The sequence below is a fragment of the Amia ocellicauda genome, chromosome 2, assembly GCF_036373705.1.
Source record: "Amia ocellicauda isolate fAmiCal2 chromosome 2, fAmiCal2.hap1, whole genome shotgun sequence".
In the NCBI taxonomy this organism is placed as follows: domain Eukaryota; kingdom Metazoa; phylum Chordata; class Actinopteri; order Amiiformes; family Amiidae; genus Amia; species Amia ocellicauda.
Window position 1 is genome coordinate 61,591,057 of NC_089851.1, and position 123,729 is coordinate 61,714,785.

General features: G+C 43.4%; 4 protein-coding genes across 6 annotated transcripts; 2 read left to right on the forward strand and 2 right to left on the reverse strand.

Annotated features, from left to right (window-relative positions):
* Positions 1-16,054: 16,054 nt before the first annotated feature.
* Positions 16,055-20,351, forward strand: mnx1 (motor neuron and pancreas homeobox 1). Its single transcript, XM_066688051.1, has 3 exons — positions 16,055-16,596; positions 18,689-18,849; positions 19,426-20,351. Exons 1-3 carry the CDS (start codon positions 16,125-16,127, stop codon positions 19,714-19,716), a joined length of 924 nt encoding a protein of 307 aa, XP_066544148.1. The 5' UTR covers positions 16,055-16,124; the 3' UTR covers positions 19,717-20,351.
* Positions 20,352-25,243: 4,892 nt separating this feature from the next.
* nom1 (nucleolar protein with MIF4G domain 1) lies at positions 25,244-38,758 on the reverse strand. The gene is made up of 11 exons (XM_066688063.1): positions 37,470-38,758; positions 36,668-36,780; positions 36,364-36,559; positions 34,893-35,216; positions 34,626-34,736; positions 33,286-33,453; positions 32,818-32,939; positions 32,393-32,525; positions 31,258-31,389; positions 27,970-28,079; positions 25,244-27,197 (listed from the first exon to the last, which is right to left on the reverse strand). Exons 1-11 carry the CDS (start codon positions 38,349-38,351, stop codon positions 27,020-27,022), a joined length of 2,469 nt encoding a protein of 822 aa, XP_066544160.1. The 5' UTR covers positions 38,352-38,758; the 3' UTR covers positions 25,244-27,019.
* A 1,187-nt stretch (positions 38,759-39,945) lies between these two features.
* Positions 39,946-97,948, forward strand: lmbr1 (limb development membrane protein 1). 2 transcript variants are annotated; one of them, XM_066688073.1, is made up of 17 exons: positions 39,950-40,173; positions 52,005-52,077; positions 54,496-54,535; positions 55,976-56,115; positions 60,017-60,120; positions 73,437-73,563; positions 74,006-74,074; positions 74,542-74,606; positions 75,389-75,461; positions 79,201-79,281; positions 80,891-80,967; positions 81,745-81,822; positions 86,203-86,276; positions 86,578-86,668; positions 87,504-87,570; positions 93,571-93,732; positions 94,059-97,948. In XM_066688073.1, exons 1-17 carry the CDS (start codon positions 40,111-40,113, stop codon positions 94,145-94,147), a joined length of 1,473 nt encoding a protein of 490 aa, XP_066544170.1. In that variant the 5' UTR covers positions 39,950-40,110; the 3' UTR covers positions 94,148-97,948. The 2 variants fall into 2 exon arrangements, with proteins under 2 accessions (XP_066544178.1, XP_066544170.1); XM_066688081.1 differs by lacking the exons at positions 73,437-73,563; positions 74,006-74,074; positions 74,542-74,606 and having other exon boundaries at positions 39,946-40,173.
* Positions 97,949-98,561: 613 nt separating this feature from the next.
* On the reverse strand, positions 98,562-109,866 carry rnf32 (ring finger protein 32). Of its 2 annotated transcripts, none has more exons than XM_066688107.1 (8): positions 109,306-109,866; positions 107,175-107,442; positions 106,483-106,625; positions 105,198-105,230; positions 104,953-105,077; positions 104,122-104,230; positions 100,039-100,206; positions 98,562-98,941 (listed from the first exon to the last, which is right to left on the reverse strand). In XM_066688107.1, the coding sequence occupies exons 1-8, from the start codon at positions 109,354-109,356 to the stop codon at positions 98,726-98,728; spliced, it is 1,113 nt and encodes a 370-aa protein (XP_066544204.1). In that variant the 5' UTR covers positions 109,357-109,866; the 3' UTR covers positions 98,562-98,725. The 2 variants fall into 2 exon arrangements, with proteins under 2 accessions (XP_066544204.1, XP_066544194.1); XM_066688097.1 differs by having other exon boundaries at positions 107,175-107,445.
* Positions 109,867-123,729: the final 13,863 nt, after the last annotated feature.

The window sequence follows — 123,729 nt, forward strand, 5'->3', positions numbered from 1 at the left end:
GTGTGTGTGTGTGTGTGTGTGTGTGTGTGTGTGTATATATCTACACTCACACCTAAAGGATTATTAGGAACGCCATACTAATACTGTGTTTGACCCCCTTTCGCCTTCAGAACTGCCTTAATTCTACGTGGCATTGATTCAACAAGGTGCTGAAAGCATTCTTTAGAAATGTTGGCCCATATTGATAGGATAGCATCTTGCAGTTGATGGAGATTTGTGGGATGCACATCCAGGGCACGAAGCTCCCGTTCCACCACATCCCAAAGATGCTCTATTGGGTTGAGATCTGGTGACTGTGGGGGCCAGTTTAGTACAGTGAACTCATTGTCATGTTCAAGAAACCAATTTGAAATGATTCGACCTTTGTGACATGGTGCATTATCCTGCTGGAAGTAGCCATCAGAGGATGGGTACATGGTGGTCATAAAGGGATGGACATGGTCAGAAACAATGCTCAGGTAGGCCGTGGCATTTAAACGATGCCCAATTGGCACTAAGGGGCCTAAAGTGTGCCAAGAAAACATCCCCCACACCATTACACCACCACCACCAGCCTGCACAGTGGTAACAAGGCATGATGGATCCATGTTCTCATTCTGTTTACGCCAAATTCTGACTCTACCATCTGAATGTCTCAACAGAAATCCAGACTCATCAGACCAGGCAACATTTTTCCAGTCTTCAACTGTCCAATTGTGTTGAGCTAGTGCAAATTGTAGCCTCTTTTTCCTATTTGTAGTGGAGATGAGTGGTACCCAGTGGGGTCTTCTGCTGTTGTAGCCCATCTGCCTCAAGGTTGTACGTGTTGTGGCTTCACAAATGCTTTGCTGCATACCTCGGTTGTAACGAGTGGTTATTTCAGTCAAAGTTGCTCTTCTATCAGCTTGAATCAGTCGGCCCATTCTCCTCTGACCTCCAGCATCAACAAGGCATTTTCGCCCACAGGACTGCCGCATACTGGATGTTTTTCCCTTTTCACACCATTCTTTGTAAACCCTAGAAATGGTTGTGCGTGAAAATCCCAGTAACTGAGCAGATTGTGAAATACTCAGACCGGCCCGTCTGGCACCAACAACCATGCCACGCTCAAAATTGCTTAAATCACCTTTCTTTCCCATTCAGACATTCAGTTTAGAGTTCAGGAGATTGTCTTGACCAGGACCACACCCCTAAATGCATTGAAGCAACTGCCATGTGATTGGTTAGATAATTGCATTAATGAGAAATTGAACAGGTGTTCCTAATAATCCTTTAGGTGAGTGTATATATATATATATATATATATATATATATATATATATATACACCGATCAGCCATAACATTATGACCACCTGCCTAATATTGTGTAGGTCCCCCTTTTGCCACCAAAACAGCCCTGACCCATCAAGGCATGGACTCCACTAGACCTCTGAAGGTGTGCTGTGGTATCTGGCACCAAGACATTAGCAGCAGATCCTTTAAGTCCTGTAAGTTGCGAGGTGGGGCCTCCATGGATCGGACTTGTTTGTCCAGCACATCCCACAGATGCTCAATTGGATTGAGATCTGGGGAATTTGGAGGCCAAGTCAACACCTTGAACTCGTGATTCATCAGACCAGGCCACCTTCTTCCATTGCTCTGTGGTCCAGTTCTGATGCTCACGTGCCCATTGTAGGTGCTTTCGGCAGTGGACAGAGGTCAGCATGGGCACCCTGACTGGTCTGCGGCTACGCAGCCCCATACGCAACAAACTGCGATGCACCGTGTGTTCTGACACCTTTCTATCAGAACCAGCATTCACTTTTTCAGCAATTTGAGCTACAGTAGCTCATCTGTTGGATCGGACCACACGGGCCAGCCTTCGCTCCCCACGTGCATCAATGAGCCTTGGCCGCCCATGACCCTGTCGCCGGTTCACCACTTTTCCTTCCTTGGACCACTTTTGATAGGTACTGACCACTGCAGACTGGGAACACCCCACAAGAGCTGCAGTTTTGGAGATGCTCTGACCCAGTCGTCTAGCCATCACAATTTGGCCCTTGTCAAAGTCGCTCAGATCCTTACGCTGCCCATTTTTACACATCAACTTTGAGGACAAAATGTTCACTTGCTGCCTAATATATCCCACCCACTGACAGGTGCCATGATAATGAGATTATCAGTGTTATTCACTTCACCTATATATATATATATATGTGTGTGTGGTTTATAACCAAACCTTAAAAAGCTGAGTACTGAAATTTTCTCAGACATAAATTCAGATGTGTTTCTTTCTTTGTTTTTGTTTTGCATGTTTATAATTTGAAAGTTATGAGGCCTTATGAAAAAGAAGTATGGTGAGTATACTTTAACAGACTGTACAATGCACTAGTTAGAGCTCATCTGGATACTGTGGACAGTTCTGGGCTCCACACTTCAAGAAGGATATCGCTGCTCTAGAGGCAGTTCAGAGGAGAGCAACCAGACTTATTCCAGGTCTGAAGGGAATGTCCTACTGAGAGATTGAGGAACTGAACCTTTTCACCTGGAACAGAGGAGACTACGTGGGGACTTGATCCAAGTCTTCAAAATCATGAAAGTCATCGACCACATCAAACCAGAGGAGCTTTTCCAGATCAGCAGGGACACACGCACCCCGGACACACATGGAAATTAGGCTTCAAGGCATTCGAGACAGAAAACAGGAGACACTTCTTCACACAGAGAGGTGTCACAATCTGAACAAACTCCCCAGCGATGTGGCTGAAAAGACAATTTGGGAACATTCAAAAACAGACTGGATAGGATCCTTGATTACTTAGTTATTAATGGACACCAAACGAGCACGATGGGTCGAATGGCCTCCTCTCGATTGGACACTTTCTTATGTTCTTATGTTCTTATGATCTAATTCATCCATACATAGTAAGTATACTTCAAGTTTTACAGATGTATATTAAATATACTTACCTGTATTCCTACTTTTTTTTTTTATAACTCTATGAAAGTTCTAGTTTTTCTACAGGGAGAGGATAACTTTGGATCTGAATACTGGTCTCTATAACTCAGTTGTCCTAAATAAAATTAATTAAATGTTGCTCATATTGAGGGATAAAAAGAGGGAAGTGAAAAATGCTCCTAATCTTCATAATTGGTGATCTAGGTAGAGTGTGAACTAATGTGATCCATCCTCTCCTGATGTTTCTTCAATATGTAGTGTTGAAACTGGTTGGTACACATTTTTGAACATTTTTTCTAGCTATGTTCACTCACAGTACACTTGGCTCCCAACTGAAATGTACCCCTTCATCTAAGTAATGTCACATGTTGTCCCACTGGTATGTTTATTTGGGTCTTTTGGAATAAAAATTCCATACCATTAACTGCAAATATTGAGTAAATGAAATGCAATACATAGCCTCGTGCCAGTTGAGAGAGTAATCTGCGGCACAGTTGAGAGCGAGATCATTACACTGTTTAATAAAGGGATATGATCGAGATTTAGAGGTTAGAGATTTATGAGTCCTTCAGTGAATTAATTGTATCTTCCTTTTTGAGTTGGAACACTGTTTGACCTGTCATTTCTGTGCTTCTCTTATTCACACTCAAACATAAAAGATGGTGCCCTTCGACCATCCATTAGGTCAGACGTTTCAGAGAGGGACTTTGAAAAGGTCCTGCATTTGTGCCACCTTCTACGTGCAATTAACCCTCATAATTCACGGCCAGCTGGCATCTTAACTGCTGGATTGTTACAGAAACGGCTCTCATTTTCTTGCCGGCTGCTCTGCCATTGTTCTGGTTCTCAGCCCCCTCAAGTGATGAAACTGTGCCAGACTTCATCAACGGGTATCACGAGTGCCCAGCACACCCGGGCAGTTGAAATAAACAGGAGCATTGGGAGTCATGCATGGACTCTGGGGCGGGCATCCCCAGTCCTGCAGGGCCAGGTATCTGCAGGTATACAATGTACCTGTCAATCAGCATCTGGTTGACACCTGGAAATAACAGGTGTTGATAATTCAAATAAATCCCTAAAGGAGAGGTCCCACTAATTCTAAACCAAAGTTTTTATGTGTTGTTCTAGTGTTTAAGTAAGATACAGACCACTCTTCTACATGAAGTCCTTCATATAAGAAACTTTTAAAAATATGAAATTGAAAACGTAATGCACCAAATAATGGAGGCTGTCAAATTTCGGCACCCTCTCGAGTTATTGCATTTCTGTCATGTCATAACATCCTGTTGAGTGGAAAAACTACGAATCACCAGATTTGTCTTTCCCACAGCAACTGTTTTTATCAAGTAAATCCACTCAATTATTCAACAATATAGGAGATGAATCTGCAGATGAGATTACAAGTAAGCAATAACACATTAAAGTGGAACAAAAGAATTTCAGCAAAGTAATTTTGAAAAGAAAAATATAATTACTTTGTGGATATTGTACTGGAATAAAAAAGTTACTATTTACCTTGTGAACACACACACAAACTGTAACATTCACTACTGTGCATGAATAAAAATCATACGAACCAGCATAGGATATCGAAGTGATAAAAAACATGATTTTATATCAAGGGGGACCTTTTGGTCTGAGATGGAAGGGAAACTAGAGGTAAGCAGAGTGGCAATTTGAAAGCTGAGATGTAAGTCGTGGTGTTTTAATTGTTTTGAGGTTCCGAGATACCTTTCAAATCTCTTATTTTGTAGACTTTTAAATCAGGCGCAGACATACACATTAACTGCTTATACAAACCTTGAGACACTGAAACAGAGCAGCATTGGTACTCCCATTATTGTGTGAAATGCATTATCTCATACACTTCTGATAATGACTCAGATTCAAGTGTTACATATTCAACACTGAGGATAAACCACCTCTGGGAAGAAACTCCCTCCCATAATCAATCAAGTCCCTTGTGGGCTTTTTTCCTTCCCCCTTATTAGTAAAAATGCCCCGATTTCAGGCGTTCTGTTTTGGAGCTCATTTGCTCATTGAAAAATGTGCATGATTCGCAAAATAAAAAGACGACAACATAATTTAGTGCACTCCGGGGCTGTCACAGCATGTTAAGCGATTAGATGGGGACTCTTTAACAAATGAGCAACAACGGCATCCCTGTAGAACCGCCACAAAGAAAGGGGATTGTGTGTTAGGATGATGAATGGACCGCAAGGGAAATTAATAAGACTTTAGTCATGAATAAACAACCTGGCTTCTGCTTTCTGGAAGTCACGCTGCTTGGCTTGCTCTCCCATACCTGAGGACACTGCTAATCCAGGCACTGGGACTGCCGACACGTCAATCCAGCAGAGAAGCTCGCAGGTTGAATATCAGGGAGGAAAGACTAATTGCTCACCTGTACATAAGAACATAAGAAAGTGTCCTATCGAGAGGAGGCCATTTGCCCCATCGTGCTCGTTTGGTGTCCATTAATAACTAAGTGATCAAGGATCCTATCCAGTCTGTTTTTGAATGTTCCCAAATTGTCTCTTCAGCCACATCGCTGGGGAGTTTGTTCAGATTGTGACGCCTCACTGTGTGAAGAAGTGTCTCCTGTGTCTCCTAACTAAGTGATCCAAGGATCCTATCCAGTCTATTTTTAAATGTTCCCAAATTTTTAGCTTCAGCCACATCGCTGGGGAGTTTGATCAGATTGTGACGCCTCTCTGTGTGAAGAAGTGTCTCCTGTTTTCTGTCTTGAATGCCTTGAAGCCCAATTTCCAATAGTGTGTCCCCGGGTGCGTGTGTCCCTGCTGATCTGGAAAAGCTCCTCTGGTTTGATGTGATCGATGCCTTTCATGATTTTGAAGACTTGAACAAACTCAGATCTGTGTCTGTGATGGACCTGTGAAGGCAAGAGTGGATTGTGAGTGAAGGAGCGAGATGATTGAACCTCTTAATAATGACTAATTGTGGTCCAATAAAGGCAATAATGTCAGGGGTTCCAAACCCAGTTCCAGGAGGGGTCACGGTTATGGTTCCAACTGCAGCCAAACTGGAGGTTATTCAATTAACATAATAATTTGATCAATTAGGCACATATTACACGATTTAAATGTCTTTAATACTTAATTGAAAGATTCCTTTGATGCAACATAACCAATAACCTAATTTGCACCCTTAAGATTTTTTTTTAATTCGTCCAGTTAATCAGCTGATTAATATTATGGTAAGGTTATGTGTTCCTCGGCAGAGCGAGCTAACGTCACTTAGTGATGCGTGGATCGATGTCTCCATATGTTGCCTGATATTCTCTGATTCACAACAGTCACTTGGAAATATATCTTCTGTAAAGTGCGGTCTACTGTTAAGACCTGTATTAAGACCCGAGGTGGATTGTAGACATTAGGTTATAGTGAAGTGTGTAAAGTGAGAGTGCAGCAAATATTATTTTATTTTAATCTATCTTATGTCTTTATTTATTGATAGAACTTTAATTTACATGCAACAGGCCAAGATACCAGACGTTGGCACTTTTTATGCCTGTTTGCTTTCTTCTGTTTATTTTATGTTATTGTATTATTATTATTATTTGTATTTGTTGATGATGTTCCCATTGTACAATCTCTATGCCCCAGGTTTCTCATTTGAATGTGGCAGTGCTATGTTTTTTTTTGGATGTGGCCAATAAATATGGTCAGCCATCTGTTGTAATCAACTAAAAGTTAAGAAATCATAAGTGCATAAGGACAGAAGAAAAAAACAGCAAATTGCTGCCACCACTCCTCTTCTCATTACCAGTAATACCTAATATGTCATTGTTTCGTGGTGATAAATGTGTAATAAATAATGTCATAGTTTAATGCTGTATATACACTTAGCCAGTCCATGTTTAGAAGTCATAAAAATATGTACAGAACAGAGTCCCTCTGTCATTTGCTGTCTTGTTAAGCCCGCTACGAGTTAAAGAGACAGAGGCTTTGACCCTTTCTGGCGGTTCTCCTTCAATAACTATTGAATAACCTTCACGCACTGCCTCCATCGGTATTCTGTCACCTTTCTCAATCACAAAGGAGCATATTATTTATCAGCGCTGACTGAAAAAAATCCTAATTAAATGTCGTGAATTTAGTTATGAATGAGGCGAGTAAATAATTATTCGACGTTAAGGGATGTTCTTTTCATCCCTTGAAATCTACAGTCATTACTAGCAGGCTTTTGAAGGTCGAACTTAAAAGGATCTTCAATTTTCGACACCTGAAGGATATCAGAACCATTCCGCTTTGATCCTGAATCTGAGATTTCAAATCCAGGCCACGAGACCTATGCATGTTATGTTGGGAATGGGGCTCAATTGTGACCTGCAGAAGCCCTAAAATATGTCCAATTTAAGAGGCCCAATAGCATTACCAAAAAACTGTGTATTATTCGAACACAAAGGACAATGAAAACAGAATCATCAAAGCTTTATATTTGTATGCATGCATAGGCAGAGGAGCAACAAGAAACTACTGACCAAACTAAAACATGTACTTTGCAATAATGTGAAGCCTTAAACTGCAGCTTACTGCAGAGATTCCCAAACCAGTACTGTGCAGCTGGTTTTTGTTCCAACTGAGATCTTAATTGCTTAATTGAATCCTTAATTGATCTAATAATGCAAGATAAGGCTCAATTATTATTTTTATTTATTTCTTTATTTATTTCTTACCAGACACCCTTATCCAGGGCAACTTACAAGATATAAGCTCAATACAAAGTGCAAAAATACAATACAGTTCAAGGCATAAAACTTGTCTGGTATTCTCTCTGCCATGATTCACACGCTACTCCACTGCTCTGCTCCCTCCACTGGCTCCCGATAGCGGCACGCATTCAGTTCAAGACTTTGACCCTCACCTACCGCTGTCTTGACCACACTGCACCAAGCTACCTTCAGTCACTCGTCTCTCCATACATCCCCTCCAGACCACTGCGCTCCTCCAGGGCCAGAAGACTAACTCTGCCTCCTCTCCACTCTCCTTCCTCCAGAGCCGCTCCTTCTCATCCCTGGCCCCTAAATGGTGGAACGACCTGCCCGCCGAAGTCAAAACCGCAGAGTCCTTGACCTCATTCTGGCGCTTACTCAAGACACATCTTTTCCGACAGCACTTGTAATATTAGTCCTCTATCCCTGCTAGATAGCACTTCACAGTTTTATTATGCTTCTCTCGTTCTTGATTGTTTTCCTCCTTGCTCCCTTTCCCGTAGCCCTCGTCTGTAACCCTACATCTTGACATCAATTAGCTTTCACCGTCCAGGATGTAGGACCTCACTTACTGCACTTGTGTAAATTGTAAATTGGAATTTGTAAAATGTATTATTTTGAATTGCTGTTTTAGCTAAATTGAATTTGTAATGATTGATGCCTTGTACTTCTCTGTATTTTTGCACTTTGTTTGCACTTATGTTGTAAGTCACCCTGGAAAAGGGCGTCTGCCAAGAAATAAAAATAATAATAATAATAATAAAACATTACAAATTCCAATTTACAAATTACAGTGCAAATTGTGTAATTAAGAGCTGATTTAGTGTATACTTAAATCCATCACTGGTTGGGGGTATAAAGTGGTGCTGTATGGTGGGTTTGGTTACACCAGACCATGATTTTCTGAGATAATACATAAGTGTTCTCTATGTCGTGGTTAAACCCTACATGTATGTTACATGTTAATCCATTTAATAGGCCAGTCAAACCCCTTGCTCAGCACTAAACTAAACCTTGTATATTATAAGTAAATATGTCTTGCAGTTAAGGTTACCTGGATTCATATTTCAGAGCGAGCTCATACATTACTCCACCTGTTGCTTGCATCACCCTTTCGATGACTGAATAATGAATCAACGCGGAGTGATGAGGTCTTCATGGAGAAGGCTGTGGATGTGACATCTATGAGTGAAATTGATGTCTGCCTCGTGTTCAGTTCACTTAAAGGAAAGTGATATGAAAATTGTTTTTATACATTGTTTTGCACATTGTTCAGTAGTACAATGGAAAGATACCAGTCTTATTCCTATCAGTATTCTCTCGGGCCTGTATTGTGTGTTTGTGGGTCGAGGTGATGTTTACGCAGTTAAACGGACACAAATTCTGCTAGGCCTACAGAATCCAAAGTGACTGTGAATAGGATTTTAGGAGAACAGACGGTGTTACATTATAGGCAAAAACATAGACAATTTAAAGCAGAACATACAAGCTAGAAACGTACAGAGGTGACCTGTTGACCCATCGCTGTATTCGGGAACACGATTTGGAAGATTGATATAGGTAGGTAACAGATATCTGCTTTTAAAAATACCACCAACATGGAAATATTTCCCCAACTACATTTAGGGTAGGCAATTCCGTACACTGCTGCAGGTTTCTGTAGTTGTTTGTTTCAAAGGGACGTTAACATGATTTCGATTTTAAAATCCATTTACCTGTGCGGACAGATGAACAGACAGAATTTGCATGAAGCTGTTCAGTCGAAAGACACTATCCCGTCATTCTCAGTCACCTGTTGTACATCTGTGCTATGAAAACGTGAAATGGCATAACATAATTTACTCATCTATGTGTTGATTGAATAGGGGTAGGCGGTAGGTGTGTGAAAGATTGAAGGAAACGGTAGGCAACATTCAAATACAAGATTTTGTTGTAATACCTCGTTTAAGTTATGTAAATAGATTGAGGTGAACTTGTATTGGGTATTTCTTTTTATCACTTCTTCTTCTTCTTCTTCTTCTTCTTCTTCTTCTTCTTCTTCTTCTTCTTCTTCTTGTTGTATGCAATGTAAACAGATGCACATTGCTACCTTGCATCTAATGGTTTGATAAGCACTAATACTTTCTCGTTTGTGTTTGTTTAGCCCGGACCTTAAAACTGGATCCGGGGTGCCTTTAAATTATTACAAGGTCGATCCGTCTAATTAATTGGGGGATAAGAAAGGAAGAATACAATTAAATGAGCAGAGAATCATTTTCTAATTTAATAGAAGAACATTTATAAAGATCAACGAGCCGAAGGGCATTGAATGATTTTATTGATGTTTCACTAAATCAAGCAGAAATGGGTACAACCTGACAGCCTATAAGGTGGTCTCTGCAACTTAATAATATTGCAATGGCAAGAAAGCATCCTTTTCAAGGAAATTAGTTCTGTGTTGGGGAAAAAAAACAAAAAACAATGATTGCTGCAATTGGATTTGATCCCCCGTTTAATATAAAGGAATCGTTCAAGGTCCTTTCAATCAAAGAAATAAACTTGCAAATGCCCTGGACGGCAGATTAAATTGATCAAATGATTATGAGCCGCAAATGTGTTTAAAAGCAGTTTCTATACGTTTGTGGAGACAGCGACCATTTGTGCCAATTTAATCGAAGGTATTTATTGCAATAAAAGAGACAGAGCGGGTCCCCTTAAATTGCCTTTTCATAATGAACACATTTACAGTGGGTAATTAATATATAAACTATTCCGATTTGTCATTTTGATTTGTATTTTAGTTAATTGTGAAAGTAATTACCGAACAAATTAACAGCTTTCAGAAAAAAATACCGGGGTTTGAGGTCTATTGCAGTCCTTGGGTGCAGAAAATTAATTTTTCCCTGCTGTGGATGTGATGAATAAAGCGATAAATCTGCGTGATTGGAGCAGGCCAGGACTAAATGGCTTCATATTTCACTTGGGGTTTAATAGAAATATTCATGCTCTCTCTTAATGAAATTAAACCACAGTAGGAGGGGACAGGCAGAGATAAACTAGGGTGGTACTGGTAGTAAAGAGACAGCGGATCGTTTTAGGAGAAAATGAAATGTTAAGAATAATTTATTTAAAGTGTACTGTTAAGGAAGCAGCGATGTTAGTAGTAAAGTACCTGGGAATTTTCCTCAAACCCCATTCAGAATGTGATGTATTTTATTTTATAATAAAGTAAATCGAAAAATTAAAAATTATTATTATTTCAATATGTATTTAATATATGTAAATCGACGAAAACTTTGCAATGGAATTGTTTTACTTATTGCATCTTTGCTTTGAGACTAATATATATATATATATATATATATATATATATACGTTCTGCTTATTAAAATAATCACTTTTATATAAGGATATACAAAAAAAAAGCTACTCAGTCTAAATAGTTTTATACGTAAAAAAATAGGCTATTTGTTTTCCTTTGTGAAAAATTTCATAATTACACAATCAAAAGCCTATTTGTTTTTCTAAAGAGCAAAATCAGCCTAATAGCGTTTTTCCAAAATGATTTTAATTGAAAACGTTTATGCAATATGAAACCAAACACACAGACAGACAGACAGACAGACAGACAGACAGACAGTGGATATAGGCTGTAATATGTGGTTTGCGGTGCACTATTTGTTAATATGAAATGGTCTAATGATATCAAATAAAGTTAATCATTTATGAGGCTGGCAAAAATGTCGTTCTGCTAAGTTTATGTAAGGATTAGTGAAGTATTATTAGTAGTAACGTATTATTATTATTATTATTATTATTATTATTATTATTATTAGTAGTAGTAGTAGTAGTAGTAGTAATAGTAATAATAGCAATAATAAAGAACTAGACGCGCTGCTCATTAGCAGTAAGTAGGCCTGTACGAGCGGATCTGGCGGTTAATGTAACTGATCTGTGACTTGTTGATTTCCCCTGAGCAAATACGCCTTTGATGCAGTCCCGGGCAGAGTGGCTAGATTAGCTGATGAACTGACAGAAACTAATCAGCTTTATTGGGAGACAGGTTAAGGGCAACGGGGTGTCAGTAATTCTCATCCCGACCTCTTCATCCATTAAGCCGGAGCGGTGGAGACCCCCAGCGCATTGTGTGAGCACCATTGCTTTAATAAACACGCCATTATTACAACTCGGAGAGAGAGAGAGAGAGAGAGAGAGAGAGAGAGAGAGAGGAGGGGGGGGGGGAGAGAAAAAAACAGCCATAGGATGTCACATTTATCACTAAGGTTTATTTATCACAGTCTCATTTAGTAAATGTCACAGTGAAATGTCTTCAGTTTTGATCACACTGGGCTGTATCCTAATGCTATTAGCTTTAAATTGCGGGGGGAACTCGGATTACAAGAAAGGACGTGATGTGTGCAGTGCATATGTCCCATCTCCCCGGTGGGCTTACATACCGTGAAGAAAAAAGCGCTAAGAGATGTGAGGCTAGTGAAATGCATCGATGGACATCATTTCCACTGAAACGTCCCCCCCACCCACCCACCCACCCCAAAAGAAAAAATAATCCGGCTGAAATCCGGCTGTTTATAGGCATACTAAATCATAAAAAGAAAAATACACTTTGTCTCAAAATCAGTTTCAAACTATACATAAAATACAGTTTAGGTGTTGGAGTGTGTTAAAGTTATGCTGAGTGTTTTAATCGTGTGCTGTGCAGATTGGAACTCGCTGTATTTGCGCGATGTCCAGTGAAACGGCCGGAGCTACAGATCAGTTTGAATAATGACGCGATTAACACCCACTGTGATTTAGAAAAGAAAGTGTTCCCACAGTGCTGCAAAAATGTGTTCATAAGGATTGATCGCTTGCATTTTTATTTACAGCCTAATTTGCTGCAGTTAGTCTGATTGTATGTAAATGGCTTTATTTGTCATTTGACCACCCATTTCTTCTGGTGTGTCTTTCCCTTTCACGGGACACTGGTGACAAGAAGGGGAGAAAAGCACCAGCAGTCACGATCTCACAGTTCTACCTGGACAGTATCCTTGGGTCAACACAGGTGAACAAACTGCCCTTTGACAATGAAAGGAGGCCGACATTAATCCGTCATAGGATCTGCTGACCCGGCCTAATTGATATTTAAATGCACCGAGTTTTAATTTCTCCCAAACTCGTGATGACTGCAGTAAACATTTTCTAGATGGGCTGAAAGTAGCCCAAATTAAATACGTCCCATTGGACTGCAGATGGAGGTTAATTAAGGCTTGGAGATTTTCTCACTTTTACTTTCCACTTTAATCAAGTAAAAAAAAAACGTTTTTCTTTCCACGCCATTTGCGTCAAATTGTGAAATGCTCTAATTATTATATATTGCGTTCTTTTTTTTTACACCTAACTATAAACCTGACAGGAGGTTAAGACATAAGGTTGGCTTTTAGCTGAATTTCCCAGTTGGCCACGAAAGATCTCCGGGGGTCACAGTGACACTTTTAATGACTTCATTAGGAAGATTATTTGTTGGAATAACAAACAGCGGGACCTTCATGCAAACAGGCCGGTAGCTCGGAAAGCAGGTCCGAAAGAAAATTGAGCAATTGTTGTAAAATACAGTTGTTGGTTCCCATTGAGAAGCTAAGACATATATATATATATATATATATATATATATATATATATATATATATATATATATATATATATATATATATATATATATATAATTAAAGTATTATTTATAATAATAATAATAATAATAATAATACATTTGTTGATTTCTCCTCCACTACTGTATAATTACTAACGAAAAATGTAATACGGCTAAATGTGAAATGCAGCATTCTAACATTTTCCAACCATTTATTTTTACTTGGATAAGCAAAACTTTCCGAAATACATACATACCTACATAGACAAACAAGCAAACAAGCAAAAATATTCTAGACAATTCACTTCAAACATTTCTTCGGAAAATGCAGTAAAGAGAAAACAAGTAAACAATACATTTATTTTCCTAAATCTTTTTTGCAATCAATTTGAAGACGAATACTCGACCGATTAAATAAATAAATAAATAAATAAGCATATTTTGATATTACTAGCCATTTTTTAATTTCCGGATATCCTGCTTTTGTTTTGTTGCAGTAGAAAAACATGACATATTAATTATGCCTCTAAGGTTAATTTCGTTTAATGTTTTAAACATTATATTATATAATTATATATTTTGTAAAGGGCTAATACAAAATTGATACATTCTTCTTCTTCTTCTTCTTCTTCTTCTTATTATTATTATTATTATTATTATTATTATTATTATTATTTTATTTTATTTTATTTCTTGGCAGACGCCCTTATCCAGGGCGACTTACAACATAAGTGCAATACAAAGTGCAAAAATACAGTTAAGGACAAGGCATCAAACATTACAAATTCAACAGCTGTAAAACATACATGTGGGCAAAACGGATTTTTATAATTTTATGTATTCTCATTTAAAACTAACAGTATCTACTTAAATAAATCTGCACATTGTAGATCTTGTGATTCAACTGAATGTCATGTTTAACAATACAGAAAAATATATAATAATAATAATAATAATAATAATAATAATAATAATAATAATAATAATAATAATAATAATAACATGTCGGTGCATAAAGCATAGAACATAGAAACAACGAAATTTCTGAGGAGGGAATTATCTACAGAACGTTTAACCAAATAAATAAGAACAATATGCAAAGGAACCCAAGCGAAAGACTGAGGGGTCAGAACAATATAACACCACGGGGAGTTTGTTCACCTGTAACAGCAAATTCCTTTGTCAGATGCCCAGGTGGGACTATCGCCTGAAACAATGACGTGCGAGGTGGGTGGCCGGGAGCCTCGCCTCCTGGAGCAGCTGACCTACCTGTGCCCAGGTTACATAGCTGGAGGAATGGGCTCAAACCCAAGCAATTCTGTCCAAACGCCACTCCGGGCAATAGGGGACCGAGATCCGGACGCAGGGGTTAGGGCTGAGTGATGGGCATGCTTGACACTCTGAGAAAAGACAGAAATTAGCAGAGTGAGTATCGATCTGCACTGGAGATATTGATAGGGGCTCCACAGCGGAAATAAGTCCACAAGGAGCTTTTTTTTAAAACAGATGTGAAAAATAGATATAGTATTTACAAATATTGCAGTAGGGGTAATTCATTTTATATAGAATACATACATACATATATATGTATGTGTATATATATATATATATACAAACACACATATAGACGGGATAGAGGGAGAGAGAAGAGAGACAGAAAAAATGCTACTGGGTTAGCAGGAGACAATGAATGTAATATTGAGTCAGACACACCAGAGACACACGCCACTCCTCTTATGAAATGTAACCACTGTATACAGAATCCACGCCTTCTGTCCAAGACAAAATAGCACACAAAAGACAATAATGTTCTAATTCGCCCTAATAAATAATAATAATAATAATAATAATTCCTACACTCCTTGCACTGTAATGTAATGTAATTATTTTATTTTAGGCATATTTATTTGTTCTTAATTTATGATATGCAACTGAATAGCTCATAATATACCAACATTTGCATTTCTGGTATCGATAGCGTAAATATCATATTCCATCCATTTTTATGTTTTACGTTTGATTTCTGCTATTAAAAATGGGCTGAAATGTTGAGTGGAAAATGACGTCAGCAGCAATAGTCAGTTAAATCCTACCTTGGAACAGGTCAAAGACTCTTGTAATGGGCGCTACAATGTCAGGACACCGATTGCAGTAATTCCCAAAATATATATTTTACAGCAGGCCTAATACAGCTGAAGGTTAATAACAGCCATTTATTCTCTTTCACTTTAAAATGAATTTTGGCTGGCTTTATTTTCGCCAACATGAAAACAAATCACTAGCGTGGCAAAAAAATAAAAAATAAAACAAATTACAAAATAAAATGGTAATGAAAAACGTTCATAAATAATGCAAGCCTGCGACATGAGTGTTTTAAACCGCGAACCAATTCAACACAACAGCAAACAAAGTACAAAACACACATGTCCTTATATGTATATCCATGTATGTTTATAGTAAAACAAAATTCTTCTTCTCTTCTTTTGCAATGATTATTATTATTAATATTAATTACGGGAAGATTAGCATTCACCTGTTCTGCTTCTCAACATCTGATGTTATAGTGCTTTTTCACTGACAATAAGAGCGGACGGCTGCGGTGTCCGCGAGGCGCGAGCGGGTTTGAAGGTGTGCGGTGGCGCTCGCGGCTGCGCGTCACCGCCGGGCTGGCCAATGGGAGCGCGCCCTGCCGCCGCGCGCCAGCCAATGGGGTCCCGCGAGCGGCTCCGGTGAAAAGAGCCCGGTGCGGCGCGAGGTAGCGCCTCACAGCAGAGCGCCCGCCCGCCCGCCTCGCTCTTCTTCTCCGCCCGGGGGAGACGACTGGACACATACACACACCGACCCCATGGAGAAATCCAAAAACTTCCGCATCGACGCGCTGCTGGCGGTGGACCCGCCGAAGGCGCAGACCTCTCCGCTGGCCCTGGTCACCTCTCTGTCCTCCGGGAGCGTCGCGGCGGAGCTCAGCCACAGCGCCGACTCCCTGCGCACCGAGACGCCGTCGCCGCCGCGGATTTCCTCCTGCGGCTTGATCCCCAAGCCCGGCTTCCTGAGTGGCCCGCACGCCGGCGTGGTGGGATTGCACCCGCAGAGCACGGCGGGCATCCCGGCGCAGGCTCTCTACGGGCACCCCATGTACACCTACTCCGCCGCCGCGCTGGGGCAGCACCCGGCGCTCTCCTACTCCTACCCGCCCGGCTCGCACCACCACCACTCCGGGGAGCCCATCAAGCTAACCGCCGGGACCTTCCAGCTCGACCACTGGCTGCGAGTGTCCACGGCGGGCATGATGCTCCCCAAAATGCCAGACTTCAACAGTAAGTCAGGGTGTACAATGTGCTGCTCTCACTCTGTCACACGCACACCTGGGTGCAGGTGCTGACGGGCAAAAGTAACGCATTTGCTTCGTTTTAGGCTATAATCGCACATGTCGCAAGTGTATTACTTTTGATCTGTACAGGCCTGTTGCTGATTAATTGCGTGTTTAACCACAGCATTCGCGTATCGTTTTTGTAATTACAAAATTACATATTTTTCGAATACACTTTTTACAGCTCTAAATCCATTGGGTGCATTGTGTGTCAATGTTCCCTATTTCTGCTATTTGCCGTCAAATGCTGTAGGACATGTGTTCGTGTATTTGTTTATTTCATATGGAGTAAGGGCGACTGCCAATAAATCAATTATAATAATGAATAATATTAAGTGTCGCACATATCCCTTCCACAGCATTGTAAATATCTTATTTTTTTAAATATCAAACGAATCAAATGCAACTACAACTATTCGAACATCTCTGAACAGCACTTCAAATAAATCGAGTTTTCTTCCACAATATAAACGTTCAATTCACTAAAAACACATAAAAAAGTGCATGGTTCGGTTCTCTGAAACTGCAGAATTAGTCACTTATTGGGGAAGGATGGAGCATTTTCAAGGGGCAACTAAAATGGCCAGATAATGGAGAGTGGGAAAGTGACAGCAGAGTGTGAAAATCGCATCCCTGCCGCTGTTTGCACACCAGAGACTGGCTGTTTTGTTCCTTTTCATTTTAACAGATTTGTTCCAAACGAAGTAGTAAATAGGCTCTCCTCTCTCTAAACACGGGCCTCGGTGGAAAAGCTACCAGAGGCCGTGACAAAGAGATGACAAATTGAGCATCGATGTGAGCTGGCACAGCCACTGGCACAAACACACAGTCAAATACAGGAGAACATGCTGAAGCTGCGGCAGAAATACAGTACATAAATAATACAATAACAATAATATAATACATCTCTTTGTATAGCCTATATATATATAAATGTGTTCATATAAATAATAGAGAGAAGAGTGACACATGCATGTACACTAAGCTATGTTTTAGCTAATTAAATTGTGAAAATCGGTATTGATTTCAGAATTTCAATTGTAGGAAAACGACAACAAATTGAAATGGAGAAACCTACAGATGCAGAAGATAACCCTCACACAGCACAGCGGCTGGGTTGTGTCTATTAAAGCCTCACATTATTTCACTTGCCTAATAAATGATGCGGATGCTTGTTGTTCGCGCGAGGGGTTCCATAAATTAATGAATGAATTAATGAATTAAGTGTCGCTCAGGCCGAGTGCGGCTGCTCGGGCTAAATGGTGGGCGTCCTCACTGGACAGTCAATTGCTGACCCGGGGAACAGAGATCATCTCGACCTAATCAGTGGCTCCTTTCTTACACTGCCTGTGGGAAACACTTACACTGCCTACAGTACAGTGTAAACACCATCATACTAAATTAGCCCAAACCACAGGTTAGCTGAAATCACAGTTCAAATGCGTGCAATATTTATTATTGAGTCGCACATACAACACACCGCATTATTTAGTCATCTACATCTGCTGTAAAATTGCACTTCTTGCTTTGCATTACTAGTACTCGTATTGTTTATTTGATTTCCCCTATGCCCCCTCTGCTTTAGCTCTTAACTTTGACTTCACATCTTGTCTGCACTTATCAGCTTTTACAATCTAGGATGTAAGACTTTATATTGTTTACTGTGTATCTCCTATCCACTTGTGTACATTGGAATTTGTAAAACGCATTATGCTTGGAACGGTACTGTATTATTGCACGTTGTATTGCTCTTATATAAGTCTGCTAAGAAATACATAATAATAAAAATAATAATAATAATAATAGAAATGTATAAATGCGCAGTTGTATTACAGCAGAGATTTTTAATTATAATTGTTTACCACGTAATAAAATACAAAGGTGCAGTATCTAACCTCAAGATAACAATATACGTGTAACATAACACAGGATTTTTGTTGCAAATGCATGAAAGGATTTACTAGGAATAGAAAATGCATATTTGTGTAGCCGTGCCGTGGTTTACAAGCAAGAGTGAATTGGGCTTGTTCTCTGTGCAGGTCAAGCGCAGTCCAACCTGCTGGGGAAATGCAGGAGACCCCGCACTGCCTTCACCAGCCAGCAGTTACTGGAGTTAGAGCATCAGTTCAAGCTCAATAAATACCTCTCCAGACCCAAGCGCTTCGAGGTGGCGACTTCTCTCATGCTCACAGAAACACAGGTAAATACAGAAATAAAGACATACATACATAGGCCGAAATAAACGGACGCTGTTTTCGGAGAGAATGGTGTAATATAAGGGGTGCAAAACATTGTTATTGTTATTATTATTATATTTGTCGTTTAATGAAATTACGCTTCGTGCAGTGAAATGTCGAGGGTCGGTAGTACGACTGCATGAAAAGTATTCAATATGCCTGCAGTTCCAGTGATAAACTACAGTCATTTCCTGTTTCTGCAGTTGCTCTTTTGTTTATTTTTGAACTGAAAAATACTTTGCCCCAGTTTACTGGATTGCTATCAGCATTACGGTGCAATTTAATGCATGCAGAAAAGTACAACTTAACACAGATACAAATACAAAACGCGCAGGATAAGACAGCACCTGCGAGTGCGCGCTTGACCTTGCCTATAGTGTTGCAGGCAAAGAGCAACGACATCGAATACATTATTATTTGATTACAATCATGTATTATTATTATTATTATTATTATTATTATTATTGCTAGTGGTAGGCTATTGATACATGCATGCAGTCGTGAAGTTAATAAACGCCTCTTCCTGATTGTCGCGCCAGGTCAAAATCTGGTTCCAGAACCGCCGTATGAAGTGGAAGCGCAGTAAAAAGGCCAAGGAGCAGGCGTCGCAGGAGGCGGAGAAGCAGAAGGGCGGCCGGGGCAGCAGCCAGGACCCGCCGGGACACCCGAGAGGCGACTCGGCCCAGAGCGGCGGCGGCGGCCGGGTCCGCAGAGACTGCAGGGACAGCGACGAGGAGGACGAGGAGGCGGAGGGGCTCCAGTACAGCTCCTCGGACTGCTCGTCGGACGAGGAGAGGAGCCGCAGCAGACAGAGCAGCCCGCAGCCCTGAGGACACAGTAAGCAGGGACAGGACAGTGGAGGAAGGCGGACAAAAGAAAAGAAAACTTTGTCTGACAGTTGTTTTAAGTGGCGCTGTTCTGTGGATCATATGGAAGTGGCATGCGTTTTATTTGGTTCCCAGTTAATGATCATTTTTGCGCAGGTGATCTGGACAGCAGAGCCTCGCCATGCACTGAATGGGCTCATTTGTGTTGAATATAATGGCGCAGACTCTCCCGGTGCGCAGCGCAGAGGACGCATGTTCCCACTCGGCTCTTTCTGTCCAGTTGTTATATTCCGTTTGCTTGTCTGGGATCCTGCAGCCCAGAGCCGCTACCCGGCGAGAGATCACTGTCACCCCGGCAGGACCTGCATCTGCCTCGGTGCAGTGTTCACAGCAGACAGACACCTGAGCATCTCTGGTGCTCTTTCATGGAAAATAGGTAACCACTGCGTTTTTGGTTTTATTATGGAAACTATGTGTGGTTGTTACACAGCTGTCATATTTGAGAGAAAAACCCTGTAACGTCTTTATTTTTGTATATTGTATTTATAAAGAACGTCCTAGAAGTATGCATGCTAAATTATTGTTTAGCTATTCCCACGGTGCAGATGGTATATATAAAATAAATTTGTTTTGTAAAATATGGGTTATGTTTAATGCGTGTGCACACATTTAAATATATAATAACAATCAAATAAAATCACACATTGCTCTACCGTTAAGCATTCAGGTTTTAGACGTTTTATGGATGTGGATATATATGGAGTTAATCTTAAAAAGGAAATATATAAACGCAATATATTATATAGCACAAATGTGTGTATACATATCATAAAGCAGTTTTGACAATTGACATGTTTTCAGTCATGTAGTGAATATTTGAAATGGCCACATTATTGGCGTTTCGTAAATCATAATCACACATATACGCCATGTTGTTATGTTTGAGTTGACCTTGAGAAGCGCTGTGTGTTTGAGTTAGTTGTATAGTTTTATGGTTTGTTTTTATTGCAGTATTTACGTTCATTATAAGGACGGAAGTATATGCTGAAATAACCTGTTTTACATTCCGGGTACGTGAGATACTACAGTGTGTGGCAACGGCAGGGTAAAACATCTGGCATTGTTTCTGTGCTGTAAAATGCTTAATTACTTTATCATACTTCATATTTAATTTGACGGGACGCAGAAACACACATACCCACTTCTAACGCATTCGTTTGTAACAATGTTATTCTGTGATTCATGTGGTTCATGTAAATGGTTAATTAAGCTCTACGGAGTCATCAATGCTACCCTTCAGTGCTTTAGTTATCACGACCGATCCATACACAACAACAGTTGATTCATAAAAATGATGTACCACACTAAATGGGAATGGTCGAATCAGACCGTTTCACCTGGAGGGTGCGAGTCATTTCAACGACAATAAATGCGTGAACCGCCGTCCAGGTGCGCTGGAGTAGGAGGCTGCTGTGTTTATTGCAGCTCCCGAGCACGACTGTTAATAGCGCTGCCAGGTCTGTGCAAATGTGCGCCAGTGCAAACACGCACACGTATAGAGGCAAACTGCAGAAACATCTCACACCACAGCTGCAATGGCCTGACATTAAAAAAGCCCCATCCATCAGTGCAGCAGGGCTGGCCATGTGCTGAGCAGATGAGCTCCTTTCTCCGAGTTTGTGTGTTTGTTTCTGGCGCTGTATCTGCGGCTTTGTGCGCATGGGGGACCGCTGAGAAAAACACTGGGCATAAAATGCACACATTGCCTCACATTCGTCATACAGCCGGGCGAGGACACATTATCTCGCAATATTGTATCAATCGATATTTTAATGGGGCGGTTGAGTTTCATGCAGCACAAAAGCGTATTTGTTTGTTCACCACAAGCTTTGGAAATTTAAATCCACCGTGACTGTTAGTGTTTGCAACAACTACGATTAATATAGTGTGGCTGAAAGGAGATTGGCGCAAAACCCAACCCGAGCACTTCTGCGGTTAGTCACTGTTTTCATACGAATAACAACCGATACTATACAACAAAAGACATCGTTACGACATTAGTTTACGGCATTATTATAATTAAGCTGTATATAAAACTAATATGCACTGCGCAGTTTTATTTCGGAAAAATAAACGTTGTAAAAAAAACACGTCACTATACATTGTTTAATTGAAATTGCTAAATTCGTTTATAAAAATAATACTATTTTCCAGTTAAAGCGGTTGATATCAGATCTTCGGTTAATGATGGAAAACAGGCGATAGCGGCGCATCTCAAATCCCAGCCTCGGTATTAACGGGGGACTAAACGAAATTCTTTCTGCATTTCTTTTTCATTCGTATATCACGTCAAACCCCTGCTTAAATAATACAGTGCGTTATTATTTTTATTATCATTAGTGCATGGGGGAAAAAGTAATTAGAAAAAGGCAATACTTTATACAGTGCGGGAATGGATAATTTAATAGCCTTTGCAGCTCTATGTAATTGAGGTCAATTTAGCAGAAACGTCGTTTCCATCTTTATTAATAACAGTCGGCTTTATCTCGCCAATAAATGCAATGATCAATTTGGTCTTTGCCAAGAAGCACGCCTTCAGATCAATTAGAGCAAATTTAAATATAATCACTATCCCATCCTTTCCAGCCCCGGGCCACGGACAACAATTCATTGAGCTGAGGGAGAAGGTCCCCTCGCCTGGCGCTCGTCTTCATTTTCCACGCCAGTGTTTAGGTCTCCTGTCCACTGGTTTCAATGAATGAATTAGAACCACCCTGGCGCTGTGGCATCGAGCACATATTCAACTGCATGGGAGGACTGGCTTTATAATGTTGATTTGAATCCTTTTATCGGAATTTCGTTTGCCGTCCTTGAAATTTGATGTATAACCCCTTTTTCTGTATAGCGCTTTACAGCTTGATAAACACACAACAAAAATAAATGCATACATACATACATAAATAATACACCATACAAACATTATAAAATAAAAGAAACCTATAGGCACGGAGGAGAGAAAAACTCTCATGGATGACCTAGAATACCATTAATGCAATCTGAGCCAGTCCCCTGGGGTCTGTGGAGAGCACCTTCACCTGCCAGACCCTGTTCCGCGAATGATCGGATCCGCTCCTGCGCACTGTGCTTTGGAACGTCAATGCTAAATTGCCAATTAACGAATTCGTGGGAACCGAGCAGCAATAATCTGAGCGCTTGATCTCAAACTCGACTCCCTCAGGAGATAACAGCATGCAGGCTTTTATTTATTAGTATTTATTTGTTTTTTAGAGTTTCGACGATGGCAGATTTCTTGTTTCTTGTCCTCTCATATATTATATTAAAATGATAATAATACGCGTACCTGCCCTGTGCCTGCCTGGCAATGAGGGACTTTAGATCGCAAGACGGCCTGTTAGTCTTTCTAAAGCAGGTCATTTCAAAGTTCAGTAAGTGTAGCTCGATTCCTTGGGAAGGAAACCCCTGACACAAAACAGCATGTCTCCTCAATAGTGCTGATCGGGCCCAGTCCACAAAGCAATCCACAAACGATGCATTTGTAATAAACTCCAGTTTCACTATTTCAGTAACAATCTAGAACTGTGCAGGCAGAGAGAACACGTTGTGGTTGTTGTTGTCGTCGATGGTGACATTTTAATATTTATAATAATTACTCTATTGGTATATTCGAAAACGTTGCATATTTACTAGTGAGTCTAATTTGTTGGTCTTCATTATTAAGACATGGCTCTCAACGGTTTAAATACGGTTTAAAAACGGTTTTATAAGTAATTGGCAATTGGCAATCTCTATGCGTAGGCTATGATCGTTCACATTTTATTGTGGACTAATTAAGGCTAATTAATGAACAGTGTTGCTGTGATCATAATCTTACACAGAGGTCCAGATACGTGAGGCGTTATCAGCAACTGATAACACGGCATATGGGACATGCTTACGTATTCAGTGTGACTTCTTGGAAACCTTGGGACCTTATTTTCTGTTCCAAAGTCCTTCAAGTTTCCATGTGTATTTTTCAATAAAACTAATCCCTTTAAAGCTTCAGCTTCATCGATACTAAAAGTTCATGAAAGTGCGCTTGGATGTTGGCTTTTGAACTGAATCCAATGCAAACTATTGTTGAACCCGTCAGAAAGCAGATTAAGCGGTAATTATAGATCATATTACAAACTTGCGACGTTTATAGCTTGAGTTAAAGGATTCACAGCATACTAAAATCTTGCTCGCTCCTGCAAACGAATAAATCAATAAAAATGTAATTAAAAATCCAGATCGTGTTGTTTTTTATGGCTTTTTCTGTGCGTCGGGTGTGGAATTCTCTGACGTTCACAACCCGCTGCTGAAACGTACAGCGTCGCTTTTACGTCACTGCGTTGCAGGGTTCACTTGCAATAAGATCACAATGCGCTCTCCGGGCAGTGGCACTCAATTGGACTTGAATGAAAACGGTGAAAAGCAGTTGCAGAAGTGGTATAAAACGCATTCAATACAGGCCGGTCGCCGCGCTGGGCTGTGGAGCCGCAGTGCCGCACACTGTCCGGGCTCCTGCGGGAATGCGTGGCCATTGCACAGGCACTTCGTTTACGGAGGATCGGTTATCCATTGACGGGTAATTCGCTAACTGTCAGTTTGCCCAGCTGTGAGGAAACAAAGGGAGCGATCGGCGTTATCTGTCCAGAAACACTTCCCACAGAAAAAGGACTGGGAGGCGAGAGAAAGTCAACACACGGCCCGGAGGCTTTCAAGAGCCGGTGAAGAGCCGGGGTCAGCCGCTGGGCTCCTGGGCAATCTGGGCCAGGTGGACAGGTCACTGCCAGGGCAACCTCTGCGTTTTCAATCTGTTCCCCAGTAAGACTGAGGACAGCGGACAGGTCTTAGACATGAACAAAATAAGATCTATACAGGTGCCGAAGGTCAATAATAACAACAAACAGAGGAATACTTGTTTATTGTGAACATCTTTAAAAAGTTATAATCATGAACACAAAAAAAATAATTCACCATTTATTTGTTTTGGCAGATGCACTTAGAATTTCAGTCCTCAATATTTTAATATGTCAAGAATTATTGGAATGATATCAAATGCAGTTTTGTTGGGATTTTTTTGTATTTATTTGGTCTATATGAATGCGAGCAGTCTGTTCTAGAAGCAGCAGAGTGGATAGGAGAGCAAGGCTGTCCACACGGACCATGAACAGACTGAGCCCTCGGGGTTAGGCCGCGTCTGCTCTACTGGGCAACCTGTTGTGAAGCGGAACCAGAACCCGCAGCTCAGGTGTAGTCCAGACCTTACGTGCCATAAGAGGTGGACACAAGCACGGCCCCTCTTTCACTGAACACGAAGCACTGCCATTGTGTTTCGCTGTAATCTCAGGGCAGCTCTGCTGGGGTCCCAGGCCCCTGTGGTCCAGTTAATATCGCTAATTAATGACGCAGACATCAAAAGTAACCGCACAGGTTGGTATTCCGCGGACGATGGCCATGCCCTTAAATAACATCCAGGAAACGTCAGTTTTCAATTGCATATTTTTTAATACTTACAAAATGCCCCCCCCCAAAAAAAAAAAACACACAATCATTGAAATTGGTCAACCCCTATTAAGGGGAGGGGGCAAGGTGATCTAAGACATCCTCTCACAAGGTGTTGACAAGAACTTTCCTGGACACCGGAAGGTTTTTCGTTAGGCTCAACTGAAGCAGGCACAGGGTGGGTCTGTGGAGACACGGGCACCGCTTCTCTCACTGGCAGCAGGGCAGTTATATGCACTAATGCCCCTCACTGCCGGGCCACTGTATCCCCATAATCAGTGGTTCTCAACCCTGGTCCTGGAGGAGCCCTTAACGTGCTGGTTTTCGTTCCAACCGAGCTCTCAATACTAAATTTCCAATATCAGAGCCTTTTCATTATTTTAAACGGTAGGGGGTTTAAGTTAAGTATATAATTGTATAAAGAACCAAAAAGTCAAATCTAAGCAGATTGTTACTTCAATTAAGGTTCAATTAAGTAATTGAGAGCTCGGCTGCATCAAAAACCAGGACCAGTGTTGAGAGCCACTGCTCTAAACCATCAATCACTGAATACCTTCAACACTGACAACCATCTAAGCCCAACAATTGAATAAATTATGTAATGAACTTTTTGGCTGACATTGTGGGCGGGGCCACTGACTGACACTGTGCTTGGGGTAGAGTGAGGTGGGACTGGGGGTTGGCATCCTCCCAAACTTCAGAATTAAACTCCATTTAAACAAAAAAATACCCATGTTTTTTACAGCCAACGGCCATCACTTCCATCCTATTGTCCACTGTGGAACATGGATGTAGTCCCTCTGAATATGGCCAAATAAGGATAGCAGTGTTCCTCAAACACAGAGAAGAGTTAACCCTGAGGTGAGGAACAGAGCCCAGTTTTATTGCATGGAGGACAAAAAGCTAGAAACCATTTAATTACCATTTAATCTGTGAAACAATCGGGTAAAACAACACCGGCTACTAAAAGAGGAATACACAGACAGATGTGAACCACATGATAGTCCAGATGGATTTAAACCACATACAGTAGACAATCATGGCTTCCATTTCATAAGTGTTTCATTTCCCAGGTCAGAATTACTGATTCATTTTACACCATTGTGTAATTAGTATGTAAATCTTTTCAGTTCCTTCCATACATGGCGAGCATCCAGTGCCCCCCCCTGTGTAATTCTCATGAGTAGTTCTCATGTAATTATATCAACTACACGTGGAATACAAATCTTCCCCACAGGGTGCTGTTTAGGCCCAACAAACATTCCTGGACATCAAAATAAAAAAAAAACTGAACAGAAGTGTCTAGCGGGAGATACATATATTAATATGTATTTATATTGTGTGGATAGGATCCATTTTGCCTGCCAATACATTCTAAAACATCCTCTCCATTTGGAGGACTTGCAGAAAATTAAATGAACGACACTGTTTTAAAATAGAATATATATATATTAAAATAAAGCAATACGGTAGACATTTCCCAATTCATCTGGAGGGGAACGACCCCCTGGCAGATCGGGGCTGGACAACTTCAGAGTCCTGGAGGACCACAGCATCCTTAGATTTTAATTCCAAGACCTAATTCAAAACTAATCACTGGCTTTAAAGGATACCGTCTCACAGCTATTCCCCTCCTGCAGGGGCGGACGATCCGGAGAGGACCCTCGAGCCCTGCCGGACCCCACACACCTGTCTGTGGAGGACCACAGCACACAGACGCCCCTCCTCCACAGCGAGGGGAGCACGAGTTGGCCAGGCCTCACAGCTTGAGCTTGGAGTCTCTGGCCTCAATGGCTTTGGTCACCAGGTCGGCCCTCTCCTTCAGCAGGCCGGGCGGCTCCCCGGGGGCCAGGCTCTGGGCGCCCTTCAGGAGGAAGTGGCTGATGAAGAGCTTCAGGCCTTCACGCAGCATCGCCAGCTTAGGAACGCCCGAAATCCTGAAAGACAGGAAAAAAAAAAAAAAACACACCATCAGTGACACAAAGAGCTGCCTGTGGGGGATTGTGGGAAGTGTAGTCCTGCATCACTCAAAGCCAGGTCTGGGCCTTTTCACCTAAATCCAACTGCAACATTTCTGAACACAAGTGCAGGGGTACTCAGGTGTGAGGGATTGTGGGAAGTGTAGTACTGCATCACTCATCAGGGGAAAAACATGCATTCATGAAAGAAGTGGCAGCATCTGTGCGGCTCCAGGAACTGGGTTTGAGACCACGAAGAGATGGGATTTGGGATCTGAAAGCCTGTGTGTGTGCGCGCATGTGTGTGAGTTACTAAACACTCTAATAGCATCTTGAGCTCAGTAGCCCGTTTTGTAATCTGTGGTAATAAGACAACAATGCTCTTCTAAAAGAGTTGAAGCAGATGGGAAACAAAGAACCTGTTGGCAAACTGAACAAAGACTTCAGTAAACAAACAATAGATCTCATATGACTACAACTGCAGCCCCAGGGTGTGAAGGGCTGGTGTCAGGGTCCACTTCCTCCAAGGACACTCATCTGGGATCAGCTGGCTGGCTCTTTCAGCCTGACGTTTTCATATAAACACACACTTGTGCTTTCTTAACGTCTTAACCTCCAGAAAGCACCACCAGAAGCCTGCTGTGGAGAGTAAACACTGCAGAACCAACCATTCTGGGAAAAAGACTGGTTAGGAGGTTCAAATGAATCTTGACATGAAAAGGCAGAGATTAATGTAAGCAATATCCGTTACCTGCCAAAGATGTCCACGAGCTCCTCCGGCTCCGACTCAGTCAGCAGTTTACCCAGCACCCGGCGCAGAAAGCTCACGCTGTGCCTGTCCAACTCGCTGAACTCGATCGCCTGCAGGGACAAGCAAAGGACGCTTGACAGGGCTCTACGCTTACTTTTTCCCTTTGGAGCACAGTCCAAAATTTAGGGGCACATTTAAAAACAAAATGGGCCACATCATAAATGATTCATATTTAATGCTAAAATGAAAAACAAATACAACAATGTTCAAGACATTTAAATACAGTGTTGTACAGTGGAGCCTTGTGGGGGGGCAGTGGCTCAAACCAAAAAAGGGGCAATTCGGGGGGAAAATAATGGCAGGGGAAAGAAAATGAGCACCCCTGCACGCCCCTGTGTAAATACACATGCACACACAGCAGCGCCGTTGAAAACTCAAACGTTCTGCATTTGTTTTTTCGTTTTTGATATACATTTATATTTTGAATTCAATATGTATGGCACTAGTTTGATCATACAGTATAATGCGCCACAGCTGTGCAACACACTTCCACAGGCTCTGAGGAGCGCCCTACACATTTAAAGAAATGTATTAAATCACTTTTTGGAAAAAAGTTTTTATGGATCTCTGTTAGTTACAAGTTTTAAAATAATCTTTTCTGATTTTTATTGCTTGCTCTCCTTTATTGGCTAACCTATCCGCTTGTTTTCATGCTTATTTTGTTGTCTATAATGTCCTGCTGTTTTGCATATTTTTACTGTGTGTGTTTTGGCTGTTGCTTGAGTGTAGTGCATGGGTATAAGAGCGCATAAATGTATAATTTATAAAATGTATAATAATAATGTAGTAGAGGACATAAAGAAACAGGCGTAGCTTGCGGGACGCACACGAGTTCAAGTAACGGGAATGGCTGGGTACTTTGTGCGGTTTAAACAGATCCAATGTGCTCTCCTTGATGGACAGCTTCCATCCTGTCATCAGCTCCAGTGCGTCTCTTCAGTGCTCTGCGTCATTGTCGTGCTCGCCAGGTGAGTTCAGCTGTGCACATGTTGCAGCAAACTGTCTCCAGTGTAAATTCAATGTGAAGTGCTCCTATACAGTGAGGGAAAACAGTATTTGATCCCCTGCTGATCTTGTACGTTTGCCCACTGACAAAGAAATGATCAGTCTATAATTTTAATGGTAGGTGTATTTTAACAGTGAGAGACAGAATAACAACAAAAAAATCCAGAAAAACGCATTTCAAAAAAGTTATACATTGATTTGCATGTTAATGAGGGAAATAAGTATTTGATCCCCTATCAATCAGCATGATTTCTGGCTCCCAGGTGTCTTTTATACAGGTAACGAGCTGAGATTAGGAGCACTCTCTTAAAGGGAGAGCTTCTAATCTCAGCTCGTTACCTGTATAAAAGACACCTGTCCACAGAAGCAATCAATCAATCAGATTCCAAACTCTCCACCATGGCCAAGACCAAAGAGCTGTCCAAGGATGTCAGGGACAAGATTGTAGACTTACACAAGGCTGGAATGGGCTACAAGACCATCGCCAAGCAGCTTGGTGAGAAGGTGACACAAAATAACTGTCAGTCACCCTCAGTCTGGGGCTCCATGCAAGATCTCACCTCGTGGAGTTTCAATGATCATGAGAACGGTGAGGAATCGGCCCAGAACTACACGGGAGGATCTTGTTAATGATCTCAAGGCAGCTGGGACCATAGTCACCAAGAAAACAATTGGTAACACACTACGCCGTGAAGGACTGAAATCCTGCAGTGCCCGCAAGGTCCCCCTGCTCAAGAAAGCACATGTACAGGCCCGTCTGAAGTTTGCCATCATCTGAATGATTCAGAGGAGAACTGGGTGAAAGTGTTGTGGTCAGATGAGACCAAAATCGAGCTCTTTGGCATCAACTCAACTCGCCCTGTTTGGAGGAGGAGGAATGACCCCAAGAACACCATCCCCACCGTCAAACATGGAGGTGGAAACATTATGCTTTGGGGGTGTTTTTCTGCTAAGGGGACAGGACAACTGCACCGCATCAAAGGGACGATGGACGGGGCCATGTACCGTCAAATCTTGGGTGAGAACCTCCTTCCCTCAGCCAGGGCATTGAAAATGGGTCGTGGATGGGTATTCCAGCATGACAATGACCCAAAACACACAGCCAAGGCAACAAAGGAGTGGCTCAAGAAGAAGCACATTAAGGTCCTGGAGTGGCCTAGCCAGTCTCCAGACCTTAATCCCATAGAAAATCTGTGGAGGGAGCTGAAGGTTCGAGTTGCCAAACAGCCTTGAAACCTTAATGACTTGGAGAGGATCTGCAAAGAGGAGTGGGACAAAATCCCTCCTGAGATGTGTGCAAACCTGGTGGCCAACTACAAGAAACGTCTGACCTCTGTGATTGCCAACAAGGGTTTTGCCACCAAGTACTAAGTCAAAGGGGTCAAATACTTATTTCCCTCATTAACATGCAAATCAATGTATAACTTTTTTGAAATGCGTTTTTCTGGATTTTGTTGTTGTTATTCTGTCTCTCACTGTTAAAATACACCTACCATTAAAATTATAGACTGATCATTTCTTTGTCAGTGGGCAAATGTACAAAATCAGCAGGGGATCAAATACTTTTTTCACTCACTGTACTTTGAACGGATGTATCTGCTGTATCCTCTCTCAAGTTTTTTTTTTTTTTTAGTAGCTGCGGTGCAGCTACACCAGACTAATCGATGATTAATTACATTAAGATTTTAATAATCAACGTTACCAGTAACTTGTTGCAGCCCCACTGTCGCCGAGTACTATTGAATCTGTAAGTGTGTTTTAATGACGAGGCGGCTAACGCCAGCTAGTAGTTATTGGATATCGTGTCAATGAACCGCTGCAATACTGGGGCATGAACGTCAATCACGGGACTTGTAGTTTTCGTTGCCTTCGGTTAATTGAGACAATCCACAACCGAACTACATTTCCCACATTTGCCACCATAATAACGATTAGTGTAAAATATCGTTATTATCTTAATCATGTCAATGTAATATTTCCTTATAGAGTAAAATGAATAAATAAAAATTTATATATATATATATATATATATATATATATAATTTCACACTGTGCGCCCAAATTGTATTTCACATTCGCACAACATTATTTTTACTCACAAATGCGAGTTAAACGCTCGCACTGTAGAGCCCTGCTTGAGAAGAGGACCTGCCAGGGGGTGTGGATGGAAGAAACCTATGGGACCGAAGGGCTTTGGGACACGGGGCGTCCCGGCCACTGTACCTTGAGCACGGAGAGAGATAGGGCCTTCTTCTTCAGCAGGTGCACCAGGAGGGGGACTAGGTTAGCCACGGTGCTTTTGGACAGGCTGGGCAGATCCCGAAACTTGTCCCACATGCTGAACTGAAAGGTCATCTGCGGGTGTGGAGAGAGATGGACACTGTGGCTGAAAATCATCGCTTAAAAACACAAACAACACTGAGCTCTAGAATACAAAAGACAGATCACTGTGCTGTCCCCCCAAACACAAGATCAAGGGAAACGAGTCCAAAACAGATCCCAAACACAGTGACTACAGGGCCTCGTTTCAGCCCAGCTCTCAGGTACATAGTTCAGGTGGAGAACTCTCTGGAAGCTCTCTGGAAAAGGGAAATGATTGACCAGCCCTGAGGGTCATAGCAGGGTGTGAAGCAGGGTGTGAAGCAGGGGGAAATGAGGCAGGAACTGGGCTCGACGCGCCGTTTTTGATCAGCAGCGTGACATTTAAACCAACTGGTGACTCTGGAAGTGAAAACCTTAAGACCCTGGGGGCATCTTCCTCAATCTACAGCATGGGTGCAGCTTCCAATACAGCGTTTCCGCCTAAAGTAACGGAGTGATTACACAGACTTCTCATTTAGACAACAGCATGAAGAAAACTGAAAAGCAGCGCGATCCTCTCCGAGCTGTGCACTGACAGGCGGCTACTTTTAAGATTGCTCCTGTCAAAACCTAACCGTGTCAATGTTTGGATATAAGAATCAGAAGAAAACAAATCGACGATCATCATGACCATCATCATCCAAATGCTTTTATTACCCCTTTACCAGCACTCTGTTTTAGAGAGGAAAATATAAAGTATTACACAAATCTCCCATCAAAAAAAAAAAAAAAAAACTTAGCATAAAATAACATCTATTGGTCTTATGTTATGCTTAGTATTTTGCAGAACAGGGTTTTTGTTTTAATATTTTTAAATAATATAAAGAAAATTACCTTATCCCATTGACATATTTCTTCTTAAATTATACTGGAATTTACTCATAGTTTTTTTAATCAGTTATTAAGAGTGAAAGGACAAAAACCTCCCAGATGATATGAGGCGATTAGACTGCAGCCCTTAAAGACAGCAGCTACCACCCCTCGCTCTGGGCTTTACCTGGAAGCGGCGGTCATAAGAACAGAACTTCTCCCCCAAGACAGCATAGAAGGTGTTGAAGGTCTTCTCCTGCAGGCAGCAGTCCATGAGCACACGCACAATCTCTCTCTCCTGCTGATCCTTCAGGCCCAGCCTGGGGGGAGGGGGACAGTGTGCGGGAGAGACGATTCACACCCGGGTATCAGGAAACCAATCAAATCAGACTAAACTTGGCAAATGACAGCAAATCCGTCTAGGCCTTGCGGTCATTTGCCTGCGGTTGCCTTGTGCTTGTGTCCAGACCAAACCCCAATGTAAGCACCTCCCCGTGATGCACATTCACAACTGATCATGGATGTCAGAAAATGAGGACAGGGTACGACTGTAATTCGCGATTAGGGAATAGGTCAAAGTTCAGAGCTCAGAGCAAAGGCATTGCATCCTACCTCAAGAGCTTTTCAAAAGCATCCAAGTAGTCCTCACAGGTCATCAGCACACAGAAGATATTCCTGCGGATGTCAGTGTTCATCCTCTGCTTCCGGGCTAGATCCAAAACCTTTGAGCTAAACTAGTATAGTAAAATAGAAATATGAATTATGAATGACAGAAAACCACATTCCATGATCTGTATAACCTGGGACTGTGGGGCTGTTGAGAGCAGGGTGTCCCTGTTTCTAACCAGAGGAGGGAAACAGTGGCAGTGTGGGGACAAGGAGAGAGTTGTGTACCAGTGTCTATCAAGGGCTGTGAAGCAGTGACAGTGGGGGGACAGAGGGGTGGACAGAGAGGGCTGGGTGTCCCTGCATCTAACAAGGGCTGTGAAGCAGTGGCAGTGGGAGGACAGGGAGAGAGCTGTGTACCAGTGTCTATCCAGGTACGTGAAGCAGTGACAGTGGAGTCACAGAGTTGTGTACCTGGCCTCCTGGCTGCGATGGCAGGGTCTTGCTGGTGGAGCTGTGGATCATGGGAGCCCCAGCCCAGGACGAGCCCACAATCCACCAGCGCCCCACCTGGTCGGCCGCCAGCAGGTTGTCCAGAGACACGCGCAGACACACATCACTGCCTGCCGTACTATGGTGGATCTGAGCACACACACAGACTGCATTAATACACACGCAGCCACACGCTTCATTTCACTCCCAGAGAAAGGAGGTCAAATTAAAGCAGGCAGCTACATTATACAATGATGAAAACTGAACTGTTAAATATTTTAAGATCGAATGCTGGCCTAATACCTGGACACATCAATTCTCGCCTACAACACACTAAAAGGACACCATTTCAGAAAGACAGACCCTAAAACACACATTCAGAGTCAGACATTGTCTATTGAGATTATGTTATTTTATTTTTAAAATGTAATGTGTTTTCTGATCACTCAGTAACTTGTGTTTTAATGGATATATACATATGCAATAATATAGATAATGCACTAGTAATGTACTGTCACAGTGTGCTGCAGAGACACAGTGAGGGACTGCATTCGGCCTGCGTCACCGTCCTCTAGAGACACATTCTGTTGTGCAGTGCCCTCTAGTGGAGACACTTCATACTGTCCAGCCATTCTCCCGTGGAGAGGCCTCTTAACAGCAGGTTTACATCCACGGCAAACTTTCATTTTGGCAATTTTTTTATTTCTTTCATTCTTATTTTATTAATTTTTGTATTCAGCTGACTTCAGGAAAGAACACCTGAACACAATGTAAAGATGAGACCTATATTCATCAAAGCAGGCTTAGATTAAGCCCCAGGACCTCCCAGTACTTGTCCCTTTATAACATGACTGTTAATATTTAACCTGCTGGTTCACCGCCCTGCTCTAGCTTCTCTCAACACAACACAAGGACTGATCGGAGTTAAAGATACATTCAGAAAATTCATACATCTGCCTGCATCACTGAACTGTTCAAGACCTGCTTTTATGAAGAGAAAAAAACAATGCAAAACTATAATGTACTTTTCCTGCAGGTGAGCTGCCCACAGTCCTACAGAAAGTAGAAACGTGGGTCAGGTTTAGGGTCTGGAATTAGAATTTAATAACGGATTTCTTAAAATAAATAAAAAATAATAATACTCCCAAATAACCTAATGATGGACTACAATTACAAAACTAACTATTGAACGATGGCACATGGCCTGTTTTTTGTTATTATATATCCTGCCCATGAGAGAAGCCCTGAGTAACCCGCTCACTACAGAAGGCCCGTCTGCTACAGCTCTATAGCCATGCCCTGCTCCTCCCCCCCCCACTGACCAGGGTCCGCTGCAGCTTGCGCAGCCTCTCCACGGGCTCGGGGTCGTAGCCTGGGATCTTCCTCATGTCGTTGTTCTTCAGCGCCAGCATGGTCTCCAGCATGAAGCGCACCTGCAGAGACACCACAGAGAAGGAGGCGTCAGAGAGAACACACAGTTAAAGTTTAACCTAAGTTTAATCTTCTCTCTACAATAACAAGGCTACTGAAGACATGACTGAGCTGGGTTTGGAAGCATTGACGTTACGATAAAGACAGTGCTGCTATACCCGGTTCTGGTCCTGAAACTGCGCTCCCAGGGCACTGGCCTTGCGCTGGGCCTCGGAGATCAGCTCCTTGAGGGCGAGCGCGTCGTCCTTGCGCAGCGCGAAGCCCACGTTCCTGAGGAGCAGCAGCACGAGCTCGATGTCCTTCTCGGCGAAGGCGGAGGTGAGCTTCCGGAGCAGGTCGAAGATGAGCAGCGCGTGCACCACGTGAAAGTTGTAGAGGTGGGCGATGATGGCCAGCAGGTTGTCACACTCCTTGCCCTCGCAGCCGGCCTGGTACAGCTCCTCGAACCGGCGCACCACCGTCTCCAGGAACTGCGCCCCCACCTGCACAGCCACCGGGAGGAGATTCATTTAAACACAGTGTTGTCCGTGGTGTACTGTACTCCTGCACACGAGCACGGTGCCTGGAATAAAGGTGTCTACTGAATTAATAAATAAAAATACAACGTGCAGACCAGTTTCCGTTGGTTAAGACTTCTGATGTTAAAGATCTTGACATCACCGACCTTTAATGAACAAGATTGGCATCATTAACACACTGTGCCTAATGTATAATCCAATGCTGATAACGCACAGCCTTCTCATGCATTTGGTCTGGTATAAGAATGGGATCCAGCGGTATGTTAAGAGTTACTGTAAAACTACCAGTATTCACGAGACGACAACAACACTAAGACAGAGCGCTTCAGTTAGGTGGCACAGCGCTGGTATATACAAGAGAAGTACATTAGAGTCAGACATTAAAATCCCCAAAGCTGTCAGTGGAAAGTGTTAAACAGCAGGTAGTATTCAACAGTCAGAGGCAGTGAAGCATTGAAAAGCCCAAGGACTCCGAGGTACTAAACTATCCCCATTTATTACACAATAAAGGCTGCCGACTGCCCCTGCCTCCGCCGGACAACAGGTTGTCAAGGTGTGAACCCAACACCCTCCATTAATCACAGGGTCACTGGCAATTACCTTACAAATGAACCCTGCTGGAGATAGGGCACACACGGCCCGGTGGCTCAACACATTGCTGACTAATGACCATGCAGGGGTTAATGGTTACACACGCAAAGACACACACAGCTCTGTGCAGGGCTTCACGAACGCCACAGGAATTCACCAGGCACAAAACCATCCACGACTCATAAAAACGGCATCCTCTACCGTTTTATAGTGTAACACATTAAAAATCGAAACATTGAGTAAATAATTGGTTATGCACCTTAAAATATGGAGTGAAGAGTTCTTAAAAAAACCAAACTACACAACCACAGCTTGCATTTCTACTCAGTTAACCCAGACTGGGGGAGATGCGTCTAATACCCCAGCGCAGTTTAACCCTCAGGAACCCAGTATGGCTTGAATGTCACCCACAGAGCGACAGACTTCTCTTAAACCGTGACATTACTCAGTGACTCCCACTTCCCACTGGGTTCTCAGGAGTTGAAGTTGAAGCCCCAGTGGCCGGCGGACCCCCACGCACCTCCAGCCCCACGGTGTGATGCAGCACGCTGACCAGCAGCACGTGCTCCAGCAGGAGGCGGTCAGCCATCAGGGCCGGAGACACGCAGGCGGACAGCAGCACGTCAGTCAGGGTGTCGCTCATGTCCTTCCGGCTGTGGCTCATGTACAGCTGCTCCAGCTGCCCGCTGATGGACGCCATGTTGGGCTCGCTCAGCCTGCGGGCGACAAAACAATCACAGATGCGCAGATGCAGATTTGACTTTGATGAACATCCATGAGGGGACAGGAAAGAGGAGAACTACGAATGACTCTTTCGTCCGTACCTGTTCACCAGCCCTTTCACGCTGCGTCTCAGCCTCTCCAGCTGGGCTCTGCGGGTCGAATCCACGGACTCCCTCAGGGCAGGGGGGACGTATTTTCCGGTGGCACTGCCAGGCTTCCCCCCCCCGACAAAAACAAGACATTTTAGCAGCATGTATTTGTACTACCTTTTTAAATATCATTTTAATACGGCTATGTCAGAGGGGGGTTGGAAACATACAGTTTACACTTAAAACTTGGACTCCCAAAAAAACAATACACATGGTTTCCTTTACAAATAATAGGCAGCAAAATGATAAAGTGCAGTATTTTCCTTTTTTTTTTTCTTTCATTCTTTGGCAAAGGTGCTGGCTCTTCAGCATTATCCCAGACTTTCCAGAAATCCATTGTACATTTACTGTTCACATTAATCATAAGTGTGGTTTTGGTTTAGGTTTGGACTCGTTTGAAAGGAGGGGTTCAGGCCCAGGTTTAAAAAGGAAAATACAGGTGGAAGTGGGAATGCTCTTACGATTGCATATACGATTGGTTTTCTCTAATCCGAGCCTAAATGGTTTAGAAATGTTCATTTACTTCATTTTAGATCATGTAAACTGTTTACAGGTCTATTTTTATTTTATTGTATTATTTATGTATTCTTTTATTTTGCTGTACGTTTTATGGATGTTTACCAGTCTATAATATAAACCAGTCTAAAAAAATAAAAAAATGATCCATTGATTATCATAGGCAATGTTTATGTCAAATGTTTAACAAATTAGTGCGCAGAGAGGTGCGCATGTGCGAAGCGCTATGGACAGATACCTGTGCGGCTCCTGTCTCAGCATCCCCTCCATCCCCGGGGACGTCTGGCCCCTCTGCCTCTCCGCCCTCGTCTTCCTCGTCGCTGTCCTCCCCCCGCTCCAAATCTTCCTCAGATTCCCCCCCTTCCTCATCCTCTCTTCTAACATCCAGATGTTGCTCTTCTTCGCCACTGTCTTCCTCCTCTTCCGAGACACCCGAGCCCAGCTCCCCCAGCCAGTCCGCCGCCCGGTCCGCTTCCTCCTCGCTGTCGTACAGCCCGGGCGCGGAGGCGTCCAGGGCCCCCAGGATGTAGTCCAGCCCGTCGGCGGCGAAGGACTGCGGGAGCGTCTTCTTGTTCTTGCGCCGGTGCAGCCCCAGGTATTTCTCCAGCCTCTTGATCTCCTTGTCTTCCGCGACGTTGGCCTCCAGCAGCGCCTTCTTCCTGCTCTCCTCCAGTCGGCCTGCGGGCCGTTTCCTCTTCACTCCCCGGCCCACTGGGTCGCTTTTCTCCTTGGCGTCCGGCTGGGCTGCTGGCGTTTTCCGCACCTGGTCTTTTTTTGTCCCTTCCTTGTCGCCAGCGTCCTCGCCTTTACCTTTGTTCTTCTTCATTTTGCTTTTTGCGTGTGCCGCGGCCTCCTCGGCAGTCGGGTGGGGGGCTTCGTTCAGGTGCGGCTTGCCTTCGTAATGGTTTTTCATTTTTAATTTCTTCAGCTTGCGCTTCTCTTTGCGCAGCTCTTTGCGACTTTTCCTCTTGACGTGCGGCAGCGTGTCCCCAGGGCTGTCGTCCTCGGCTTCAGCGCTCGCCGATCTCCTTTTGACGAATTCCTGCACGGAGGTTTTGAACTTCTGCAGTTTGCCGAAGTCTCCTTTCAGTTTTCGCTTTCCTTGAGGTCTTCTCTTCATTTTCGGGTCCAATTAGTAAGACAGTTTTACACACAAAAAGTGCAGCTTTGCATGTGACAGGTACCACAAACTCGCACTGGTAACATAAAGCAGCTTTACCTTTTAGCTGATTTAGCTATATTTCGTATATTGGTATAGTTTAAAGTTATAGACTCATTTAACGCATCTAGAAATAGAAATTAGTATAAAATACGATCTGAGAAATAAGGTAAATCCAAAACATGCCTGTTTGTGGACGCCGCCATGTTGAAAACAGAAGCAGCAGGAACTTCATCATAGAAAAATACGCCCATTTCCGCTACATCGCCGTGTGCTGATTGGTTCAAGCGGCTACACTCTTTCTTGTGTTTAAGCACTTTTCTCATTATAATAACATTTTGTTGACCAATATATTCAATTAGTCTCAATGCCCCACAGTATATTAATAACATAATATTTGCAACATTTTAGCTAAGTTGAACTTGTAATGATTGATGCCTTGTACTTCACTGCATTTTTGCACTTATGTTGTAAGTCGCCCTGGATAAGGGCGTCTGCCAAGAAATAATAATAATAATAATAATAATAATAATAATAATAATAATAATAATAATAAAATATGATGTGTAATCTAGACTCAAGATGACTCTACCAACAGTTGTAACATTTTGAGAGAGATTAAGTGTTCATAAAAAAGTTGAAGTGTGACATTATTTATGAACTGAAATATAAAACTGCTGAATGACTTGAATAAGATGCTCAGGACAATCATTGAGGTTCAACTATATAATAATACTAGGCTGGTTTCACAGACTGAGATTAGCACTAGTCTTGTACCACCCAATGTATGTAGGGTAATCCAAGATTGGTGATAATCGAGGTGTGTGAAACCATCTGAAAGTGTCTCAAAGGGCTGCTTTCAGAAAGTCAGGTTAGATATCCAATGTTCATTTGTGTTAATCGAGGGAAAGCAGCTAAAAGTCCAATATCAGTGGTTCTCAATCCTGGTCCTGGGGGTCCACCTACCCTGCTGATTTTTCTTCCAACTGAGCTCTCAATTACTTACCTTAATTTAAGTAATAATGTTCTAAATCAGAGCCTTTTAATTATTTTTAACAATAGGGGTTTTAAGTTAAGTATAAAATTGTATAAGGAAATGTATCTTCTTAAGGAACCAAGTTTGTACCAGTTACACAATTTAAAGATTCAAATGTAATCAAATTACTTAAATTAAGGGTTCAATTAAGTAATTGAGAGCTCGGTTGGAACAACAACCAGCAGGGTAGGGGCTCCTGCAGGACCAGGATTGAGAACCACTGTCCTATACCAACCCTGCATGTGTTAAAGAAAGACAGATACTTAGTTTACAAACCGTTAAATTGAAATCACCCCTTTAGTGTGATTTCAGTGATGCTCTGCCGTCGACTTATATATATTGTTATCAAATGAAGTATAGTTAACAATACCTTAATACAACTTACTAGACCAACACACAAACGATACCGGCCACACTCATCATGGCGCCGAAATCCTTCCAAGGCGGCCCCTTCGAGTCGAGGACTGATGGCGTCATTTTCTCCGAGGCCGTTTTTAAATCGCGTCACCCAGCCCTGGCGCGTCTCAGCGTTATGACTCGCCCGACAGAAAGGGCCGTCCTGCTGGCTAGTGGCGGCGGACGTGTGCGTTTGTGTTTATTTCACAGGGGTTTTGTCTCCCGCACTGGTTGATGACAGTCGCGCCGCGTCCTGACAGACATCGCCGCTGCGGAGCAATATGAAGGATGGACGAGGACGATGTGACGATCAGAGAGCAGAACTTCCACAGCCAAGTGCGAGAGTACACTGTGAGTACAGCCGCCGCGGGCATCCCAACTTCAGCCGCTCCCCGAGTTCGGCAGCGCACAGCACGCACAGCGGGTCAGGCCACCGAGCGGCGCCCCGGCCCCTGCGCCTGCCCCGGCCCCTGCCCCTGCCCCTGCCCCTGCCCCTGCCCCTGCCCCTGCGCCTGCCCCGGCCCCTGCCCCTGCCCCTGCCCCTGCCCCTGCCCCTGCCCCTGCGCCTGCCCCTGCCCCGGCCCCTGCCCCTGCCCCTGCCCCTGCGCCTGCCCCTGCCCCTGCCCCTGCCCCTGCCCCTGCGCCTGCCCCTGCCCCTGCCCGGTGCTGCGGAGAGGCGCTCCGGGTCCACCGGGTCCACCGGGCTGATACCCGCTTATCTGATGCCTCTACCGTCACTGGGCGCGCTTGCGGCCAGTTTCCTACGGTGCCACCACTAAAGTGCATTCGCAGTCATTATATCCACTGCCAGGCTATTAACGAAATCAACATTCATTATTAATATTTAACATGATATACGATGTTACGTGTTTAAAAGCCCACGCTAGGCGGTTATTGAGATGGCATAGACCGTTCCACTATTGACAGCACGGCAGTGTTTCCACACGTACAATTGCAAAGGCACGTCCAAGTCTACGACAGCGGAAAAACAGCGGCATGTTTTTAAAACCCGATCCGTGTTGGCAGCAGTAAACGGCAGGCTAATCCGTGCAGCGGCTGCGCCTCCAGGCTGTCCCCGCCATGTGCTGGACGATTCAGGCAGAGGCACTAGCTCTGAAGCCTGCTCTCCCACTGCTGATGAGCTGTTTTATTCCGCAGGTTGGGCCTTGATTGATAGAGTGTTCACTGACATACTTTATTTATGTACTTGCTTGATAAAACTTTTTCCACCCAGGTTGTAAGTGTTATCCAGCTCATTCCTGTTTGTGTTCATCGAGGAAATTGATAACCTGGGCTTCGTTCAAAAAATGTTTTAATATATTTATGATGTTATATGATGTCTGACGGGATTATGTTTGAACAAGAATGCTCTTTCCCAGCTCCCACCCCCACCCCACTACGTTTTCTAACTTTTTTGAAATTCTTTGGAAATTAAATGGTGAAGGAAGAATTCCTATCATGTAGGAAGTCCTGTGCCTAGAAAACACATGAAAAGAAACACGGAAACATGTTTTAAAAAAAGCTTGAACTTAAACATTTCACTTGTATAAATGCACACAAGCATTTGATATTGAAACCGCTATCAACAATGGCATTATTCTGCTGTTTCAGTTTTAGCTCTGTTGCTGATGAGTCCCTGGGGACACAATTAATCCACAGGGTGCTTGCTTTGACATGCGTCTCGGGCAGAGATACCAAGACGCACTGTCATGTGTACAGGACCCTCCCCGGGGCACGCTCTTTAAATGGCAGCAGTTTATCAAGTGTTGTTTAAAAGAAATAATGGATTCTGCTAAATCAGACTTTGACAAAGAATTGCACAGCTTCTGGTTGCATGAGAACGTAATGCTTTGTCCCCCACCTTGTGCGCTCTGGGATCTGGAACCGGTCACAAACCAGTTTCCCCGGAAATTGTGAGTATGGGTCCAAGCAAATCTTGGAAGGACTGTGTTTGTGGCTGTGCCGGTTTTGTCTGGTATTTTACCCCTGGCACAGTGCGTACTCGGATGTAGCCCATCTCCTGGCAGTCAGTCGGTCCTTAATTGAGAAGTGGTCTCACCGGGTGCACTCTGACCTCTCCTTACACCCTGTGTGACTCCGTGGGTTTTTGCGATAAGATCTGAGGCTGTTCTGTAAGCATTGCAGGATACCGTGCAGAATTGTAGTTGCAGCCTTGAAGGCTCAGGTGACCTCGTCCAGTTTCACGTGCGGGTTTGAGAACGAACTCTGGCAGAGGTTGATAACATCCTTAATTAAAACAAGTTAATTTTCTTTAGGTTCCATTGAGGGCCTTGGAAATCTCGCACGTTTATTTTCCCACTCTGTAAGAGTTATGTTTCCGACCCGTGTTTCCTTATTGTTTTCCGCCCTGTCAGTGGAAATTGGCAGTAAAATCCTGTATCCACACATTGTCCAGTGCCTTTTGTTTTTGTTCAAAGCGAGAGAGAAGTAAACAAATGCCTTATATAGGACAGGGCTTTGTTTATAAGTGGAGCAGCAACTTTAAACTGTACTGTGTTTGAACTTGAAGATGCTTGGAGATTTGTATTCTCATGTCAGTCTTGCTTACAAATGTATTGTACGTTCGCAGCACAGTGTGTGAATACATAATTTCCACAGGAACACAGGGCTTTCCCATGCTCAGTATTGTGTACAGTGAAGACAACACCTCCTGAGCTGATATTGATTTAAGGTTGCATACATGCACACGTACAACCATTCATTAACAGATGCTAGTTAGTCTTTGCACACTTAAAGTTCATGGGAAGCTCATTTCCAATATTTTTGGTTTATTCATTATACCTACCTGTACCGTCTACACTCACCTAAAGGATTATTAGGAACACCTGTTCAATTTCTCATTAATGCAATTATCTAACCAACCAATCACATGGCAGTTGCTTCAATGCATTTAGGGGTGTGGTCCTGGTCAAGACAATCTCCTGAACTCCAAACTGAATGTCTGAATGGGAAAGAAAGGTGATTTAAGCAATTTTGAGCGTGGCATGGTTGTTGGTGCCAGATAGGCCGGTCTGAGTATTTCACAATCTGCTCAGTTACTGGGATTTTCACGCACAACCATTTCTAGGGTTTACAAAGAATGGTGTGAAAAGGGAAAAACATCCAGTATGCGGCAGTCCTGTGGGCGAAAATGCCTTGTTGATGCTAGAGGTCAGAGGAGAATGGGCCGACTGATTCAAGCTGATAGAAGAGCAACTTTGACTGAAATAACCACTCGTTACAACCGAGGTATGCAGCAAAGCATTTGTGAAGCCACAACACGTACAACCTTGAGGCGGATGGGCTACAACAGCAGAAGACCCCACCGGGTACCACTCATCTCCACTACAAATAGGAAAAAGAGGCTACAATTTGCACAAGCTCGCCAAAATTGGACAGTTGAAGACTGGAAAAATGTTGCCTGGTCTGATGAGTCTCGATTTCTGTTGAGACATTCAGATGGTAGAGTCAGAATTTGGCGTAAACAGAATGAGAACATGGATCCATCATGCCTTGTTACCACTGTGCAGGCTGGTGGTGGTGGTGTAATGGTGTGGGGGATGTTTTCTTGGCACACTTTAGGCCCCTTAGTGCCAATTGGGCATCGTTTAAATGCCACGGCCTACCTGAGCATTGTTTCTGACCATGTCCATCCCTTTATGACCACCATGTACCCATCCTCTGATGGCTACTTCCAGCAGGATAATGCACCATGTCACAAAGGTCGAATCATTTCAAATTGGTTTCTTGAACATGACAATGAGTTCACTGTACTAAACTGGCCCCCACAGTCACCAGATCTCAACCCAATAGAGCATCTTTGGGATGTGGTGGAACGGGAGCTTCGTGCCCTGGATGTGCATCCCACAAATCTCCATCAACTGCAAGATGCTATCCTATCAATATGGGCCAACATTTCTAAAGAATGCTTTCAGCACCTTGTTGAATCAATGCCACGTAGAATTAAGGCAGTTCTGAAGGCGAAAGGGGGTCAAACACAGTATTAGTATGGTGTTCCTAATAATCCTTTAGGTTAGTGTATAACCCTGTGGGCATTGTTTATAATGACAGTCTCTAATGTCAAAAAATATGCCCTTGCCCTTGCCTCTTACCTTTCGTGGCTCAGAGTGAACTTTTATAGAATATATAGAATATATAGAAAATAGATTTGCCTTTGATGACCTTTCCAATTGCTTTGGCATGGCTTTTGAGATGCCGATGAATGTGCCGGTCTGTGTGTCTCGTTCTTTGGCGTTGGCTGCTTCGTTTGTCAAAGCATGCAGAAAAGCCCGTTGTGTGAGGATCCCGATCTGCTTTCCACACATCCCCAAACAAGCCTGGGCTGCATGCAGAATGCATAGCAAAGCTTTATTGCTTTTGCTTAAGTCTGATCTGTGGCTGGCGAATCAATCGATGTATGTGGACAAGAGCTGTTAGGAATGACTCACCCCTTTGGACGGGAACCCAACGCCCATGAGATGGAAGAACTGGAAGAAAAGAAGCTCCCTTTTTCTTTTGTCAAGCAGATCCTCCTGTTCAGTTTCCCTCTGCTTCCAGGCTCTGTCTGTGCTCTGACTTTTGATTTAAGTAAATGTCTGGATTTGCATTTGACCATCCTGTTATAATTCTGTTGATGAGATCCATACAGGTGATGCAGTATAGGCTAGCAGACATGCTCTGTCTTTTACCTTAGAGCAGGCCATATATGGCCCCTGAGGCCGTTTGCTCCGGCCCTTGAGTCCATTTGAAAATAAAATAAAATTCTGTGACATACACTTAACACTAGAAGCGCCAAGCTTATGTAATACACATCTCTACTGCGTTTTAACTGCATAAACACGAAAATAAATGCATTCTAAACACATTTACCTAGAATAGCCAAAATTGTGTAATTTTCACTGGTCATTAAAATACATAACTCAATATAACCCATAATCCTGCCTTCCCTATACAATAGTCAGTCTGGCGCTGTCTTTCATGTGCTTGAAAAACACACTCATTGTACAGCATTGCAGATGTTTTCTTACAACTGTAGTCAGATTGAGTGGATACAGTGCTTACCCTGCAAATAAACATGGACTGGAAATGGAGACTGAAGAGAGCGTGTTTTGGACATGCCGTCTATATGAACATGACTGATTCAGCGGCATCAGTGATACTGGCAGTGACAGATCATTTGTGGGTTTGTGCCAGTGCTGTGAAAACACTGCGAGTGAAACGCCAGGTCCAAATGGCACCGAGTGCTTTTACTCCACTGATCAATATGCGATTGCTACTGCACATAGTACAGAGTGCAATAGCGCAGCACATCCACAAAATCATGATTCATGGACATTATCAGTGGAGGAGCATTTATTGAGATGCTATATATTCGTGGAGTAAAAGTGTCACCTGAGAGGCTGTCAAAATGCAGTGTGAGGTATGAGCTCATGCAGGGAAAGTGGAGAAACGTGTTCTGTGTGGACTGTCCCGAGCTGTCAGTTATGCAGGCTAAATATATAGTAAATAGTTTATTGAAATACACAGATTTTATTCACTGTAACTTTGTATGTTGAAAACAAAGTTTACACAGTGTTGAAAATGTTTACTTTAGTGTACAGTTATGTTTTGATAAATGCAATAGATATTTTTTAACTATACAATATTGCTTTTGAGCATTATTCCAATATTTACGTTTACACCGGTTTCATTATCTTACTGTATGCTGTTTTTGAGCTTTTTGCTTATTGTAGGCTATATAGTTATTTATGTTTTTACTGCAGTTTGTGCATTTAGAAGAAAGTGATTTGTTCTTGCATTAGAATGTAAGTTTCATCTGTATTAATGTTTTGATGTAGGTGTATTAATTAAGTTTGCACCCCGTGAATACATTTGTGAACACTCGAATGGCCCTTGATAGGAAAAAGGTTCCCCACCCCTGCCTTGGAGTCTAGTTGCTGACAGTACTGTACATTTTAGAAGTCAAAATGGTATTAAAATGTTATTTTAATTGTATTTATTCACTTTACATTAAACAAAATGAGAAGAAGGTTGTCCCAGTAAAGCATATCTCTGGTTTCATTTTAGATTTATTACACGGCTTTAGTGAAATTCTCGTGCCAGCTCCCTGTGCTCTGGAACGGACTGGAATGTAAACTTTGAGAACAAATGCATCTTCATGTGTGTTTATGTGTATATATACAGGAATGTTGTGCGTTTCAAAATTGATCTTCCTGCTTGGATGTCCATTTAGAAATCACGTAACTCGAATTTGAGTATCTCGTGGGATTACTGTACAGCACACCAAAGACATTCAAAATGAGGTTAGGGTTCAAAATCAGTACACTGGTGTAATAAAGGAAGAAGCAATACATTGTTCTTTCCATTTTTTTAAGTTTAGTTGTTTTTAATTCCTAATAGTAAATCTACACCCTTGCAATAAATAAATGAATATATCTGTTATGTATATGGGTTTATAGTTGTAGTTAGTTTGCCGTTAGTTATTTTGCATTGCTTGCCATTTTACAAGTCTAAAACATGAATAGTGGTACAAATATGTGATCCGCCTTTCTTGGTTATTTTTATGGAAATGGTTTTTGGTTAATAAATAAATGCATAGATGTTGTATCTATGGGGGTTGTATACGGCACTTCCTAAAGCCATGGCTGTTGCCACAACCTCTAGTGCCTTTTTGAGTTCCAGTAATCCTATACGTCAGCCTTCGAAAGAGCAGGAGGCCAGGAATGTGTGTAATTACAATGTAGTGTGTCATCATCGCATACATTCTCACTGACTGAGGAAAGTGTCCTGAAAATGTCCTGAATGCCACATCTTACACATCAGGGTGTCTAGTCAGTTCACCTGAGCAGCAGAAATACAGCCATGCTCTCTGGATTCTGACTCACCAGGAATGAAACTGGAATTAAATCCATTTTCATATGTAAACCAGGCATAAAATAGTGATGAAAGCAGTGCTACAAAGCTTCAGAAACACCATATTTGTTGAAAATGAAAGGTAAAGTCTCTAAAAGTGGCACCATGTGCACTCCTCGTAGGGTTGGGTGATGTATCTTCCAAAGGTAAAATGTAAGAACTGAAACTAAACCAAGCATAAAGACGTGCCCGGGAACAGAGTTGGTTTGCCACTCGCTGGTGTTACCAACAGGAAATCCGGAGAGGAAACGCTTCATTCTCTCCGAGCTTCGCTGCACATGGAGATTTGAAAAGTCAGACTCAGGGGTTGCACTGTAGTAGTGTTTTCCTGCAGCACGTCTGACTGCTGAATTGCGGCAGAGCTTGTTTACAGGCTATTGAATGTCCTTTTTCATTTATTTTTTATTTTCCATGCACGTTGTGGGATTAGAATCTTCCTCAAAGATATGAAGTGCAGTTGGAGAGGGCATGTGTCTGCAGTGAGGGAGAGATGAAGACTGCACTCGTGTTGTTCTGCCTCTCAGTAGTGCCGTCCTGTATTGAACAATCTTGCTGCACAGGACATCTTTATTCAGCTATTTTGATTAAACGTGCTTTAGCCGTAACTTCAGACACTCGTGTCAAAAAATATATTTCACTGATCTATTTTTTCTTTGTTTTAGACTACTTTAAAAACAGTTCTGTTAGTCCAGTCTCTGCCTCTGACCTTTTACCATTGCAAGAGACCCCGCTCAGGTGAATGGTAGAGGTCGGACCATCCAATTTCCATGCAAATCAGGTCTGCAGTGCAGCAGCTCTTGTGTATTAACCTTGAGTGCCCAGGTCTCCTCAAACACTTGTCTGTCCCGCAGTGCATTTTAAATCCTGTGCTACACTTTCACAAGTGTGCAGCGGACTGCGGATTGGGCTGCTCTTCCCATACCTGCTGGCCCTTCAGTGTTCAGCCGTTCAGTGTTACCCCCAGATCATTACCCAGGCATGGCAGTCTATCTGATTTGTTGAAGGGGTGGTTGTTGGGTGGGAAGAAATGCTATCAAAGGCAATCAAAATGCTTTTGAAAGAGCAAACACACACAACAATATCCACCTGGTTTTCTGTATAGCTTTTTTCTTCTATTGTGTTTTTGGACCACACTTAAAAGTTAACAATTGACCAACATTTTTCATCAGAAAAACACAGTAACAAAAGGCTGAGATTGACGGCTATGAGACGGCGTCCTCCAGTAAAAAACATAAGGAAAGAAAGTTACGAATGAGCAAGATGTTATTTTCCATTTGATGGGGGGCATTTGTTTTTGCGAATATTCCTCTGGAAAAAGGTGAATAATTCCAAACTTTTCTGAACAAACATGTAACATGGAATATCTAGCCCAATTGCTGATTTGCACAACATGTGAAATGCACAATGGGTAAAGATGTGTGACATGGTTGTCTACATACTGTCTACAAAGGCAACATATCAGTAGGGTTTGCATATTTTGTTTGTTCTTCAAGGACTATTGAATACCTCTGAACTGAAATTAATATTGGCCGATAGTTAATCTGCAGTATGCAAATTGCTCATTGTAAAATGTGAAATGTTTAAATGCGTTTGAAGTTAATTTTAATAATGTGAGTGGACTTTGTATCCAATAATGCCAGTTACATGATCAAGGCATACCATTTTGGAGTTCTGACAATGGAAGAAAATGTTTGTAACTCAATGCCAGGAGTGTAAGGAACAAGATGTTGGCACAGTGCTGGTGTGTGACTATGATGTTGTAGGAGTGACAGAAACATGGCTTACAGAAAATGATGGGGATGAATACAAGTTGAAAACATACACACAGTTTAGGAGAGACAGGTGGTGGGGTAGCATTATATGTCAGAAATTATATTGAGGCAGAAGAACTCAAATTAGATCCCAGTAACGAAACAGAATCTTTGTCAGTTAAACTTTTGAATAAAAGATCCAGAGGATTAGTGGTAGGTGTGTTACAGACCGCCCAACTCAGATGCTGCATTGTACAATGTAATCAGGACTGCATGTAGCAAGGATGTGACTGTTATCATGGGGGATTTCAATTTCCCAAACATAGACTGGGAAAGCCCAGTTGGGACTACAGAAGCAGAAATAGAAATGGTTGAGATGGTAAATGACTGCTTTCTAACTCAGTTTGTCAGGTAACCAACCAGGGAGAGAATATGCATTGACTTGATCTTTTCAAATGACCAAGATAGAGTCAGAGGAACACTAGTTAGAGAACCAATGGCAAACTGTGATCACAACATGGTTCGCTTTGAGGCATTCTTTCAAAAAACAATGACCAAGTCTAAAACAATGGTCTACAATTTTAGAAAAGCAAACCTTGAAGGTATGAGGCGGCACTTAGAAGAGGTAGACTGGAGCACACTGGATACAGAGTCAGTTGAAAATGGATGGTTATATTTTAAGACTATACTACTTGAGGCTCAGGAGAAATTTGTACCAAAACACAGTGGCCAAAATGGTTTAATAGAAAATGTTTTATAGTTCATACAAAAGGGATAGAGACTAAACAATATACAAAGAATATGTTGAACTGCAAAGAGATGTTAAGAAAGGGATCAGGAAAGCAAAGAGGGAAATAGAAAGAAACATCGCTCTTGGAACTAAAACTAATGCAAAGAGTTTTTTCAATACTACAGCAGCAAGAGGTCAATAAAGGAGGAAGTGAAATGGATAAAGGGCAAAAATTGAGGTATCTTGGAAAACAAACAAGATGTGGCAAATGATTTAAATAAGTATTTCAGAGAGGTTTTTACAGAAGAAAAAACTGATAACAAGCCACAGGTTAACAATCGGTCCAGGCAAACCCTAAGAGAGATCAGGATAAATGAGGAGGAGGTACTAAAGGGACTCGCAGAATTAAAAAACAAACAAATCACCTGGGCCAGATGGGATATTTCCAACAGTACTTAAAGAAATTAGGGAAATTATTTTTATCCCGCTAACTCAAATATTCCAAATGACACTTCGAACAGGGGATGTGCCAACTGACTGGAAGACAGCAAATGTCAAACCAATCCACAAGAAAGGGGACAAAACTGAGCCAGGAAATTACAGACCAATCAGTCTCACCTGCATCACCTGTTGGAGAAAATGATTAGACAGAAAATAGAGGAGCATCTTAATGAAAACCATATTCTTGGAGATAGTCAAGTCTTCAAAATCATGAAAGGCATCGACCACATCAAACCAGAGGAGCTTTTCCAGATCAGCAGGGACACACGCACCTGGGGACACAAATGGAAATTGGGCTTCAAGGCATTCAAAATTGAAAACGGAAGACACTTCTTCTCACAGAGTTGTCACAATCTGGAACAAACTCTCCAGTGATGTGGTTGAGCTGAAAATCTGGGAACATTTAAAAATAGAATGGATAGGATCCTTGGATCAGTTTGTTATCAATGCACATCAAACAAGCACGATGGATCGAATGGCCTGCTCTCAATTGTAAACTTTCTTATGTTTTAATGACATTCTTTGAAGTTTATTGCTAATGCAGTATAATAGCTCTTGACAGCATTATTTGGGCAACTAATTTTCCTAAAGCAGACAAGCTGATTTGCAACTGTTAAAAAAAAAATGGTTTTACAATTGCTCAAGCAGAAAACCGTTTTGAAGACTGCCTGAGAGAAGCAGTCGAACAAGAAGGATGTACTTTACTTATAAAGTTGCTGCCTGAGTCGTGCAGAACATGATGGGGCACCTGGTATTCTGCTGCTGAATATCAATCCAGATATCTATGTGCATAGACTGTGTGTAGAAGGAAATGCACATTTCACCAAACAGCATTAAAAGACCGTCAGAAATTGCTTACAGATGTGCAGTTTAAATTCTCAACTCTCCCAAATCGTGAGGCATGGCAAGGCATGGCTGGATCTGATTCAGTGGTTTGAACACCGTGAAGTGAGAGTCCATCAAACATATAAAAAAGGTTCAAAATTAATACATACTGAGCAATGCCATACGATATACACGGCACAGATGGCACAAGAATCCTTCCATGATGCGTCTGACAAACTGACTAACAACCTGCATCAATGCAAAAATAAACTACATTCTGAAGGCAATAAGGGTATTCGACCCACAACAAGTGTGTAGATTGGATCTGGAAGCCCCCTATTATATCCTATTCCAGTATTTGATGCAGACTATCAGATAAATCAGAAATGGATGAATACCAACCATATGGAAGGGAAGGAGGAAAAACTGCAGTAGGATGAATTTTGGAATAAAGCTGAAGAATGATTTCCCAATTTAATACAAAGGCTGAAAGATCATTGTCAGTTGTTACCAATTCTGTAGATGCTGAAAGAACTGTTTTTACAGGACATCAATCTCTGACAGGAGGCAGGCTGAACCAACTGATGATGCTTAGATTGAATAGGAGAATGTAGGCTAATCCCCGGGACATTTTCTTTCATGAAACTGTAAGTGACACTTCATGTGCTGCTAGTGAACAGCCTGGCATTGTTATCGTGATGTTCTCTTTGTAATATGTTACAACATTGTTGTTATGGGTTCAGTATTTTATATAAATTGTTCCAGGAATCAGTGCCATTTGTTTATTTTATTTTTTTAATCTTTTGCTGACAAGTTGTGTTCCTACTAGTAAACGGAAACATTGACATTGTTTACAGATTCTAACTTGGTAATACAGGGATGTATGTCTTAATAAATACTGTTGCTGTTGCTGCTTAATCAACGCAATGCGCCTTAATAGAATGACTAACGGAGCTGATTAAAGGATTCCGGGGATTATTAACCAGTAAGAGGTTTAATTAAGCTACACTTCATTCCTCTTACAGTAAGGCGGTCATCTAGTCTGCTTAACAATGCAGGTTCCATAAAACGCAGGCCCTAGGTGTGGTATGTTTTCAGAAATCTTGTCTTTGCACACCTTCAGTTTGTTCTTTAGCTTCTCCAACTGCCTCTGCAGAACTTTCTGTGGTGCACATAACTGGACAACCGACATCGTGCTTTTGTTAGTCTAAAATCAAGTCAACGTTCTCGTCAAAAAGAGAAATCGCGAGCAAGTTCCCTCAGTGTCCGTGTCTGACTGACCTTCCTGCTTTTTAATGAAGCCTGCTGATTACAGGATGGGCCTGTAGTGAACAGGAAAGGTCTGAATAAATAAAACACTGTAAGAAAAGAGGAGTCCAGCTGTAATGAAGAACCGTACGTTTGGGTTGTGACCGGTCCTGTTTAACCTGCTTCTTTTCATGAAACCCTTCTTTTGTCCTCAGATCTGCTTCCTGCTGTTCGCGGTTCTCTACATTGTCTCATACTTCTTCATCACCAGGTACAAGAGGAAAGCCGGTAAGCAAACCCTTCCTTTACATCACCTTTATCTGCCCAACTCCTGCTCCTTTAATCTATCTTATAACTAACACTGCAGCGTGACCTGCGCTCAGCCACCCAAGTGGATTACTTTCAACCTTTACTGTGACAGCCACTGTTTTTGTTGTTGTTGGATTCATTATTGTCATTATTTGGAATTCCGCAGTAATTGTGCAACTTGCGAAATTTTGATTTCTTGTTGTTGAGGAAGTCTGGAACGGCAGAAGAAAATAAACCAGTTTATTTCTGTTTGTTTGGACTCACTAAGGGATTTGAAAGACGCTGGAAGGCATGGTGAACTCTTAATGGGATTTTCTGGAGCTGCGTGGGTGTGTTTACCTGCTGCCCCACTGTTCGCACTCTTGTCCTGCCGCTGTCCCCAGGCAAAGCGTGGCTCTGAGGGTAAAAGCAACTGTAGGAGGCGTCTCAGTGCTGTGATGGAAACCTGATGCAAAGTGTCAGCCGGATTATCAGCCCTACATAGACAAACCTACAGGGTGATTTTTAAATGTAGAGAAAATCATACTGTATCTTTAGATTTAGGTTTTATTCATGGGGTATAGGCCATGGATGGGCACCATGTGTAGCGATAGTCCAGGAGAGTCTGGTATGAAATTTCCATTGTTTTTTAAATTACAATGCCTTTTGAAGTTCCTTTTAAATGTAACAAGAAAAGGAAGCACATTTTTAGCTTTTGACCGTCGGCAGCTGTTTCCTCACCCTGGTATGGCACCTGAGCTAATACATGGTCACCTAGAGCTTTCCACAACAGATTAGACATTTTAGTTTTTTTAAGGTGAATACAGGGACCAGCAATTCACAGGGTATAAGATGCTTCAGTTCCACTCACAAGGCACCCATTGTGCAGTGTCTGAAAGAGGCATAACATTCATTAGGGAGCTTGACAACGATTGCCCTGTTGTTCTCTTATGATTGTACAGAACACACTTGAAAAGCCTGAAGTCGCATTATGTTGCATCGGTTTCTGCATCAGATGCACATTTCGAATTAGATATATTGTGGCAAAGTATAATATGCTTTTGTAGTTTTCTTGGCTCTTTAGATGCTTCCATTTCAGTCTTATTGCAGCTCGTTTTGCACTGACACAGACCTCACAGTGCTCAATTGATTTAGTAGAAACATCCTCTTCTCTCCGCCACCGTACAACCTCTGGTAAAGCTGCTAATTTTGTCATCAGTTGTGGCTTATAGGGTTACATTGGCCATCTAGTAATAAAAGCATGTTTGTGTGATTAGAAACGCCAAGATCAAATCGTGGAATACTGTCATTTCAAATCATTCAAATCTTTATCTTTTTGGGCCTCTTGCAAATTTCCCTTCTGAATTTTAAACTTTCTGGTCTTGGCATCTGGTTAAAAGATAAGAGACCTATATGTACAGAGACGTAAGAAGTGGAACAGAAGCTCGATTTCCAGAGGACAAATATAGAGCTGCCGGGGCACTAGGTGAGCAAAAAGTAGATCAGACGTGTTCAAACTCTCTCAGTGGGTCACTCCGCTGCCATTACCGTCTCACTCTGTTGGAACTCAGAGTGCTGCCAGATAGTTGCTCAACTAATAGGGATGTGGGATGCAGCTTCTTCCAGATCACTCAAGAAACCTGCGGCCTGCAGCATGGAGATGTTTTTCCAATGTGTCAGAGCAAGCGATGCTGAAATGACCCCCCCAGGGACCTGTGGATCTGCCGCAAGCTAAACTACGACTGTTGGAATTGTGGAAAGATGTCTCTTGAAAAATGTCTGGCCTGCCTCCCCCCTCCTTCCTATTACATTATAGTAGTGGTGGACTACCCTGTCCTTGGCTAACCTGGATCCTGCAGGACCTACAGACTAATTATGTCCAATTGTTGACTAAATTAAGTAGTTTTGGATTTAACTTTAAAAGCAGACTGCTGGTTTAGACTTCTTATTTTAACCCTGCTGTGGTACCATGGGGTCTCTGTGACCCCACCCCAATGGTACTGTCAATGTAACTTTTTTTCATGGTACCAGAGCAGGGTTACGCCACTTGTTCTTTATACAGGAGTCACTGTGTGTAAACATCAGGTCTGTCTCTGGGCTCACTGTGTAGGACACCGACATAAACCATGTACATGTAAGCCATGAGTCAGACTTCCCATGAAATACTGTACCTTTATGAAACTGCATTGTAGAAGGATGCACTTGATTGCTTCTGTTGCCAGCTCCCATTAAGATGGCAGCATTCATGCCTGTGGTTTGCTCGATAAGGGGAACCGCTAATTGGCCAAGACTCCTATCCAAACTCTCCATGAATCGGCTAAATGTTCCAGGCGTACAGAAGCAATTCCTGCTTGGTTTTGGGGACTGCGGCCTTTGTTTATAGGAGTGTTTCTTCATTTGTTTGTTCTTTTTCTTTAGATGACCATGAAGACGAAGATGCCATCGTGAACAGAATATCGTAAGTACAGCTACACTCAATAGTAGGAGTAAATGTGTTACCTGTTAAAGGTCAGCTGGACAGCAATTTAGGAAAACCTCATTGTTGATGAAACCACTGCAACACTGCTGTTGTAATACAGCCCTATCAATCTCAGATGTGACTTGAAGCACCGCATTTAACAAGACCCAAACAGCTTTTGCAAACGCAGCCTGTGTCTTGCCTATGGTCTGGCTGAGGTCAACAAACTCAAGACTCGAACCAAAACGGCAGCAATATGAATACTGTGAGGGCTCCGTGCACAGAATGCTTCAGACAGCAGCTGAAATGTCATTTTTCTCCAGGGCTGGACTTGACTTGGATCTTGAGTAGGAGGTACTTGGAAACTGTGGCGTTTCTTTCACTTTTCTGGAACAGGCCGAGTAAGGCCGGCTGAAGTGATTATTCCCTCAATGGTTTTCACAGCCATAAGTGTACCCTGCAGTTGAACAATGTGCTGCTGTGCAAAACCTCGAAACTTCCGTCTGCAAACGGGAGAGATCCATCTGCTGCGAAAAACAAACTGGAGACTGGACTGGTTTCAATCAAGTCTGCTGGGCTGATATCAAGCATGCAGGCCCTGAAGCACCGCATGATTGGACTCTTCTCATCCGTCAGGCTTGTGAGCTCTTAGGCCCTGTTCACACGCATGCTTATGGTTGTGTTCTTTGCACACGGCACATTTCTACAGGTGCTTCATCAATAGGAGCAGTATGGAAAGGCTTCAGCCATATAGTTAGATAGATAAATGTATGAACGCAAACATGAATAAATGCATAATCAAAAGGGCTTCTTCTTTTAAAGAGGAAGTACCGTTTCCTCTTCTGTGCCCCATGGTACTGATAACACTGGGAGGTACTCATCTCTGCAATCTCATGCTGCAAGAGATGGGTCTCAGGACCATGTTTCCGTTCCGTAGACATGCTGCCAGTGTGCTCATCAGCTGGGCTTTAATTACCTCTCCCTGTGTCCATAATAACCTCCCATCATAGCACCTGCACACCCATATTAACACCTTTCTGATAAAAAAAAATAATTAAGAAACGTAACTTTAAAAATGAAATGCAATATATATATTTATGACACACAGCCCTACACCTAGTCATTTTTCCTTTTGAGAATCTTCACCTCTTTTCATTGCGTGTAAAATCGCTCGCTCAAATGCTCATTGGTTTTAAGTTCTGTGGCCAGAGCAGTCAAGATTTACAAAATAAAAAAACACAAAACACTGATATGGTGCAGGTTAGATAAGAGTCTGTAAGTGACTACACGGCCCGAGCCCCCTCCGGTCTGTCCTGGAGCACTGCGGGTCCTGGGTCCCCGTCTGTGGTCCTATTAACGCATTAACAGACCTGTAACACGTCTGTCCCAGGGAGGAACTAATGGCCTGACTAATGGCAGTGTGTGTCTGGTTCTCCGCAGGCTGTACTTGTGCACATTCACGCTGGCGGTGTCAGGTGGAGCCGTCTTGCTCCTGCCCTTCTCTATAATCAGTAATGAGATCCTGCTTACCTTCCCCCAAAACTACTACATCCAGTGGCTTAACGGCTCACTAATTCATGGTCAGTACTTTAATTTTCTTAATTATAACTGTCTTGTAACGATTATTGGTTTGCTTTTGTGTGGTTGGTCAGCTTGTTGGGTTTTTTGTTTGTGTTTTTTGTTCCTAATGAAGTTTTGCAGTTTTTCCATCAGCAGGCTTCACTCAGTTGTGCCAGTCATTGGTTCTGTGCTGATTATGGAGGGGTAAAAGTCTGCTAAGGGTTAAGTAAGACCCTTAGTTCAGGTAACGGGTCAATTAGGAGTTGAGTTGGAATGAAATCCAGCAGCCACAGTGGACTCCAGGACCAGGGTGGGGACGGACTGGTGTTGGTAAGAGCGACTGTGTAATACTGTTCATGTGTGTTCAAGCATTAACATTCTACTTTGTTAGTTATTGATTAAGGATGAAAGAGTGATACATTACCCAAAAGTCTCTCTAATTCATTAAAATGTATTTGTTGGAAGATCAGTTTCAATTCTGTATCTTTAACATGTTTTCCAGTTGCAGTTCTGCAGTTCACTGGTCAGTTGCAAGTTTTTTTTTTTTTTTTTTTTTTTTTTTTTTATATCAAAGGCCACATTCACACCAGAATGTGTCCTAGTGCCCCACTTTTAAGTCAATTAATCAATCTTCAATTGGTATAGCGCCCTTTGCAGAGTTGCCACAGGATGCTTTACACATTGCAAATCAACACAAGCTTGTGTTATTAATACAAAAATGAAAGGGAACCATTAGGCACCGAGGAGAGAGAAACAAAACCTCCTACAGGATGACAGACCATTATAGGTGAAAATAAATCTCTAGGTCTCCATGGCTTCAGACCCAGGCCCCATAGTAGCCTCCCCACTGGGCAATGTGACCTAAGCAGTGAAGATCAGAAAATCCTTGCCGTGGTGCCTCCTGTGATTTGTCTCATTGAAATGTGTAAAGCTGAATTATAACAGCGGTTTTACATGGATCAGCCCTTACCTCTTTTGTCCAGATGGGCTGGCCGTACTGCTCTGTGTGACACTGCTGTGCTGTGATGTTTGCTTTGAGGGACTCGCAGTGCAGAGAGAACTAGATGGGCAACTGCCAACTCCTTGTTAACCTTTAATACGATCAAAACAAAAAAACAAATAGATACGGATTTGCAATTTCTGAAAAATAAAATGGAACAAATAAGCAGGATGAAGCCCGCAGTAGACACGTGTGGATTTGCATGGCGCTTACACTATTAGCATTAGGATTGCAGGACAATGGTACTGTGCTGCCAGTTGTTTCACTCAAATGCCTGAAATTTTAAAGAAGGGACTCGAGGAGTTTAAAGTTTGGGAGGAGGATAGCTCCCCAATCTCGCATCACTTTTGCTCCAAGCCCAACTAATGAGATGCACATTATCATAAATACTTTGACAAGTTTCTTGGCATTTCTTGATTGAAATAAACGATTTTTTTCTTTTGGAGCAATTTAATTGGCCAACATTAATATATAGTTTAACATAAATGAAAGCCAGATCGCTGCAGTTAAATTATAACAAGCTCCCACTCTTCCCAAGTGTATTCTCTGACTTGGGCTTGAGGCCAGACTTTCTCAGCTTTGTACTATGATCGAAGTTTCCTCTCTCTCTCTCTTCTATTGAATCAATCTCTTGTCAATTCAGGGAATGGGGGACGACAAATCGCACAAAAACAAATCTGCTCTTCCCTAGATGTGTCACTTAGGCAACATTTCCAGTTTTAAATGAGGGGAGGGAAAAAAAAGAACCTTTTAAAATGAATAGAGCCATTTGCCTGGTTTAAAACTTCCCAAGTCACTCTGTTTCAGATGCACTTGCATTTTATATGCAAGACAATGTTTCCCTCAGGTTACCACAGTAATCTGGCAGTGGTAATGCTTTTTGTTGGTTTTTTTCATGCTAAGCATCTTGATTGACTCTACCGTTCTCAGCTATCATGATTTAATTGTGCTTTCCTGCACTGTGTTCAGTGTGTAAATTACTGTGAACCTTTCAGGGTAATCTCTACAAAGTAGGCTACTTTGTGAATGAAATAACTTTTCCTCCCCTGGGTCATTGAGTATAGGAACAGGGGGTTAGTTATTCCCTGGCCGGCCAGCACAGTGCAGCCGAGACAACAACCATATAGTGCAGCTCTAAATTTAGCTGCGGTGCCGCAACACTTTCAAGTAACAACCCCTTGGGACTTGGGTTCTTGAGTATGGCAACTGCTCTCAATTCTGTAAGAAAGAAAGAAAAGAAGAATCCGAAACCAACTTTTCTGCTTCCCTTCTCTCGGTTTACAGAGCATACTGGAAACGGCCGTCCAGATTGATTCTGACTTAATTTTGGGTGATCCATCCAAAGCAGCAAGTGGCAAATTCACAAGCCTAATCTTCTCGTGTGTCCCATTGTCTGGTGTAAATGCATGTTTTTGTAGCCTGTGCTTGCTGTAAGCAGAATGTAAATGTATGAGTACAAAATAACAGTATTACATGTGTAGACAGTGGACATGCACGTGGTGTCACAGATGCAGTTTTTTGCTGACACCAGTGCTTCCTCACCCGGGTCCTGGAGGTCACCTGCAAGATATTCCACCTGGCTCTTTTCATCTTGGGTTGTGGACAGTTGTCTACCTACCTCCAAAAACAGTGAAATTGTTTCCTGGGAGCAGCTTGACTGTATGTCACATAAGAAGTGCCCATCAAGCCGATCCAACTTGTGTGAGGTGCTTCTGGAGGCATGAGGTGAAATCTCTTCGGATTACCTCAACAAATTGACAACTAGAATGCCAAAGGTCTGCAAGGCTGTAGTTGCTGCAAATGGATTCTTTGACAAAAGCAAAGATTGAAGGACATAATTATTATTTCAATTAAAAAAACATAATTTCTAACCTTGTCAATGACTATATGTCCTATTAATTTAGCTGTATTTCCTATTCAAACTCTTTTCATGGAAAACAAGGAAATTTGAGTGACCCCAAACTTTTGAACAGTAGTGTATAGTTTGACACTACAGACAGAAACACACACAGTGACAGTGAACACTTTGTAAATCATTTTAGTATATATATTATATATGTATGTATTATTATGGGAATATGTCTATTTAAATCCATTGCTGTTTACAGACTAAATAAAATCATGTAGGCCAGAAAAGCCTTCACATTGGTGATCCCTCTCTCCATTCCACTTTATTTCACAATATTACATTGAAACCCCTGCCAACTATATGATTGAGAAGTATTTAAATCCGTTCTATTTGCCATTTCATTTAGTTCATTCAATAATCTTTAGTGAATGACACTTATTTCTCAACAATGTCTTGCTGAAAATGTCTTTGTTGAAATGCTAACTGTCCAGAGTCCAGTTGATTGAATGGTGTGAACACAGGGGTGTCCGCTTTGCTCCATAGAAATCAGTGCATTGGAAATATTTACAACCCCTCTGTATGAACATTGGACTCTTCATTTTCCTCTCCAGGCTTCATCTCTGCTAAATTTACAATTCTTGAATATTTTCTCCTGGTCGTTCCCAGGTATTGACCACAAGGTGGCGTCATTGTACAACCTTTCTCCAAGTTGTCATGAGTGCCTACATAGCCATTTACTAAGCATCCCTCTGGCAACATAACCCACTTTAAACTGCCTTCAATCTATTATTTATTTTTTATTACCAACTACAACATGCTTAATAATCACAATAACAATAATGTTAGAAGTAGTACTAGTATAGTACTTTCTTGTTATTCATTTGATTTGCTGAAGACCCCTGTGATCTAAACTTCATGTCTAGTATCTCGCATGATGGACCCAGATATACTCCGTGTGTGGTTCTGCCTGCTGTTTTGCTTGTTGTCTCCTGAATTGTCCCCTGGGCCCTAAGCCAGGGTGAACGCACAGAGCGGCTCCCTTGCTAATGGTGTCTCCTGTGGCTCGTTTCAGGCCTGTGGAATCTGGTGTCTCTGTTCTCCAACCTCTGCCTGTTCGTGCTCATGCCCTTCGCCTACTTCTTCCTGGAATCGGAAGGATTCGCAGGATCCAAAAAGGTACAGCAGTCCTTTCATTCATGATGTGTACTGAACTATGCATTTATGGATAAATCAAACTCAAAAGATTCACTCCATAGCATTCTTTGAAATGTAGGGCTCTTATATATATATATATAACACTCACCTAAAGGATTATTAGGAACACCTGTTCAATTTCTCATTAATGCAATTATCTAACCAACCAATCACATGGCAGTTGCTTCAATGCATTTAGGGGTGTGGTCCTGGTCAAGACAATCTCCTGAACTCCAAATTGAATGTCTGAATGGCAAAGAAAGGTGATTTAAGCAATTTTGAGCGTGGCATGGTTGTTGGTGCCAAACGGGCCGGTCTGAGTATTTCACAATCTGCTCAGTTACTGGGATTTTCACGCACAACCATTTCTAGGGTTTACAAAGAATGGTGTGAAAAGGGAAAAACATCCAGTATGCGGCAGTCCTGTGGGCGAAAATGCCTTGTTGATGCTAGAGGTCAGAGGAGAATGGGCCGACTGATTCAAGCTGATAGAAGAGCAACTTTGACTGAAATAACCACTCGTTACAACCGAGGTATGCAGCAAAGCATCTGTGAAGCCACAACACGTACAACCTTGAGGCGGATGGGCTACAACAGCAGAAGACCCCACCGGGTACCACTCATCTCCACTACAAATAGGAAAAAAGAGGTTACAATTTGCACAAGCTCACCAAAATTGGACAGTTGAAGACTGGAAAAATGTTGCCTGGTCTGATGAGTCTCGATTTCTGTTGAGACATTCAGATGGTAGAGTCAGAATTTGGCGTAAACAGAATGAGAACATGGATCCATCATGCCTTGTTACCACTGTGCAGGCTGGTGGTGGTGGTGTAATGGTGTGGGGGATGTTTTCTTGGCACACTTTAGGCCCCTTAGTGCCAATTGGGCATCGTTTAAATGCCACGGCCTACCTGAGCATTGTTTCTGACCATGTCCATCCCTTTATGACCACCATGTACCCATCCTCTGATGGCTACTTCCAGCAGGATAATGCACCATGTCACAAAGGTCGAATCATTTCAAATTGGTTTCTTGAACATGACAATGAGTTCACTGTACTAAACTGGCCCCCACAGTCACCAGATCTCAACCCAATAGAGCATCTTTGGGATGTGGTGGAACGGGAGCTTCGTGCCCTGGATGTGCATCCCACAAATCTCCATCAACTGCAAGATGCTATCCTATCAATATGGGCCAACATTTCTAAAGAATGCTTTCAGCACCTTGTTGAATCAATGCCACGTAGAATTAAGGCAGTTCTGAAGGCGAAAGGGGGTCAAACACAGTATTAGTATGGTGTTCCTAACAATCCTTTAGGTTAGTGTATGTATGTGTATATATATATATGTATATATGTATATGTATATGTGTATATATATATATATATATATATATATATATATATATATATATATATATATATAATTATATAAATACTGTGTTTTACTCCTGAATTTCCATTGTTTTCTCTCTCACTCATTTTATTCACTGTTTCACATTTGTAGTGCTCTTCTCATCCTTATAGTAGTGTGTGTATGTAGAAGAATATATGTCCGTGATGGTTAAACTTTAGCTGGAGGCTTCGGCTTTACAGTGGAGACCCTGTACATATGTGACATAGAATAGTCAGAGAATAGTACTGTGAACATTTTATGGCCCTGTTCATAACCCTGACATTATTACCGTGTATAGAACACACATGGGATAAACTGGCACAAAAACTCGAGAGGATCCAGTGAATGCAGATTTCTCTTGGTGCACTAGAGTCTTTCAGGCCAAGATGGGCCTTGTTCATGCATTTTGAACGGCTCTCTTGGAATGAAGTCCATTGTCCAGGACATCATTGGTATAGTAATGTGGTTGAATGTTTGGAAATATCAGTGCCTTGTGTTTGGAGCAGGTAGCAATTGAATCGTTCAGAGGAACCCTATACCTTTTCTCTGTGTGTCTTTTGAAATTGAAGTTCAATCAGACAATGGTGTCCGCCATTCCAGATTTCTCCATCCTGTTCACACTGAAATGAATGTCAATACTGAATTTCAGAAGAGTGCCTGGTGTTGAAAATGGCCTGTGTTTTAAGATGCGGTTACATGGTTCTAGTAGTTGGCTGTTCAAATTCAGTTTATTTTGCAATTGTCTGATTGCAATTTTTCTGCACTACTTTTTAAACTAGACCTTTCCAAGCACTGAAAAGCTAGAATTAAAATAAAATGTGGCTTCAGTCATGTTGAAGTGGCTTCATTGGTGGTGGTTGTTGGTATTATTTAAGATGTGAAATGTGAAGTGTAGTGTTAAGAAACTGGTACCAGAAACAGGTGTTCTGCCTCTGCCCTCTCCCTGACACCAATCTGTGAGTATTAACTTGTTAACATGAAACATAAAGCTGCTCATCAGCCCCAGCCACATCCTGACCCATTATTTAAATTATCCAGACGCTGCAAAATGTTCAACGCGAGAGCCGTGTCCCTGTGATTTAAGAGCCCAAACCCCCCCCCCCCCCCCACCTTCCCCAAAAAAAGTACTTCAAAAGGATAGGCGAATAATAAAGCAGTACGGCCCAAAAGAACAGAAAAAAATTGAAAGGGAGGAGGGAAACTGGAGGTAACTTCCTTGTTTAATTAATTAGCTAAGGAGGCTAGAAAGATGCATACAGATAAATCGCGTTACAGCACAATAGATTGGGAAACAAGGATGTTGAGTTTTTGTCCCCCCCTTCCCCTGTTTCCTTTCTTTTTTTTAATACATTTCTATCCTGTGTCACAGTTTGAAATTGTCCTGGATTATGTCTCCATTTAACCAACTTAAAAATCAGCCTGTACTGTATTCTAAGACCAGATGTTTTTTTTTTTTTTCTGTAGCAAATTTGTATCGTTGTCGGGGGGGCTCCGTAATAAAGTAATGGCCCGAAATCAGTAGGAAGTTGGGGCGGCCTTCTGTCACTTTATGACTCTGTACTCTTTCATTTTGCGGCGACTGTTTTTTGCCACTGATCATCCATAAATTTGCTTGAGTGAAGTACTGCTTAGTGTTCGCTACACGTTCAGGTATTTTGTGCGGAGGAAATTTGTGTGGCTGCTCTGAGATGAGGAGAACCCCCCCCCGCCCCCAGCCCCCTGCTGACAAGGGCAAGGGTACTGAGGGGTTTGAATTAAGTTTTTATAATAAGGAAATTAGTTTTGTAAGCAAGAGCAATATTAAGGCAAGTCTTTGAGCCCTTGTGGTTTTCTTTCCTGACACTTTTTTTTTTTTTTTTCTTTCTTTCTTTCTTTCCTTTCCTTTGCTATTCCTTACAGAGCCCCTAAAACTGACATAACTGGCAATAAAATCCAACATGTGATTTTGTGTGCCCAGCATACTGATTTGTGCTCAGGTTTTTTTTTTTTTTTTTAATTTGTGACCACCATGCAAAAATTGGAAACCATAATATTTCATAATTCCTGCCTTTGGTTTACTAAATTGTGGGCAGAGTTTACCAAAGCAAGTGCCCCAATGAGTAACCGACTGAACAAATGCTTCGGTTTGTTTTTTCAACTGTCCTCTCCGGGGAGCTGTAGTGTTGCTCTAATTTAACAAAACAAAATGCAATATACTAAAGATACAGGAAAAATACTTTTTCCCTGCTCAAAAGATCACTAGATGACATTTAAGTATAATATCCAGATTTTCTTCTGATATGTATAGTCCAAAAGCAGAACCATTAGTCCCATCCTAGTACAAATTTATACATTTATTTATTCTTTAAAGAAAATAAGGGGAACATTGTGTTTGTGTTGTGTATTGTTTGAGTGAGTAGTTCCATTTGCACCTGATTCAAAGACTTGTAATGTAATTATACCCAGATTGTTTTCAGATAAAAATGTCTTGTCCATAAAAAAGAAAAAACGTGGATCGAAACCTAAATTTACCCAGAATAGCTAACGGAGAAGTCTCCATCTAGGATGAGACTTATTACCTGAAACAATACTGCTGGAATAAGTTTTAATTTTTGCTTTTTGTTAGTTACCTGAATGTTCTCCTAGTATGATCTGTCTGTTGTGGTTGGTCTTTTCAGCCCATCGTTGTCCTCTCTAATGGCTGTATCTGTATCTGTATCTGTATCGTTCAACAATGCCAGCTCTGAAAAATGTTTAAAAAATAACACAATCTTTGTCTGAGGTGTAACATGGCAATACAGGAAGTGTTTAAAAATAAATATATAAGCAGGGGGTGTGACAGGAAGGGGTTTAGGTTAAGGACCAGGTCTCGGACCCGGGCCACTGTAACGACACCGGGCTGATTGTGTTTGTCAAGAAGCCTGCTCTGTATTCTTCGCTTTGTTTCAAACCACCTGCACTGTGTTGTCAGACTATCGGCACATGTAGCGACGCATGGACCCGTTCACCGTACATTGGGAGGGGTGGGTGGACGCCTTTACATTTATTGAATAGGTAAGGCTGGTTTAGCCGTCGGTTTACGATGCCACATTTATTACAGCTGGTCTTGTTCCAGTGCACCATTTATTTCACAGCCAGAGTGAAATTATCGCCTATTACAGACTGGGATCAAATTGGAAACATTCTTTAGCCCTGATATGCATCCTTCTGCATACATCTGCTCTTTTATGGATTTGGTGCCTGTTGTATTACTCGACGAGCGAGTGGAAGACTGTAGGTGGATCTCACGGAGACCTGCACTCTTCGTTGTGTATTCTATTGTGTATTGTGTATCCTATCCTAGTCCTGATCCTTTTGAAAATGAAGGATCTGTGTGGCGGGGATGGAGTGGACTCTGTCGAGTGCTGCAGAAACCTCCCATAGATGGCAGTGTTGGCAAGAGACAGCTGCTCAGTCTGCCCTTCCCTTTGCCTGGCCTGTATGTGCCCTATGTCTAAGGGCCTAGCCTGGGCCCCTTGCCACAGCTCCGCAGCCTGGCATAAAAATAGAATCGTACAAATATTTGCTAATTAGATGCTGATAGTCAGTGAATTATGAGAATTGTATATCATAGAGGAGTTATCTTTGTGATCCTTATTAGATATAATCTAAGTGTCCGTTCAGAGGACTCTTTGCTTGTCCCTTGTCCAGGGCTGAGAGGAGCAGGGTAACGCAGCGTAATACACCCGCTCTTCCGTTCTCCACCCTGTGCTGTGGTCACCAGTTCACTGGCAGCAGGAAAAGGTAACCCAAACCGTAGACCCGACTGTATTTTTACCTGCCCCGTATTCCTGGAGAAAGGAGACCGGCTTTTGCAATATCCTAGAGTGAGAAATGTTATTAAAGGAATCGGGGGGACGGAGGAACAAGGAAGACCCCCCTCCCTGTCCTGAAATGGCATTCCAGGCTCTCTTGTCGCATCGTCCACGTAGACAGGATCGCTTCGGTTGGGCCCGTCTTCCTATTTTTAATCTCCGCCCGCTTTGAAACCGAGCAGAGGTCACCCCTTGGTGGCCTTTAAACACGGCCTGAGCGAAGGTCTCTGCAGTTCAGCGCGGAGCTCCCAGTTTTCAGACTGTTTTAAAACGCGTCCATCTATCCATCACGCCGAGATGACGGGCCAGTCTGGTGTCTTACTGAGTAAACCTTATTTTGGTGTTACTAAGATACTCTCTTTGTTGGCGGCTCACAATGGGCTCCATATTTATTTTAAATCTGCTGCTCATGCACACATTTCTTTCTTCCTTTCCCAGGCTGCTTCTAGGGGTGGGGTCGGCCTATATAAAGTGATGTTTACATACCTTGGTAAAGGTCAGGATGTCTCGGCTAAAGCTGTGTTTGAACGCCGATTACCATAGAAACATATTAGTTTTTGAAGAATTTTTGTAAGTGCACCCCCCATTTTCTTCTTCTTTCGTCTTTGAAACGAAATGTACTGCAGTAAGTTTTAAAACAGTTTCATAACTGTACAGAGGGTTTGGGGTACAGAGGAATTTCTGACCAAGAAAGCGATCCTTAAAGGGTTTTAAAGAAGAATTTAAATGATGTGGCATAGGAATTTTTTCTTATTAATTGTAAACTATAGTCAAATATGAAGTCTTTCCTTTCTGTGGCTTGTATTAAGCCAAACAAAAATATATTCTTCCACATCTATGTATGTTTGCACAGTAAAGGCCTGTATAAACCACCAGATAGCCATTAAGCATCAAATACAGGGTTTCGTTGTGTGCGGCACTAAAATAGGTCTGTCTGTCATGTTCTACACCGGAAAGCTATTTAGTCTAAAGGCAAAGTATGTGAATGCCTAAATAATTCAAATAAATAAAGACACCAAGGTGAATTTTTCAAAACGGATATTAATCTGCCATTTTGGTGTAAATGGTATGCCTCCATATAATAGATATGCTAAACGCCGGCTGTGTGGTTTGGGAAGGGTCCCTCGTGACATATCCCACACAGACCAGCGAACCCAGGACTCTGCTTGGCCACTTTGACAACGAGACCGAATTCCCAAGACGGCCCGCTGCACGTAAGTGTTCATGAAGGGAGGAGAAATTAACACATTAGTCAAGTTCAGGCCCAGCTGCTTCGATGGGCTTTCTGGCCATTAAGATAATCGTCTGAATTTGAGACCAGACTTTGAACACAACCCATGCTGGATTGTGTTTTATGGCACGTTGTTTGGATGGAGGTTGTGATTTTCAGTTACCATCATCTCTTCCCGTCAGAGGCCTCAAACCTGTGCTGGAGTAGTATTTGTTGTCGTGCTGAAGGGCTTCCCACAGTATGTTTTTTATGCTTAATTTGTTGTCTGAACTGTATATTTGCCATGGAGTGTTAAGCCCATATCGAGAGCCTCACCAGCTGTTGGTTCACACGCCACAAAAAGGGTTTCTTAGTTTAGTGTAGTTCTACTTCCCATCAATGGTTAATAATGCTACTATTACCCCCCAAGAGCAAAAATCCTCTGTGCGCTTTGACTTAGTCTCACAATGCTTATTTCCAGAAAGGAGAACATTGAATGGAATTATCCCTTTTCCCCCATATCTACAACCCACCGAATGGTGATTTAAAATAGGCTAAAATTATAAAGGAGATATGCAATAAATAAACACAGTAGGTTCTGTAATCTGTTCAAAGTAAATCCAGATCTCTGCTATCTATGGTTTTAAATATATTAAGCTAACACCTTGCAAAACACTAGTAGCTACAGCTCTCCTCTTTCAGGAGCTTATCAGTCTGACACGTACCAGTAATTGAAAACAGGTGTGTCACTGTAGTAAACAGAGAGAAGAGAGGGAGGGAAACTTCAAAAGTACTGAAGCTACTTCCTTCACCATAAATCCTTTCATTTTAGCCATGAGTGTAATATGTGAGCTTTGATGGCTTTGGAGATGTCGTTTAATTTTTAAAGAACTCATTTATTTTTAAATGGTAGTAATACTTAATAAAGAGTGACATAAATTGTTACAGTGACCTTTTGTTGTTGTTTTTTGCAGTCCAAGGTATTCCCAGCTTTGAATGATGTAAAGCAATATTTCCCATCTGCTCTCTAAGTGTCATTTACTTGGAGCTTCATTATGAGTCGAGGCCTTCTGCTTTCTGTCTCCGACACAGCGCGGCACTGCCTCAGCTGAAGGCTGCGCTAATAAGTTGCCCTGACATCTGGTGCGTCTTTAACTAAAGTAAATGCACAGGCTGCAGCCATGGCGGGGTTTCCCAGGGGACCCTTCTGCTCCTGCCCTTGGCGGTGAGTCAGGGATGAGCACGGGGCTGCTTCCCCCATCTATGTGCTGACCTGCCACTGAGTAATGGTGGCAAAAGCTCCTCCAGAGACTCTCCGTAGCTGAGAGCTCGGGGTCTCTCTCTCTCGGCTTCCGTTTTATTTTTCTGTGTTTTTGATTTTTAGTTTTTTCTATGTCCTAATGTCTCCCTCTTTCTCTTCCTCTCACTCTTTGTTTCCATTTCATTGTCCCGTTTTCTTTCACTCTATTCTGCCTCTCCTCTTCCTTCTCATGTTATTCCTTCCTTCCTTCCTTCCTTCCTTCATGCATGTTATTATTATTTTTGATATTATTTGTTTTGCACATTGTTCCCCTTGCTACAACTCAAACACTGTTAATTAAAACACATTCAATCTAGCAACCCATAAAACAACACTGCATTGATATTCTTATTTTTACAACAAAATTTTTTTTTGACTCTAGTGCCAAAATGAAAGGATTATAGATCATAGACTGTATAGCTTTATAACGGTGATAATTAGGTGTGTGTGTTTGTTTTTCATACATTGACACACTGACGTTTCCTGACACTTGACCTTCCTTCCATTGAGCTGTTATGTGATGAGCTTGACAGGAGAGTGATTTAAGAAGGGTGTGTTCATTTTCCCTTAAATCAATAGTCTAGTCTGGCAGATTCCTCCTTTTTCCATTGTATACAAGTTCTGTTGCAGCTTCTACCAATAGATTGCAATGTCCCCATGCACATCTTGGCTGTGTGTTACATAGGATATGAATTGTTTGATCGTTTTGTAGGAATCTGAAAAGTATTGTGAAATATCTTTATTCACAGGAAATGCAAAGTTTGTATTTGTTTTGTTTCCATTTTGAAAGTATTATGTGAGTGACACAAAGTGTGTAGGCTATTTGGCCCTCAAAATATGAGATTTTTGCCATATCATATACATTTATCCCAGTTAGAATCTCACAATGCTGGGGAGTTTCTGGGATTTTCTGAGATGATGCTTTAGAATGAGTCTCTGGCTCCGGCCAGAACTAGATTCCAGAAGCGGGATGAAGAACGAGCCCTTCTGTTTGTGGCAGACACACATATGTCTTTGAAGGTGGTGGGGGGGGAGCTTTGATAGTTCCAGCCAGCACTATGTTTAGCAGTCTGGGGGGAGAGATAAAAAGAAAACATTGGGTGGGGGGGAGCTCAGAATTGACGAGATCTTAAATTTTTCATGAGCGCTATATTTAGACTGGGTGTGCACACTCACGGGGCGAGAATAGAAACTGTATCGACTCTTCCTATAGTGTGGCGTTCTGAATTCAAACGCATAATGCATGAGTTCCGGGCTTTTTACAGAGCATTGCAGCGAGCGTCTGGGGGTTCAGTGGTATTTATATCTTCCAGAGAGAGCACATGCATCATGCCTGAGGAGCACCCTGGATGGCAGGAGAAGCCATTATGAATTGTGATCCGATGTTCTATTAATAAGAGCGGTAACTGACATGATCGCTTACTGTTGAGGGTGGGGGGGTGATTTCAGAGGTCAAAGCATGTTTCAGCATCACTGAGAGAGCAGAAGAAACTTGTAGGGATTTTTCTGAGCATTACTTCAGGGTAGTTTTTGGATTTGTTACTTTTGGCTGTGGTCAAGATGTTTTTTTTTTCTAGGATACATCTGTTCTTCAGAAACTAAAGGTATGGAGTTTTAATATTAATGATTGTTTGATTGTGCATTAAAAATAAATACTGATGACACGTATGTACAATATACACATTGTTTTCATGTATTTATAATGTTTTTAGACTACAATATAAATATATAAACCTCTATTAGAAATATGTGAGTTTTCCATGTATGCTTGTACTGGCTGTAGTGTGGGAATTTCTGAATATAATGTACTTTGAATATAGTGTCATACTTGTTCCATCCGCCTGGAAAAAAGTTCATAAATTGAATTGGAGTGTGTGAGAACTGTTATTTCTTCTGAGGAATAATAGGGAGAAAAAACTGTCAATCAATATCAAACACGTGACTTGTGTGTGTCTGTGCATTCAGCAGATTACACAATGTTTTTTTTACTTTTGAGATTCACCTCCAACCCAGAACATTCACATATCTGATGGTTGTAGTGGATTTCTTTTTATTTCAATAAGAAAACCAAATGCAAACTTAAAACTGCAAGCCATGCCAGTAGTTTGCACTTTACAAGTACAGGACAAAAACCCTCACGTCTTTTTTGTGGTGTTACACATGCTGATGTCTGCATTGACCTCTGTGATGTCTGCTGCCCTGGCTTTTAGCTGCACACAGTTGGTTACATTACAGTTCATTTCACCGTACATGTACTGCCCATTGGAACAGTTGAGTTGATGTTTCTACAGGATGTGTCCAGGGATCGTTGTACAAAAAGGCTATAGCTGTGTCCCCGGCCTTGAATAGAATAAAATTACGTAAAACAATGATCTCTCGTAGAAACTACTTTGTAGAAGAACAGGATTGTCTTAAGCCCCACCTAATCTTGCGAGTGAGATTTAGCATCCAGATCTGTATCGCTGCGAATCACATATTTGCCATTGGATTAGGACAGAGCAGTTGCAGAAGAGAGAGCAGAATGGACAACGTGGTTCAGTGTGGCAGACAGGTGCAGCGTGGGCCTGCAGTCTGTTATCAGGATTAAGCAACCAGGAGACACTGAGGAGAAAAAGGCCAATTTGTGTTTGTCTGCAGAAGCTGCTAGCATTTGTATCTAAAAACAAAGACAAACAATCGGAGAAGGCTGCTTGTCCCTTCTTGCATCCTACTAGTGTTCATTCAGAACCATGCTCTGCTAGAGGTCTCCTTCTGTTCCTCTCAGACTCTGGCGTCCGACCACACGAGGGCTCTGCATACCCTGTTCCTCACGTCATGCTAGAATATTCTGCATGCAAGTGTCCGAACCTTTTGCAGGGCATTGAAAAGAGAGGAAAGTGACAGAAAAAAAGCCCAGATTCTGTTATCAATATAGTTTTTTTTTCTTCAAGTGATTATTTTAAATTGTGTTTTGTAATGCTGATTTTTGTTTTACAATGTATGTACTTTATTTTGCATCAGGCGTGTGTGCTGGATGTCTGACGAATGGCCAAGCTCGGTCATTTAATTAGTGCATCAGACCACAGAAAATTTTATATTATGCGTATTTGTTTGTTTTTGGCTGAGAGATCATTGCACGATTTGCAGGGAGCATTTCCAAAAGATTCTGGGGACAGGCATTGTGTGGCAATGGCTGCGCACGTCTCATTGTTTTTCCTCTGTTGATTTTATGTCTGAATTAAGTGGTGCTATTCAATTGAATGACGCTAAACAGATTTACCTCAAAAGCTGCCTTGTTGGTTTCTGTCTCACAGTAGCTACTCCAATTAAGGGGGATCAAAATCAATTCCTGGGGGGCCAAAATATCGTGAGGCTTTTGTTCCAATCAATCTCACTTTCCGCTACTTAATTGGACTAATTAAACATCAATGAAGATTGTTCTCTTTTCTCCAGGCCCCTAAATACATTCAGTGGGTTACCATATCTTGAGTCAGCATATTTGAATCTGTCCCCTATAAATCAAAAAAGACGATGACATTAAACAACACAATAAAAATGTAAATATCATGCCCTGTGATGGACTGGCATCCTGTCCTGGGTATCCCCTGGCATGCAACCTATGTCCACTGGGTTTGGCTCCAGCTCGCCATGACCCTGTAGTGGGTAAGGCGCTTATTGAAAATAGATGAATGGGTAATTACAATTTGTATTTTGCTTATAAAGCACCTTTCAAAGACATCACAAAGTGCTGTACAGATTCATGTTGTCTAGAAAGACGCCAGGGTCTACTTGTAAATCGCAGGGAGGTCAAACTGCATTTAGGCCGAGACCAAAAACTAATGAGAATATTGTGTGGCGGGTTGCAGGAAATGGTAGCAACCAAGTTTTTTGATACTAGGTATTGGTTTTTACTCCACAGATCTGAAGGCATATACTTCATCACGGAGAATTACAGTAATATTATGTTCCCAAGCAAAGTTCAGTACCGCCATAACTGGCATTAGAAAGCACACTTCTTCAGAAGTTTAGTTCATGCAGTATGAATTAAACCTTAAAATTCATTCATTCATTTAATTCATTCACACTTCAGTGATCTCTGGCCAACCTCAGGCTAACACTTAGTGAGAAAATGCTTTAAAGTTGCTTGTGCTCTTGAGAATCTTTAAAATGAAAAGAAGGAAATCAAATCCAACCCCCCAAAACAAACACACAATGCCTTTTCTTGGGCCCAATGTGACGCTGCGTCAGTAAAAGATTGTAAAAGTTTCTCCTTAAGTAGACAGTGTTGGGTAAAACCCAGTGTAAAGTGATACTTGCTTTCATCCGAGCCACAGTTGAATGAAGGCCTCAGTCCTGTGTGAGTAACATCCTGCCTCAGGGGTTTAATTGCATTGTAAATGTGAAGAGAAATAAAATAAAAATGAAATGAAAAATGTACCAAATAGATACGATTGTCCCCGTTTGTCTTTGAACTGTGCACAGGGAGTTTTACTTGCGTCATTCGAGGCGAGCAGTCGGTGCCCCCCAGTGATAAACAAAGCAAAAATAACTCTGAGACCTGAAGAATAAAACCACACCAAACCACTTGAACTTGGAAACACTCACCTGCTATTTCTGTGTTTTCCAGCTGAAATGGAGGATTTGGAAAGCCAGCCCTTTTGGTTACCTAGGCACGCAGTTTTTAACACTTGTGGTGCCGCACAGTGTTCAGTGTGTGTTTTCAAAAGATTGGGATCGGGTCATTTGTTTACAGGTCTACTGCACTTACATACAGGCGATGTAGGTCAGTGTGACTCAGGTTTCCATAGGTTGTGTCTACTTTACTAAATGTGTGTGTATATGTGTGTATATGTGTGTGTGTGTGTGTGTGTGTGTGTGTATAAAGATTTGTTCCTGGGATGCAATGGTTTAACTGTCAGAAATCGGGTGATGGTATTCTAAAAAAATCTAGGATCTCTGCGTTAAATGGATTTTTTCAGGGACCGTGTGATTCTCATGCCCGTCTGAATTATGCAGGATGTCTGTGGAAATATCATGGTTACTTTTTTAACGAGCCCCTTTTTTTTTTTTTTTCGACGCACTGGGCCACCAAGCAACCAAGGTGAAAGCAACGGGAGCAGCCATCTCTGTGACCGTAGAGAACTGAGTTTACCCTGTAACTTTCCCTGCACTTTTAAGATGGGTTTCCAGTGGTCTCCTATTGGTTTGACACACCTTCACTGTGCTTTACTACACTGCACCATGGGGAATGCCATGGTATAGCAAGATGCATCTTTCTAAGGCATGTTTAACATGGTAGACAGTGATGTATTCACGGTAGTGTGGCATAGCATAGGGAAGGCGTGCGAAAAACAGCTCACCACTGTCAAACAATGGTAGCATAGCGGCAACATGTCCTACTATTCCCACGATGCACTGGGGAGCCAGTCAGGGTACCTCATTGGAGGCCTGTGTGCTCCGTATCGTTTCGTTACATCAGCCAATGAGGTTTAAGAAGGTCAGAATAAGACCTTTTTATAGTGTAGACCTTTGGGTTTATGCATGATGTTAAAAGGGTGATTTGTATTGTTCTTCTCTTCTAGGGCATCAGAGCTCGGATTTTGGAAACGTTCGTGATGCTCTTCCTGCTGGCTCTGCTGATTTTGGGAATTGTGTGGGTGGCCTCTGCGCTCATTGACAATGATGCGGCCAGCATGGAGTCGTTATATGGTACGCACAACGAATCATAGGACAGGCGATGCTGCTGGAGAAACTCATTGAGATGAGCAAATATTGTTCACTAAGCCCTGCTTATTTATCAGTGGTGTCTTTCTGGTTAGACATGACCTCAGCCAAGGGGAAACTCACCGCAGCTCCATATAAATGATTTGAAAGTGTTATTGCTCAGTAAAGAGAATATTGTTAATTGTGCTGTGCAGGTTTATCAGTTCAATTTTATTTGAGATTCTGACTGTTACAGTGTCTTTCCTGCTGTATCTTATTGCCTATCTCCCAAATGGTCATCATATCAGTGCTGATAAATAACTTGGAAAATGACTTTTAGTTTATGTAGGTCATACATTTTTTTGTCATGAATTCTTGCCTATAGAATGAAAAGGATTGATATTCCTTTTATTATTATCGCTTATAAAGTAATGTCCTGTGCTTTCAGACCTTTGGGACTTCTACCTTCCCTATTTATATTCCTGTATCTCGTTGATGGGTGGATTACTGCTTCTATGTAAGTATGTCTTTCTCAATGCTAACCTTACTTGTAGGTTTCTTTGTGACGAGACTGCAACAAAAGCCTTCAGTGTTGAGTAAAGAAAGACAAACGACAACTAGTCAGACTTGTGTGTGCCAGATAGGCCCATATGAATAAAAACGGATGAGACTTAAGTTTAGGTTTTATTTTATGTTTTTGCTTATTTATTTTGCAGAAGACTGTGTGTGATATATTTAGGTTACGTTTTCAGGTATCAATTCGCTAAAAGAACGTCTGTGCAATTCCAAAAACACTCAGGGGAATGCAAGCGATCACACCCCAGTGCGAGAAACACCTTTCCAGACCTTTCCCTTCCTGATGGTCGTTTCTCCAGGCTAGGCTGTGTGTGAAATGGATCTGGCTCGCAGGGATCTTTGTGTTCTTGTGGGCTGCTGGTGAAATGCGGTCGCTGCCATTGTGTGTTTTTCTCTTGGTTGGTTTAGTATGCACACCAGTTGGTCTTTCCAGGATGTTTACAGTTGTGGGACAGTTGCTGGTAAAACCGACAGTAAGTAGCTTCTCAAAATTAATCTTCCTTCCTCATAACCGACGAGCCGACCCCACCTTTTGGTTTTTGTTTTGCATTTCGTACACTTGTGTGTTTTACAAGGGGCCCTATCAAGTCTGTTTTTATCAGCCTTTCTGGGCTAGTTCAGATTGACCCATTTCTAATGTTGGATTTCTCCATGTTTGGACTATAATAAGTCATAGCTCATGATGGCTGTTTATTTTTGCTCTCAGTCTATTAAAGTGATCAGAACAAGATATAATCCTGCTTAAAATGTGACCTGGCTTCATAGGGCTCTGTTTTGCATCTAGATTCATACTCGCTCTGCGTCACAGCCCATCTCAAGACCCCCAGAACAGAAAGGGGCTCCAGATATGTTTCTAGGGAACGGAAAAATGAAAAAATAAAAGCAGTTTCTTCAGTGACTCTATAACTGCAATGCTTTTAGAAGAAGACACATTTTAAATCTGCAGAGAGGTTGTGATGTCAGGACAGGCATGACTCGGATCACTCATTGTAATTTTGTTTTTATGTGTTTTCAACTGTTTTCACAATTCTAATCTAATTGCTCTGTGAACATCTTCTGTCAATCAAAGGGGTGAAAAAAATATATAACATGTATCACTATCTTGACAGTTTAGATGTGGGTGTGCAATGACTGTTAAGAAGATTACAATTAAGATTTTTTTTTATTTTTCTTTGTCTCCACTTCCAGCCACATTGATCCAACTTGGATTATTATTCTTATATTTTTTTTTGTCCTTTTTCCTTTCCTTTTTAAGATCCTTGAGGACCTTGATGAGCAAATATATTGCATCCACCTGCAGGAGGAAGCGCTGCAGAGGAGGTTAAATGGTACGTCACACTAATTAAGCGATCGCATCACTGGGCAATCAGCAGCTCACTGGGTGTGACCGTGCTGCATTAATTGCCACCGACGGATCATCAGACCTCCAGCACGCACACCATACAGGCGATGATACAGACACCAATTTCCAATATCTAGTATTGTGATCCTAAACCTGGTTTTGATATCGAAGTCAAAATTCTGGTATTATTACAACACTATATTGAACCTGCAGTGTCTTGTGAGGAAAACGGGGTGGTCCTGTCATTGTTTGAAGTAGTTTAGTAGTAAATAGTAAATTCTTTTTCGTACGGATTGTTCTTCCTAAGACAAGAAGATAAAAACCGCAGTAGAGAACCAGCCACGAAACTTTTTTATTTTATCTGGGAATTGAGCGGGAGGCTTCACTTTATTCCAAGTCATCCAGAGAGCAAGACTCCCTTCTGCTCAACAGGCAGGTTTGAGTACTGAAATGAGGTCTGTGAACCGGTATAGAGTCAAACCACAGAAAAAAACCCAGCTTGGCGCTCATATTAAGTGGACTGCCTCATCTTATAAATGTTTACAGTAGTGTGTCTCTGTTAAAGCACAGCACAGTATAAGAAAATTAATTAGAATTGAAAGTCACTGAGCGGTATAGATCCTCGTATGTCCTCGGCAACTCATCGCTTCTCACGTGCCGACAGCTCGGCGATGCGTCATAAAGGAAGAGACCAAAGCCTTCCGTTCGCTTCCTCTGTGTGTTTAACGGTTTTTGTTACACCCAACTATAAGTTTTAATTCCCGGCTCTTTGAACCACATCCATAAAAGAGTCTTTTCATCTCCTGGGTTAAAGCTTTAGCTTCTCGACTGTGTTTTATTTAATTATTACTGTGCTACTCTCTCGTTATCTTTAAAAATGTCATGTATATAAATAAAATGAATTGCTTTACAGTCGTGTGAAGGGAATCCTATCTTGCATTGTTCTTGGTGTTTTATTTGTGTGTTTTTTGTATATGATGGATACACAGATAAATATTTAGCCCGGAGGTAGCTTGATTTTCTGTGAACTTGAATACAGAGTAGAAGAGAGACAGTGCGCCAAAAAAACAAGAAAAAAACTGTTTTCTGGCCTTTTAGCAGGCTTGTTGTATTCCTCGGTGAACAGTATCTCTCTTGCATGTTAACAATACCGGCCTGGGAAGTATTTGGATAGGGGCCAAGCGTACTTTAATATCAAGTCAAGCAAGAAACCAAGTGTACAGATGCGAGTAAATAAAAAGATGAGTTTGTATATGAAACAGGGAGGTAGGAGAGATCAGCCCCTGATATGCCTGCTATTTGTAGGCTACATCAGCTCTGTATAGGAGCTTTCCTTCGCAGACTGACTTCTAATGGAAACGTCAGTCCTTTGAACAAACCGAATCAGTCTTGCTAATCTCCTCTATCAGTTTGAGGTGTTTGATCTCTGCAAGTCACTTTTTTCCCCATTTTATATTTTTTTTAAAACAAAAAAATAACTTCGCAACACACATTTCTGGCATTTCTGAAGGTGTTGACAACCCCTTGGTATCCATGAAGGAAACAAATGTCAACACAAGTTACAGTGGATCTTTTCCTTATTCCCTAACGTGTACATTTACTTACAACCGTACACTGTATGCAGCAAACATACTGTTCACAGAAAAATAGGACATAATGCCAAGACATAAAAATGACAATACAATAACTAATCCTAGGGACCCGTGGTGCGGGCAGGTACTTCACACAACTCCCCAAAGATGAAACCCTCATGCATGTTCGGTGTTTTGCTTCCTGTCTACAGCAGAAAGAACACCGTAAACATGGATTTTCTTATTCGTTAGCCAATCTTTCATTAACTAATATATCTTCACACCCACTTTTTACTGGTTTATGTTTTCCTGACTATATAGGTCCTCCTTCAATAAATATTTAGGTTATATATTATGAAGATCTTCTGTCACTATTATTTATTTTAGGTTCAACCACCAGATGTCCCCGTTTACTATGCAGAAAATATATGAATCAGTTTTTGTCGTTTTTTCTGTTGCTGTGGCGTTAAAATTTACAAACCAGCAATAAATACCGAAGCTCAGCACTGGATTTAGACATTTTGTGATGCATATTTTCTACAAGACGGGTTTAGATCCTGATCTTCGAAGGAGTTCCCCATCTCTTTGCTGAAGTTTTTTCTTTTACTTCCAAATCATGCTTGTTCAGGTGTGCCTCCCAAAGTGACATAGTTTTCTTGTTCAAAAAGTCAGCATGGGATCTGTGACACCCCAGTCAAAGTCAAACACCGGCACTCTGACTCACTAAACGTCTAGAAAACCACATCACATTGAAGCCACCGCATGTTGAACAGCCAGGCAGGATTGGAATCGGTGCAAAGCCACAAATGTGGTCTTTTAAATGAATGTATCAGATCCCCACGTACACCAGGCAACAGCTGAAACAATTAGTGCCGTGAGACGCACCTCCTTAATTTTTTTACAAGCCCATTTTGAAAATATAATGCACACAAGTGTCAAGGGCTACGCTTTTGTGGTGCATACTTAGCAGAGATAAGACATAAGTGAAAAGTTCAGCAAAGTCGGTCTTTGTTTGCTATATTCACTGCTGCACACTGTATCATCCTGCTTTTCCTTCCTCCAGTGCATTCATAAAAAGGTAATCCTAAAACTAAAAAAAAAGGCTTGCTTTCTTCTGTTGATTTTAAGTTATTAATTAATTTATTTTTCCATTGTCTTTCACTTCCCAAGATAATATGTGTCTACCTGTATAGCCTGGAGTGAAACAAAGGAATGATTCAATCACTTTCGTAGTTGGCAGAGCAGGCCAGAAAACACCAGGCGCATCTGAAAACAAATAAACCTCTTCCTGTTCCACTTGGGCATGTTTGGGTTGAGCTTCCAATCCTACCAGTCAGAATTAGTACTGTAGCAAAGGGGACTTACAATCGAATGTCCTGTGTGTGTGTGTGTGCGATTCATACACAAATAAAATAATAATCTTTCCTAAATCCATGGAGACAGGGTGTGGCAGGATGAAAAAAAAATACTTATTTGATCAAAGTTATTGGTTCTTTCACCTATGTAACAAAGATGAAAGATCTTATTTTTATTGCACGCTAGTAACAGTGTAACTCTGAACTAATTGGGCTTGATCTGCCAGTCACCCGAGGGGATGCAAATAGATACTCCACCACTTCACTTTGAGGACTCAACCCGTACGTCAAAGCTGGAAGAAAAACAGAGTAAAACAGATAAATTAACCTTAAATGAGCTGCTTTTGTGGTTTTCCTGGAGAATCCCTCTCTATTTTTTCCCAGACCTGTTGAAACCTGTCTGGTGTACCACAGGATTCGTTCACTAGACAGTCCTGACACCAGAAACTTCTTCAATAATACCCATTTGAAATCGCACTGTTGTGTATTAAAACAGGATTATCTGTTTGGGACTTTTTTTCCCCCCCCTCTGACTGTTTGAGTGAAAATGTCATGTTTGGGGATATCGGAAATTGTAATGGTTACAAACGTTTCACTATTTAGTTAATGTTCTATATGTATTTCATGCATTTTTTTTCCCTTTATTACATGTACATTTAAAAAAAAAAAGTGTAGATTATACCCATGGAAGGTTTCTTGGTAGAAGAAGGCCTATACATTTTCACCTCTTTTTAAATGTGTTTTTAAAGCCTGCCCAGTGAGCGCAGAAAGTCGATAAAGGTTGTATTCCTCTCTGTAGGCACAGCCGCCCACTCTCAGAGCAGCACTGTGCAGCTGGACAGGGAGCTGCACAACGTCAGGGGCTTGAAAACCAAACTGGGTGAGTAGCAGGCTGCAAAGTACAGATCTATAGAGAAGTTCGGTTTCTGTATCTATACATCCATCACAGTCAGGCTGAAAATAAACCGAAACTGAACATTTTTCATTTTACAAAAGCTGTCGTTTTTTCTTGGTTTTGTTTTATCTTATCCTGCTGTGTTTTTTTTTTACTTCTTCTTTGTCGAGCCTTTTAGGGATATTATTAATAAAGTGCTGTGTCTGCATTGGCTGTGGGATGGGGGGACGGGGGGGTTCACAGGCACTTAGGATATTGGCCAAGATGCAAACTTTATTGTGTGAAACCTTTTAGTGATGTCATCCAGCGAGCCGCATTGTGTGCAGAATGTGCTTTGGCTCTCGTCTGGGGTTGGTGGGCCATTAGAACAGGAGGCGGCTGAATAATTTTAAATCCTTCCAAGAATAAGGAAATTGAATCTTGTGTAGCCAGGGTTTGAATGTTTGACATTCGGCCACCCCCCAAAAAACGACTAGACTGTATTGCTTTAGTGGAAACCGGTTTTGTTTTCTGCATCAGTGTGCTTAGAGAATGTATATCATTCCCAGTGCGCACAATGTGATGTAGTGCTAGCCCTGCTTGATTTCAACACTTATTTCTGCAGGCGCAATGTGCCTTGAGAGCGGCTGTTACTATTGTTAATCCACGCCCATTTCTTAATTAAACGCAAGGATCTGATGACGCAATTCTAGTAATCCCTAATCCCGGTCATTTCTGATAACGGGAAATGCTTTAAAATGCACTCCTGTTAGTGTGGTTAACTGACTTTGCATAATTCTTCAACTGATACATATTTAAAACATGAGCAAAACTTATTAACTGAGTTTTGCTCTCAATGAGTGTCAAAGCAGGGCACACCTTAGTAACTTCTAGGTAGCGCCAGATGCAATCTGTGGGGAGTCTTTCCAAATTCTGCAGAACTTTTTATTTAAAGTTTGCAGGAAATTTGCATAAATTAATATATTGGATGTTCTTCTACAAAGAAATACAAAGTGTCAACAGTGTCTGCTCCCAATGGTGGTCAGTACACAATAGTTATCCCAGTCATGGAAATTATCGAGCATGATAGCTTGCATTTTGATCATTTATCTTTATATCTACAATGAGAGTGTAATTTTGACAGGTACAGCAATTCCATAGTCTTTTTAAGCTTGTGAGTCAAGGCATTATTATTTTACTCTCCTGGGACATGACTTGTATTCAAAGTAGATGTTATACTACACATCTCTGTATAATTCAAACACAGGCCATGTATAGTACTCTCACCAGAAATGAGGTTTGTCTCATTCTCACCTTCAGAGTAAAGAGTTTAGGTGAAATAGACACCCTGAAACCATATCGAAAACAATCGTGAGAATCGTGAAGGGATCACTGATCTTAAAATCTCCTTTAAAAGAAAACTTTTTTTTTTTTTTTTTTTTTTTTTTTTTATAATTTTGGTCCGTTCATTTCGTACGTGGCCTCATTTCCCCCCTGTTGACATTAAATCTTACTTAAAGCATATGGGAACATTACATTTCAAAATGCTTTAAAATTTGACAGTAAACCTCTTTTGTCTGTAAAACTAACAGTGACTCTTTGTCTGTTCCTGTAGAGAGGCGGAAAAAGGCTTCTGCATGGGAGAAGAATTTGGTGTATCCCTTTGTCATGTTAATACTTCTGACTGGAACAGTAAGTTATCATGACTTTGTAACAGAAGCAACACGTTGATATTTATCGGAGGCTTATAAACAGTAGGTCCAGTGTCAATCCCTCCCATATTTATAGCTGGTAAACCTGGCCGTTTTAGTTTCCTGCATTCAGTAGTGGGATATAAAAGGATGAAGCCCTCGGGACCATCAGTCTTGAAAGTTATTTTGGAGACGGTCCTTGCTGTAAAGGTGTTCCTCAATTCACTTTCAGTGCCATAGTTGGGCTTGAATTGCAGTTCTGAGAGAGGCAGAGAGAACAATGTCAGAGACCAAAATGCAAATGTAGATCTGAATTGGGCCACTCCAGGGCTCCAAAGCCGAAGGGGCATTTTCATCCCATCTCAGGGCTTCATTCCTTGACCGAATCGGCATTAGAAGCCCAGTCACCTGTGTTTTCCAATTTTCAGTCAGTTGCTCAGGGAAAGGTATCGATCGCACCTGCAGGAACGCAGACCCTCCAGAAGAGCATTCCCCAACTGCTGGTCTAGATTGTAGGGCCGCAATAACTTGCATCAGTATGTCGGAGCCTTTCAAAACACTTGAAGGTTCTTGTATTTATATAGCGTACAGCATGCTAAGGTTTAAATACCGCACTGTATGGGATTCTGTTCAATAATTGAAGAAAAGTAGCTGAGTCTATCTCTCAGTCAATTGAGAGACATCGGTTAGCGGTAATTTGAAATGGCGATGCTGTTCTGTGACCTTTACACTGTAAACGTGCCATAAATGTAACTCCATCTTGCCCTCTGTTCTGCAGACCATCTCTGTTCTTCTGGTTGCATTCAACATTCTCTACTTGTTAGTCGATGAAACGGCAATGCCAAAGGGATCAAAGGTGAGCTACACGTCATTTTTATTTATTCTTTTCTTCAGTCCATTCAGTGCTCTGTGCACAACAACTCTCGTCTGAGTGACTGGTTACTCATGCAATTAAAGTTCTTGTTTGAAAATGTTCTGTACAATTTTTTATATTCATAAATAAATACAAATTCCACATGTACTCGTGATGCATGATGAAGAGGGAGGGCTTGATATTTATCAGTGTTTTTATCAGTGTTAACATGTTATGATTTGTTGTTCCTTTATTCATGGAAAATCATTTTACGCTGTGCTGAAGATGACATTTTGCATGGCTGGGGTGTACGTCAACCGCAAGACTTGAAATACTGACCTGGAAATGTACACCATAAGTTTTAATTTCCAATCACTGTGACTCAGTCTTGGCTACAGCCTTGGACTCCTCCACTAACTGTTTTCCCAGACCCAAAACACCTGTTTTTTTTTTTTTTTTATTTGTAGTTATTCTTTGCAGTTTTATAAGGAATTTGATTATAACTTAAATTGGGTGTTCAAAAGTTAAATACTTTTTTATGTTGTAGGTAGTGGTAGTGTTTTCATAGTTTTCCATTTGGGATTGAGAGTTCAGCTACTGTCACTTTTATTGTATTGTTTTGTGCTTTGCATCTGTTTTGGGTTACATCCATTTAAAAAAAAAAAAATCTTCTCTCAATAAGAACAAAATAGGCAACAAAATAGATCTGATTTCCATCTTCTTTTTACTTTTTTTCTTTGTGGTTAACTGCCCTCAACATTCCAATTATTTTATTTAATGTTATTTTTTTTGGCATGGCGCGTTGGAGAAAATCCCCCAAATTACCCTTGTCACGCGGTTGACAGCTGTGTTGGGTGAAAGGCTGGTGCGTTTGATGGGCTGGAAGCGTTCCATCGCACTGATCTCCTGTCCCGTGTCTCGGATGGCCTCTTTAAAGCTAATCAATAGAGCCATCCATCGGATAACCGTCTTAACCTGCCCTGCTTAGCTGCTGTCTTAGTTCATACAGTGCCTGCAATGCTGTGAAAAGTTTTCACACTGGAGGTGAAAGTTGCTGTGTTGTTCCCCCTTTTCTTTTCCACTTTTTTACAAGTGATTAAAAGTGTCTCTCTTTTTGTGGAGCTAGAGGAAGTAAAACGCATCGACTCGAAACAAGTCTATGAACCCGTTTCTTAAAGAAACAAGACATGCAGATGCCTGTGTGTCAGAACGGGCAGAGGTATTCCAGTAGTTTTTTAAGCAGACCCTGTGAATGGGTGGACCCAAACTCTGGGAGTGCGACCACTCAAGGGTGAGGGTGGTGGTATAGCGAGCTCTGGAGGCTGGGCCCTATAGATGGAACAATGCAACAGTCATTCTCCAGCACAAGAAAGACAAAATAACTATAGGCCCATTAAACTACTTCCCATCTTATACAGAGTATTTACAAAGATATTAACACACACTGCCTTCAGGACATCCTGGACTTCACACCAACCAACAGAGCAAGCAGGATTCAGCTGGATAAAACACAAGTATTGGAAAGCTGTAGAGAATTGGGGCTTCCTCTGTGCTGGGCTTTGTTTCATGAGAGATTGATTAAAATACAACTCTTTTTAAATATATCTACAGCAGTGCTACATCCGCAATCCCACTCCACCAGTGTCTGACATTAGAAATTGGAAAAACTTGACACTGTCATATTTGCAAAAACACCTAAAGATCTGCAGTTTCAATTTCAAGAACTCTCAGATGCAAGACAACTGGACTGAACATGAGAGAGTAAAACCCAAGTCATGTTTAAAAGCTTTGTTAAATCTAAGGATAATTGAAGTCATCAGTTTAGCGTAGATGAAGATATTATGGATGAAATCAAAAGAAGAATGAAAATGGGATGCAGTGCATTTGGAAGAAACGGCACACTGTTGGAACAGAAATCTACCCACTCGCCTTAAGAGAAAAGTATTTGATCAAGGCATACGACCAGTGCTCTTATGGCTGTGATACCTGGTCACTAAATGCAGAAATGATAAAGAAACTGCAGACTACACAAAGAAGTGGTGAAAGATAGAAAAATAAGATGGACCTGAGAACAACCCACAAGACGTTACATCATTGATAGAGTGAAAGTGTTAAAATGGTGATGGGCCAGACACACTGCGAGAAGAGCAGATCAAGGATGGACAATGGAAGCTGTTGAATGGATCCCAAGAGATGAAAAAAGACCTAGAAGACCACAGAGAAGATGGGAAGATTAAATCGTAAACTTTGCAAGCGTGATGTATGTACAGTGAGGGAAAAAGGTATTTGATCCCCTGCTGATTTTGTACGTTTGCCCACTGACAAAGAAACATTTTCAATGCCCTGGCTGAGGGAAGGAGGTTCTCACCCAAGATTTGACGGTACATGGCCCCGTCCATCGTCCCTTTGATGCGGTGCAGTTGTCCTGTCCCCTTAGCAGAAAAACACCTCCAAAGCATAATGTTTCCACCTCCATGTTTGACGGTGGGGATGATGTTCTTGGGGTCATTCCTCCTCCTCCAAACACGGCGAGTTGAGTTGATGCCAAAGAGCTCGATTTTGGTCTCATCTGACCACAGCACTTTCACCCAGTTCTCCTCTGAATCATTCAGATGTTCATTGGCAAACTTCAGACGGGCGTGTACATGTGCTTTCTTGTGCAAGGGGACCTTGCGGGCGCTGCAGGATTTCAGTCCTTCACGGCGTAGTGTGTTACCAATTGTTTTCTTGGTGACTATGGTCCCAGATGCCTTGAGATCATTAACAAGATCCTCCCGTGTAGTTCTGGGCTGATTCCTCACCGTTCTCATGATCATTGAAACTCCACGAGATGAGATCTTGCATGGAGCCCCAGACCGAGGGAGACTGACAGTTATTTTGTGTTTCTTCCATTTGTGAATAATCGCACCAACTGTTGTCACCTTCTCACCAAGCTGCTTGGCGATGGTCTTGTAGCCCATTCCAGCCTTGTGTAGGTCTACAATCTTGTCCCTGACATCCTTGGACAGCTCTTTGGTCTTGGCCATGGTGGAGAGTTTGGAATCTGATTGATTGATTGCTTCTGTGGACAGGTGTCTTTTATACAGGTAACGAGCTGAGATTAGGAGCAGTCCCTTTAAGAGAGTGCTCCTAATCTCAGCTCGTCACCTGTATAAAAGACACCTGGGAGCCAGAAATCTTGCTGATTGATAGGGGATCAAATACTTATTTCCCTCATTAACATACAAATCAATTTATAACTTTTTTGAAATGCGTTTTTCTGGATTTTTTTGTTGTTATTCTGTCTCTCACTGTTCAAATACACCTACCATTAAAATTATAGACTGATCATTTCTTTGTCAGTGGGCAAACGTACAAAATCAGCAGGGGATCAAATACTTTTTTCCCCTCACTGTATATGTATATGTGTGTGTATAATCTATATATTTTTTTTTCATATCCCTCGTACCTTGTGTGATATTGTGATGTCTCAACATCAGAGGATCAATGTGCATCAGAAGAAAAGATGCATTTTGGAATCAAAAGAATTTAAACGTAACCGGCTGTAAGATCTTTAATATGCAGAAACCACTTGTATTTGCCAATTACCTGGAATGTGTAAGGGCTTAAGGTATATTCAGATTCTCTGTTAACAAGTGATATCAGATCTGGAGCACTAAGTCTCTGACACAGCAGCCTTCCAGTTCACGTCTGAGTAGGAGGATGACAGTAACATAAAGACATGAAACAACCTGTCAGTTTTTTTCTTTTCTTTCTTTCCTTTTTTTTTTTTTTTTTTGGTTGAAAAAGGTATGAAATGCCAACTTTATTATGTTGATGAACTTTTTAGCTTCATGTAGACACTTCAAAAGGAGTTGATCTCTGTTGGTTTTTGAGGGCGTGCTGCACTGTGGGCCCTCCTGAATCTGCAGGTTTTAGTGTTGTGTTCAGTTCCCTGAAACGACATGAAAAACACGCATAATGTGAACAGCAAAAAATGTCTCAGAATCCAAACAAAGGCAATTATTGTGCGCACACTGCACCTACACTGGCTATTCTGTTTCTACCTCGGGAATCTATTAAAAAAAACACACAAAATAAACATCCCATAAAAATGTTCTGAATTAGCTGGGTTTTATTTTATTTTTTACTCTCGCTCACTCCCTCTCATAGAGAGACCAATTTCTTCTCTTTTGTATGTTTTAATTTAAAAGTGTCCAGATGAAATAAAATAAACTGAACACCAGAATAATTTTTTGTGTTAATATAGACACTTTGAGCAGTTTGGTGTATAAATGACGATTCAGAGTGCTGTAGAAGATCCCACCCCCCCTCCCATATTTGTGTTGCTTCACAAGGCCCCAGTGACACACATCCTAATGCAGGCAATCTTAACCCTTTCAGGAGCGCGGCATCGGAAGTGCGTCGCTGTCCACGTTTGGCTTCGTGGGCGCGGCCCTCGAGATCATCCTGATGTTGTATCCTTCCCTCTCGAGCCCTGCTCTCCTGTCTGTTAACAGCTCTTTTCCCTACGTCTCCAGGATGCCACCATTTGGCTGAGGAATGGCAAGCGGGGCCTCTTCCAGACAGGAAATGCATTTTTGGTTTTGTTTGGTTTTGTTTGTCTGCTTTTCCGCTCTCCTTTGTAGTTTGTTCAATGTAGCCCAAAGAAGGAGGGGTGAAAAAGCTAAAGGCATAGACTTTGAGGCCGTTGCATTCCTCTCTAACCTGAGAGAAGGTGTTTGTTTGTGCTGTCTTTATTTTCCTTGACTCTCTCAGTTATCTGATGGTTTCCTCCGTTGTGGGTTTCTACAGTCTCCGCGTCTTTGAAGAACTCACTCCCAGGAAAGATGACACAACTATGACCACGGTAAGCTGGGCCTAAGATGCTGATCTATTTGGGCATCTTTTTCTCTTCCTCTCCCTCTTTCCACACCACCCCGGCAAGCAGCCTCCTTTCCTTCGGTAATTGCCCCGTGAATGGCTCATTTGATCTGGCCCATGTTTGTTTGTGAGCTGCGTCGACACGCACGGCCAGATTGTCCTGAAGGCTGCAGGAGTGGGGTTGGGAGCCGCGGATGTGCTCTGTTTGGCCTCCATGGTGCTGCCCATTGATTTGTAAATGGCCCTGGGACAGCGAGGCTCTTAACTAGCCGTGACAGTCCAGTGAAAGGTCTTGTCTGCAAAGGAAAGAGCCTCACAATGAGCAACTTCAGAGGAACTAATTGCACAGTGTGTGGAAGCTATTTACCCTGGAGAGAGGTGTGTGTGTGTGTGTGTGTGTAGCATTGCTGAACAAAATATATTGAATACATGTGTAGTTTACATTACATCTCTGTCAAACTCCCCCCAGTTATTAAATGCAGGAAAGACATTTTAAAGATGACACCTACACTTGTTCTACTATAATACAGACTGCACAAGTGCTGTATGTTCACTTAGGACAGAGTTTGCTACAATGCAGCTGCCAGTTAGTGTTACTATGATGCTGATGCAGCACAGAGGTCAACACTGCTGCCTCACCGCTCCTGGGACCTGTATTCAGCTCCGGCCTTGTGTGTCAGCCTGTGTGCAATTTGCATGTTCTCTCCGTGTCTGTGATTCCCTCTCACGTCCTTGAGACCTGTTGCGTAGGTTGATTGGCTCCTCTCAATTGCCCTGTAGTTGGATGCATGTATCATTGTTGGTATTATTTCTTTTAACAGATCATTGGGTGCTGCGTGTCAATCCTTGTGCTCAGTTCTGCCTTGCCAGTTATGTCCAGAACTTTGGGTGAGTTTGAGTCTCTTCCTTGGCCAACTGCAGCTCTTAAACCCCACCGTGTTCGCAGTCCAGTTATCTCAAAGTCCTCACAAGAATTGCACTTAGAGGAATTGTAAATGGATGCAATTGGGACAGAGCCTGCTAAGGACTTAATCAGAATACGTTTTTGTGTAGCTTCCATAATCAGATAATAAATAGATATACATGCATTGTGAAACTGTTCATCCAAATCCTTTGTTTGAAATGACTTGTCTAGATAATTTAAGTCTTAACTTTTGTGTCAACCGTCCTGTTGTTTCAGGTGTGAGGTATCGAAAGGGTATTTTTTTACGAGAGATTAAACTCCTGTGATTTAAATTTGTATGCAGAAGCTACTTAAAACAACAAAAACCACCACAAAATAACGATGGTGCAATATTTAGGATCAACGAAAGTGCAATATAACTTTTTTTTTTTTTTTTTGAGTGTTGACCAATATCCAAATGTTTAGTGTGTTTTTTAACCTAGCTAGGATCTTTTAATGGCTATCTTAATGATTGGGTTTTGATGTTCAGAATGAGAGAAGCTGCCTTGTTCATTTAAGAACTTTAAGTTTAAGACTTCATGATGTCAAGGAAGCCAGATTGAGTGATGGGGATCTCAATGTTAACTTATTTTTTATTTATCACTTGCTAGTGTTTCAGTAGCATTTTGTCCTTCAAGCCAGAGTAGCTGTTCAATTGCGAGAAACCTGGCATTTCTCGTTAACACAGAACTTTGTTTTCCACCCGACTCTGTTCCCACGTGCAAAGGCCCATTTCGAAATGTCCTTGATGTCAAGCATTCAGCTTCAGACACGCCGTTTGAATCGCCGTATCGTTGAAGATGAAATGCAACACACAGCCTTCCAAAATGAAAAAATATAAATAAAAGCTAAAACAAATCTCAGATAATCTCCTCTGACTCAAGAGTTTAGAAGCTTTATCTCGCAGATGGATGAAAAGCACATTTTTGGCCTCAAATTTGCTTAAGTGGTTTCCCAATGAAAGCAAAGGAGGGTGACAGAAGCCCACAACTGTTTTATGTTAACAAGTTGAATTCCTTAATAGTTTACCGTGGAGATTAAAAAGAAGAAAAGAGCTGAGAAAAAAAGGAAGAGAACGAACAATTAAAATGACACAAATAAATGCGCAGACACAGCTGTCCAAACAGTATTAACAGTGCGTATTGGAGTACAGTGAGTCATGGAGTGCTTTAAGAAACATCAACATGCGCTGCTTCACAGGTTATGCCCGGTGGCAGTGAATAGATGAAAAGGAGTAAATACGCTCAACAGATTCATAAAGCCCCTTCACAGCATGTCGAAAGGCCGCTGGAGAGAATAGGCTGAGAGCTGTTGTCGGTGTGCTGAGGAGGGCAGGCTGCCGAACGTTCCTGTTCCTCCTTCGCACAGAATTAACTTGTCACGGCGTATACCGCCAGTACCTGCTCTTTCCAGTGTAGTCCAGAGTCTCATAATAAAAGGAAAGCATAAACAAACCACAGAGCTGAACGAGGGCGTGGGGGAAATCTTCAAGTCCAGTTTGGACACATCAGTTGAAAAGCCAAATGAAGGGTCTGGCGGGAAAGAGACTATTCTTGTATTTCTCTCTCTAGACGGGTATTCGGGGGTGCTTATGTTTGCTGAAGTGCTTTGGTCTGGTTCTCACTGCTTTGACATCGACAGAGTGACTTTCCAAAGGGGGCAACAGAAGAAGCTGGCTCTAAAAACCTCATTCAGGTCCCCCAATTAACCGCTTTCAAGTGGTTTATATAAAATGCATCCTGTATCCACTTTCCACACCATCAGAGGATTCGGTTGACATGAATCGGGGATTTGAAATTTCCTCTCTCACTCCTTTAGAAAATCACACTGAACACTTTCACAGTAGTTAGCTATTTGCTCACGCAGGTTTACCCTGGTAAATGTATATGAGGATTGTGTCACTTTTAACACAGTTTTACTGTGGTTGTAGCATAGTTATACGGTGGTCTCCTATGGGTTCACCACACCTTTACTACACCTATTGAGACTGAGTTGCGATAAAAGCTAAACAGCTTGACTGCAGTGTCAATGATTTCTATCTGGTAGTAGTCTAACCCCCCCCATCCTGACTTCGAACAATCTGCATATTTGCCCCTTTTCTCCCGGCTGATTTAGCACCGTTCTGACAAATCTCTCTTTTAGGCAGCCCTTGAATGTCGATGACAGAAATTTATTTAAACTCTTTTGCAAACACCAGCATCCATTATCATATCAATGCCAACACCTGGGGGAACTCTGCACATCTGTACACAGAGGCAGCTGAGTGCATTGTGGCGTCCTCGAGGCCCATTCAACACACATGCGATACACAGAGACTCGCAGGGGTCTTTCACATCCTGTCATTGCTACAGCCTGCGAACAATATTTAGAGTTCAGCTTCCTTCCAGAAAGGATTATGGAATTGTCCTGCCATGAAGGCCTTTTCTTCGAGGTAAATCTTTGTGTGTGGGTGTTTTTATTTTTTTCAAGTGGGTTTATAGCTTGAAAGGATAAATGATTTACCTTGAGAGTATTCCAACACCACTCTTTAATTCAACTTTTTATGCAACCTTTCGAGGGGTTCCGACATATTTTTCATTTTGTTTCTGGATTGTATTATATGCTTTTTTAAATAAATATGACACAGCCCCATGTAATAACGGGTTCATTTTGAACATACACCTTTAAAAACGAGTCCCGCCCACGGCTTCTTAATTTCAGGCTCCAATAGTTTGAATAAACTCAGCATTTGTATTCTGTCCAGAACATGGAGGGCTAATGACGGGGGATCGTTTGCCTTCACAAACACAGGAGTATTTTTAATTTGTGTTCCGAGTATCCCATTGAGATCAGAGCCATTATATTGGAAATTAATGTTTGCAAGGGTAACCTACAGTATTGATTTGTATTATGATGATGATTATCCACCCTTAGATGAGCAATTCTGCAAAATGTTCTGTGCTGCTGTGTTTTTTGTTTTTTAATTTTTCCTTTTTTCTTTTTAAAACAAAGATTGATGAATCGATTAAGTGATCTGATTAGCATTCAGAGATGTAGGTGGAATCCAAAACTGTATGATCGCATACCCACTCTCTCCCCCCCCAAACGCACACTGCATTCCCAGAATGCATTGCATCATTGACTTAGTAAGACCAGTACAAGGAAAGAGACTGTTTCATGCAACCCTTTTACAGAGCGTCTATCATTAGTATGACTTATAATGACTGGGAAAATGTATAAACTGTCGGCAAAGAAAATACAATGAAACGTAGGTGAAAGTTGTCCAAATCTTGAACAGTGTCCATATCAAATCAATTTGTAACGTTAAGCTTCAGAAACCGTTTTTCTCATACGAAATGGTAAACTAAGGCCCTGGTCCACTTGTCAAAGGATCTGCTGCTAACGTCTTGGTGCCATTAAGTCCTGTAAGTTGTGAGGTGGGGCCTCCATGGATCGGACTTGTTTGTCCAGCACATCCCACAGATGCTCGATTTGGATTGAGATCTGGGGAATTTGGAGGCCAAGTCAACACCTTGAACTCGTGATTTATCAGACCAGGCCACCTTCTTCCATTGCTCCGTGGTCCAGTTCTGATGCTCACGTGCCCATTGTAGGCGCTTTCGGCAGTGGACAGGGGTCAGCATGGACACCCTGACTGGTCTGCGGCTACGCAGCCCCATACGCAACAAACTGTGATGCACTGTGTGTTCTGACACCTTTCTGTCAGAACCAGCATTCACTTTTTAAGGAATTTGAGCTACAGTAGCTCGTCTGTTGGATCGGACAACACGGGCCAGCCTTCGCTCCCCACGTGCATCAATGATCCTTGGCTGCCCATGACCCTGTCCCCAGTTCACCGCTTTTCCTTCCTTGGACCACTTTCGATAGGTACTGACCACTGCAGACCGGGAACACCCCACAAGAGCTGCAGTTTTGGAGATGCTCTGACCCAGTCGTCTAGCCATCACAATTTGGCCCTTGTCAAAGTCGCTTTGAGGACAAAATGTTCACTTGCTGCCTAATATATCCCACCCACTGACAGGTGCCATGATGACAAGATTATCAGTTATTCACCTCACCTGTCAGTGGTCATAATGTTATGGTTGATCAGTGTATATTCTTCCCCATGAGGCCTCATAGTTTTGACCGCCAGTGTGGCAAAGCATGGATTTGTGTTCATTGATTTCACCACTCAACGCCCTTGAATAGGAACAGCTCCAGAAGATGTTTTGGGAGTTTGGTTCAGCCCTCGTCGGCCCGGCTGACATCCGGCACCGTACCAAGACTGCTACTCTGACCCAGTCGCCGCTTCCGGCTCTGCAGAAACCCGGCAGGAATAAATACAGGAACTCCAGGGTGCTGAGAGCGCGGCAGGCAGCATATTATCCTCTGTGACGGATGGTTTCAAATTGAAGACCTATTCACTCTAACAGAATCCCAGCGTGCAGCTTGGAGGAACTGTCCTTAAAAAGGGCCAAGTTTTGTGTTGTGAGAGTATGTCTGTGTGTGTGTGTGTGTGTGTGTGTGTGTGTGTGTGTGTGTTTCCTTTTTTTGGAAAAGGATCCTGCTCAGTATTTTGGAGTGCGCTGAAGCCTTCATGCAGCACTGTAGACTCTTGGGGTGTTGGCCAGAGAAGCTGCAGCCAGACCCCGCAAACTGAATCCCTCTCCCTGTTCCACTCTCATCTGGATCCCCTGCCCCTCCACCATGCAAGTGTCTCGATACTCTGCGTGTATTCGAGGGTGCACCATTCTCCCATTTACTACATTCTTAAAGAGACTCTGTACAAGGATTGATTGATCGATTGATTTTGAACGAGGATACGGCATTATCCTATATGAAGCTGTGGTCTCCCCACAGGTCTAGTCCAATCAGATAAAAACTTGCTCAGAGATGTGCTGATGAGCGAACAGAATTGTGTTTACAGAAGCCTTTCTCGCGCTCTGAACTCATGTCTCCGGGCTCCGTGGCAAAAGGAGGCTGGAAAAGCTCCTGCATTCAGAGAGGAGAATGAATGATCCCCAGTCTTTAACAGGAGCCGACTCCAGGGCAGGCAGTGAGCGGGAGAAGCCCATTGTAACTTGCCTGCAAGATCCTGCTTGCTGACTGTTTGACTTGTGCACCTGAAGAGTTGACTCAGGTGTATTGAGAGGAAGGTGATGCTATTGAGGCTTGTGGTTTGAGCGATCTCTCCCCGTTTGCATGCCAGGCATCGCCACTAGTGGGATTGCATTATGTTTGATTTTCTTTTATTTTTTGTTTTTGCCTTTTGAAAACTGATGAAGTGAATAGACATGTGCCAAATGATAGAAGTCCACAGCTGTATTCTGATGATGTGGTATTGTTCAGGTGACCTAGGTAAATAATGACTTTGTTCGTGGTAGTCAACACGTTTAAATATATATATATATAAAATGAAGGATAAAGGTCAAAGTTAATTTGTTCTTCCCACGTGTATTTAGAGAAGGCAGGCAACTCCTTTGTGTTTTCCAGTGGTTACATTCATCAAATGTGATGTTTGTGTGTGTGTGCATGTGCGTGTGCGAGTATGTTGAAGGCAACTTTTCACCTTGAAATCGTCAGCATTGGGTTTCAATTCAATATGGAAACTGTGTGTGTTTTTTGTTGCTCGTCCATGTGTTTGTTTTTTATTCCCCAAAATATTTTTCTTCAGAAGAATTCCCTAATTAGCCCATTCATCACAAGTGCCTCTGTGGAGATTGAAAAGGATTTCGATTGCATAGCCTCTGCAGTTTCATCAAGTCAAGCGAGAGGAGCTGCTGTATTTCACACTCCTCTCGCCAGAGAAACTCATTGATTTGGCCTTTTCTCTTCTACTTATTTCCATTTCTGCACATCCGTCAGATCTGGCAGTGGACGTGAATCCGTTTTCCATATTTAGCCACAGACAGATGGACAGACGCATACTTGTGCAAATGATCACTCCACCCTCTCTCTGTCCACAGGCATAACGCGGTTCGATCTCCTGGGGGATTTTGGCAGATTCAACTGGCTGGGCAACTTCTACATCGTCTTGTCCTACAACATGCTGTTTGCGGTGGTGACCACGCTCTGCTTGGTCAGGAAGTTCACCTCTGCAGTTCGAGAGGAGCTTCTGAAGGCCTTGGGTAAGTCTGGAACTGAACCGCAGCACTGTACCGCACCACCACACTCACTCTGATTGTGTTGAAGGTTTCTTGTCTAGGTTTCCAGGGCACTTTTATATTGACGTCCGCCGTGGAGAGTCACACGCGGTGCCTGTGGCAGAGCAGGTGATGATTCATGTCAGACTAGGAGGACACAGTGAAGACGCAAATAAACTTCAGATCTATATGTGGCAGCAGGGAGAGGAAAAAAAAAAAACTCTTTAAAACTTGTTCTGACAAGTCCTGAATGCCAGATGAAAATTGTAAATGATATAGATGCGTTTTTAATGTTTTTTTCCCCCACTCAGGTCTGGATAAGCTACACCTCTCCAACAGCACCGCTGGAGACCCAGACTCGGCCAAGCACTCGGCCAACGGCCATCAGAAAGCGCTGTGAGGAGGAGAGCAGGCCGGCCTGTGAGACGGACGCGGCCGCCCGCTGATGTTCCTCAGCCATCTTCACAGGTACATCCACACCTGGACGGGAACGTGCCAGGACTGACCATGAGCCAAGTGCACATCTGCACACTGCATTCGCCCCTTGCGGACCCCCGCCACGCCGAGGAACCGGCGATGGGGAAAAAAAACATGACAACTCAAAAAAAAAAAAAAAAAAAGGAAAACTATAACGAAAAACTCTACTTCTCGGCATCCAGAGCGTTCTGCACAAACACACGTGAACCACAGCAGCACTGATGGCAAGAGGATGTCTGACACGGTTCCAGGCCCGGCCTCGCCCACGGGCCGCAGCTCTATTTCAGAGGAGATCTATTTTTTTTTTTTTTTTTTTCTCTTTTTGAAATGAATGTGCTAAGATCAGTATATATGTGTGTATGTGTATATATATATATATATATATATTATTATTTTTTATTTAATTTTTTCTATCGCTGTTCTTTTCTCGTGTGTTGGCTTTGCAGGCTAGTCTCTGCTGGAGAGAAACTGCATAACATGACAGAGGTTTAAGGTAGCAACTCTTAACATCTACATGTGTGTGGGGGGGGGCAAGGCATTTGCGAATCTGGATCGTGGAGGACATTGTTCTCCTGAGCCTCGATGAGTGAGAGCTCTATTTCCAGGACTCTGTGAAGATGGCAGGGTGTGTGGACTGTGTTGGCTGATATTCCTCCCCACCACAGGCTAGAGAAGTGAGATGTCAGTTGTGACAGTTTCCCTCTCCCACTGAGTCCAGCATTAGACAGTGAACTTAAAGGAGAGAGACAATAGCGAGATTCATTTCATTTGGGCATTTTGGCAAGTTTTGAATGATTTAATGGCAGCTTAAAAAAAAAAAAAAACTGAAATCCAACAGAACCACTGTGTGACTCAATGCCAGTGCTGAGGTTCGTGTCGTACAATGTGACCAGTGAGTCCTGGATCTGAACTCCACTGATCTGTGAAGCCAGCTGGGCCCAGTGAGACCGCATTCATGCCAGTGTGGTTTGATATTCTCTGCTCTGCAGTGCTGTGGAAGCCCATGTGAGCCATCACAGCCGTGCCAGGGAGGGTCTCGGGCTGAGGTCCCTCCTGCTCATTTACCTGGGTTCAGTGTGCCAGAGTGGTTTATTCCCCCCGCTTTCAGACATCTCTCTGCTCTGCTGTGACCCTGTGAGTGGCCACTGTGGGTGGCGTTGAGCAGCCGTGTCTTGCACTGGACTTCCTGCTCTGGACCCTGTGTGCTGTACTGTGACCGAGGCTTCGCAGGCCTGTTGACTGTGACGACCCGGGTTTTATTTCATGGCACAGTAGAGTGAAGCACAGTGAATGTGACCTGATGGTACGACCCTAGTCGGTGAGAGGTGGGGTGTGGAGCTAATACTGAGTAATACCGTCAAGTCCCAATCAGCTGACTGGAAAAGCCACTTGTTGGGCAATGGGGACTTTTCTCCTGGCAAAATATTGCTGATCCATGTGAGAGTACTGGAGGTTTTTCTTGGCTTTTTCTTTATTTATTAATTTAGTTTTTTTAATTTGCTTTGCTGTAAACCGTTATAAGTCGGGCTGTCTGTACCATCTGGGCTTGTGCAGCGCCATCGCTGACCTCTGCACGATGTGAAATCCAGCTGCTCGGATTGGGAGCTCACGGTCACATGATGGCACAAACACCCGGGAATCGCAAAAGAGAATTAATTCAAAGGGCAGGGAGACGGGGTGGCCAGCTAGTTTAAAAAAGCCATTAATTCAATTAGCATGTCATTCCTGACCCTGGCTAGCAATTTTAAACAAACAAATCCGCAAATTATCAGGAGAGTAATTCCACCCCAGGCGCTTCGATAAGACATTGACGGTCTATAAGCTCTCAAACTCTCTCTTAATGCTGTCAAGAAAAAAGCAATTGTAAATAGTCTAGTTTATCAGTGTAGGTGTGTCTGGCCTTTCTATGTTTTGTTGTTTTTTGTATCGTGCAGTTCTCTGTACAGAAGTTTATCCCAATGTAGTTCAGACAATGTTCTTTGTATTTGAAATTTCACCTCTGTATGCCTTATGGGGAGGCCGCAAACATAGTGTGTTTGGTCGAGTTTCTTGTGCTGTGCGTGTGTGTGGGTGTGCGTGTGTCTGGGTTTGTTCGTGTGACCGTGTGCACCTTTTAAAAGAACAGATTCACTGTGAAAGCTTCTGCTTGTTCATCAACAGCCCTGCGAGGCGATCGGCTCTCTCGGACAACTCGTAACACACGGGTCTTAAAGAAGAAACTGGTGGCTTAAAAGATACTCCAATGTGAACATGAAGCCCTTGTATTTGACAGGGGATGCCTGTAGAAACCCTCTCTCTATACAGGGAAAGAAGCTCACGTCTTGAGGCATTACGACGCCAAGGTTTGAAATCAGCAATTGATTGGCAAACGCACAGCTCTGTGGTCTTATTGTGCAACGTTAGGAGTTTGACCATTTGATTTGTCTGCATCACATAAACAACCACAACAACAAAACACTACATTTTTTTTTTTAATCTAAATTCACTTGGGAAGAATTGTATTCTGTTTTAGGAGAATGTGAAGCGTCTACAAATTTGTAAGGTGTTAGAATCCAGTCTTCTGTCCGGCCTCTGTGCACAAATAACCGACTTTTTATTTGTACACAATGATAAAGGTAACTGTGTCCTTTAATCCAACCTCCTCAATTATTTCAGTGTCAATTTTATCATCGACAAAGGACAAGTGTTTATAGAGCAAAACAGCAGCTGTAAATGGGCCACTGCAAAGTATGGGTTTTGGACAGTTATGGTATAAAAACTAAACTAAATAAACTAAATGCAGTTCCCTCCTCTATTTACTACTCCTACAAGCAGACTTTCTGTACCCAGTTTCTTACTCTATAAGTAAAACATTATCATTAGAAGTAATTTGTATATTTACAGTCCTATATCAAGGTTTATGATCTGGTTCAAGTCTTTATCTGTATGATTACCATAATAGTTGTCCCTATTGCTGTCCGTGTGTTGTCCATGCACAATTGTCGGATCCGTTTTCATGCCGTGCTTTGTTCTGGCTCCACACTTTTTGTAGCGCAGTTTGTGGATGCAATCAAATCTGTCTCTCGACAACACGCACCCCCAGAGCCGCTCATCTGGCCAAGAGATACTGTGAAAGAATAGCATTGACCAAAACCGGCTCACTTCATCGCTTCAGGAACGGCCTCGTCGCTCGTTGGGCACTTTTTCAGTTTTTTCCTGTCGCAATCCGCAACGCAAATTTGGTGCAGCTGTGCGTCAAGAGTGTGTGTAGTGTCCGGGTTTGTGTGCTGTTAATCTGTAATCAAAATAAATTTGTGTGGCGTTCCCTGTGTTCTGCGATGTCCTACACAGGGCGCACAATGACATCCGCAGCAGCAGATGTGTTTTGTGATCTTCGTCGAGAGCACACAGACAATCTCTCTGTCTCCGTGTCTCGCTCAGCTCCAGGAGGGACAGAAGGCCAGCCCTGTTCCACACCCAGGAGCAGTTTTGGTTGCCTTACAGTATTTTGAACACGATATGATTGAGGTTGTGGAACAGCCTGTTTTAGAGCAGCTGTTGGTGTTTGTTTGTGCAAAGTATGTGAATGTCATTTTTTGTTTTATTATAATCATTTATTAGTTGCTCTGTCTGTTCATGTAGTTCTACCATTTGTTCATTTTGTCTTTTTTCCAAATGGATCATACATGTTCTTAGTTTACATTGTTTACTTTCAGTTTACAATAAAATTGGTGACTTGTGGAAATGCTCTGGTTGTTTTTTCGAAGTGCAGTTGACTGGGAAGTGTGTGTGTGTATATGTGCGTGTGTGTGTAGCCAATATCTTCCATATGGATATCGGTGTGTTCATGAGACTATGCCCTGGATTGTGTACATTCAGACAATAGGCACTACTAGTTACTGTCACACGATCCCGTGATATTGTCTTCCATGGAAAATGATTTGAGCTTTAAGCTGGGCTAGGTAGCCAGTGTAGTTGTGTAGATTGCATTCACTTCAGTGACCACTCTCTCTCACTCACACACACACACACACACACACACACACACACACACACACACACACACACACACACACACGCACGCACTCACTGATTGGAGATTTATAGTTGTGTCAACACCTCCAGAGGTGCTCTGTTTGCTGTTGCTCATTCCCACAGCCCTGAGCCTGGAGACGCGGCACTGGTAACTCTGGAGTCTGGCATCTCAGAGGCAACGTGACTGTGAAAGGAAGGGCTGTTACCAGCTGCAAGAATGTGCCTATCAGAGGGGTCTCACACACACACACACACACACATTCACCAACTTGGTATAACTCCCAGGTTTGAAGATGAGGTCAAATAAACACTGCAGTCAGACATTCCATATCTCACAATTTTATTATATCCCCTTTACTTCCACTGTTTTGCTACTCTGAACCTTGCAACAACAGCAGCAGCTACACAAGATCACTGGGCAGACCCCTCTCTCTGGACGATCACTGCACTCGCTCTCCCTACAGTGTTCAGTGCCGATCTCTTGGGCTCAAAGCACTCTCTTTTGATACGGTGATCGGCACAAGGGGCAGCCAGGTTCCTCCTCCAGGCAGAAGAGTTCAAAGGCCTCCAGGCAGGCCAGGTGGAACAGGTGGGAGCAGGAGAGCAGCACGGCTGTCCGTGGGGCGAGGCCGGCCTCTCCGAGGCTGGGACCGCACAGCGGGGTGAGGCAGATGGGACAGTCGTGGGTGTCTCGCTGGAACGCCTGAAGACACGGTAAGAAAAGGAACCGCTGTAAATGGTGCAATAAGGGCCCCGCAGAGAAGTGTGTGGCCCCACAGTGTGAACATGCCATGAGTTCAGGGCCCTTGTTTTTGTACCCGTCACTTGCTAAACAATTAAAGAGGGAATGGCTGGGACAACTGAAACAACTATCTGGCAAAGTGGAAGAGCGTAACTTGTGATTTGTTGCGATTTATGGTTTCATTAGTTCTGAACACAAGTGTGTGTGAGAGAGAGTACTTCCTAGATCTGCTTTAGTGGGGCAGAGAAATGTAAACACAAAATGTTGTATAACCTTCTTTGAACAAATGCAGATGTTTGTGATGGATTATTTGTGGAAGCGCTACATGAATTCAGAAGAAACGTATCATAGAAGCCCAGTGCAGTGTGAGCTGCGTGGAAAGGCCGATGTGCCAGGGAGGATGCTGTTGAGACACGGTGTTTATGGTAAATATTGTGAGGTACCAGGCACCTACAGCAAATCAATCATTAACTCGTGGGAGGCAGCGTCTTTCATCCCAACACTGGCTGGCCTGTTTGATAGTGAGATGTTTGCTAATGAGGTTTGTAACATTTATGGTGTTTACCTTCTTGTGAACTGTCTTTGGTAAACAGCTCTGGTCCCAGAGCCCTAGACAAGCTTGTGTAATGGCTGCCCTGAACATGACCTTTCCAGGGCAGATAACTAAGGGCATTGTTTTGCACTGTGTGTGTGTGATGCTCTTGGAGGGTGTGAAAGAGACAGACTTGTGTATAACAATGGGCCACAGTCAGCTTCCTCTGCCTGCTGTAGAAAAGTGTGCTGCTTAAATAAGCAGTGTGAATTTGGGCAGTGTGTAGCAGCAGAATTTGTGTATTGAAAGCATGTATTGTTCGAGGCTTCTTCTCTTAAGGCTTAATATTCCTCGGTTCGGCACTGTACAGTCGGCACAACAGCTCTGTGTCTCTGACCGGCTCTGACCAGGTTCTTTTGAGGTTACAACTGAAAACTCAAATGGGACAAACAAACAAGAACATCTTCATGTCTTACAGGCCTTTCTGGGTACTATACGAAGTTGAGAAGTGAAACTATTCCCGTACCTTTGCCTGTATTTTCTCCCACTCTTCTTTGGGAAGCCCCGAGGCATGCTGGGAATCTAGCTGGCAGAGCACACGTCTGCTTGACACCACAGAGGCATCGATTCCACTGAGGAACTCCTCCACATCGGTGTTGCATGACTGGACCAACCTGTCATTGAGCTCCCGGAGCTGAAAGGCAATCGCTCAGGTGATGAGACTTCTGCTAGACGAGCTGCCTGCTCCAAAAATCCCTTCCTTTGCATTTATATCAATGTGGGCAACATGGGATGAATCAGAAAAACAAAACAACATGTTTTTATGGATCTACACTAAGTGTGCAAAACATGAGGAACACCTTCCTAGTATGGAGTTGCCCCCCCCCAGAACAGCCTCGATGCAGTATTGCAATGTTGACACGTGGCCTGATGGAGGCATGAACTCATGATACACACAGGAAACTGTTGAGTGTGAGAAACCCAGCAGCGTTGCAGCTCTTGACACTCAAACCAGCGTGCCTGGCACCTACTACCACACCCCCTTCAGAGGCACTTCAATCTCGTCTTGCCCATTTACCCTCTGAATGGCACACAAACACAATCCACGTCTCAAATTTGTCAAGGCTTAAAAGTCCTTCTCTAACCCGTCTCCTCCCTTTCCCCTACACTGATTGAAGTGGATTGAACAGGTGACATCAATCAGAGATCAGAGCTTCACCTAGATTCACCTCGTCAGTCCGGTTCATGGAGAGAGAAGGTGTACACAAATATTCTCTGAATATTCATGTCACTGTCATTTTTCTCTTGCTGCATGATGCTTCAGATATATTGACTGCATCTCTTTCAGCCTGTCCATCAACTGCTCAAATCCCCTTTCGAAGGATCACACACAGCCTGCCTGACACAACGACAGCCATTTCATGCAGCGAGGAGAAACTCCTCACCGATACTGATGGGCTATCTGGCTGTGATCTTTCCTCTTCAGATATGAAAATACTACAACTTTCCATCCTTGTGCAATAGATGCTTATCATCATACACAAGACTGTAGAAGTGAAGTAGGTCCCGTATTTGACTGTTAAAATGTTCTCTGCGTTAGTATCAACGGGTCTCAATATCTTCTCAAAGCTGGAAGTTGTAGGCTGGGCCCAGAATGATTGGTTGACTGCGGCCTATTGGAGCTACTTCATTGCTTTATAGGACAGCTACCTTCAACGGCAGCCCACACGGAGAAATGCAGAGAGCGCAAAACAAAGCGCCCAGGAAGAGCCCCGCGTTCGGTCAGCTCTCCGTGACATCGTGAGTGGTTTACAGCTCGAGTTTTATCGCTAATTAAACAACCGTTAAACAATGAAATTACGCGATACAGACAACTTCTACCTAAGAAGACCTGTCCAAACAAAAGTGCCGGGAGGTGAACTTTGCCCAGACACCTGGAGTCTTTCCCACACCATCCATCTTGATGTCAGCAAATTGCTTACTAATGTGTTGACTTATCGTAGGGGCCTCAGAAGTTTAAAATGAAAATGAGAAGGCAGGTATCTATGCTGTATAGGCGCAATTGAAACCGGCTGATAAGCTTTAACTGGTTTAATATCCTCTCTGAATCTGGCAGCCAGAGAACAACACAGAGACAAGACAGAGGAAGCCCAGGCCGGAGCAAAAACCTCTCCAAGACATTCTTACTCTGTGGTGGTTGTTTTTGCAAGATCTAAACACATTAAAACCACAAGAGTTGAGTGATTATGTGCCAACAGACCATTCATTTATTTTATTTTATCATTATGATTATTTTTTACCAACAGGTCTGTATTTTCTCCTTGAAAAGCACTCTTCCTGTGCTGGGTACATTGCTCAGACTGAACGGGTTTTAATGGATGCAATAAATGACTGGGCTGCTCTTTATGAGAAATGCAAGCAAGCAGAGTTTACAGATAAAGATCAAAGCACCCAAAAAAAGAAAAAAAAACAACAAAATGGTACGACTGAGGCGAAGAGGAGGACACGTCCCCTTCTGCACACATCATTAGCATAACCAGCTTTAGAGGGCCGATTTCGGACTCGTTTGATCTGAATTGTTAAGGCACTCTAACAGATTAATGGGCAGCACAAAAAAGGAGAGAGAGAGAGAGCAAGAGAATACTGCATCATCCTCAGCCTATTCAGGTCGCTGTAGGTGTGGCTGGCCGTCTGGTGTGGCTGCTGCGGCTTACGCTGACTAAAAGCATCTGCAACCGTGGGCTTAAGTTAAAAACCCTCAGGATGGTCAAATGGAAAATAAATACATAAATACAAATGCAAGGCAGTAATCCCTCTGTGGTGATACCTTGTGATTCTGCACCTTCACTGTGAGATGGGGACACCTGCGCGAGGGCTGGACGGGGGCAGTTTTCCATGAACGTTCCTCAACTCTCAGGGATGTCATGAAAGTTGTCATGAAAGATCCTGGAGGGAAGCTGCACAGGGCTGGAGGTGTCTGCTCTTTGTTCACTAGGGGGCAATCTTCCCATTCACTGCCAGCCTCTGCCCCCCAGACAGAGGGTCTCTGAGCTGCAGGTTGGGCTTCAGTGATGACAGGGCTGTCTGTGTCTCCTGCTCAGCACCCGTCCTGCAGGCTCCTGGGCAGTGAGTGCCGGGGAATTGAGAACGATCCCGCTGTCTGGTTCAATAACACGAGTCCCGACCCTCTCTTACCAAACCCACGCTCGGCCCACTGTCCTCCCTGCGCCTCCCTGGGGACCCATTCAAATGAAAGTATTTTTTAAAGGAGGCTGGGCAAACAGCCGCTCTTTGTGTTTTCACTGGAATGCACTTGCTGTTTGACTAAAACACACAGATCGTAATTAGTTTACCAACAGTTGACGTTCACACGGCATCAAAGAGCGGCCTGCTATCACAGCCCTATCAGTCCTTCCCCTGTCACCGGCACGTCAGCGGCCAGGGCTGCTCTGTGTCCCAGTGTGCCCAGTGTGCGGACGCAGGCCATGGAAATCAGTGAGACGCGAGTCCAAGGCGCTTTCCCAGCCCCCTGTCTTAACTCTGCTCATGCCAGTCTAACCAAAGTACTGTTTTGTTCACTAGGTATGATTCGGTATCCAAAAAAAACACTGACACGTCACTGATCAATAAGAATAGTGCTGAGCAATGTTTAGTTTAGTTTATTAAACTACACAATCCGCCAACAAACGAGGGCTGTGAATTCTGTCCACTGAAACTACATTCTTGAGGCAGAAGCCCTTTAAAGAAAATATATATTTAAGAAGCTGTTTACCAATTTACAAAAAAAGACGAATCAGGTCCACTGAATTCACAGGCAGGTGCAGAACCAGAGCTGCTGAAAGAAACAGAAAAGCTGCAGAACGTAACAAATAGCTCCACCGCCTTACTAATGAAACAATAACTGTTATTTAAGTAACCGCTGCTTTGATTATTGTTATTTTGTGCCTCTGCACTCACCTTCTAAGAATGAACTATAGGCAATAATGTCCCCAGCATGTGGCTTTGCTTTCATAATTCGCTGTCACTCATTTTAGGCATTTATTTTCTGTCGATGCACTTCAATTCAAGTCAGTACAGACAGTGCTGGGTTGGAGGGGAACTGTACACACATGCACATACACACACAAGCATAGATACATGTATATATATTGACAGATTGACTGATAGAGAGATCCATTCTTGCTCAGAGCATCAGTCCCTTTCTGAACAGAAGCAATGCTTAAAGTATCTATTATTTTTAGTGCCATGCAAAACTTTATTTTCTCATTCCTGTGGGCTTAAGCAAATCAGCTCTCTTAACTGCAGTATCAATCCTCTCAGGGAGATTAGAGCATCGATAACAGATTGACACATTTGCATGTCGGATATGGAACGCAAGATCGGGGCCAGATTCTCAGATTCTGTCCCTAATCTCAGGCCCGTGTGACTCACACAGACTGCATCTCTTCAGGTGGACTTTTACATCCTGTCCAAAAATCACTAATGAATTTGCATCTTGTCACATCTGGAGACATATTTGAAACCAGGAAGGAAAAAAAATAAAATAACGTCTTAAATGTAAAAAAGCACAAATTCCAGAGTGTGCTCTTGATATTTGAAGGTGCATTACCTTATCTTCAAAAAACGTCCTCCTCAGTGCTGCGTCTCGAGGTGGGACCGTCTTCCGTAAATGCCGGTACCACTTCCGCACGATGTAGCCCCGCCAGCAAGCCTGGATTCTGAGACCAATCAATTGAGGAAGACAGAAACGCTCTTCAATCACTTGAAAAACGACCAACCAGGTCAAAAAAGGCCAAACACATCCGACTCTTTAGTTCTAGAGTTCCCACAGTGGAACACACTGATGTATCCAGTTCCAATAATACTGCTCTCTATCGTTGTAATTGTACAGATATCTGCTCTAGAATGGTGAAGTACAGGTAACTGGTGTTGCTCAAGGTAATATAAGCCATGGCAGGGCTCTTAAACCTCAGAAGCTCCTGGAAGACGCTGCTGTGGGGACGGACAAGCCTCCTGGGCAAGGGCTCAGGTCGAGATGTGTTGAGTGCATCTGCAAAATAACTTTAGTCTCCTTTTAGGCCCTGTTTGCTCGTCCGCACAAACATCTTCCTCACTCTGAGACTGCACTTTCATGGCACTCAAGACAAAGAACAAACCATGCCAGATGAGTATAAACCAGACTTCGAAATATCTCAGTGCCATGTAAATGGTTGTGCCCGTCCCACCTCGCCCACACAAGCCATATTTGCCTGCCTGCCTAGAGCGCCCAGCGTGCGAGAAGGTGGCCGACGCACTTGAACACAGATCTGATGCATCACACAACGTGATCGAGGGGAGCTCCTGTTTAACCGACAGCGTAAATGCCCACGTGGGCTGCCATCACCACTCGGAAAGTCTGGAGGGAATGAGGGATGTACAGTGAGCCCCCACATATAATTACCTGGCCGCGCACTTCCCTCTGTAGAGACACGCCCCGTCATGAATGACTCTGGTCTCATACTGCTGCTTCCTGCACATGGGACAGCTCTTCTGCCCCGAAAACCGCTCGAATGCCTGTAGACAAACCTGCACAAGGGAATCCCCTGCTCTGAGTGTTTTTGGAAAGACTGTCTGCCACTCTGGGTCTTTCTTGTTGTGTTTTTGTGGCAGAGAAGCTGTTGAACACGGCACGCTCAGACGACTTACCCTGTGAAAGACATGGGAGCAGGACAGTAGGACCTGAAACAAAAATAAATCGAGAGATGAATTAATAATTGAATAAGGACAACAGGATTTGGCATTGTTTGGAACCGTTGCTTTTCTTTTTCCTGTTTTTATTTGTATTGAATGTCTTTCACACTGGAATTCGCATTGGAAAGACCACGGCCTCCCGCCGGGCAAGGTGCGAGCAGACGCCGTACTCGGCCCTGTCTACCTGGGTGTGATGCTCTTTCTGTCTGATGAAGATTAACAGACAGTCATACAGCTGGTGCAGAGAGCTTGGGGGGGGGCGGCTGGGGGGCTGCATTGATTTCTCATTGTTTTTGGCCCGAAACCACATCCTCCACCACCGAGGAAAAAAGGCCCCCCACCGGGTGCAATCTATATCTCAGAAACTAGGCAAGTCATTAGTCTGAAGTCAGTTTCACTCTGCCCCCGCACTCAAGGCACGAATCAAAGTCGAAAATGGTTTACTGATGTGCCGAAGGGAAATAAATAATAAGGCTACATATATTGGTGAGCGTCTGGAAATGTCAGAGAGCAGAGCCAGTGAGTTACTTTGTTAAAATGCATCTTTATTTTCACTTACAGACAGATGCATTGATGGGGGATCCACAGAAGGACTGGAAGCCCCAAAACACGCTGCGTTCGATTATCATATCAGCATTCTTTAGAATCACCCCTAAGATCATTCAAAACCCTGACAAATGTGACTTTATTTCTATAAAAAACACAGGCCTTAGTATTGTACTTTCCCTTTCACCTTTTAGTGTGTAATAATATATATATAATTACATCTTCAGTTCCGAATCCCACCTGCTCTGTGTCAGGCCAGTTCTGGATCCTGCCTATAAAAATATATATATCCGTCTGTCAGTAACACAACACATCCTTTAGACACGTCTGTTTGTTTCAGCTGGACAAAGTTGCCGTCCTCAGACTTGATGTCACCCTGTTCAGTTTGAGTTTCACACACAGTGACTAAACAAGAAAACTCTCTCTGTCATGTGGAGTTTTGTGAAAAAAATCCTTCAGTAACCTGTTCTTCCCTTTCAGGGCCGCAGGTTTAAAACCGGTGCCGGCAGGTGTAACAATTCATTCAGAGCTTCTTCATGGCCAAGCTGAGTTGTTGCTGAGTCACCTTGACCGGCCGTGCCCTCCAGCTGCCCACTAATTAAACTAACCCCCATGGGACAGCTGCCTTCAGCACGACCCAGAGCGGCAGCGCACAGCGCGGTCTAAACCTGCGCCTCGCCTGGACCAGCGGTACCTGCGACTGCAACCGGAACTCCTCCCTGCAGATGGCACAGGGCTGTGCCGAGTCCCCCTGCTGGACCGACCTGTCCTTGACCAGCTCCCACTGGTCGGCGCTCAGGGGCTCCGCGGGAGCTTCCACCAGACCGAGCTTCTGGGCTGAAAGGCATGGCAGATTATGAATAATCGTTAACCAGGTACCTTGATCCAATGTGAGAGATACGCTGCTATCACAGCCCAATCAGTCCTTCCCCTGTCACCAGCACCAATACGATGCACTACATACACACATGAGCTGCTCTTATAACCGCTGCACCTTTTGGTTTTTAATGCAAACACACATTCATTAACTCGCTCTTTCTGTGTTTTCTGGCTCGTTTAAATACTGGACACAGCCCCAGACATGACCCTGAGCCTGCCTTCGACACAGCATATGTAGCCTACTACTTTGAACTATTAAATTAAAATAAAAAAAACTTGAATTTGAGGAATGCGCGCTGATATCATAACTTGGCACCATACAGTGTCTTCACTCTTTTTTCTCCCTTTCCGAGTCATATAAACGTGAGTCGATCTGAATAGCAAGCATGCTGTGACAGACACTAGTAAGGTACTTGGCTGAGGACCTATCAATTCACTTTTTGTTTTAGATTACGTATTAATAAATGAATGAAACGTAGTGACTGTCAGGTGAGGAATGCTGCTTACCTAATGTCATAGCTGGAGGCCTTGGATCCAGCACATACTCCCTCATCTCTTCCCCATCGCACGCCGGTGGTGCTCTGTGCCTGATCCCAGTATTTCCAGGCGCTTTCTCATGGCACTTATCGGTGCAGGTTCCCTGCCTGTTATGGCATCTCCACTTCACCGGCTCAGGCAGTGGCAGTCTGTGCAGCTGGAGGCTCCTAGACATGTGGTCTTGCAAAGCCGCGGCCACGACTGTCCACTGCCTGCTGTCTGGCTTGCGACCGGTGCCCTGCTAGGAAACAGACAAATGCCAATGTCATGCGCACCTTTCTGTGTCAAATTGTAAATTATTTGATTCTATAGAAATAAATATATTAATCAATCAATTAATTAATTAAAATGTTTACTACTTTAATACTTGATTTACTATTTTACTTTACTATTTAATACTTAATTTAAAAAGTGTTAGTTATTTAATCTACTTACTGGTGAATTACAAAAACTTTATTTATATATATATATATATATATATATATATATATATGAGAGAGAGAGATTGATTTAATGTATTTATTTTTATCAGATTTTTAAGTTTTGAGTTTAAAACACATTTATATTAACACTAGTTCCATTTAAAAAAAAATTAACACCTTAGTTAATTCTTTATGAATGTGGCACAATATATTTTTCCCAGTTATGCCATAAGTGTACATTTCCTCTTCTTTGTTTTGTCTAGTACATTTTGTGTTACTTAACCAGCTGTGTATCCTAAGGCATTATGTTGCTTCATGGCATGAAACATATGAGCTAGTAGAACAGTAGAAAAAGTATCAATTATTAGGCTTCTCTTATCCCCTAGCTGATAGCAACCTCTGATAAATATACATTCACCTAAAGGATTATTAGGAACACCTGTTCAATTTCTCATTAATGCAATTATCTAACCAACCAATCACATGGCAGTTGCTTCAATGCATTTAGGGGTGTGGTCCTGGTCAAGACAATCTCCTGAACTCCAAACTGAATGTCCGAATGGGAAAGAAAGGTGATTTAAGCAATTTTGAGCGTGGCATGGTTGTTGGTGCCAGACGGGCCGGTCTGAGTATTTCACAATCTGCTCAGTTACTGGGATTTTCACGCACAACCATTTCTAGGGTTTACAAAGAATGGTGTGAAAAGGGAAAAACATCCAGTATGCGGCAGTCCTGTGGGCGAAAATGCCTTGTTGATGCTAGAGGTCAGAGGAGAATGGGCCGACTGATTCAAGCTGATAGAAGAGCAACTTTGACTGAAATAACCACTCGTTACAACCGAGGTATGCAGCAAAGCATCTGTGAAGCCACAACACGTACAACCTTGAGGCGGATGGGCTACAACAGCAGAAGACCCCACCGGGTACCACTCATCTCCACTACAAATAGGAAAAAGAGGCTACAATTTGCACAAGCTCACCAAAATTGGACAGTTGAAGACTGGAAAAATGTTGCCTGGTCTGATGAGTCTGGATTTCTGTTGAGACATTCAGATGGTAGAGTCAGAATTTGGCGTAAACAGAATGAGAACATGGATCCATCATGCCTTGTTACCACTGTGCAGGCTGGTGGTGGTGGTGTAATGGTGTGGGGGATGTTTTCTTGGCACACTTTAGGCCCCTTAGTGCCAACTGGGCATCGTTTAAATGTTACGGCCTACCTGAGCATTGTTTCTGACCATGTCCATCCCTTTATGACCACCATGTACCCATCCTCTGATGGCTACTTCCAGCAGGCTAATGCACCATGTCACAAAGGTCGAATCATTTCAAATTGGTTTCTTGAACATGACAATGAGTTCACTGTACTAAACTGGCCCCCACAGTCACCAGATCTCAACCCAATAGAGCATCTTTGGGATGTGGTGGAACGGGAGCTTCGTGCCCTGGATGTGCATCCCACAAATCTCCATCAACTGCAAGATGCTATCCTATCAATATGGGCCAACATTTCTAAAGAATGCTTTCAGCACCTTGTTGAATCAATGCCACGTAGAATTAAGGCAGTTCTGAAGGCGAAAGGGGGTCAAACACAGTATTAGTATGGTGTTCCTAATAATCCTTTAGGTGAGTGTATATCATCAATGTTTTATACAAATATAGACAAACAAAATTGCATACCTTTGCTGTGGAAAAGCATGAGGTTGACATCTGATGTGATTTGCTGCCCATTCTGTCAACATTTAAGGGCACAAAATGCTTCTTGGGGAGAGAAAAACGATAATGAAGCCAATAAAACAACAACTACAGGAATTAGAAAAGTATTCATGTTCCATCGATTTTAAAAATTATTTGTCAATAAGCCAGACAGGAATTTGTGTGCAAATGAATACTTAAAACACAATATCTTGGTGCTGAGACATGTTTCTGTATTTCATTTAGCATTGGATCATTTTCTGACTATTATCTTAAATTGTGTGCCATGCCTGTCTCTGCTCCACCTGGGAAATGACAAAGGAACAAACGCCTAGTCAGTTAAAATCAAATCATTGAACTCATCCTCACTGACAGGATGAAGCGACACTCACTCTAGGTCTCCAGGTTCAACTCTGGAATAACATAATCATAAGAGAATAATAATGATAAAGATCATAATATTAAAGTCTAAATCTCAAAAAGACACTAAATGATTTCAGTTGTAGGTATAAAACAATTGAAGATGAAAGAAGTGGTCTCATATCGGTTTTACTCTTGACACACCCTGCACTAGGACATGACCATGTTATTATTATTATTATTATTATTATTATTATTATTATTATTATTATTATTACCCTTATCCAGGGTGACTTACAACATAAGTGCAAAACAAAGTGCAAAAATACAGTTAAGTACACCTCATGTTCATCTCAAACACATTTTCAGGACCCCAGATCTCTGGTCTCTGAACAGATTTGTCACAATGTGGAGACAAACGGCAGACGCATTAGGTCCCCTGACAAGCACGTACTCTCCTCCTCAGAGCTGTTACTCATGGCAGACTTGTTCCTCCACCATGTGACCTCCATCACATCCACTACTGAGCATCTCTCTGAATATTCAGTCACTTCTCAGGCTTTCATTAGTCACCCCCCCACCCCAAACTCTCAGAACTACTGTTTTGTACCTCAAGTTTGGATAATGCAGTGGCACACAGGTAAGGGTTAAATGGTTGTCATGTTCACACTAAAGAGTAATCAGGAAAGCTAGGATTGTAAATGGATGTTTGTTAGTTTTACAGTTTTACACTACAGTTTGTTAGTTTTACACTACAGTTTGAGAGTTTTACAGTTTTACATTGCAGTTTACTAGATTTACAGTTTTACACTACAGTTTGCTAGTTTTACAGATTTATACTATAGGTTGCTAGTTTTACAGATTTACACTACAGTTTGATAGTTTTACAGTTTTGCACTACAGTTTGATAGTTTTACACTACAAATTCCAGGTTTTAGAGTTTTACACTACAGTTTCCTGGTTTTACAGATTTACACTATGATTTGTTAGTTTTACACTTGTACACTACAGTTTGCTGTATTAGTTTTACACTAGTTTGCTAGTTTTACACTACACAGATTGAGATTTGTAAATTTTTTCAGTAGTTTGCTAGTTTTACAGATTTACACTAGTCTTACACTTTTACACTACAGTTTGCTAGTTTTACGTTTTTACATTAAAGTTTGCTAGTATTAAACTACAGTTTGCTGGTTTACAATACACTAGTTTTCTACATGTTGACTGTATTTTAATTTAACAGGTCGACACAGTTCTCTATATCGAGGCACGGGACCCAGGAGCCATGGCCGCTTCTCCAACCTTAACCACTTCTTCCACAGGAACTAAAGTCCAGCACTGTTGCTAAGCCTGCCTCTCACCTTCGTGCACAACTGAACAAAAAGACAAACCTATAACACTGCAGAGAAATGCCTACAGTGTCACTGAACAAGATATGTGTGTTAATCTGAAAACATGACTCCATCATTACAAACATAGTAATACACCCCCTGGCTATTGGTATTCGACCATTTCTGCAATACAAAAACAATCTACGGAATTCACCGAAATACACACCTCCGCACACCTCCACACACTTCTTCACACCTCCACACACTTCTTCACACCTCCACACACTTCTTCACACCTCCACACACTTCTTCACACCTCCGCGCACCTCTGCGCACTTCCACACACCTACACACACCTCCACAATCTTCTGCACACCTCCACACACCTCTGCACACCTCCACACACTTCCACACACTTCCGCACACCTCCACACACTTCCACACACCTCCACACATTTCTACACACCTCCACACACCACCACACACCTCCACACACTTCTACACACCTCCGCACACCTCCGCACACCTCCACACACTTCTACACACTTCTACACACCTCCACACACTTCTACACACCTCCACACACCTCCACACACCTCTACACACCTCCACACACCTCCACACTTCTACACACTTCCACACACTTCTACACACTTCTACACACCTCCACACACTTCTACACACTTCTACACACCTCCACACACCTCCACATGCTTCCTCACACTTCTACACACCTCCACACACTTATACACACCTCCACATGCTTCCACACACTTCTACACACCTCCACACACTTCTACACACCTCCACACACTTCTACACACCTCCACACGCTTCCACACACCTTCACACACTTCTACACACCTTCACACACTTCTACACACCTCCACATGCTTCCTCACACCTCCACACGCTTCTACACACCTCCACACACCTCCACACGCTTCTACACACTTCTACACACCTCCACACACCTCCACACACTTCTACACACCTCCACACACCTCTACACACCTCCACACACCTCCACACACCTCCACACACTTCTACACACCTCCACACACCTCCACACACTTCTACACACCTCCACACACCTCCACACACTTCCACACACCTCCACACACTTCTACACACCTCCACACACTTCTACACACCTCCACACACCTCCACACACTTCTACACACTTCTACACACCTCCACACACCTCCACACACCTCCACACACTTCTACACATTTCTACACACCTCCACACACTTCTACACACCTCCACACACTTCTACACACTTCTACACACCTCCACACACTTCTACACACTTCTACACACCTCCACACACCTCCACACACTTCTACACACCTCCACACACCTCCACACACTTCTACACACTTCTACACACCTCCACACACCTCCACACACCTCCACACACCTCCACACACTTCTACACACATCCAAACACTTCTACACACCTCCACACACTTCTACACACTTCTACACACCTCCACACACTTCTACACTCCTCCACACACCTCCACACACTTCTACACACCTCCACACACTTCTACACACCTCCACACACTTCTACACACCTCCACACACCTCCACACACCTCCACACACTTCTACACACCTCCACACACCTCCACACACTTCTACACACCTCCCCACACCTCCACACACTTCTACACACCTCCACACACCTCCACACACTTCTATACACCTCCACACACCTCCACACACTTCTACACACCTCCACACACTTCTACACACTTCTACACACTTCTACACACCTCCACACACTTCTACACTACTCCACACACCTCCACACACCTCCACACACTTCTACACACCTCCACACACCTCCACACACTTCTACACACCTCCACACACCTCCACACACTTCTACACACCTCCACACACTTCTACACACCTCCACACACCTCTACACACCTCCACACACCTCCACACACCTCTACACACCTCCACACACTTCTACACACTTCTACACACCTCCACACACTTCTACACACTTCTACACACCTCCACACACTTCTACACACCTCCACACACCTCCACACACCTCCACACACTTCTACACACCTCCACACACCTCCACACACTTCTACACACCTCCACACACTTCTACACACTTCTACACACCTCCACACACCTCCACACACTTCTACACACCTCCACACACTTCTACACACCTCCACACACCTCCACACACCTCCACACACTTCTACACACCTCCACACACCTCCACACACCTCCACACACTTCTACACACCTCCACACACCTCTACACACCTCCACACACTTCTACACACCTCCACACACCTCCACACACCTCCACACACCTCTACACACTTCTACACTACTCCACACACCTCCACACACCTCCACACACTTCTACACACCTCAACACACCTCCACACACTTCTACACACCTCCACACACCTCCACACACTTCTACACACCTCCACACACCTCTACACACCTCCACACATTTCTACACACCTCCACACACTTCTACACACCTCCACACACTTCTACACACTTCTACACACCTCCACACACTTCTACACACTTCTACACACCTCCACACACCTCCACACACTTCTACACACACCTCCACACACCTCCACACACTTCTACACACCTCCACACACCTCCACACACTTCTACACACCTCCACACACTTCTACACACCTCCAAACACTTCTACACACCTCCACACACTTCTACACACTTCTACACACCTCCACACACTTCTACACTCCTCCACACACCTCCACACACTTCTACACACCTCCACACACTTCTACACACCTCCACACACCTCCACACACCTCCACACACTTCTACACACCTCCACACACCTCCACACACTTCTACACACCTCCACACACCTCCACACACTTCTACACACCTCCCCACACCTCCACACACTTCTACACACCTCCACACACCTCCACACACTTCTATACACCTCCACACACCTCCACACACCTCCACACACTTCTACACACCTCCACACACTTCTACACACCTCCACACACTTCTACACTACTCCACACACCTCCACACACCTCCACACACTTCTACACACCTCCACACACCTCCACACACTTCTACACACCTCCACACACCTCCACACACTTCTACACACCTCCACACACTTCTACACACCTCCACACACCTCTACACACCTCCACACACCTCCACACACTTCTACACACCTCCACACACTTCTACACACTTCTACACACCTCCACACACTTCTACACACCTCCACACACCTCCACAGACCTCCACACATTTCTACACACCTCCACACACCTCCACACACTTCTACACACCTCCACACACCTCCACACACTTCTACACACCTCCACACACTTCTACACACTTCTACACACCTCCACACACCTCCACACACTTCTACACACCTCCACACACTTCTACACACCTCCACACACTTCTACACACCTCCACACACCTCTACACACCTCCATACACTTCTACACACCTCCACACACCTCCACACACCTCCACACACCTCTACACACTTCTACACTACTCCACACACCTCCACACACCTCCACACACTTCTACACACCTCCACACACCTCCACACACTTCTACACACCTCCACACACCTCCACACACTTCTACACACCTCCACACACTTCTACACACCTCCACACACCTCTACACACCTCCACACACCTCCACACACCTCTACACACCTCCACACATTTCTACACACCTCCACACACTTCTACACACCTCCACACACTTCTACACACTTCTACACACCTCCACACACTTCTACACACTTCTACACACCTCCACACACCTCCACACACTTCTACACACACCTCCACACACCTCCACACACTTCTACACACCTCCACACACCTCCACACACTTCTACACACCTCCACACACCTCCACACACTTCTACACACCTCCAAACACTTCTACACACCTCCACACACTTCTACACACTTCTACACACCTCCACACACTTCTACACTCCTCCACACACCTCCACACACTTCTACACACCTCCACACACTTCTACACACTTCTACACACCTCCACACACTTCTACACACCTCCACACACCTCCACACACCTCCACACACTTCTACACACCTCCACACACCTCCACACACTTCTACACACCTCCACACACCTCCACACACTTCTACACACCTCCCCACACCTCCACACACTTCTACACACCTCCACACACCTCCACACACCTCCACACACTTCTACACACCTCCACACACTTCTACACACTTCTACACACCTCCACACACTTCTACACTACTCCACACACCTCCACACACCTCCACACACTTCTACACACCTCCACACACTTCTACACACCTCCACACACCTCTACACACCTCCACACACCTCCACACACCTCTACACACCTCCACACACTTCTACACACCTCCACACACCTCCACACACCTCTACACACCTCCACACACTTCTACACACCTCCACACACCTCCACAGACCTCCACACATTTCTACACACCTCCACACACCTCCACACACTTCTACACACCTCCACACACTTCTACACACCTCCACACATTTCTACACACTTCTACACATCTCCACACACCTCCACACACTTCTACACACCTCCACACACTTCTACACACCTCCACACACCTCCACACACCTCCACACACTTCTACACACCTCCACACACCTCCACACACCTCCACACACTTCTACACACCTCCACACACCTCTACACACCTCCACACACTTCTACACACCTCCACACACCTCCACACACCTCTACACACTTCTACACTACTCCACACACCTCCACACACCTCCACACACTTCTACACACCTCCACACACCTCCACACACTTCTACACACCTCCACACACCTCCACACACTTCTACACACCTCCACACACTTCTACACACCTCCACACACCTCTACACACCTCCACACACCTCCACACACCTCTACACACCTCCACACACTTCTACACACCTCCACACACTTCTACACACTTCTACACACCTCCACACACTTCTACACACCTCCACACACCTCCACACACCTCCACACACCTCCACACACCTCTACACACCTCCACACACTTCTACACACCTCCACACACTTCTACACACTTCTACACACCTCCACACACCTCCACACACCTCTACACACCTCCACACACTTCTACACACCTCCACACACCTCCACACACTTCTACACACCTCCACACACTTCTACACACCTCCACACACCTCCACACACTTCTACACACCTCCACACACCTCCACACACTTCTACACACCTCCACACACCTCCACACACCTCCACACACTTCTACACACCTCCACACACCTCTACACACCTCCACACACTTCTACACACCTCCACACACCTCCACACACCTCTACACACCTCCACACACTTCTACACACCTCCACACACTTCTACACACCTCCACACACTTCTACACACCTCCACACACCTCCACACACTTCTACACACTTCTACACACCTCCACACACCTCCACACACTTCTACACACCTCCACACACTTCTACACACCTCTACACATCTCCACACACCTCTACACACCTCCACACACTTCTACACACCTACACACACTTCTACACACTTCTACACACCTCCACACACCTCTACACACCTCCACACACTTCCACACACTTCCACACACTTCTACACACCTCTACACACCTCCACACACTTCTACACACCTCCACACACCTCCACACACTTCTACACACCTCCACACACTTCTACACACCTCCACACACCTCCACACACTTCTACACACCTCCACACACTTCTACACACCTCCACACACCTCCACACACCTCTACACACCTCCACACACTTCTACACACTTCTACACACCTCCACACACCTCTACACACCTCCACACACTTCTACACACCTCCACACACTTCTACACACCTCTACACACCTCCACACACTTCTACACACCTCCACACACCTCCACACACTTCTACACACCTCCACACACTTCTACACACCTCTACACACCTCCACACACTTCTACACACCTCCACACACTTCTACACACCTCCACACACCTCCACACACTTCTACACACCTCCACACACCTCTACACACCTCCACACACCTCTACACACCTCCACACACCTCCACACACTTCTACACACCTCCACACACTTCTACACACCTCCACACGCTTCCACACACCTTCACACACTTCTACACACCTTCACACACTTCTACACACCTCCACACGCTTCCTCACACCTCCACACGCTTCTACACACCTCCACACACCTCCACAGGCTTCTACACACTTCTACACACCTCCACACACCTCCACACACTTCTACACACCTCCACACACCTCTACACACCTCCACACACTTCTACACACCTCCACACACCTCCACACACTTCTACACACCTCCACACACCTCCACACACCTCCACACACTTCTACACACCTCCACACACTTCTACACACCTCCACACACCTCCACACACTTCCACACACCTCCACACACTTCTACACACCTCCACACACTTCTACACACCTCCACACACCTCCACACACTTATACACACTTCTACACACCTCCACACACCTCCACACACCTCCACACACTTCTACACATTTCTACACACCTCCACACACTTCTACACACCTCCACACACTTCTACACACTTCTACACACCTCCACACACTTCTACACACCTCCACACACTTCTACACACCTCCACACACCTCCACACACTTCTACACACCTCCACACACTTCTACACACCTCCACACACTTCTACACACTTCTACACACTTCTACACTCCTCCACACACCTCCACACACCTCCACACACCTCTACACACCTCCACACACTTCTACACACCTCCGCACACTTCTACACACTTCTACACACCTCCACACACTTCTACACACCTCCACACACCTCCACACACCTCCACACACCTCCACACACTTCTACACACCTCCACACACCTCCACACACCTCCACACACTTCTACACACCTCCACACACCTCCACACACTTCTACACACCTCCCCACACCTCCACACACTTCTACACACCTCCACACACCTCCACACACTTCTACACACCTCCACACACCTCCACACACTTCTACACACCTCCACACACTTCTACACACCTCCACACACCTCCACACACCTCCACACACCTCTACACACCTCCACACACTTCTACACACCTCCACACACTTCTACACACTTCTACACACCTCCACACACTTCTACACACCTCCACACACCTCCACACACTTCTACACACCTCCACACACTTCTACACACCTCCACACACCTCCACACACCTCTACACACCTCCACACACTTCTACACACTTCTACACACCTCCACACACCTCTACACACCTCCACACACTTCTACACACCTCCACACACTTCTACACACCTCTACACACCTCCACACACTTCTACACACCTCCACACACCTCCACACACTTCTACACACCTCCACACACTTCTACACACCTCCACACACTTCTACACACCTCTACACACCTCCACACACTTCTACACACCTCCACACACTTCTACACACTTCTACACACCTCCACACACCTCCACACACCTCCACACACTTCTACACACCTCCACACACCTCTACACACCTCCACACACCTCTACACACCTCCACACACCTCCACACACTTCTACACACCTCCACACACTTCTACACACCTCCACACACTTCTACACACCTCTACACACCTCCACACACTTCTACACACCTCCACACACTTCTACACACTTCTACACACCTCCACACACCTCCACACACCTCCACACACTTCTACACACCTCCACACACCTCTACACACCTCCACACACCTCCACACACTTCTACACACCTCCACACACTTCTACACACCTCCACACGCTTCCACACACCTTCACACACTTCTACACACCTTCACACACTTCTACACACCTCCACACGCTTCCTCACACCTCCACACGCTTCTACACACCTCCACACACCTCCACAGGCTTCTACACACTTCTACACACCTCCACACACCTCCACACACTTCTACACACCTCCACACACCTCCACACACCTCCACACACCTCCACACACTTCTACACACCTCCACACACCTCCACACACTTCCACACACTCTCACACACTTCTACACACCTCCACACACTTCTACACACCTCCACACACTTCTACACACTTCTACACACCTCCACACACCTCCACACACCTCCACACACTTCTACACATTTCTACACACCTCCACACACTTCTACACACCTCCACACACTTCTACACACCTCCACACACTTCTACACACTTCTACACACCTCCACACACTTCTACACACTTCTACACACCTCCACACACCTCCACACACTTCTACACACACCTCCACACACCTCCACACACTTCTACACACCTCCACACACCTCACACACTTCTACACACCTCCACACACTCCACACACTTCTACACACCTCCACACACTTCTACACACCTCCACACACTTTCACCCACTCACACTTCTACACACCTCCACACACCTTCTACACACCTCCACACACCTCCACACACTTCTACACACCTCCACACACCTCCACACACTTCTACACACCTCCACACACCTCCACACACCTCCACACACCTCCACACACTTCTACACACCTCCACACACCTCCACACACTTCTACACACCTCTACACACCTCCACACACCTCCACACACCTCCACACACTTCTACACACCTCCACACACCTCTACACACCTCCACACACCTCTACACACCTCCACACACTTCTACACACTTCTACACACTCTACACACCTCACACACCTCCACACACCTCTACACACCTCCACACACTTCTACACACTTCTACACACTCTACACACCTCCACACACTTCTACACACCTCTACACACTTCTACACACCTCCACACACTTCTACACACCTCCACACACCTCCACACACCTCTACACACTTCTACACACTTCTACACACTTCTACACACTCCACACACTTCTACACACCTCCACACACCTCCACACACCTCCACACACCTCTACACACTCTACACACCTCCACACACTTCTACACACTTCTACACACTTCTACACACCTCCACACACTTCTACACACCTCTACACACTTCTACACACCTCCACACACTTCTACACACCTCCACACACCTCTACACACCTCCACACACTTCTACACACCTCTACACACCTCCACACACTTCTACACACCTCCACACACCTCCACACACTTCTACACACCTCCACACACCTCCACACACCTCCACACACTTCTACACATTTCTACACACCTCCACACACTTCTACACACCTCCCACACTTCTACACACTTCTACACACTTCTACACACCTCCACACACTTCTACACACTTCTACACACCTCCACACACCTCCACACACTTCTACACACACCTCCACACACCTCCACACACTTCTACACACCTCCACACACCTCCACACACTTCTACACACCTCCACACACCTCCACACACTTCTACACACCTCCACACACTTCTACACACCTCCACACACTTCTACACACTTCTACACACCTCCACACACTTCTACACTCCTCCACACACCTCCACACACCTCCACACACCTCTACACACCTCCACACACTTCTACACACCTCCGCACACTTCTACACACTTCTACACACCTCCGCACACTTCTACACACCTCCACCACACTTCTACACACCTCCCCACACCTCCACACACTTCTACACACCTCCACACACTTCTACACACCTCCACACACCTCCACACACTTCTACACACCTCCACACACTTCTACACACTCCACACACCTCCACACACCTCTACACACCTCCACACACTTCTACACACCTCCACACACTTCTACACACTTCTACACACCTCCACACACCTCTACACACCTCCACACACTTCTACACACCTCCACACACTTCTACACACCTCTACACACCTCCACACACTTCTACACACCTCCACACACCTCCACACACTTCTACACACCTCCACACACTTCTACACACCTCTACACACCTCCACACACCTTCTACACACCTCCACACACTTCTACACACTTCTACACACCTCCACACACCTCCACACACCTCCACACACTTCTACACACCTCCACACACCTCTACACACCTCCACACACCTCCACACACTTCTACACACCTCCACACACCTCTACACACCTCCACACACCTCTACACACCTCCACACACCTCCACACACTTCTACACACCTCCACACACTTCTACACACCTCCACACGCTTCCACACACCTTCACACACTTCTACACACCTTCACACACTTCTACACACCTCCACACGCTTCCTCACACCTCCACACGCTTCTACACACCTCCACACACCTCCACAGGCTTCTACACACTTCTACACACCTCCACACACCTCCACACACTTCTACACACCTCCACACACCTCTACACACCTCCACACACCTCCACACACCTCCACACACCTCCACACACCTCCACACACTTCTACACACCTCCACACACTTCTACACACCTCCACACACCTCCACACACTTCCACACACCTCCACACACTTCTACACACCTCCACACACTTCTACACACCTCCACACACTTCTACACACTTCTACACACCTCCACACACCTCCACACACCTCCACACACTTCTACACATTTCTACACACCTCACACACTCTACACACCTCCACACACTTCTACACACCTCCACACACTTCTACACACTTCTACACACCTCCACAAACTTCTACACACTTCTACACACCTCCACACACCTCCACACACTTCTACACACACCTCCACACACCTCCACACACTTCTACACACCTCCACACACCTCCACACACTTCTACACACCTCCACACACCTCCAACACACTTCTACACACCTCCACACACTTCTACACACCTCCACACACTTCTACACACTTTCTACACACCTCCACACACTTCTACACACCTCCACACACCTCCACACACGTCTACACACCTCCACACACCTCCACACACTTCTACACACCTCCACACACCTCCACACACCTCCACACACCTCCACACACCTCTACACACCTCCAAACACCTCCACACACTTCTACACACTTCTACACACCTCCACACACCTCCACACACCTCCACACACCTCTACACACCTCCACACACTTCTACACACCTCCACACACCCACACACCTCCACACACATCCTACACACTTCAACACACTTCTACACACCTCCACACACCTCCACACACCTCTACACACCTCCACACACTTCTACACACTTCTACACACTTCTACACACCTCCACACACTTCTACACACCTCTACACACTTCTACACACCTCCACACACTTCACACACCTCCACACACCTCCACACACCTCTACACACTTCTACACACTTCTACACACTTCTACACACCTCCACACACTTCTACACACCTCCACACACCTCCACACACATCCACACACTTCTACACACCTCTACACACCTCCACACACTTCTACACTTCGACACACTCACACACCTCCACACACGTCTACACACCTCTACACACTTCTACACACCTCCACACACTTCTACACACCTCCACACACTCTACACATCCACACACGTCTACACACCTCTACACACCTCCACACACGTCTACACACCTCCACACACCTTCCACACACTTCTACACACCTCCACACACTGCACACACCTCCACACACTTCTACACATTTCTACACACCTCCACACACCTCCACACACTTCTACACACGTCTACACACCTCCACACACTCTACACACTTCTACACACCTCACACACCTCACACACTTCTACACACCTCCACACACCTCCACACACTTCTACACACCTCCACACACCTCCACACACTCTACACACACCTCCACACACCTCTACACACTCACACACACTCACACACACCTCCACACACTTCTACACACTCTACACACCTCCACACACTCCACACACTCTACACTCTCACACACTTCTACACACCTCCCGCACACTGCTACACACTTCTACACACCTCCGCACACTTCTACACACCTCCACACACCTCACACACACCTCACACTTCTACACACCTCCACACACCACACACTCCACACACTTCACACACTCACACACTTCTACACACCTCCCACACCTCCACACACTTCTACACACCTCCACACACTTCTACACACCTCCACACACCTCCACACACTCTACACACTCACACTCTCACACACCCCACCACTCACCTCTACACACCTCCACACACTTCTACACACTTCTACACACCTCCACACACTTCTACACACCTCCACACACCTCCACACACTCTACACACCTCCACACACCTCCACACACTTCTACACACTCTCACACACTTCTACAACACCTCCACACACCTTCACACACCTCCACACACTTCTACACACTTCCTACACACCTCCACACACCTCTACACACTTCTACACACCTCCACACACCCACCTCTACACACCTCCACACACCTCTACACACCTCCACCCCAACACTTCACACACTTCTACACACTTTCTACACACCTCCAC

What these genes read in the sequence shown, in the direction of transcription:
- mnx1 (XM_066688051.1), top strand. Translation starts at nt 16,125, where the DNA reads ATGGAGAAATCCAAAAACTTCCGCATCGACGCGCTGCTGGCGGTGGAC. An exon ending in CAAAATGCCAGACTTCAACA is followed by an intron (nt 16,597 to 18,688) that starts GTAAGTCAGGGT and finishes TTCTCTGTGCAG; the next exon opens with GTCAAGCGCAGTCCAACCTG. An exon ending in TCATGCTCACAGAAACACAG is followed by an intron (nt 18,850 to 19,425) that starts GTAAATACAGAA and finishes TTGTCGCGCCAG; the next exon opens with GTCAAAATCTGGTTCCAGAA.
- nom1 (XM_066688063.1), bottom strand. Translation starts at nt 38,351, where the DNA reads ATGAAGAGAAGACCTCAAGGAAAGCGAAAACTGAAAGGAGACTTCGGC. An exon ending in CATCGCAGCCAGGAGGCCAG is followed by an intron (nt 32,940 to 33,285) that starts GTACACAACTCT and finishes TTACTATACTAG; the next exon opens with TTTAGCTCAAAGGTTTTGGA. An exon ending in CTTATGACCGCCGCTTCCAG is followed by an intron (nt 31,390 to 32,392) that starts GTAAAGCCCAGA and finishes CCACACCCGCAG; the next exon opens with ATGACCTTTCAGTTCAGCAT.
- lmbr1 (XM_066688073.1), top strand. Translation starts at nt 40,111, where the DNA reads ATGGACGAGGACGATGTGACGATCAGAGAGCAGAACTTCCACAGCCAA. An exon ending in GCCATCGTGAACAGAATATC is followed by an intron (nt 54,536 to 55,975) that starts GTAAGTACAGCT and finishes GGTTCTCCGCAG; the next exon opens with GCTGTACTTGTGCACATTCA. An exon ending in AGTTATGTCCAGAACTTTGG is followed by an intron (nt 87,571 to 93,570) that starts GTGAGTTTGAGT and finishes CTCTGTCCACAG; the next exon opens with GCATAACGCGGTTCGATCTC.
- rnf32 (XM_066688097.1), bottom strand. Translation starts at nt 109,356, where the DNA reads ATGGGCAGCAAATCACATCAGATGTCAACCTCATGCTTTTCCACAGCA. An exon ending in GCCTCCAGCTATGACATTAG is followed by an intron (nt 106,626 to 107,174) that starts GTAAGCAGCATT and finishes CATGCCTTTCAG; the next exon opens with CCCAGAAGCTCGGTCTGGTG. An exon ending in AGAGGGAAGTGCGCGGCCAG is followed by an intron (nt 104,231 to 104,952) that starts GTAATTATATGT and finishes GATTGGTCTCAG; the next exon opens with AATCCAGGCTTGCTGGCGGG.